Below are 143,493 nucleotides of genomic sequence, written 5' to 3' on the forward strand. Positions count from 1 at the left end.
TTGACCGGGGTTAAGACAGATGCAAGAACAGGTCCTGGATAAAGTAAGACGTACAAGCAGGACATCCCTCCTCCTCTCACTCACGGGGTAGAGTCAGATTCCCTACCTGCGCCTGGCCTGCTCACCCCCCGGCGCCCGCTCCGCCCCAGGGAACCCACGGCCCCAGGAACACAGCTTCCCGCCCCCGCCCCCTCCCGCTAACACCCACCCCCAGTTGGGGAGAACTCCGAGGAGGACCCACCGCTCGGGTGCACGCTCCCCTCGCCCTCCCCCCTCCCGCGTCTCCTCAACGTCCGCGCGCCTGCGCGCTCACCTGTCCTCGGAGTGCCTGCCTCTCGCGTGGGAACGACCGGGCTGCAGCGGGAAGGGAGGCGAGAGCGCGCGGAGCAGGCGGCGGCGCCGAGGGCCCTCAGCTGGGAGGCGAAGAGCAGAGCCGCGCGCTCCCCAGGCCCGCGGAGCCAGGGCCGGGACTCCACTTCCCAGGAGCCTCCGCGCCGCCCCGCGGAGCGATTCTGGGCTTTGCGTCCGGCTGCGCTTCTCGGCGGGTCGTGAGTGGACGTGGAGCGCGTGCGCGTGCGCGAGGGCCCGGGGCGCGGCGTGGGCTGTGGGGACCGGGTGGGCGCAGGAGGCCGGGCGGGGACCGAGCTGTCGCCGCCCGCCCTGCGGACCCGCGCGGGACGCGGAGGCCCGGATGTGGGCGCGCTCGCCGAGCCGCTGCCTTTGTGACGGTGCCGCCCCGTCGGCGACGCTCCCGGTGCTGCGCCTGCAGGTGCCGATCGCAGGTACACGCGAGAGGGCTGGATGTGGTTTCTTCCTAGCGGGAGGCGGCGGCGCCGCCGTTTCCTCGTCTCCTCGCCGAGGCGGACGGTTTTCACCAACAAATGGTTTTTCTTCCCTGTGGTCTCCCGGCCTGAGTGATCCCCACTGCCACTTGGATTCGCTCGCCTTCGCGTTGGTGGGACGGGACCCTGACGCCTGTACGCGCCGGGCGGTGGTGGGGAGTTTGAACCACATATTCTCAGCGATGCAAAATAAGATTTCTTCTGTTCCCGTTTTTTTTTTTTTTTTCCTTCCCAACTGGGGCCAGATGTTCAAAACTTTGCATATGGCCTTTCCAGCATCTGCTAAACGTGATCATGCTCTTTTTCGTTAGAGTAGGAAATTTCTTTACAGTAAATGTCCTAACGTTCCTAAAAGACATCCAACGTGGTTATACTGGTTTAAAAAAATATATACTTCTGGATTCTATTCCTGGATATTATAAAAGTTATATGCTGCAGACATTGATGAAGTGGGTATACTTTTAAGAAGTTTGGTGGCAGAAAGGGCTGGATCGATTTCTATTTCTGGCTCCAGTCTAAAAATATTCATTAAAAAAACTTTTTACTTATTGAGACTTATTTTGGCAGTTATTTTCCTCAGAATTGCCTGTCTTATCAATATTTTCAGTGTTTAAGATCCAGCAGGTTCGGCATCTCTAGCTCCTGGCTTCCTGATCTTCAGTTGTTGGGTTTTCTTTTTTAATCAAATAGATTAATTGAGGGTGTGTGTGTGTTTAACCAGTTTGACTTTTCAGAGATAGCTCATAATTATTATATTTTTATTTTCTCTTGACAGTTAAACGAATCAAATTTGTACATAATCTAACACCTGGTATGAATGTGAAAGATGAGGTTGACATCAAAATTACCTAGATCCCACCCAAAGTATATGGAGAAGCAGAAGAATTTAAGTTCTATCTTTACTTCATATACAGAATATACTGTTAAAGAAAAAAATAAGAAGTAAAAGGGAAGACAGGTTGTCATCCACAGTGCTAGCTAAAAAATATTAGTCACCTTACCAGTGTTGACTAAAGTTAACCTGGGACATAAGTAGCACAACCCCTTCCTGCCCCTTTTTAAACTACCTCAATACTGCAGTAATTTTCTTCGGCGACCTAACTAATCTCCTCTTCTCTTGTTTCATTAAAATTGTCCCTCTGTCTTGCAAAGCCTCCTGGACAAGTGGATGGCACACATTCCTGCCCTTCTTGAAAATTGTTCATTTGTTCTTTCATTCCCTCTCTCAACACATATTTCTTGAGCTCTTAGCATGTGCCAGTCACAGGGCCAGTATTTGAGATACATATCATAAGTTAAATGATTAAGTCTGCTTATCAGTATTTTATATAAACATCGCAAACTTTTGTTTAGGACAAGATATTAATAGTATTTACATAGATACAAGGTGTACCTTCTGGAAGAGAGATGACAAACTATCTTATTAATTAACTGCATCGCCAGCATGTACAAGAGATTTAGTTAATATCAATGAGTTTAGTAAAGGGACTGGAAAGAGCATATATATTAACAGATTGCTTAACTGTCCTCAGTAACAAATTTGCAAATACCTTTGTAGAAGAAAGTCTGTTCACAACAGGAAGAAGATACCTAGTAATTTTAACTAGAAATGTATCTGAATAATAAGAGAAAACTTTAATATAATCCTAGAGTCATAAATAAGAATAAAGGATGAGTAGGAATGAGAGCAGTTCTGTTTATGGATTAAATGCACTTGTCAAGAAAATATTATTGGGATTGTTTTTTTAAAGAACCCCATGCAATTTGTTCTTTCTTTTATGTCTCCATCTTCTTAAAAATGTTATGAAAGTGACTCCTTTTCCTTTTAATTAGATGAGAAAATGTTTCTGTTAAAGGAAAAATACTCCTAGAAATGATGAGTTCCCTTGGTTTTCATCACATAATTCAAGCACTGAAAGCTTAGTAGCATATAGTTTAAAAAACATTTTAGTTTTAAAAAATTTTTGTTTTAAGGAAAAAGACGTTTCATTGTGTGATATCTCCGTTTTGCTTACAATAGACTTTCACCTGTAGTTTTCCTTATAGCATGACTCAGATCAGCCAGGGTCTTAAATCTTCTGGCTCTGAAGCAAGGTCAGGACTGGTGTGTCACCGGCTGTATATGCATCTCTGGCTTAGAACCGACACCAGGAGCATAATTTTTGCCTCTTTCCACACAATACCTTTCTGCTGTCTCATCCTTACCTTTTCTGGTCAATATTTTATTATGAAAAAGTTTGAACATACAGCTAAACTGAAAGAAGTTTACAGTGAATACTTGTAACCTCCCCTCCTAGACTCTACCATTAACATTTTACTATACTAATTTGAACATATATCTGTCTGCCCTTTTCTTCATCAGTCCCTCTTTTTTGGGATGCATTTCAAAGTAAATTGCAGCCATCAGTATGCTTTCCTGAAATACTTCTGAATGCATGTGCATTGTTAACCAGAATTTAATGTTTGTTTCGCTTATGCTTTTGATGTGAAATTTACATAAAATGAAATGCACAACCTGAGAGTGTCCGTTTGTTGAGTTTTCACAGATGCACAATCTTTGCGGAGTATGGCTTTGCTGTCTCTTCTGCTGGGTCCTTTTGCTGATGATCCCTTGTCCTTCACAGATGCCAAATACCAGTGAACTTATTCAGAACCTTAAGAGATCTGTTCTCTTTTATTAAGAATTACACACTCCATATGCCCAAGCAAAACGCTATCCCCTAGAAGGTCTCGCCGGTCCCTGGGCTCTGGTCCTCAAGCACTGGGTCTTCCAGTCTCCATTGCCTGCCCTGAGGGCAGACATCTGTAGAAACCACAGGTTATCGCCAAGTGTTTGACAAGTGCCGGAGTGAACAAATACAAAGCACTGTGCTGGCCTCTTTCCAGGTTTTAGAGTGAGGTTATCCCAGTTCTCAAGTAGTCCTTCATCTTACAGGGAGGTGGGCAAATGAGCCGGGCGTTGAAGTGCTAGGAGCGTGGGCAAAAGGCTCCAGGGATTTCCTCTGGGACGATGGGAAGGCTTTTGGAAAAGGTGGCATGTGAATGAGGCTTAGAGAACATGGGGCAAGTGCAGTAGGATTGAAGGTTGAAAGGTTGTCAGGGCCCAGAATGTGGATGGTTGTGATCAGAGCTGTGCCTGGAACCTCTGTGCCTCATATGGTAACTTCCATAGCCTTCTTGCTGGTGCTGGAAGCTTCTTTGAGGCCATCTCTGCCCTGGTGGTTTGCAGAATAGCAGCTCTCAAAAGACATCTGAGTCCTAACTGCCAGAAGCTGTGGCTGTATCAGCTTATTGGCAACAGGAACCGTGTAGATGTGATTCAGCTGAGCACCTTGGAACGGGGAGCCTGCCCTGCGTTATGTGGGTGGGACAGGGGGGCAGAGGGTGAGGGTCGGAGGACTTGTGACATCGGAGGCAGCAGGGCACAGGGGGCAGTGACCTTGCTGCTGCGGGCTTCCTGCCTGCAAGTCTGGTCCCTCCCTCCGAGCTGTTGAGCCCACCCCTGCCCTGCTTCACGCCTACAGACACGCCCAGGTCCGCATTTGATCCTACGGCCTCTTCTAGCTCCGCCCTTTCACTGCTGTTCTCGCCTCCAAACTTTTCAGCCCTATTGTGGAATTTGTCTGCTGTTCCCGCTTTAGCGAACCTTCATCTAGCCAGTCAGGGCACTAGAATCCCTAATTCATCTGAACTCTGTTAATCCTCCCTTCCTTGAAGTTCTCCCTTCTGGCTTCTGATATACATCTCTACAGCTCTTCTACAGATCTGTCTGTAGATCTTCTCATTCTCTGGTGGATCTTTCTCTGCTTCCTTTTTGGGCTTCCTTTTCTCCTCTGTTTTCTTCCTAGATACTAATTTATCCCACAATTTTTTTCCCTTTTAGATCTCCATGATTTTTTAAGATTAATTAATTTATTTTTGGCTGCGCCAGGTCTCTGTTGCTGCGCGCGGGCTTTCTCTAGTTGCGGCGAGCAGGTGCTGCTCTTCGTTGTGGTGTGCGGGCTTCTCATTGTAGTGTCTTCTCTTGTTGCGGAGCACGGGCTCTAGGCACACGGGCTTCAGGAGTTATGGCACGCGGGCTTCAGTAGTTGTGGCTCGCAGGCTCTAGAGCACAGGCTCAGTAGTTGTGGTGCACGGGCTTAGTTGCTCCGCGGCATGTGGAATCTTCCTGGACCAGGGCTCGAACCCATGTCCCCTGCATTGGCAGGAGGATTCTTAACCACTGCGTCACCAAGGAAGTCCTATCCCACAATTTTCTGGTCCTACAGTTTATTTTACTCTCCATGGTATCTTTGGTTGATTTTATACACTGCCATGGTGTCATCTGATAATGCTGTTACCCAGCTTTACCAGATGTTCTGTCTCCTGGTGAGCTTTATAGGAATCATGGCGCAGGGATGTATAATCTCCCTTAGACCCCATCTGTCTCCTTCACCTGCATCAGAGTAGATGAATACGTCACCCCCAAATCTGTGCCTGAAGATCCACCCCCACTCCCCGCAAGAAGTTGTTCTGTTTGAGAATATAGCTGTGCAGCTTGAGTAGATCCAGGTAGAGCAGAAATGCGGATGGCGGCTGATACAGCTGGATAACCCTCACAGCTAAACGTGTCCTTCTCCCTCTCCCTTCTCTGGCTCACGCACCGTGTGCACAGCCAATCCTACCCCCAGACATTATTGTCCATTCTGTCACCCAGAAACCGGGGGTCACCTTGAGCCCTAACCTGTATTCCCATTCACATCTAATCAATTCCATTGCTGCGCTCCTTTGTGCTCCTGTATTCTGGATTACAGTTTCCCTCCTGCCTGGTTTCTTTGCAGGTGTTTCATCCCCCTCTAGTCCATCACACAACTACCTCAAAGGCAGACACATCTGTTGTCATTGCCCGGCTGACAGCATGTGGGCAAGAGCCTGTTTCTGAGGACGGCAATTTGGGCCTCTGTGACCTCGACCTGGCCTGTTTCTGGCTGCTCCCTGCCCTGCACCACATTCGACGGCCACACTGAGCTTCTCCCCCTACGTCACCGTCGAAGGCCCTGCTTTTGTTCATGATTCCCCACCCTCGCTTATCTGCCTGAACTCAGACGCGTTCTGGACTCAGCCTTAGACCCCCAGCTCCTGCTGGCTGCTGTCTGTGTTCCATGGAGGTTGGTTTCTTCAGCTTGCCTTAGCTGCTGAGGGCAGGGATAAATGCTTCGCTCACATTTTATCCCCTGGGCGTGGGACACAGCCGGGATCATAGTAAAGTGTTCAGCAATGATTTAGAAAAATGACAGAAGATCACAATAGTTATCAGCTTACCTGCTGTTTCCCTAAATACAAATGAAAACCCATCCTGGTGTCCCTCCCCTGGCAATATCTGTTGTTACGTTAGAGAAGTCAGTTTTGTTCAGTTGCATAAGAATATCCTTTGTAAATCTGGTGTCTGATGGAAGGATCTGATTACCCCCAAGAAATGGTAGAAACTGAGAATTAAAGAGACTCCATGACAGCTGGGGTCAGTGGCTGCCAACCGTGGTGCACGTCGCACGTCAGAAGCACCTGCAGTGCTCCCTCCCCAGAGAGTTAAATGAGAAGCTCTTGGTGGGGGAGGGTGGCGTGGGACCCAGGTATTAATAACTTATTAATATAGGGGGAAAGGCCAGTGTGCAATCAGGGCTATAAACTGTCAGTTTAGATAAAGTTTTAAGTAAATTATCTAGAAGTGGGCGTTAAGGGAAATTAGGGTGACATAAGACTATTTGCTTTAAATCATAAAACAGGAGAGTCACTGGAATGAACCTTAGATGTCCATGTAAACTGGAGGCTGTATATAGTTGTTTTTTTTTTCTTTTTAAATAAGATCCTATTCAAAGTTTATCAGTGACCAGAAATTTCCTGCCTCTTTCCGTGACCTGATCTGTTACCAGGTGTTGTTTGATTAATGGTGTCTTATTATTATTGACTTGTAATTGACTTCTTTGTGACTCCACACATTTCTCCTAATTCTGCCCTCTGGAACAACTCAGAATAAATATTATCCCTGTGGACTTCCCTGGTGGTGCAGTGGTTAGGAATCTGCCTGCCAATGCAGGGAACACGAGTTCGATCCTTGGTCTGGGAACATCCCACATGCTGCAGAGCAACTAAGCCCGTGCACCACAACTACTGAGCCTGAGCTCTAGAGCCCGCGAGCCACAACTACTGAGCCTGCAAACCACAACTACTGAGCCTGTGCTCTAGAGCCCACGAGCCACAACTACTGAGCCCGTGTGTCACAACTACTGAAGCCCGCGCGCCTAGAGCCCGTGCTCCGCAACAAGAGAAGCCACCGCAGTGAGAAGCCTGTGCACCGCAACGAAGAGTAGCCCCTGCTCGCCACAACTAGAGAAAGCCCACACACAGCAACAAAGACCCAACGTAGCCAAAAAAAGAAAACATAAAATGTTTAAAAGTATATATATTATCCCTGTTCCACAGGACCTGTAAATGTGTGAAGACCATTCTCTTGCTTCACCCAAGTAATTTCTTATGCAGGCTGGACGTCCGTGGTTATTTCAGCCTTTACTCACCTGAGCTCAGTGAGGGAGGGGCCTGTCTGAACAGCTGTTTCTCTGGGCTCAGCCCCTGGAATAGTACTTGGCATGTGGTTCGTGAGCCCTTGGTTAACATCTGGATCAAGATGGTGTGAACAAGGAACACACGCGTTCATCCCACCTTTCCATCCTGCTGACTGGATTCTGACTCCTGGAAATGAGCCTGTGCTCCTCTGATGATACCCCACAGAGAACACGTGTCTGCTTCTGTGTCTTAACTCCCACAGCTGGTGTGTTCAGCTAAAATTACTCAAGTTTCTGGGGAAGGGTTAAAAGAAGTAAGGACGGACCTGTGCCTGGCATCAGAGACCTCACCCCAAGCAGACATGACCTTGGGCAGGTAGCTGTGCTCTCTGGCTGTACTTTTGTTCAGTTCATGTTGCTTCCTGTCCTAGGGACTGTGGGAACACAGAGGTGAAGGAACACTAAACCTTCCTGGAGAAGTTAGGGAATGACACAGGAAAGGGTGATGTTTGATCTTGCAGGATGGGTAGGATTTTACCAAGCGGCATGAAAGGGCAGAGCCTTCCTGGCCTAGGACTAGGGCGTGTGAAGAGGTTGGGCAGTTCAGGTGGTACAGCATGGATGGGTGGGTGGGGGGGTTGTAGTTTGATGGGACATTTAGGGCTAGTGAGGGAGAAAAGGGCCCGCCACAAAGAACCCTAAATCCATGCTGAGGACTTGGTCCATTTTCCTGTGAGTACTGGGAGATCAGCAGAGAATTCTAATCAAGAAGCGCAGCTTACGTGTTTTACAGAGTTGATGCTGATGTGGACACTCATCGGAGTGAGAAAGTCCGGAGGCGGAGAAGCCAAGCCCGAGCCAAGGCCGTGGGATCTGGAGGGGTGGGAGCTAGAGAAACGTCTAGGAGGGGATTTACAGGCTGTAGTAACTGATTGGATGTTAAGAGGACAGGGTCTAGAAAGATACTTGTGTTACTTGTCCCTAGATATCGTGTATGTTTTTTAATTAACAAGCAGATAATCCTTACTGTGTGTCAGGCACTGTTTTCTGTGTTTCACAAATATGGACTCATTTAACTCTCGTAATAACCTATGGTAGGCACTATTTAGTCCCCACTGTACAGATGAAGAGACCGAGATACTGAAAGGTTAAGAAGCCACCTGTGAGCAGTGGAGCGGGGTCTGAACCTAGGCAGTCTGGCTGCAGAAGCCATGCTGTTAACCACAGTTGGGAATATTCAGTTGAGGTTGGGGAAGACGTAGGGGCAGAGGACAGAGTGATCTGTTCATTCCAGCCCAGCACTGAGCCTGTCGTGAGCCAACAATGGGATGGACCATGGGGTAAAACGAGTAGGTATGCTCTGTGCTCTGTAAGTGCCCAGGGGGCCATTGAAAGGGCGGAGACTGGGAAAGACAGAGAAGCAACAAAGGGTGACCTACATTTAAGCTAATCATAATTTAAAATTTTTATTAGTATTTTTAATTTTTAAAAGTGGATGTATAGTTGATTTACAGTGTTGTGTTAATTACTGCTGAACAGGGAATTCCCTGCTGGTCCAGTGGTTAGGACTCTGTGCTTTCATTGCTGAAGATGTGGGTTCAATCCCTGGTCGGGGAACTAAGATCCCACAAGCCATGCGACGTGGCTAAAAGACAAAAAAAAGTTACTGCTGTACAGCAAAGTGATTCAGTTATGTATGTGTGTGTGTACATTCTCTCTTTTCATATTCTTTTCCATTATGGTTTATCATAGGCTATTGAGTATAATTCCCTGTGCTCTACAGTAGGACCTTGTTGTCTGTCCATTCTATATATAACAGTTTGCATCTGCTGACCCCAGACTCCCAATCCTCCCCTCCCCCTCGGCCACTGAAAGTCTGTTTTCTATGTCTGTGGGTCTTTTTCTGTTTCATAGCTAAGTTCATTTGTGTCATATTTTAGATTCCACACATAAGTGATATCGTATGGTATTTGTCTTTCTTTTTCTGACTTACTTCACTTAGTATGATAATCTCTAGTTGTATCTAATCATAATTTTTTAAGTCATTAGAGAAGACTAAGAAGTACCAAGCTGTATAGAGGAAAACTAGGTGAGGGGCTACCAAAGTCAGTAAAGAGGTTCAAGAACAATTGAGAGGCCAGCAGTGCCTCTATAACAGGTGTCATTGGTGAAAACCAGTTTAGCACTGGTGAGGGGGTCAGAAACCGTAGTGCTTTTATTCATGTACAATAAGTATGGGTAGAATTGAAATGGAAATCCTTAAGATCTCCAGAAGACAAAGGGGGCAAACAGTGTAAAAGAAAGCAAATACAAAAGAGCCATCAACATAAACATATGGAAAATATTCAGACCTAGTATTCAAAGGGTGGAAATTAAAGATACAATCTAAATTTAAAACAAGTTAAAAGTGCAGTGTTTATAGACGTCTACTTCTGTCCAAGATGGAGTAACAGGGAGGGGATTTACCTATCCTCTTGCCCAAACAAACAGCAACAACAACAAAAAGACAAAATACATGAAACAAACGTTTAAAGACATTCGATATCAGACCACAAAGGACAGTTATCCCTGAGAGATGGAAAACCAAGCAGGTTAGCCCTCTGACTGCCCCGGTTTATTGCCTTGAGAGGGTTTCTAGGTTACAGCAGAGGTAGGGGAAGCTGAGAGGGGCTGAGCAGACCCTGAGTCCAGAATGCAGAGCTGAGGCTGGGGAGGGCAGGGCAGCAGCCTTCACAGAGTGCAGAGGGTGCCCTCGAGTGATCACACAAAGCACACACGGGGGAGGAAGCTGCAGGGAACAGCATGTGGTGTTCGCATGGGGGTTATGGCCATTACTGCTGGCCAGGCTGGAAAGCTCTTCTGATTCCTGGAGCATTGGGAGTGGAGCTCTATGAAGCACTGAAAAGAAAAATACCTGTCTGCTTAGTATCCTATATTTGGCAAAAGTATATTTCAACAACAAAGGCAAGACAACCTCCAGAATGGGAGAAAATATTTGGAAGTTATATTATCTGATAAGTGTTTACTATCCAGAATAGATAAGGAACTACAGTTCAACAACTAAAAGACAAATGTGGTGCAGTGATTGAGAGTCCGCCTGCCAATGCAGGGGACACAGGTTCGAGCCCCGGTCCGGGAAGATCCCACATGCCGCGGAGCGGCTGGGCCCGTGAGCCATGGCCGCTGAGCCTGCGCCTCCGGAGCCTGTGCTCCGCAACGGGAGAGGCCACAACAGCGAGAGGACCGCGTACCACAAAAAAAAAAAAAAAAGACAATGACCCAATTTAAAAATAGGTAAGGTACTTGAACATACATTTCTCCAAAGAAGATACACAAATGGCCAGTAAGCACATGAAAATAATGCAAATGAAAAGCACAGTGAGATACCACTTCACCCCTACTAAGATGGCTATATAATTTAAAAGATGGCACAAGTGTTGGCAAGCATGGGGGGAAGTTGGAACCCTTGTACATTACTTGTGTGAAAGTAAAATGACGCAGCCACTATGGAAAACAGTTTGGTGGGTCCTCAAAAAGCTAAACATAAAATTACCGTATGAGCCAGCAATTCCACTCCTAGGTATACCCGTCAGCAGATGAGTGGATAAACAAAATGTGGTGGGTCCATACAGCGGATTATTATTCAGCCATTAGAGTGAACTACTGATACAGGCTACAACATGCACGAATCTTGAAAACATTGATGCTGAGTGAAATAAGCCTGACACGAAAGGGCAAATATCGTATGATTTCCTTTTAACCTATAAGGGAAAAGAATCTGAAAAAGAATATATATATATATATATATATATATATATATATATATATATATGTAAAACTGAGTCACTTTGCTGTACACCTGGAACTACCACAACATTGTAAATCAGCCATACTTCGGTAATAAAAGGGATTTTTAAAAAATAAGAGGATTTGATGTAGTATTAGAAACATTCAGTTCCAAATGAAATTTAGCATGGAACTCTAGAGGTTGCAGGGTGTGGGAGAGGCAGTCTTCGGAGCTCTTTTCTTCCTACTCTTGGGGATTTCGGGCACTATAGGTGTATTTCTGGAACAGTCAGATGTCGTCTGGTTGTGTGGATATATAGGTACAGCAGTTGGTCTGAGGGAATCTAGACTCGCAATTAATGAGAACCAGGTCACAGCATCTCTCCTCAAGTTTCTGCCTTTTCCGCAGCTTCACCTGCTTGGGATCTCCTGTTACTCAGGAAGCGTCAGGAACGAGGAGGGCATGGAGGCCGAGTTGCTAACTGCCCGGTCCCACGTAAGTTGGGCTGCCTTCATTCTTTTTTGTTTTCCGACTGAGAATCCCTTTTTAGTTAAGGGTTCTTAAGGGATCCGTATCTCAGACACTTCCTCCAATAGACTAGCACTGTTTGTTTGCTTTATTTATAGCCGTAGTTTTATTTCCTTTCATATCAAAGAAACACAACTTGAACAGAAATGTGTGAAATATTGAGGACTCTGATGAGATGCTCTTTCGTCTACAATGAGGAATGACTGAGCACACAGCAAGCTTTCTCCCTTCAAGATGATGACAGAATTAGGATGTTGGTGCCTTTCTGAGGGATTCTCTGGTCCCTGGTGGTCTTGGGTGTGGGGCTGGTGTGTTAATTCCTCCCTGGGGACTGCCTGTGGAGGAGCTTGGGGACAAGTTAGGTAATTATCCAGGAGTAACTGCAACCAAGACAGGAAGAGCCCCGGGAGAGGGTGGGTCCTCTGGGGACAGAGAGATGGGTGGGGGACCCTCCTTCAGCCTCACTCAGCTTCGCCCCTAGGTGATTCCTCATACTTTACTTCTACGTATTCAAAACCCCACCAGAAAGCATAGTCTTTGCTTTTGGCTGTCCTACATATTTTGAAGGATTTACGGGAAGAAAAGTAGTCTATTGTATTTACCCAGATATTTACCCTTTTTCTTTCTCATCCATCATTCCTGAGATTTAAAGTTTCTCTCTTGTGTCATTTCCCTTCTGCCTGACGAATTACCTTTAGCATACTTTTAGAGCAGGCCTGCTGGTAACAAATCCTGTTTGTTTAACTTTCTTTGAGAATGTATTTTTCATCATTCCTGAAAGGTATTTTCACCCAATAATTGAAATTCTGGCATGACAGTTCTTTTCTTTCGGCATTAAAATATCCCCACTATTCCACTGTCGTTTTACCTTCACAGTCTTTGATGAGAAACGCTCAGTTATTCAAATGGGTTTTTTTCTGTGTCATCTATAGATCCCTTTGATGTGTCTAATAAAGGCCTTGCTTCTGTATCTATTGTTTTATTACTATTAAAATATAATCTCTTCTCTATTTTTTAAATGCCTACCAATATTTAGGAAAAATGTTTTGGAAATTTATTTTAGGTCATAAAACATGGCTAGGTTGGTCTCTTAAGCATAAAGTTGCACTTGAGCTCAAGACTGTTTTTCCCTTCTTCTCCTGCCTTATATTAGGTTCTAATTATTTTACATAAGTGTAGATTAACTGATTCTCCTTGCTTTAGCTGTTTACAACATACTTGATTTAAATGAAAGTGTTTCTGACAGTTTTTAAACTGAAAGCATAACATGGAACAGGTTTCTAGATAGTACGTACTTAATACCATTCCTTTTAGGACTTGTCCAGAATTCAACGTAAATACTACTCACTCCTAGAATGAGTTCTATTCTGTCCTGTTTCCCTACCCAAGTGCTATCTGCCTAATCTCTCTTTCTGTCAATATTCGGGAAAGGGAGGGCAGAGATATACATCAGGCTCAAATTTGCTTTGTGTTGTAGACACTGGTGACCTTCAAGGACATACTTGTGAACTTCACGAGGGAGGAGTGGAAGCTGCTGGACCCTGCTCAGCAGCTCATGTACAAAGATGTGATGTTGGAGAACTACAGAAACCTGGTGTCCTTGGGTGAGATGGACCTCTGTTTGGGGGTTTTGGGTTCCTCATTGATCAAAAGGTATGGAGAGCCTGAAGCATACATTGGAGTGTGAGCTTGGGGCCAGGGACCTAATTTCTTTGGGGCATGGAACAGGGTTTTCATACTCCTTCTGCTTTTATGAAAAAAAAATTGTTTTGGTTTGTTGAATTTTAAGAAATGTGTATTTTGCTGCCTCTGTAGCCCTACCTTGTCTACTCTTCAGAGCCCCCCAGGACTGTTGAAGGGGCCCGGGGTTGGGGGTGAACTGGGATGCTTCTTTGTGTCCAGCCCAGAGCTCCCAACCCTCGCCCAGTTCTTTATCTTTCACTGGGAACAGGGCATCAGCTTCCCAAGCCAGAGGTGATCCTGCAGTTGGAGAAGGGGGAGGAGCCATGGCTGTTGGAGAGAGGGATTCACCAAGAGACCTATCCAGGTGAGAACCAGACCACCCGTTTGGGGGAGGAGTCCCTGGCGAGAGTGGTCACTAGTTCTCTGCATTTCGAAGGTGAGGACTGGGTTTATTTAGCTTCGGTTTCCCCACTGCTAGTCTGCTTTCTAGTCTTGTCACACTTCCATTTGCATTCATTAAAATTATCTTTCTGATGTTTCCATCTCCGGGCTATTGTATAAAGAAGATGTGGCACATATATACAATGGAATATTACTCAGCCATAAAAAGAAACGAAATTGAGCTATTTGTAATGAGGTGGATAGACCTAGAGTCTGTCATACAGAGTGAAGTAAGTCAGAAAAAGAAAGACAAATACCGTATGCTAACACATATATATGGAATTTAAGAAGAAAAAAAAAATGTCATGAAGAACCTAGGGGTAAGACAGGAATAAAGACACAGACCTACTGGAGAACGGACTTGAGGGTATGGGGAGGGGGAAGGGTGAGCTGTGACAGGGCGAGAGAGAGTCATGGATATATACACACTAACAAACGTAAGGTAGATAGCTAGCGGGAAGCAGCCGCATGGCACAGGGATATCGGCTCGGTGCTTTGTGACCGCCTGGATGGGTGGGATAGAGAGGGTGGGAGGGAGGGAGACGCAAGAGGGAAGAGATATGGGAACATATGTATATGTATAACTGATTCACTTTGTTATAAAGCAGAAACTAACACACCATTGTAAAGCAATTATACCCCAATAAAGATGTTAAAAAAATTATCTTTCTGTTTCAGTGCTTGGTTCCAGCCCTGTTCATTTTGCTTTCCTGATTATTACTACTAACTCAAGCATCTGTGTCCTCTTATCTTTCATAGAATTATTCTATTATCTTTGCCTGTCTTTTCCCTGTCCTGTGTCCCTTCCCACAGCCTTCGATCTGCTGCTCTGTGTAAGCTCTGCCATGGGACCCCATCGCCTGCCCCTGCTCTGAGTTTGTTTTTTGCCGGTTAGCAAATTGCAGCAGAGGCGTCACCAATCCCTGTTGACTTAACCCTCCTTCCTTTCCAGAATTGCTGCTCTCAAAAACACCTGTTTTCTCATAATCTAGCTCTTTATTTAATTTTTTTTTACTTTAATCTTAATATCTGTAAAATGCAGACCACTGTGTGGATTTCTAGCATCAGTCCTTTCCCCAGCTCCCCTGTGTAGAGAAGATCAGCCTTCTGGGTTAAGAAATGAAGGCAGTGCTTCATCTTCCTCCTGTTCTGTTCTCTCTGAGCAATGCTGTCTCTGACCCCTGTCTCTAAGCTCAGTGCTCTGATGTCTTTCTCCTTAGCCCAGCCATCTGGGGCGTTGCTGTCTGGACCTTGCTGCTGATGGCCAACTCCATGTGCTAGTGACCCACGTTGACTCCTGGGGACACATGGCCTCCCAGGCCCGGTGCAGTCTAGGCACCTCGTAATCCTCTGGCACTCACGTCCACTCATGTCAGGCATTTCCCTGAACCTCAGGCTGTGAGTGTGATGTGAATGAAGTCGTTAGCGTCTCAGTCGTCCTCTATGTTTCGCCTCCAGTCCTTTTTTGTGAAACCTTTTGGCTTATTAAGTACAGGTTCCTTCTTTTTCTGAGCTTCCACTTTGTTTCTACTTTTAAATGTCATAAATTTTGTTTTTGACTTTTTTTACATTGGGCCTCGTAGGTGACTGTAGCCAGTACCTGTCTCAGGGCAGGTCCCTCAGACACTGGGAAGTACTTGATCAGTCAGCTGCTTTGGGGCCATGGCAGGAAAGACTGTTCTCTGTTTCCTTTCATTTCCCTATTTCTTCCTGTCCTTATTTTTTCCATTCATGTGTTCAGTTTAGCAGGCTTTCCTGGATGTCTGTTGACAAGTATCCAAAAATAACTGACTATAACCAGCAGTTTAAATTTTTAGTGGGAAATTTGTTGTCAAAAGAAATACTGAAATTCCATGTATGTGCTTAATCGACTGGAATTTAAGGGAATCTACAAGCTCTGGGAACTTCATTATCAAAATGAAAAGTATAATGGGTGATGGCTTTAAAAACTCAGTTGATGAATTGATTAATGGATGCTGCAGATTTTGAAGATAACGCACCTGAGTTATCTTCCACATTACAGAACACATGGAAGATTTTTAGGACTTTAATGCTTCCGTGTTTTCTGTCGCTTTCTCCAGACTTGTCTTTCCATACCCAGCCCTACCCCTCATCACACATGTTCATTCTAGAATTTTCCAGTTGGCATTAGTAGTTTGAAAAACTTCTCCATGGGATTCTGATGCACTGGGTGGAGGAGAGGGAAAAGATGGCATATGTCCTGTCAAAACTCATCAAGGTAGAGGTGTGTGTATATGTAATGGAGTATTATTTATCCTTAAAAAGGAAGGAAATACTGCAGTTTGCTACAACGTAGATGAACTTTGAGGACATTATGCTGGGTGAAATAAGCCAGTCTCAGAAGGACAAATAGTGTATGATTCCACGTATGTAAGGTACTTGAAGTAGCCAAAATTATAAAGACACAAAGTATAATGGTGATTGCTGGGAGCTGGGTTGAGAGGAGATTGGGTCCTTATTGTTTAATAGGTATGGAGTTTCAGTTTTATAAGATGAAAATGGATGGTGGTGATGGCTGTACAACAATGTGAGTACACTTAATACTTGAATTGTGCACTTAAAAATGGTTAAGATGGTGCATTTTATGTTATATGTATTGTTTTAATCACAATTTTTTAAAAAAGAAATCAGGATGGGGAAGAAACTAGCAACTAACAGAGCTGGGAATGAAAATGAGGACTGGGAAAGGGGTTTGGGTTGTACAAAGGAGGCAGTTAGGAGCCTGGCACAGGGATTGTTTACCAGGGATTGTTTCCTGTGGCAGCCAAAACAAAGTTCCACAAACTGGGTGGCTTAAATCAACACATTTATTGTCTCACAGTTCTAGAGGTCAGAAGTCTCTAGAACTGTGTGGGCAGGCCGTGTGCCCTCTGGGGCTCCAGGGGAGGGTCCTTCCCGCCTCTTCCAGCTCTGGTGCCCCAGGTGCCCCTTGGCTTGTAGACACATCACCTCACCCAGCCTCCATCTTCACATGGCTGCCTCCCCTGTGTGTCTGCCTCTGTATCTTCTCTCCCTTTCTTGTAAGGACACCAGTCAGACTGGATTAGGGCCCTCCTACACCAGTACTGGATTAGGGCCCTCCTACACCAGTACTACTGCATCTTAACTAATTACATCTGCAATGATCCTATTTCCAAATAAGGTTATAACCTGTGATATTGGGGGTTAAGACTTCAGCATATCTCCTCTGGGGAACACAATTCACCCCATACACCAAGTAAGAGTAGAGTATTGCCCCACTTATGTAGGAAGAGGTGGTATTGGGTAAATAGTGGATTTTTTTCTAGATTTCAGAACCAAACATTTTAGCTGAAAGGCATTGAGAAACAAACGCAGGCTCTGAACCAGGGAAAATAATTTGCAGTAATACGCATGCATATAAACAGAAGGGCGAAAAGTCCAGGAGAATGTGAGTTAGGGTTCAGGTTCTGAGTTAGTGTCCTGCATTAGTCCTGTCAATTTTAATTAAGTCTTGGTGTCTCAGAGCAAAGGAATCAAAGTAGAAGATGGGGATGATGATACCAGTGAGCATTACAAACCGTACTGCTTTGGTGATGAGCTCCCACCTTATATGATACTTAGGATAACCTTATAGGTCCTTAAATGACAGAGAAGCAATATGATTTTTGAAAACTTTAGCAACTTGTCTAAATTCACCACTAGTAGTAGCAAAGTGTAGGTTAGAACCTGTATCTGGGTCCCTTCTGTGCAGTCACCCTGCCAGCCGACCCCATGGCCTTTCTGAGAGGTTTGCTCTGTCAGTCACATGTAATCATTCTGTACCACTTTGGTGGCATAGATAGAAGCCATTTCCTGCCACGTGGCTGCTTTCATGGTTTAGGAATGTGAAGAGTTCATGTCGGGGAAGGGCCTGGCAGCAAGGAGACACGTCAGGTTCTTTTATCATTAATAGGTTAGATCGTGGCAGTGCAGCGCTTTCTGGGTTTCCTTAATTGCCACCCCAGCACTGAATATCCTGATCCCATGTGTCGTAGTCAGTCCTGTGGCTTCTCTTACCCTCTTTGCTCCTTTTATGTGCATATTATAGCCCGGCCCATTTCCTGTTAATGGGCCTTTCTTCCCTTTCTCACTCTCTGTCAAGGTTACAAAACCATATTTAAAAGCAACTCTGCATGACTTACATACTTTTTTCTACATATATCCTACCATTCTGACCTTAATACTTTTTTTTAGTTATGTAAAGCTTTTCCATTTCTTTCAGATTTGGAGACTGCAGTTGAAGTTAAATCATCAGCTTCCAGTAAGAGCATTTCTAAAGATAAACACTCCTGTGATGTTAAAATGAAAAGAATGGCAAAGAGTGATCTCTGGTATTTGTCACTGGAAGAAGTCTGGACACGTGAAGGTCAGTTGGACAGGCCCCAGGGCAGCCAGGAGAGACATCTGAGGCAAGTGGCATTCACCCAAAAGAAAGCACTTCCTCAGGAGAGAGTCTGTGAAAATGGGAAATACAGGGGAAACTGTCTTCTTCCTGCTCAGCTAGTACTGCGAGAGTATTTCCATAAACATGACTCACATCCTAAAAGTTTGAAACATGATTTGGTTTTCAGTGGTCATCAGGAAAGTTATGCAAGCAACAGTAATGACTCTGGTCAAACCTTCTGTCAAAACATTCACCTTCTTCAATTTGCAAGAACTCAAGCAGGAGATAAATCATACAGATGCCCTGATAACAACTCTCTTACTCATGGTACATCCCTTGGTATATCAAAGGGTACACATAGAGAGAAACCCTATGAATGTAAGGAATGTGGAAAATTCTTCAGCTGGCGCTCTAATCTTACCAGGCACAGGCTTATTCATACTGGAGAAAAACCCTATGAGTGTAAAGAATGTGGAAAATCTTTCAGCCGGAGTTCTCACCTTATTGGACATCAAAAGACTCATACTGGTGAGGAACCCTATGAATGTAAAGAATGTGGGAAGTCCTTCAGCTGGTTCTCTCACCTTGTTACCCATCAGAGGACTCACACAGGAGACAAACTGTACACGTGTAATCAGTGTGGAAAGTCTTTTGTTCATAGCTCCAGGCTTATTCGGCACCAGAGAACTCATACTGGAGAGAAACCTTATGAGTGTGCCGAATGTGGGAAGTCTTTCAGACAGAGCACGCATCTCATTCTGCACCAGAGAACCCATGTTAGGGTGCGGCCCTACGAATGCAGTGACTGCGGGAAGTCTTACAGCCAGAGGTCTCACCTTGTTGTCCATCATAGAACTCACACTGGGCTGAAGCCCTTTGAGTGCAAAGATTGCGGAAAATGCTTTAGTCGAAGCTCTCACCTTTTCTCACATCAGAGAACCCATACGGGGGAGAAACCATATGCATGCCATGACTGTGGAAAATCCTTCAGCCAGAGTTCTGCCCTCATTGTGCACCAGAGAATTCATACTGGAGAGAAACCATATGAATGCTGTCAGTGTGGGAAAGCCTTCATTCGGAAGAATGATCTTATTAAGCACCAGAGGGTTCACATTGGAGAAGAGACCTATAAATGTAATCAGTGTGGGATCATCTTCAGCCAGAACTCTCCACGTATAGTATATCAAATAGCTCACACCGGAGAGCAGTTCCTAACATGTAATCAGTGTGGGACAGCACTTGTTAATAGCCCTAATCTTATTAGATACCAGACAAATCATATTAGAGAAAATGCATATTAATGTAATAAATATGGAATTCTTCACAAAGAGCAATAACTTTATTTAGCATTGGAGAACTCCTTCTGGAGAGGAGCTGCTTTCAGTCTTGTTACTACCCTTTCGTGCACTAGAGAATTGGTCCTGGAGTGGGAAAAACACACAAATTTCACTTTAGTATATCAGATTGTCTTCTTTTCCCAAATTCCCACAAAAGTAGTTGGACTGGGAGCATTCTTCCCCTAGCATTAAATGCTAAAATCTGAGAAGGAACGATTAAGTAAGTGAGTTATTGATAGATGATCCAGCTTTGTTTCCTTCAAAAAAATAAATGAGAGTGCTACCTCAAAAAGGCAAATAAATGAGAGTTGCTGCTGAGGGGAATAAAAAATGGGTATAGTTATTGTAACAAACAATGGAAAATGATATTCCAGTGAATTAAGATGCCATTTTTTACTTGATTGTCCCTCTCTCCTGGGACACTTCGTAGTGTTTAGTCTGTTTTATGTGTCTGATATAAACCACATTTTGGCTAGCAGCAGGGAAAATCTTATCATGTGAGGCAGAGAAGGAAGAACACATTTACTACTATTAGTATCCAGTTTAAATATATTTGCATGTGGGTAACAATTGAAAATGTATCTGTGGATAAATGAACAGAATTGACTTGTTAGATAAGGGAATTATGAGTGAGTTTTATAGTCTATTAGGTGTCACTGTAAAAATTATTTGAAGACGCTTTTAAATATTAAAAAAGGATATACGGTTTCTCCTATTCTACTATGAAGGAAGTTTGAGAACCTCCTGCTAGCAAACTTTCCCATTAATTCTAAGTTGTTTGGGGTCATAGAGTTGCGCTCCTTGGGACAGGCTGCTAAAGACTCTTGGGAGGTTAAACACAATGATCCTCTGGATGTTGGGACCTAAAGGAGCATTGGATACTTGAACATGCCAGGGAGAGGCTCCATTTGAGTGGGAGCATGTACCCGGGCAATACTTGGAGCAAGTATGCTCCTAAAATAGACACAGCACTGCTTGTATCTTTATGAAGAAAACAGTGGTTAAGAGTATGCGTCTGAGCTGGGGTCCCCAAGTTGAACTCCCACCTCTGTCCTTCCCTTGCTGGGTGAAATTGGGCATGTTGCCTAGCTGCTCTGTACCTAACTAACAGATGTCCTCCTCTGCAAATTAGGGATAACATTACTTACCTCATGGGATCGTGGTGAGGAGCAAACAAGTAAACATATAAAGAGCTTAGAACATGCCTCATGTGTATGAAGTGCTTTATTACATTAGGTGTGATTGTTAACATTACATTATTGCCCCACTCTAGTGTCTGTCATTCACTTTAAACTGCTTGATTGCCAGTAAGAACTGATGGAGTTCTCACTTCGCTTCCAGTCACACATGTTTTCCCCTTTACCTGCATCAGAACTTACCAACCAAGGAAATCACTGACCCGTAGTGGGTATATGGATGCATTTCTGAGGATCAGTAAACAGCTTTTAATATTGCATTCAAAAGCATTCTCTTTGTACGGAGGTTTTCCCTTTAAGAGAGAGGAACCTAATCTTCAGATTCTCTGGTAAGTCCATGACCCAAAAAAGATTTAGAAAGAGAATCTGTTTTAATCCTCTGTTTCATTCTGTAAATGGATCTTGTGTGTGTAGGAACTGACCATTATTTGCCACTTTCCAGCAAACAATGTGTATATGTTAGATGCTCACTGATTGTTGAACGATATAAAGATTGTTGAGAATAACAGGACGACGACCTTGCTGTCTCTCCCAGGACTAATCTAGAAATGCTTGTTAGACTCAAGAGACCTGAGAACTGCAGGAGCAAGAGGCCACAGCTCACTCTTCTGGCACAGTTGGGATGAAGGCCTCACGTTTTGAGAACCTCCTGGCGCCTCAGTTATGGCTGAGTAACTCCTCAGTGATTACACACCATTCACGTATGTAACGTACTCCTACCAGAAGTGGTTTTCATTAAAAGCAGTGGTTCTCTCTGGGCGTAAAAGACGAGCCCCTTAGCTGGGCCTCTTAGAATTTCCGATAACGTATGGCTCAGTTTTCCTGAACTGTGTAGTGGAGATACTACTGCTGGTACCTATGTCCGAGGATAGTTGTGTGGATTAAGTGAGATACTGTGTAAAGTACTTGAAACAGTGCCTGGCACGTAGGAAGTACTGTATGTCTTTAGGTATTAATAATAATAATGTTACTATTATTCACACTCTAAGGAATGTATTTCTGTGGATGATCACTGAAACAGTACTTATAATACTGCAAAATTTGTAATATTAAAAATGTATAATAGAAAAATTTTTATTTATAGACATTAAGGTTACACAAACAGAAAGCTTGGTAACATAAAAAATGTCCTTGTGATGTACAAAAAATGCATGATAAATAATTGTCAATACCAAGTAAGCTCAGATATGTAAAAATAAATGAATTTCAAAAAACGGAAATGAATCTTGCTCAAAACTCTAAGGAGATTTGTCAAAAGATTAATAGCAATTAACCTACATATTGGGAGAATTGGTGTTTGCTTTTCTTTCTTTCTTTCTTTCTTTTTTTTTTTTTTGTACTTTTCAAAGTCTCTTCAGAGAATATATATTACTTTTAGGATCAGGAAGACAATCTTCAGTGATGGAATGTTTTCTCTTCAAAAGTTCTTGTCTACAAATAAGCTACTGGAACTTTAATAAGGGAATTTGGCAAGGTTGCAGGATACAAGATCAATATACAAAAATTGATATGTACAAGCAGTGAACAATTTGTAAATGAAATCAGAAATACAATCTCACAATGATACAAAAATATGAAATACTTAGATATGTTTAATGAATTGAACAAGATCTGTACAGCGAAGGTATAAAACATTGCTGAAAGAAATTCAAGAACACATAATAGAGAGCATGTAATAAATATTATAAGTGAAGAAATACACCATGGTCAAGGATGGACAAACTCAATATAGTAGGAGTGCAATTCTCCGCAAACTAATCTTTAAGTTCAGGGGCATTTGTGTGGAAACTGACAAGCTAATCAGGAAGTTATATGGAAATGCAAATGACCTAGAATAACCAAAGAAATTTTTTTAAAAGGATAAGGTTGTAGGGCCTACAATACCTAATTTCAAAGTTTACTATAAAACTATACTAATAAAATGATGGCATGAGGGTGGATATAGATCAATAAAACAGGACAGAGAGTTCAGAAATTGACCTACACATATATTGTCAATTAAATTTTGACATGAGAGCCAAAATAACTCAATGTGGAAAAGACATTCTTTTAAATGAGGGGTGGTGTGACAACTAGATATTTGTATGGAAAAAACCCTCGCCTTATCTCACATCACATCCAGAAATAACTCAAAATGCATTGCAAACCTAAATGCAAAAGCTAGAAATTTTCAATATCTGGAAGAAAACATAGGAGAAAATGTTTATGTGTATAAGAAAAGATAGAACAAAATGCATGAATCATAAAAGAAAAATGATAAATTGGACTTAATAAAAATTTTAAAACTTCTGCTCTTTTGAAAAGAACATGAAAAGGCAATCCATAGGCTGGTATATTAACAATATGTATATCTGACAAGGGCTTGTATCCAGAATACAAAGGATGCTCATAACTAACTCATAAATTATACAGTAAGAAGGTGAACAAAAAAATGTGCAAAATGATTTGCCATATGCTTCACAAAAGAATGTGTATAGATGGCCAGTAAACCCTTGTAAAAATGCTCGACAGCATCAGTCATTAGGGAAATGCAAGTCAAAACCAGGAGGATATAGAACTTCATATCTAGTAGCATGACTAAGATAAAAAAGATAAGGCTAGTTATTGAGGATTGGAGAGATTGGAACCCTCACACGTTGCTGGTGGGATTATAGAATAGTACAGCCACTTTGGAGGACAGTTTGGCATGTCTTCAAAAGGCTAAACATACAGTTACCACGTGACCCATCAATTCCATTCCTAGGTAAATAACCAAGAGAAGTGAAAATATGTTCATGCAAAAATGTGTGCCTGAATGTTAAGCATTGTGATCGCCTAAAACCAGAACAAACACAAATACAGTAAACTCAACAGATGTCATGTATAATAATTCACAGCATGTGAGTAGATAAAACACATTGTAGTCTAGCCCTGCAAGGCTAAATGGTTAAATCTTAAAAGCATTCTAAGAATTCAGACACAAAGGAGTACATACTATATGACTCCCATGTATAAAGTTCTAGAAAGCGTAATAGATAAAGGAGAGAGGTCGGGGGTCACCTGTGGCCTGGGTGGGAGAGCAATTGACTGCAAACAGGACCATAAGGGGACCACTGGGAGTGACCTGTGTCTTGGTTGTGGTAGTGGTTCCATGACTGTCTTCATTTGTTAAACTCATTGAACTGGACACTTTAGCTGGATCCAGGTTGTTGTGTGTAACTTTTAACCTCAATAAAGTTGTTTTTAAAAAATCGGAAAACCAAGGATTTCTGGGAAACAAGAAAATCTGCATCTCGAAGCGAACGCTAATAACGAATGTATGGTGGTTTTTATTTTTGTAACGCATCTTCATCATAGACAGCTTGATATGAGATAGCCAATCTGCGAAGCCCCTTAATGCATTAGGTTTTTCTCTGTCTATAGCCCTATGAGGAGCATAATATTATTCCCCTACAGTTAAGGGCACTAGAGTTTGGAAATTTTAAGTAATTTGCCCCAAATCATGTAGCTAGTAAACGGTAGAGCTTCATTTGAAAAACAGCCAGCAGGGACTTCCCTGGTGGCTCAGTGGCTAAGAATCCACCTGCCAATGCAGGGAACACAGGTTCGAGCCCTGGTCCAGGAAGATCCCACATGCCGTGGAGCAACTAAGCCCGTGCGCCACAACTACTGAGCCTGCGCTCTAGAGCCCACGAGCCACAACTACTGAGCCTGTGCTCTAGAGCCCGCATGCCACAACTACTGAGCCCGTGTGCCACAACTACTGAAGCCCACGTGCCTAGAGCCCGTGCTCTGCAACAAGAGAAGCCACTGCAATGAGAAGCCCGCGCACTGCAACAAAGAGTAGACCCTGCTCACCACAGCTAGTGAAAGCCCGCGTGCAGCAACAAAGACCCAATGCAGCCAAACAACAAAAAAAGAAAGAAAAACAACCGGCAGATCTTAAAATAGAAAGATTATCCTGGATTGTTGTGTGGGCCTAATGTCATCACACAAGTCCTTAAAGGTGGAAGAGGGAGACAGAAAAGGAGACCAAGAGCGACGCAGCGCGAGGTGGACTCAGCCCTCTGTTGCTGGTTCTGAAGGTGGAAGACGGGGGCCTGAGCCAAGAAATGCTCTTGGCCTCTAAAGTCTGGAAAAGGCAAGGAGAGGGTTTTCCCCAGCAGCCTCCAGAAGGGCATGCAGGCCTGCCAACGCTTTGCTTTAGCCCGGGAAGACCTGTGTCGGACCTTCGACCTTCAGAACTGTAAGATAATAAATGTGTGTGGTTTTAAGCCACCAAGTTTGTTTTGTTACAGCAGCACAGAAAACTAACACAACATGAGAACTTAGCAGATAACAGGGATTGGTTAACAAATCAGTGGGCAAAGGATGCTAACTCTACATTTCAACCTAAAACCTGTAGAGCCTTCCTTTCCACGTTTAATATTTAATCTATTTTTTAAAAATAAATTTATTTATTTTTATTTTTGGCTGCGTTGGGTCTTTGTTGGTGTATGCGGGCTTTCTCTAGCTGCGGGGAGCTGGGGCTATTCTCTGTTGTGGTGTGCGGACTTCTCATTGCGGTGGCTTCTCTTGTTGTGGAGCATGGGCTCTAGGTGCTCAGGCTTCAGTAGTTGTGGCACACGGGCTCAGTAGTTGTGGCTCACGGGCTTAGTTGCTCCACCGTGTGTGGGATCTTCCTAGACCAGGGCTCGAACCCATGTCCCCTGCATTGGCAGGAGGATTCTTAACCACTGCACCACCAGGGAAGTCCCATATTTAATCTATTTAGAATTTATTTTAAATATATTGTGAGACAGCAGTTTTTTTTCTATTCTTGTATAGCTATCTCATTGTTCCTGCACAATTTTTATTTATTTATTTATTTATTTATTTATTTATTTATTTTTGGCTTGCACAATTTATTGAAAAGTTTGTCTCTTCCACAATATTTTCCTCCAATATTTTATTATGAAAATTTTCAAACATACAGAAAAGTTGAAAGAGGTTTACAGCGAGTACTGATATTCCAAACTCAAGATGTTGCCTACTGTGTTGAACTTGCTCTGATGGTGCAAAAGCCACAGGGGTACCACTATGGGCACTCCCCATGCATCCAGGAAGTGGCATCAAAGACATTTATTAGTGGTCATTATGTTCTTCATCATCACATTCACAGTTAAAAAAAGAAGAGAAAAGGACCAATTTTGCTTCTGGATGTCCTTGATGGAGCAGTGAAAACTAACTTTATTAAATCTTAACTCTTGAGTCCATATCTTTTTAGTATCTATGCAACAAATATTCTGTGCTGCATCCTGAAGTTCCATATCTGTCTCCAGAAAATGCACTTCTGTGATTATGTGAGTTGGGAGCTGAACTTTGCGTGAAAGCAGGACTGAAATATGAGGCAGACGTGGGTGAGGCAGACACATTCTCAACTGCCAACCAAGTAAGCTGTCACACAAGGGGAACAAGTGCCAGCCAGCATTGTCTGCCAATACAAAGCTAGAGTTTTCAAGTGCAAACAGAATTCTGGAATCTTGTATCTGCCACTGTGAACTTCACAGATTCCCAGTACTTAAGATCAATAATGATATTGATGAATACGAGCTTTCATGTTGTATAAGGAGAGGTGTCAGTGTTTGGAAGATCTGCATTAGTCAGTGAACAAATATTTTCCAAATGACCAATGCATGTTGTTACAAAATCATGCCTGATAAAACTATGCATTCAAAGTGCAAGACAGACCAATGGGTTTTAATATAATAGAGTAGAAAAAGCTCACCTCTCTGGTTTCAGATCATACACTGAAACTGACCTATTCCTTGTTCAGCTTTTACTGCAAAGAATATGCAGTTATCTAAGTACATTAAAATACCCTGTCCTTTTCTAACTATTGATACATACCTATGTGAGGCCAGATTTTTTTATATATTGATACTTACACATAAGAAACACATGCAACAGAGTGAATGCAGAAGCACATATGAGACTGCAGCTGTTTTATATTAAGCCAGACATTTAAAGGATTCCCCCACCCCCATCCCCAAAGGAAGACAATGCCACTCCTAATTTTCCTGGAAAATAAATGTCACTTATACAACGGAACGAATCTTTGCGTTATTAAATTATAAATTAGGACTTTTACCATTTGGAAAAGCAGGAACCTTAGAACACTTTTAACTGAATTTATACGCCTCCAGCCTTTGCGCTATTGCTGTCAATTATTTCAATCCTCTGTATCACTGAAAGCCTGCACGCCCGCGCCCAGAGGTGGGGCGGGAAGGGCCTGCGCTTCGCGGCCGCAGCGCTCCCTCCCGGCGGCCCTCGGCTGGAGCCGCCCCGCGCAGGAGGGACGCCCGCAGAGGCTTCCGGGAGTTGTAGTTCGTCCTGCCCTCGGGTTGCCCTGACGCATTTCCTGTGCGTCCCTAGCGGCCGCCGTCGGCTCGGCACCAGCCGGGAGAGTCGTGGTGGGTGGTTTGCGTCCCCTGCCCGTAGTGGGGACCTGAGCTGGAGCGTGCCGACCTCGTCTGCCCGAGGGCCGTCGCCGAAGCACCCAGAGCGGGCGCCGCACAGTCGAGAGCGAGGATTGAGCGGCTCTGGCTGCAGATCCGGGAGGTCGGCTGCGGAGCCGGTCTCCCCCGCATCTCCCGCTGCCGATTCAGGGCTTGGGGGAGCCGCGCGCGCCGAGTCCCTCCCGTGTCAGGGCGGCGGGACCGTGCAGACTAGTCTGGCCTCCCCCGCGCCTGCCCTGAGCCGATCGCGTGTGTGTAGGTGGGGGCGGAGCTGGGGAGCCCCGCCGCTGCGTGAGGGAAGGAGGCCCGGCCGTGGGAAGGGAGGGGCGGGTCCTCGGGGGGTGGCAGGAGGGTCCCGCGTGGGCGTGGGAGTGGCGGGGAGACTGGTTCCCTCACGGTTCTCTTCTCGCGCAGCCGTCGGGTCCTGCCACCCCCCTCAGGGCGCACAAAACTGGCCGTGAGGATGGCCACCAGGGTCCGGACGGCTGCCGTCTGGGTGAGTCGGGGGGTTTTCTCTCGTTTATGAAAAGCGCCCTGAACACCGACGTGTGCTCATCCATCTTTTCCAGGGTCGGAGCTTGCGTGGGGCTTCCAAGCCACTGCGCCTCCTTTAAGATGACGTTGAGCCGTCCGGAAGTGCTTCTTGTCGTCAGACTGTTACTTTACTCCTTCTTTCAGTCTCTTTTCTGCCAATTCTGTACCTTGAGCCTTGAGTTAAACGAGGGGTCATGATGCATTTTCCAATTTCTTCGACACATTTTCTTAGTTTTTTTCTTTCCGTGTCTTAAGATTTTGGGGCCTCATTTGGGAAGTTATGCATTTGTCCCTTCGGTTATTCAACAGTTTTGTTTACTGTCTTTTGTTGAGCACCCTGGGGCAGGTGCTAAAGGTGCGAAGGTAGGTCGTTCCTGCTTTGGGAGAGCCATGGTCTGGTGGGAATTGTGGGCAAGAAAATGTATGAGCACAATGGCACGTTAGGGGTCCTCCGAGAGTCGGCCGTGGAAGTGTATGGAGACACACAGCACAGGGCCAATTTTGGAAGTAACGACACCCCAAGAAATGCTTTAGGGATTAATAAGGGAGTCTTAAACTGAGATTTGAAAGGTGAATGAGGTGAACAAGGGACTGAAGGTCAGCCTAGGAAAAGGAAGCAATGTGCAAATTTGAGAGGCTTAAAGTGATGTAGTATGTTGGTGACCTTGGAACACTTTACAGTTGCTGAAATGTAGAGTTTATGGTTTTGTAGGTGACGGTGGTGGTGGAGTGTGTATTAAAAAATGAGGCCAGAGCCATAGGCAGAGATTGGATCGTAGAGGGCTTTGAGGATCACATGAAAAACTTGGATTTGGGGACTTCCCTGGTTGTCCAGTGGTTAGGACTCGGTGCTTTCACTGCCATGGCCCCGGGTTCAATCCCTGGTCGGGGAACTTAAATCCTGCAAGCTGCACGGCACGGCCAAAAAAAAAAAAAAACACTTGGATTTTATCCTCTAGGGAGAATAAAGGGTCAGAAGCAACTGGCCTTGGTAACTAGTTGGGTGCTGGTGGTGGGCAAGCCAGCAGAGCCAGGCATAAGTGCTGGAGGTCTGCCCTGTGGGCCTGGGTTGGGAGTGGTACCATTACCTGAGTTAGGGAAGACCGTCAGAGTTGTTACGGAGGGCTGGGTGGACATTTCCTTTAGATACGGTGGGACCCTGCGGGTGCTGGTGGGCACATGGGTAGGCATCTGTCTCGAGAGAATGGTCTGGACAGGTATCACTGAGTGGGTATAGCCAGATTAGCTCAAGGAGCACATGTGCCCTGGGAAGAGCACCGAGGGCAGTGCTCGGGGGTGGGCAAGGGAAGGCGGCGGAGGAGGGGCTGGAGGTTGGGCAGCCCCATAGGAATGAGAGAAATGGAGAGACTTGTGTGTCAGAGTCAAAGAAAAAGAAACCTCAAAAATGGTTGCCATGTGAGATGCCCCAGGGAGGTCAAGTACTGTTGCGTCACAGAAGTCCAAATCGGACTTGGTGGTGATGGTAGTGGTGGGTTTTGCTGTGATGTTTCCAGAGCAGAGTGTGAGTAGGTGTTTGCTGGGCAGGAGAGGAAGGAGTGGGGTAGAGGGAGCAGCGGTCCGTCGCAGATATGGGAGTGAGGCAGGAAGCCAGCCATGTGGGCTGAGTCAGTGTGCCCTGTGGTTGCGGGAAGAGAGTGGTAGCCTGAGGAGAATCCAGGAAGATTCCTTGGCACAAAATCAGTCTAAAAGTCAGTGCGTTTCCTGTTTATAAATTGTATCTGTTTAGAAGTTATAATGAGGGAAATTAGCCTATTTACAAATGGCAGTAAAGCAGGTGAAAGTACTAAAAACCTGAGCAATGCAGAGGACTTGTATAAGGAAAACTTTACACCTTCAGTAATACTAGTTAACATTTCTACAGTGCCTCCTCTTCCTAGCCATGGGTCTCAGCACTTTACAGATACAAACTGATCCTCACAGCAGCCTCATAGGAAGGTAGGACTCTTAGCCCCATTTAAAGACAAGGAAAGGTGACAAAGAGAGGCAGGCAGTCTGCCAGGATCATTCAGCAGAAGACAGAATTCAAACCCAGAATGGCTGCGTTGGGTCTTTGTTGCTGCACATGGGCTTTCTCTAGTTGTGGTGAGGGGGGGCTACTCTTCGTGGCGGTGCACGGGCTCTAGGCGTGTGGGCTTCAAAAGTTGTGGTACGTGGGCTCAGTAGTTGTGCCTCATGGGCTCTAGAGCTCTGGCTTAGTACTTGTGGCACACGGGCTCAGTAGTTGTGGCTTGAGGGCTCTAGAGCACAGGCTCAGTAGTTGTGGCTTGAGGGCTCTAGAGCGCAGGCTCAGTAGTTGTGGCACACGGGCTTAGTTGCTCCTCGGCACGTGGGATCTTCCTGGCCCAGGGCTGGAACCCGTGTCCCCTGCATTGGCAGGCAGATTCTTAACCACTGCGCCACCAGGGAAGCCCTCCCTGCTCTGAGTTCTTAACAGGGCAACATGTACCGTCTCGGGCGAAAGAGTGAACTGATAGATACAAATCCCAGGCTTTGGTCTTTGAAGTGTTCATCATGTTTCCAGTCTCCAGGTATTTATTGAGCACCCACTCTGTGCCAGGCCCCCTTCCAGGTCCAGGCATGTGGTGGTGAACGAGATTGACAGGATCCATGCTTTGGGGAGTTTGCACTCTGGTGGAGGAAGGCAGATGCCATGTAAATGATGGAGAAACTACTTACAAGTGAACAGGAAACGTCGTTGTCGTGTTGTACATGGAATTAACATTGGTGGATGTGAAAGATTGGGTGTTTGGGGAAGGTCCCATGGAGGAGGTGACGTTTGCAGGTGTGAGTTACCAGAGTAGCCAGACTTGGGAAGAGCAGGTGCATGAACATGCAGGGTGGGAACAGCCATCGCCAAGGACCCGAGGTGGGGGAGGGTCCGTGCCTTTGTAGCAGGGAAGGAAGGCCTGTGTGGCCCGGGTTGGCGGGGAGGGGAGGGGAGCAGACAGACACGGAGGGGGCCAGAGGCCCGATCAGGCTGGGAAGCTGTTGTGTTAGGAAAGGGGGTTGGGCTTTTCAGAGCCCCTCTGGCTGCTCAGTGGAGAATGGTCGACTGCAGGGGTGCAGACGAGAGGCGGAGGAGGTGTTGCCTGGAACACCTGTGGAAACGGAGTGGAAACGGAGATGTTTGAAACATGAGTCCTCTTTTCTGACAACCAGCTTATGCTTTTCACCTTGTCCGTTGTCACTTTTTAGAGTGCTTTATCTTGTGTAAGTAGTCGTGTATTTCTTACCATTCCAGCCCAGTGTGAATGCTCAGCGCTCACTGTGCGTGGGGTTCTGTGCTGCATCTGGTGCAGGCATTCATCAGTATCTCTTCTTGGGACCAGGTTACACTGCTGGTTTGTGTAGAGCCAGGATTTGAACCTGCGTGGGATGGCCCAACACCCATTTCCCTGGCCAGTGTACTCTACTGCCTCAGGGTATAGCCTGAGAATTTCTCAAGAGACAGAGATTCTAGCCTCCTGGGCCCTAGGAGTAGTTATTGTTTACCCACAATGGGTCACTGATCAGCTGCTACTTGGACTCAAGAGTAGTTAAGTCCCTTGCCGTGCCCTGGTCGCAGTGGGTGTGTGTGGCCCAGTCCCTGGGGAATGAGAGATGTGGATGACCCCACTCAGGGATGCGCTGAAAGCGGAAAGGATATCATATGCAAGACATTTTAAAACTGTGCAACATAGGGGTCCCTTTCCTGTGGCCGGTGACATCCTCGACCCATATTCTGGGTGTCCCCTCCTGGGTATCCAGGGTGATATCTAGTAATTAGAAGGCTGTAGACGAGTGTGAATTCAGAGCAGAGGGAGGTGGTCCTCGGCAGTGACGTACGTTGCACTGAGGCCTGTGAGCCCCTAAGTCTCTGTTTCTTTCCTCGGAGGATGCTGGGCACTTACTGGCAGGTTGTCTTTTTTCATTTTGGCTACTTTCTGCTGTTGACACTTCCCTCCCTTAAATGTGTCATTACAAATTCACTTCAGGGAGTCTCCATTCCTAGGGGCTTGGAAAGATTTTCTGTGTCCTCCTCTCCTGTAGGAGTTGACTTATTTTATTTATTTATTTATTTATAACTTATTTATTTATGGCTGTGTTGGGTCTTCGTGTCTGTGCGTGGGCTTTCTCTAGTTGTGGCAAGCGGGGGCCACTCTTCATCGCGGTGCGCGGGCCTCTCACTGTCGCGGCCTCTCTTGTTGCAGAGCACAGACGCGCAGGCTCAGTAGTTGTGGCTCACGGGCCCAGTTGCTCCGCAGCATGTGGGATCTTCCCAGACCAGGGCTCGAACCCGTGTCCCCTGCATTGGCAGGCAGATTCTCAACCACTGCGCCACCAGGGAAGCCCTAGTTGACTTATTTTAAACCAGGGAACCTTGTTTCCCTTTTTCTCCAGCGTTGGGCAGGGCCTCTGCTCCCATGGACCACTGCTAAACACCGTCACCACGGTCACCACCACGACATGCTAATAGCATAGTTTGCAGTGCAGTGAGTTGGGGCTTCAAGACTGATGCAAGGGGGTGTGGGAGAGAGAAGGGAATTCTGCCTGACGGGGCCTTTCTGAGGAAGGTTGGCCCGTGCTCCCGTGCATACCAGGCTGGGTGTCTTCAGCTGCGCCCAGACTGACCCTCTTGGCGAATTAAAGGTTAAAATGATAATTCCCTGTTTTTTTTTATATAAAGTTTTATTTATTTATTTTTGGCTGTGTTGGGTCTTCGTTGCTGCACGCGGGCTTTCTCTAGTTGTGGCGAGCGGGGGCTACTCTTCGTTGAGGTGCGCGGGCTTCTCACTGCGGTGGCTTCTCGTTGCAGAGCATGGGCTCTAGGCTGCGGGCTTCAGTAGTTGTGGCTCGTGGGCTCAGTAGTTGTGGCGCACGGGCTTAGTTGCTCCGCGGCATGTGGGATACTCCCAGACCAGGGATTGAACCCGTGTCCCCTGCACTGGCAGGCAGATTTTTAACCACGGCACTACCAAGGAAGCCCCGATAATTTCCTGTTAAAATGTGGCAGTGTTCATGAATTAGTCTTTCAAAACTAACAACCCTCGCGCACCCTTGTTTATATATTCCAGGTACCGGTTAGGCACGGAGGATACACGGGTCAAAGGCAGCCCTGGGAGTTGAGAGAGGGCACAGAGGGCAGGCCGGGTGGCCACGGGATTCGCGCTGGGGCAGAGGGAAGCCCAGGAAGTGACCTTGGCAGCTGCTCTCAAAGGACCTGTGGAATCAGCCGTGTGAAGGCGAGGGAGAAGGAGGCTGCGGGCAGAGGGAGCCCCTGTGTGCTGCCAGCAGTGGGCCGGGAGTGGCCGGCCGCCATCAGCCCTCTGGAGCTGGCTCAGCACTCAGCTGTAGGGTCTGGGGGGGAGGGGTGTCAGGTAACGTGGCGGCCTGTCACCCGCTTGGCTGACTTGGAGCAGGCTGCTCACCCCTTCCAGACAAGCTGAAAACTACATTGTCCTTGTGACTCGAGCCTTTGATGATTGTGGAGTCACCTTATGTCCAGGAATCCTTTTTTTGTCTCAAAGTCTGTTTTGTATTCTTATAGCTGTAGGAGCCTCCTTTTGGTTAATTGCTTGTCGTATATTTTTCTTTAACTTTTGACTTTTTTGTATCTTTATCTTTTAGATGTGTTTTTTTAAATAGCATCATTTTTTAAAATCAGTCTGTCAGTCTTTGTACTTAACTCAGACACTTGGTCTGTTATGATTGACGTAATTACTGTTATATTTGAGTTTATATCTACCATCTTACTGTGTTTTTCTATACTGTGTTTGCTGTACCTGATCTGTTTTTTTTTTTTCTCCTCTCTTGGCTTTTTTTGGACTGATAATTTTTATTCTTTTTCTTTCTGTAAAGATGTTTGGGCATTATACACATTATTTATGCTGTAAATTTTTAAAATTTCACTTATTTTGACATAATTTTAGATCTTAAAAAAGTTGCAGGAATAATACAGAAGTTCTTCTATACCTTCATCCAGATTCCTCAAATAGTAATATTTTGCTGCACTTGCTTTATCAGTTTCTCTCTCACTCTCTGTTCCCAGCTCCTCTCCTCTTTCTCTCTCCATACACATTTTTTTTTCCTTAACTGAAACCAATTTGCAGACATGATGTTCCTTTACCCCTAAATACTGCAGTACATCTCACAAACAAGAACAGTTTTTTACATAACCACTGAATCAGGAAATTGACATCACTACAATGCTGTTATTTCATTTACAGGTCTTATTGTGATTTTGCCAATTGTTCCTTTATAGAAAGTTTGGAAATACCGTCCTTTATGCGAGAAGAGTAACTTGAATCATGTGTTGCGATGGGCTGTGCTGGCTCTTTCATCTAACCCGGAACAGTTCCTCAGTCTTCTTTGTCATGACGTGGTGTTTTCGGAGCCCAGGGCGTTCTGTGGAATATTCCTCAGTTTCCGGTTGTTTGCTCCTCCTCCTGATTCATTTCAAAAGTGCTGAATTCTTCCCTGCATCACATCCGGGGCACTCGTGGCTGCTGATGTGAACTTGCCTCACTTGGTGAAGGTGGTGTCTGTGTTCTCTCCCCTGTAGTCACTCTCTCTTCCCTTTGTAAGTCAGTATCTGTTGGGAGATACTGAGATGAAATAAATACCTTTTAGTCCTCAAACTTTCACCCACTCATTTAGCCTGCATGGGTGAGTCTTGTGTGCGTTTTTATTATGCTAGTTGACAAATGAGTTTTATCTAATTTCATTATTCTTTCTATGTTCATTAGATACCTGCCTGCTGTCGGAAAGCTGTGCCCCACCCCCCATTTTTAAATGTGCTCTGTTGTTTCCTTTTAGACTCTAGTGCAGCTTATGATAGACCTTCTCAGTCTGTGTGTCACTGCTCTCCTCTCTTGCCCATCTGTCTCTCCATACTACTTTCTAGATAATTTCTTCCGGTTTGTCCTTTCGTTTACTAATTCTTCCTAACCTGCTGTTAAAGAGACTTCAGTTGATGTGTTTTTATCATTCCTATAAATTCTTTCTAGTTCTTTTTCAAATATGCTTGCTAAGTTATTTGTCCAAGTCCTTGGCAAGTCATAAGGCTTGCCTTTCTCTCCTTGAATATAATATTTGATTTATAATGAGTGTCCATCAATTGCACTGTCTGTTGGCTACAAGGTTTTCTTTCTGTTGTTTTTCATTGGTTCTTGTTCATGTTGTCTTGTTTTCTGAAAGCTTTATTTTCTTGTGTGGTGGTCACTGTTCTTGAAAAATTCTTCAAAGGAAAAATTTAAGGCGTAGGATAAAGGTACCTTACTCCAAAATACTCTGACGTATTTTGAAGCAGATTCAGTTCTCATGTTATTTCATCCGTACATCACTAGGCATTAAAAACATACATTTTCTAATATAATTATAATACCACTATTACACCTAACAGAATAATTCTTTGGTATCATGGAATTATTCCATGTTCAGATTTCATTTTCCTTTTTAACATTGGCAAGTTAAAATCAAAATCCAAACAAGGTACACATTTCTTACTGTTACATACTTTAAGTCTCTTTTAATCCAGAGTAACCCATCCTTCTTTCTTTTTTTTCCCCCATTGACTTTATAAAGATGTGGAGCCATTTGTCCTTTAGAATGTCCTTCATTTTAGATTTATCTCTGTTTCCTTGTGGTCACATTTAACATGTTTTCTGTCACCAGTATTTCTGGTAAACTGAAATTTATCTTTAGAGACTTTAGATTGATTTATTAATGTTTTTGGCAAGAATACTTGCTAGTGCTTTATCTTGTCACCTCAGGAGGCACGTATGTCTCATTGACTCGCTCTAGGTGATGCAAAGATCGATTGGTGGGGTCAGGGGTGGCAGTGTGGTATTGTTGTGAAGTTTCCCATCAGTCCTTCTAATGGTTTCATCAATTATGACCTTCCCCTCGGCCAGTTATTTCACAGCATCTACAAAGTGGTGACTTTCTAACCCTATCATTCTTTCCATTTTTGTAGCAGGAATTCTCTGAAAGAATTTACAGAATCCTTCTCTAAAAAAGAACATTTCTTCATCAACAGAACCATTTGGTTACCCAGAGACACAATTTGTTTAGGGATGGCAGGTCCATGCTTAACTCTTTCTCTTTAATTGCCAGTTTTCACTAAGGAGATGATGCCCTAGTTACATCCATTGGTGACAGCAGTGAGTTTTCATTTGATTTTTTTTCTTTTTGCTAATTTGAGTATGATTAAAAAACTCGTAAATCTTAATACTGTTTACAGTTAGTTTCAATCATTTGCAGTCAGTATTCTTTTAGAGGGTTTCATTGTCCCAGCCTTAGCCAAAGGGAGCCTTTCAGCTTGGCTCTGAGGCTTTTTGGAAAGACTCTGTTAGTCTTAGCTGGCTTCCTGGCTTCCTTGCTTCAGGGCCCAAGAAGATAGTCTCTGCTCATTTGAGTATTTCCCGTCCCAGATCTGGAATCAACCTTTTCTCCAGGAGCCTGTATCTTTTCGTAGGGAGTGTGCTCAGGGACCACAGTTGATACTGGAATGTCATTACTTCTGGGCTGTTTCAGCAGGCAGACCTAGGGATCTTCGGAAAGGAAAAAAGTTTATTATTCATGTTGATATTTCCAATTCAAATTACAGAGTTTAAAAGATTTATTTTTTTGAAATTACTCTTTTTTGGGTGGAAGTAACCCAGTTGTTCACTAAGAGATGAATGGATAAACAAAATGGGGTGTGGTTGTGTATGTATATATTCAATCTTAAAAAGAAATGAATTCTGACACATGCTACAACATGGGTGAACCTTGAGGACATTATTTTCAGTGAAATAAGCCAGTCACAAAAGGAAAAATACTGTAAGATTCTACTTACGTGAGGTTCTGTTACTGAACCAGGTTTGTTCACCCAACACGCAGCAAGCCAAATGCTGAGACGCTGCAGTTTGTAGCAGAGAAAGAGTTTATTCACGAGACAGCCAAGTGAGGAGATGGGAGAACAAATGTCGGATCTGTCTCCTCGCAGGTGAGGGACTTGAGATATTCACGGGATAAAGAAGCAGGGAGGTCTTAGGTGTGGGGAAGTGATTGGAAGTAGGGAAAAGGTGAGGTAATCAGTGTTCTGTGCAGGCATATCAGGGTACATGCTTCTTCGTGGGATATGTGTTCAAAAATGGAGACACTTAGCATGATCCGAGGGTGGAGGTTTTGGCCCTCTGACATCAGGCGGTCATTCATCAGACACGTGTGCAGGCCCAGTTTTTAGGGTCAGCGGTCCCAACCGGTCTTGGCTGCCTTGAACTGGACAAGAGCTGACTCTAGGTTTCTGGAAAACAGCTTAAGTGCCCATTGATATAGTGACCCATACGTCCGAGGTGTAACCTATAGGGGACAGTTAGTAACTCAGGCAAAGCTTGGTAACTGAGGGCGGGTTCAGGCGGGGGTTTACCAGGCTGTCCCTGGGCTGCTGCTCTGTAAGATGAGCTCGAGAATTCCTGTTAGTCAACACTGTCTGCTAACCCTGTGGAACATGGTTTCCGTTCCTAGAGTAGTCAAGATCATAGAAAGTGTGGTCCATGCTGGTTGTCAGGGAGTCGTGGTAGGAGGAGGATGGGAAGTTACTGCTCAGAGGATATAGAGTTTCAGTTCTGCAAGATGAAGAGTTCTGGAGATGAATGTGACTGCTGGGAATGGTTACACAGCACTGCGAAGGTACTGAATTCCAATGAACTGTAAACTTTAAAATGGTTAAGATACTAAGTTTATGTTACGTATTTTATGTTATCACAAGGAAAAATTTTCTAAGATAAGCTGTGACTCTTACCTCACCCAATACCAAAAGATTACCTCAAAATGGAACATAGACTTTAAGAGCAAAAGCTATAAAATTTCTGGAAGAAATCATAGAGGAAAATATTCATGACCTTCTCTTAGGCTAAAGTTCTTAGAAAGCTCTTTCATAGGTTGTGCTTTTTGAGATAGAAATTGGGCCACATCAAGATTAAAACTTTTGAACTTCGAAGTCACCATTCAGAAAATGAAAACACAGTCCCAGACCGGGACTTCAAGTATTTAAAGTCCGGGAGATAGTATTTGCAAATCATGTACCTGATAACAGGGATATATTCAGAATATATGAAGAATGCTTACAACTCAGTAAGAAGACAGACAACCCAATTTAAAACATGGGCAAAGGATTTGAACAGACACTTCACCAAAGAAGATGTATAGATGGCAAGTAAGCACCGGAAAAGATGTTTAACATCATGAGTCACTAGGGAAATAAAATTCATATCATAACGAAGTCCCACTTTATACCCAATGGCTATAACCAAAAAGGCAGACAGTAAGTGTTGACAAGGATGTAGAGAAATTGGAACCACTGTAGACTGCTGGTGGGAGTATAAAGTACAGTCACCTTGTAAAGTTTTCGGCAGTTTCTTTAAAGGGTTAGATGTAAACTTACTGTACAGAGCAGCAGTTTTACTTCTAGGAATTTACCCAAGATAAAGGAAGACATGTTCACACAAAGACTTGTATAGTAGCTCAAAACTAAAAAGAATCTAAATGTGGATTAAGTGGTGAACGTATAGACGAAATGGAACACTATTCAGCAATTAAGGGGCAAACCGCTGGTGTGTGCTGTAACAAGAATAAACCTCCAAAGTGTTGTGCTGAGCGGAAGAAGCCAGACGCAGTACCTAGTGTGGTCCCAGTCGTGTGAAATGTCTGGAACAGGCAGATCTGTGCACAGGAGCAGAGCAGTGGTTGTCTGGGGGTCGGGGGTGAGCGTGGGCCTCGGCTCCAGAGGAATCTGTCTGAGGCAGTTGGAACGCTGTAAACCTGGATGTGTGGACTGTTGCAGAACTTTCAATTTATTAAAAATCATTGAAGTTAAAAAAATTACTCTATATAGAAGCATTATTGAGGTATAATTTATATACCATAAAATTTACCCTTTTAAGGTGTACCTTCAGTCATTTTTAGTATTCACAGTGTTGCCTAAATATCACCGTATCCAATTTCGGAACATTATCATTACTTCCAGAAGAAACCCTGTCCCCATTCACAAGCCACTCTCCATCCCCTCCTTCCCCTATCCCCTGACAGCCATTTAATCTACTTGGGGTGTTCAAGAATTTCCCTATCCTAGACATTTATATAAACAGAATCATGTCAGAGGTGGCCCTGTGTATCTGGCTTCTTTCATTTAGCGTAGTGTTTTCAAGGTAGTTTTGTGTTGGTCTCAGCCTGGCAGGAATGATGCTGTGACACAGAGCGCCTGGGGTGGGGCTCGCCGGCACCAGTGCTGCTTGTGGCAGCCCCACAGACATTTCCCTGACTGGAGCCAGCGTCACGGCTGGACCAGCCCTTGTGGTTCTTACTGTGACTGCAAGGCGCCTCTCATCAGCAACCATCGGGGAACTCTGAAAACATAAGGTTTACTACTCACAGACCCTGCGGGGTACGTGGCACACCGGGGGCCACACAGCAGAGAGAAGGAGAGGACGAGAATGCGGACCTGGGGTTCTGCCTTTACTGGGGTCAAGGGGGGGTGAGGTTCTGCCTTTATTATTGGGGCAAGGGGGGGTTGCAGGTTCATTATTTATTGGTGAATTTAAAATAAGGCTGAGAATTCAGGCACTGGAAGGGAAGAGCGGGGTCACTCAAGTGAGCAGTTATCTAGGTCACCCAGGGCTTTCTGGGAGGGGAACGTCAGGTGGGGCGGCCTGTCTCCTTATCTAGCTGTGTGGCTGGCAGTGCGTTTATCTAAGACGGATGACTTTGAAGTGGTGCCTCAGAAATCAGAAGCTTTCAGTACGATCAGGCACTTGCATTACAGTCAACAAAAGCTAATTGTCAGGTACCTATAGTACAAAAGTTCATCATGTAGCATTTTTCGGTGCTTCATTCTTTCTTATGGCTAAATAACGTGCCTTTGTATGTATAGATCACATATGATTTATCCCTTCATCCATTGATGGGTATTTGGCTATTAGGAATCAGGCTGTTAGAGCCATTTGTGTGCAAGCGTTTCTGTGGATGTAGGCTTTTAATTCTGTTGAGCGGATAGATAAGAATGGGATCGCCGGCTAACACAGTAATTCTGGGTTTAACACTGAGGAGCTGCCAAGCTGGGTCCCAAGTGGCTGCTCCATTTTACATTCCCACCAGCTCTGCCTGAGGGTTAAAAGCTTTCCTCTTGCAACTTTTTGTCACGTGCTAGATATCTTTGTTCTTAAAAAGAGTGATATAACTGTCATGTCCTATAGCATACATAAGACGGTTTTAAAATAACAATTTGTTACCATTAACAAGGGTGCTAAATGAGGTTCAGTCTATCTTTGTAGCCCATTTTATCCAAAGAATGCACAGTTAAATACCGCATGTTAAGTCAGTTGGTAAAATGATTGTCTGTTGTAGTTTTGTTTCCAATTGTATAAATAAATGTATCTGTTGACATTTATTTTCAATGTTAGGGATTGCCCTCCCTCCTCTTTTAGATCATGTGAAATATTTACGTGATTCAAAGTAGAAAGTGTGTAGCGTCATTCAGACAAGGCTCCATCCCTCCTGCTCTGTCCCTTCCCGCCCCCGGAGGGAACCATTTTACAGTTCCTAGTTCATCCTCTCAGTGATTCTTTTGGAAATACAAGCAAACACACACACACACACACACCTGACCTGACTCAACGCTAAGCCTTGTCAGGCAGCCTTTCTTCTGCCTCTAGCCCTGTGTTTCCTAGAGCTCAGCATGCCTGTATCCTAACATGTTTCTCTCAGTTTTACCCCTTGTATTTTGTTGTTATAATAGCTTCTGGAATGAGCATCCTCTGGACGCTTCCCCCTGACTGCCGAGTGCCTTTCTCTCTTCCCTTTTCTCTCCTTCCCCTCTCATTCTCAGAATCTCTTTTCTCTTGTCCCTCTCTTTGCCTGAATCTTTGTTTTCTCACTTCTTGTGCTGATCAATTTGGGCTCCATTTCCAGCAGCTTCCCCTCGCAGTGAAGACCCGTCCTTGTAGAAGGGGCGGTTTGCCCGTTATTTCTCAGACCCTCGTGTTCCTAGGTGACCACAGTGCTGTTAGGTCACTTAGCGACTTTGGGAATGTCTTTTTTAGTCACCTGCAACTCTGAGCCTGAGAGGCTCAGATTCCCCTCGGGAGGTGCTCTCCTGTTGGGGGTGACTTTGGAGATCGGCCCAGTGGCCCCCGGTCCCCCGTCCCAGTTCTGCAGTTAGGTCACATCTGCCTGGATCCTGGGTTTGTGAGGAACCCTGTCACCTGGGTCCATTTGTCTGTCTGTGGACATCTCTGGGCTTCTTCTTTTGCTATTCTGGTAGGCCACTTTTGTTTTTATTTGGAGATTAAAAGACTACACTGTTCTCCTGATCTCATCCTACTCTCAATGTTTAACAACAAAAGTAAGACTCAGCGAGAGAGATGAAGTGAATTGTTCACGGACATCCAGATATTGAGAGAAGAAGCTCTACTGAGACAGACTGTTTTGTCCACAGCCCATTTCTCGTGTACGTCGCCTCCAGCAGGGTCGTTCCGTCCTTACCATCTGGCGTCATGTTCTTCTTGAGTGTCTGCCCGGAGTTGTTTAAATCTCTGGGTGGTTACCGCACTTTCGGGGATCCTGGGGGCCTGTGCAGAGTCTGGGCGGGGCGGGGGGCTGTGGTTGTGTGCTGGGTTCCCCACTTCGTTTCCTCTCACTTGTGCCCCCCAAGCCGCCCTGACCACAGTCCGCAGAGCCCCCAGTCCAGCCTGGGTGAGCACGTTCACCAGCAAAGGAGACCGAGGTTGGGGCCCAGAGGAAAAGTGCTCGCAAAAGTGAGCTTGCTCTTGTGTCTGCAGGTCCCACCTCTCCAGGAGCAAGAGAGCACATGCGATGGCACCAGAAAGCTCCAGGGGGAGGAATCCATCCTGGGTCAAGAAACCCCTGACCAGAGGCCTCTCCCTGGAGGACCCCGGCAGAGGCACAAGAGTCCCGGGACAGAGCAGGTCCTAGAGTGGCTGTTTATTTCCCAGGAGCAGCCGAAGGCAAAGAAGACCTGGGTGAGTTACTGGTTTGTTCATTTCCACTTCTTTTCTTTATTTCTTTTTCATTTTTTTGGTGGGGAGAGGGATGGAGGTCCTCCATCCCTCCAGGTGGGAGGTCGTGTAAGGTCCCTGAGGTCCCTGTTTCCTGGTTTCCCCAGACTCAATTTTCAGCTCCTTTTCCACACCCCCCCCCCAATTTTTTTTAATGGATATTGTTCTGTTTAAATGTGTTTACAAACTGTGTATTGTTTCTGGTGTGAATGCATTTTTAATTTATGTTGGTGGCGTATACGCATGTGTATCCTGCTGTATTGCTTATATTTTTCGTTAAGCACCGTCCTCTTGTATGGCCGTCAGCAGTGTCTTGGTGTCCACTTGCCTCACGTTCTCTGCCAGCTCTTAATTACTGTTGTTCTTTTTATTTGAGCCATTCAGGTATGGTGGTGTCTCTGTATGGGCTTACTTTGCATTTCCTGCTAGCATGCTTTTTGGACATTTTGTTACCTTTTGTGGGTGTTTTCTGTCTGTTTCTTATTGACAGGAGTTATTTATTTTCTGGAAGCGTACCAGAAATGCTGTTTCAGGCCGCACCTCAGTCCTGTTATATCAAGACTTTTCATCTTAATAAGATTCAGTGATTCATGCACATTGAAGTTTAAAGCAAACCTGATACCAAATCCATATTTACCTGGGGTGCTTCTCTCACCTCCAATATTTTGTTATGACAGTTTTCAAACGCAGGGCAAAATCGAAAGGATTTTGCAGTGAACATCTGTATACTCATCACCTTGAATTTACCTTTAACATTTTACTGTACTTGCTTTATCACATTATCCATCTTTCCATCCCTCTGCATCTCTTACCCCATCTTATTTTTGCTGTATTTCTTAATATATTTTAGACATCAGCATGCTTCCCTCTAAATACTTCAGTATGCACAGCATTAACTGTTGTTCAGTGTTTGTTTACAAGCTGGGTTTTTTTCCCCTGTCTTGCCTTTTCATTCTGTTAATTAATGCTGCCTTTTGATGAACAGCTACTTCTAATTTTTACTTCATTTAGTTTCTAAATTTTTTCTTTTATTACTGGTGTTTTTTGTGTCCAATCTAAGAACGTTTTTTGTTATCCAGAGCTCATGAAGACAGTTTTCTTTGTTCACATTTACCTTTCACATGTAGATTCACAATACATCTAGAATTAATACTTATGTTTAGTGTTAGTAGGAGTCAAGCTTTATTTTTTTCATCAAGTTGCCTAATTGCCCCAGTGCCACTGAAGTGATTGACCTCTACCTATGGCTCTGCGGTGCCACCTTGTCATATATCAGGCGTCCATAAATATAGTTTGGTTTCACAACTCTTTATTCTGTTCCATTGGCCTACTTTTCCATCCTTATGCCAGTTTCACACTGTCTTGATTTATAATAAGTCTTGATATCTGGATGCTTCCAGTTTTTGGTGATTATGAATGCTGTCAACACTCACATGTGTGTTTTTGTGTGGACATGAGTTTTCATATCAGTTGGGTAAATACCTAGGAGCATGATTGCTGGATTGTATGGCGATTCTATGTTTACCTTTGTAAGAGACTGTCTTCCAGAGTGCCTTGCAGTTTTGCATTCCCACTTGCAGTGAATGAGCGTCTCTGTTCCTCATCCTGACCAGTTGTTGGTATTGTCAAGTTGTTAAAAATTTTGCCATTCTGATAGATGTGAGGTGATATTTCACTGTAGTTTTAAGTTGCATTTCCCTAATGGCTAGGTAGTGGTATTGAGTATATTTCTATATGTGTTTTATTCTTTCTATATCTTTGGTGAAGTATCTGTTTTCTTGTCATTGATTTTTTTAAAATTTAATATTAAACAAAAATTTTATTGGCGTATAGTTGATTTACAATGTTGTGTTAGTTTCAGGTGTACAGCAAAGTGAATCAGTTATACATATATCTACTCTTTTTAATTTAATTTTTTTTTAAGATTTTTTTTTTGATGTGGACCATTTTTTTTTTTAAGTCTGGTGAATTGGTTACAATATTGCTTCTGTTTTAGGTTTTGGTTTTTTTTTTTTTTTTTTTGGCCCTAGGCATGTGGGATCTTAGCTCCCCAACCGGGGATTGAATCTGCACCCCCTGCATCAGAAGGTGAAGTCTTAACCACTGGACCCCCAGGGAAGTCCCTCCATTCTTTTTTAGATTCTTTTCACATATGGGCCACTACAGAGTATTAAGTAGAGTTCCCTGTGCAGTAGGTTCTTATTAGTTATCTATTTTATATATACTAGTGTGTATATGTCAATCCCAATCTCCCAGTTTATCCTTCCTCCCATCCCCTGGTACCATAACTTTGTTTTCTACATCTGTGACTCTGTCTCTGTTTTGTAGATAAGTTCATTAGTACCATTTTTTTAGATTCCACCTATAAGCAATATCATATGATATTTGTCTTTCTTACTTCACTGAGTATGACAATCTCTGGGTCCATCCATGTTGCTTCAAATGGCATTATTTTGTTCTTTATGGCTGAGTAATATTCCATTGTATATATGTACCGTATCATTAAAAAAAATGTTTCTTAGGAAGAAATAGAAAATATGAACAGACCAATCACAAGCACTGAAATTGAAACTGTGATTAAAAATCTTCCAACAAAGAAAAGCCCAGGACCAGATGGCTTCACAGGCGAATTCTATCAAACATTTAGAGAAGAGCTAACACCTATCCTTCTGAAACTCTTCCAAAATATAGCAGAGGGAGGAAAACTCCCAAACTCCTTCTACGAGGCCACCATCACCTTGATACCAAAACCAGACAAGGATGTCACAAAGAAAGAAAACTACAGGCCAATATCACTGATGAACATAGATGCAAAAATCCTCAACAAAATACTAGCAAACAGAATCCAACAGCACATTAAAAGGATCATACACCATGATCAAGTGGGGTTTATTCCAGGAATGCAAGGATTCTTCAATATACGCAAATCTATCAATGTGATAAACCATATTAACAAACTGAAGGAGAAAAACCATATGATCATCTCAATAGATGCAGAGAAAGCTTTTGACAAAATTCAACACCCATTTATGATAAAAACCCTGCAGAAAGTAGGCATAGAGGGAAATTTCCTCAACATAATAAAGGCCATATATGACAAGCCCACAGCAAACATCATCCTCAATGGTGAAAAACTGAAAGCATTTCCACTAAGATCAGGAACAAGACAAGGTTGCCCACTCTCACCACTCTTATTCAACATAGTTTTGGAAGTTTTAGCCACAGCAATCAGAGAAGAAAAGGAAATAAAAGGAATCCAAATCGGAAAAGAAGAAGTAAAGCTATCACTGTTTGCAGATGACATGATCCTATAGATAGAGAACCCTAAAGATGCTACCAGAAAACTACTAGAGCTAATCAATGAATTTGGTAAAGTGGCAGGATACAAAATTAATGCACAGAAATCTCTGGCATTCCTATATACTAATGATGAAAAATCTGAAAGTGAAATCAAGAAAACACTCCCATTTACCATTGCAACAAAAAGAATAAAATATCTAGGAATAAACCTACCTAAGGAGACAAAAGACCTGTATGCAGAAAATTATAAGACACTGATGAAAGAAATTAAAGATGATACAAATAGATGGAGAGATATACCATGTTCTTGGATTGGAAGAATCAACATTGTGAAAATGACTCTACTACCCAAAGCAATCTATAGATTCAATGCAATCCCTATCAAACTACCACTGGCATTTTTCACAGAACTAGAACAAAAAATTTCACAATTTGTATGGAAACACAAAAGACCCCGAATAGCCAAAGCAATCTTGAGAACGAAAGAAGGAACTGGAGGAATCAGGCTCCCAGACTTCAGACTATACTACAAAGCTACAGTTATCAAGACGGTATGGTACTGGCACAAAAACAGAAAGATAGATCAATGGAACAGGATAGAAAGCCCAGAGATAAACCCACGCACATATGGTCACCTTATCTTTGACAAAGGAGGCAGAAATGTACAGTGGAGAAAGGACAGCCTATTCAATAAGTGGTGCTGGGAAAACTGGACAGCTACATGTAAAAGTATGAGATTAGATCACTCCCTAACACCATACACAAAAATAAGCTCAAAATGGATTAAAGACCTAAATGTAAGGCCAGAAACTATCAAACTCTTAGAGGAAAACATAGGCAGAACACTCTATGACATAAATCACAGCAAGGTCCTTTTTGACCCACCTCCTAGAGAAATGGAAATAAAAACAAAAGTAAACAAATGGGACCTAATGAAACTTAAAAGCTTTTGCACAGCAAAGGAAACCATAAAGAAGACCAAAAGACAACCCTCAGAATGGGAGAAAATATTTGCAAATGAAGCAACGGACAAAGGATTAATCTCCAAAATTTATAAGCAGCTCATGCAGCTTAATAACAAAAAAACAAACAACCCAATCCAAAAATGGGCAGAAGACCTAAATAGACATTTCTCCAAAGAAGATATACAGAGTGCCAACAAACACATGAAAGAATGCTCAACATCACTAATCATTAGAGAAATGCAAATCAAAACTACAATGAGATATCATCTCACACCAGTCAGAATGGCCATCATCAAAAAATCTAGAAACAATAAATGCTGGAGAGGGTGTGGAGAAAAGGGAACCCTCTTACACTGTTGGTGGGAATGTAAATTGATACAGCCACTGTGGAGAACAGTATGGAGGTTCCTTAAAAAGCTACAAATAGAACTACCATATGACCCAGCAATCCCACTACTGGGCATATACCCTGAGAAAACCATAATTCAAAAAGAGTCATGTACCAAAATGTTCATTGCAGCTCTATTTACAATAACCCAGAGATGGAAACAACCTAAGTGTCCATCATCGGATGAATGGATAAAGAAGATGTGGCACATATATACAATGGAATATTACTCAGCCATAAAAAGAGACGAAATTGAGCTATTTGTAATGAGGTGGATAGACCTAGAGTCTGTCATACAGAGTGAAGTAAGTCAGAAAGAGAGAGACAAATACCGTATGCTAACACATATATATGGAATTTAAAAAAAAATGTCATGAAAAACCTAGGGGTGAAACAGGAATAAAGACACAGACTTACTAGAGAATGGACTTGAGGCTATGGGGAGGGGGAAGGGTAAACGGTGACAAAGCGATAAAGAGGCATGGACATATATACACTACCAAAAGTAAGGTAGTTAGCTGGTGGGAAGCAGCCGCATAGCACAGAGAGATCAGCTCGGTGCTTTGTGACCGCCTGGAGGGGTGGGATAGGCAGGGTGGGAGGGAGGGAAAAAAAAATGTTTCTTAAAATTCTTTATCTTGTTTATTTTGTCTTGAGAGGGCAGAAGCCAAACTTACTGAGTTTGATGGGCATGACATTAAGATATTACATACGGCTCTTCAGGATTTGGGGCTACAAAATCATGCTTTCTTATTCTTTTTTTTAAAAAAATATCATTATTGAAGTATAATTGCTTTACAATGTGGTGTTAGTTTCTGCTGTATAACAAAGTGAATCAGCTATATGTTTACATATATCCCCATATCCCCTCCCTCTTGAGCCTCCCTCCCACCCTCCCTATCCCACCCATCTAGGTCGTCACAAAACATGGAGCTGATCTCCCTGTGCTATGTAGCAGCTTCCCACTAGCCATCCATTTTACATTTGGTAGTGTATATATGTCAGTGCTACTCTCTCACTTCATCCCAGCTTCCCCCTTACCCCCGCTGTGTCCTCAAGTCCATTCTCTGTCTGCGTCTTTATTCCTGCCCTGCCACTAGTTTCATCGATACCATTTTTTGAGATTCCATATATGTGCGTTAGCATGCGGTATTTGTTTTTCTCTTTCTGACTTACTTCACTCTGTATAACAGTGTCTAGGTCCATCCACCTCACTGCAAATAACTCAATTTGTTCCTTTTTATGGCCAAGTAATATTCCATTGTATATATGTGCCACATCTTCTTTATCCATTCATCTGTCAGTAGATATTTAGGTTGCTTCCATGTCCTGGCTCTTGTAAGTAGTGCTGTAGTGAACATTGTGGTACATATGTCTTTTTGAATTATGGTTTTCTCAGGGTATATGCCCAGTAGTGGGATTGCTGGGTCATATGGTAGTTCTGTTTTCAGTTTTTTAAGGAACTTCCATAGTGTTCTCCATAGTGGCTGTATCAATTTACATTCCCACCAACAGTGCAGGAGGGTTCCCTTTTCTCCACACCCTCTCGAGCATTTATTGTTTGTAGATTTTTTGATGATGGCCATTCTGACCAGTGTGAGGTGATACATCACTGTGGTTTTGATTTGCATTTCTCTAATGATTAGTGATGTTGAGCATCTTTTTATGTGTTTGATGGCAAGCTGTATGTCTTCTTTGGAGAAATGTCTATTTAGGTCTTCTGCCCATTTTTGGATTGCGTTGTTTGTTTTTTTGATATTGAGCTGCATGAGCTGCTTGTATATTTTGGAGACTAATCCTTTGTCAGTTGCTTTGTTTGCAGATATTTTCTCCCACTCTGAGGGTTGTCTTTTCGTCTTGTTTATGGTTTCCTTTGCTGTGCAAAAGCTTTTAAGTTTCATTAGGTCCCATTTGTTTATTTTCGTTCTTATTTCCATTACTCTAGGAGGTGGGTCAAAAAGGATATTGCTGTGATTTATGTCATAGAGATACCACATCTTCTTTATCCATTCCTCTGTTGATGGACACATAGGTTGCTTCCACATCCTGGCTATTGTAAATAGTGCTGCAGTGAACATTAGGGTGCATGTATCTTTTCAAATTGTGGTTTTCTGTGGGTATATGCCTAGGAGTGGGATTGCTGGGTCATATGGTAGTTCTATTTTTAGTTTTTTAAGGAATCTCCATACTGTTCTCCATAGTGGTTGTACCAATTTCCATTCCCACCAACAGTGTAGGAGGGTTTCCTTTTCTCTACATCTTCTCCAGCATTTATTGTTTATAGATTTTGTTGTTGTTGTTGTTTGTTTATAGATTTTTTGATGATGGCCATTCTGTGACTGGTGGGAGGTGATACCTCATTGCAGTTTTGATTTGTATTCTCTAGTAATTAGTGATGTTGAGCATCTTTTCATGTGCTTTTTGGCCATCTGTTGTCATGGATTTTTAAGAATTCTTTGTTATTCTAGATTTAAATCCTTTATAAGAAAAGTGATTTGAAAATATTTTCTCCCAGTCTCTGGTTTGTGTTTTCATTTCCATGACACCAACTTTCACAGAGCAAAATGTTTTAATTTTGATAAAGTTTATTTTCTGAATTTTAATTTTTTAAAATGAGTTTTGCTTTTGGTGTCATATCTAAAATTTCATTGCCCAAACAAAAGTGCACAAATTAAAAAAAATTTTTCTCTGGAATTTGTAAAGTTTTAGTTTTCACATTTAAGTCTGTGATCCATTTTTAGTTAATTTTTGTATAGAGTGTGGGGTATGTGTTGAGGTTCATTTTTTATGTGTATGGATGTGCAAGGGTTCCAGCACCCTTTGTTGAAAAGGGTGATCCTTTCTCCATTGAATTGCTTTTGTGTTTTTATGAAAAAAAAATTTTTTTTTCCAGAGACAGTGTTTATATGGGTCTATTTCTAGGCTCTCTTTTCTGTTCCATTGATTTTTATGTCTAATCTTTTACCAGTATCATGCTTTCTTCCTTTTATAGGAAGTCTTAAAGTGGGCTAGTGGGAGTGCTGCACCTTTGTTCTTCAGAATTGTTTTGGCTGTTCTAGTTTTTTGCTTTTCTGTATTAATTATAGAAGAGCTTGAGGATAGCTACAAAAAAGCTTGTTAGGATTTTGATTGGAATTACAGTGAATCTATGAGTCAAATTAGGGAAAACTTACATCTTAACAATACTGAGTTTTCCAATCCATGAACACACTATAGCTTTCCATGTTTTAGATCTTTGATTTTTTAAACCACTGTTTGTATTTTGGAGCATACGTATTTCTGCACACATATTTTATTTTATCATCTTAACCATTTTTTTTTTTTTTTTTGCGGTATGCGGGCCTTTCACTGTTGTGGCCTCTCCAGTTGCAGAGCACAGTCATCCAGACGCGCAGGCTCAGCGGCCATGGCTCACGGGCCCAGCCGCTCCGCGGCATATGGGATCTTCCCAGACCGGGGCACGAACCTGCGTCCCCTGCGTCGGCAGGCGGAATCCCAACCACTGCGCCACCAGGGAAGCCCCATCTTAACCATTTTAAGTGACAATTCAGTGGTATTAAATACATTCATAACATTGGCAGTCATAACCACCATATCCGTCTCCACAGCACTCTTCCTCTTGAAAAACTGAAGCTCTATACCATTAAACAATAACTCCCAATTCCCCCCTCCCCATAACCCCTGCAAGCGCCACTCTACTTTCTGTCTCTGATTTTGACTACGCTAGTTACCTCATATAAGTGGAATCATACAGTAATTGTCTTTTTGTGACTGGCTTATCTCCCTTGACATAATGTTCACAAGGTTCATCCTTGTTATAGCATACTGCAAACTTTCTTCCTTTTTAAAGCTGAATAATAATTTGTTGTATGTATATACCTCATTTTGCTTATCCATTCATCCATCCATGGACACTTGGATTGCTTTCATGTTTTAGCTACTGTGAATATTAACGTTGCTATGAACATGGATGTAGAAATATCTCTTTAAGACCCTGCTTTCACTTCCTTTGGGGATATACACAGAGATGAAATTGCTGGACCATATGGTAATAATAATTTTTAATTTTTTGAGGAGCCACCAAACTGTTTTCCACAGCAGCTACACCATGTTGTATCCCCAACCAGCAGTGTACAAGTGTTCCCATTATTCCACATCCTCGCCAACCTTTGTTATTTTTATCGTTTTTGATAGCCATCCTAATGAGTGTGAGCAGAAACTCATTATAGTTTTTTTTTTAATTAATTAATTTATTTGGCTGTGTTGGGTCTTTGCTGCTGCATGGGCTTTCTCTAGTTGTGATGAGCGGGGGTCACTCCTCGTTGCAGTGCACGGGCTTCTCACTGCAGTGGCCTCTCTCTTTCAGAGAGTGGGCTCTAGGTGCATGGGCTTCAGTAATTGTGGCACGTGGGCTCAGTAGTTGTGGTTCCTGGGCTCTAGAATACAGGCTCAGTAGTTGTGGTGCACAGGCTTAGTTGCTCTGTGCCACGTGGGATCTTCCTGGCCCAGGGCTTGAACCTGTGTCCCCTGCATTGGCAGGCAGATTCTTAACCACTGCGCTGCCAGGGAAGTCCCTCATTGTAGTTTTGATTTGCATTTTTGTTATGATTAGTGATGTTCAGCATCTTCATGTGCTTATTGGCCATTTGTATATCTTCTTCGGGGAAATGTCTATTCAAGTCCTTTGATTACTTTTGAATAGGTTGTTTTTTGTTGAGTTTTAGTTCTTTATATATTCTAGATATTAATCCCTTATAAGATATATGACTTGCAGATATTTTCTCCCATTTTGGGAGTTGCCTTTTTACTATGTTGATGTTGTGTTTTGATGCAAAATTTTTTTTAATTTTCATGAAGTTCAATTGGTTGGTTTTTCTTTTGTTGCTTGTACCTTTTGTGTCATTTTCAAGAAATCATTGCCAAATCTAACATTGTGAAGCTTTTGCCCTATGTTTTCTTCTTATATAGTTTTAGGTCTTACATTTAGGTCTTTGATCCATTCTGAGTTAATTTTTATATAGTGTTAGATGAGGGTCCAACTTCATTTTTTTTAATGTGGATATCCAGTTTTCCCAGTAGTATTTGTTGGAAAGACTTTCCCCATAAATGGTCTTGGAACCATTGCCAAAAATCATTTGACCATATATGCAGGGGGTTATTTCTGGGCTCTGTTCTATTCCATTGTCACCTTTATGTCAGTACCACATTGTTTTGATTACTGTAGCTTTGTAGTAAGTTTTTTTTAATGTTATTTATTTATTTGGCTGCATTGGATCTTAGTTGCGGCATGCAGGATCTTCATTGTGACATGCAGGATCTTTTTGTTGCGGCATGCAGTCTTCTCCAGTTGCAGTGTACAGGCTTCTCTCTAGTTGTGGTGCGCAGGCTCCAGAGTGTGCCGGCTCAGTAGATGTGGTGTGCTGGCCTTGTTGCCCCACAGCATGTTGGATCTTAGTTCCCTGACCAGGGATCGAACCCTCATCCCCTGCATTGGAAGAAGGATTCTTAACCACTGCACCACCAGGGAAGTCCTGTGTAGTAAGTTTTAAAATCAGGAAGTATGAGTCCTCCAGCTTTGTTCTTTTTCAAGATTGTTTTGGCTATTCAGGGTCCCTTGAGCTTCCATATGCATTTTAGGGTGGGTTTTTCTATTTTTGCAAAAAAATCGTCGGAATTTTATTAGGGATTGCATTGAATATGTAGATCACTTTGGGTAGTGTTAACATTTTAATATTAAGGAACATAGGGTATGTTTCTGTTTATTTATGTGTTCTTTAATTTCTTTCAGTAAGGTTTTCAGTTTTCATTCTACAAGTCATTTACGTCCTAGGTTCAGTTATTACTTTTTGATGATGCTATAAATGGAATCATTTTCATAATTTGCTTTTCAGATTGGTCATTGTTAGTGTATAGAAATGCACCTGATTTTGGTGTGTGACTTTGTATCCTGTTATTTGCTGAATTCATTTGTTCTAACTAAGTTGTGTGTGTGTGTGTGTAATCTTTAAGATTTTCTATATATAGGAAGACATTGTCCATGAACAGAGATAATTTTACTCCTTTTTTAATTTAGATGCCTTTTATTTCTTTTTCTTGCCCAATGGCTCTGGCAAGAACTTGAAGCACTATGTTGAATAGAAGTGGAGAAAGAAAGCATTCCTTTTTTTAAAAAAAATATTTATTTATTTGGCTGCATCGGGTCTTAGTTGCAGCACGTGGGATCTTTCATTGTGGCGTGCAGCCTTCTCTCTAGTTGTGGTGCGTGGACTCTAGAGTGTGTGGGCTTAGTAACCCTGCAGCATGCAGGATCTTAGTTCCCTGAACAGGGATTGAACCCACGTCCCCTTCATTGGAAGGCAGATTCTTAACCACTGGACCACGAGGGAAGTCTTGAAAGCAGGCATTCTTGCCTCATTCCTGATCTTAGAAGAAAAGCTTTTAGTCTTTCATCATTGAGTATGATGTTCACTGTGTGTTTTTAAGATGTGGGTTTTATTATGTTGAAGTACTTTCCTTCTATTTCTACTTTGTTGGGTGTTTTGATCATGAAAGAGTGTTGAATTTTGTCAGATCCTTCAATTGAGGTAATCTGCATCGAGATAATCATTTTTTTAACTTCATTCTGTTAGTGTGATGTATTGCATTGAGCAATTTTCAAATGTTGAACCATCCTTGCATTCCAAAAATAAATCCCATTGGTCATGGTGTATGATCTTTTTAATAAGCTGTTGAATTTGATTTGCTATTATTTTGAAGATTTTTGCATCTATGTTCATGAGGAATACTAGTTTGTAGTTTTCTTACAGTGGCTTTGTCTGGATTTGGTATCAGAGCCTTAGGAAGTGTTCCCTCCTCTAGGTTTTGGAAAAGCTTGAGAAAGATTGATGTTATTACTTCTTTAAATATTTGTTAAAATTCACCAGTGAAGCCTGGGCTTTTCTTTTTTGGGGGAAGATTTTTGATTACAGACCCAATCTCCTTACTAGTTATAGATCTGTTCAGATTTCCTATTTCTTTGTGATTTGATCTTAATAGAAACACAAATGGAATTCATTCCTTTCAACTAAGTTATCCAATTTGTTGACATACAATTGTTCATAGTACTTTCCAATAATCATTTTTATTTTTGTAGAATCAGTACTAATTTCCCCACTTTCATTCTTGATTTTAGTAATTCTAGTCTTCTCTCTTTTTTTTTTTTCCTCAGTCTAGCTACCTGAAGGTTTATCAAAATTTGTTTATCTTTTCAAAGAACTAAGCTCTGGTTTCATTGATTTTTTTCCTATTGTTTTTCTAGTTTCTATTTTGTTTGTATTCTAATCTTATTTCCTTCTTTTTGCTACCTTTGTGTTTAATTTGTTCTTTTTCTGTTTCCTTAAGGTGTAAAGTTAGATTATTGATTTGAGATGTTTCTTGTTTTAAATATGTTTGGTTTTTTTTTTTTTTTGAAGATGTTGGGGGTAGGAGTTTATTAATTTATTTATTTTTGCTGTGTTGGGTCTTCATTTCTGTGCGAGGGCTTTCTCTAGTTGTGGCAAGCAGGGGTCACTCTTCATGGCGGTGCACGGGCCTCTCACTATCGCGGTCTCTCTTGTTGCGGAGCACAGGCTCCAGACGCGCAGGCTCAGTAGTTGTGGCTCACGGGCCTAGTTGCTCCGCGGCATGTGGGATCCTCCCAGACCAGGGCTCGAGCCCGTGTTCCCTGCATTAGCAGGCAGATTCTCAACCACTGCACCACGAGGGAAGCCCCTAAATATGTGTTTTTAACTGTAAAATTTTCCCTTAACACTGCTTTTGCTGCATCCCAACAACTTTATGTTGTGTTTTGTTTTCATTCATGTCTAAGTATTTACTAATTTCCCTTTTTTTTTTTTTTTACCCGCTCCTTCCCGCGCCCCTGCCCGAAGTCTACTAATTTCCCTTTTGATTTGTTTGATCCATTGGTTGTTTAAGACCATGTTGTTTAATTCCCACAAATTTGTGAATTTTCCCTTTTTTTCTGCTGCTTTTAGTGATTTTTAACTTCATCCTATGTGGTCAGAGAAGATACTTTGTATGATATTTATCTTTTAAATCTATTGAGATTTAATTTGTGGCCTAACATATGGTCTGTCCTGGAAAATGTCTCATGTGTACTTGAGAAGAATGTATATTTTGTTTTTGGGTAGAATATTCTGTATATGTCTGTTAGAGGTAGTTTATTTAAATTCTGTTTCCTTACTTATTTTCTTTCTGATTGTTCTATGCATTATCGGGAGTGGGATATTGAAGTTTCCAACTATTATTATAAAACTATTTCTCCCTTCAATTATGTCAGTTTTTGTTTCATGTATTTTGACGATTTGTTATTAGGTGTAACTGTTTATAATTTTCTATCTTCTAGCTGTGCTGAAACTTTAATAATATGTAATTTCCTTCTTTGTCTCTTACAACCTTTTTGATTTGTCTGATGTTAGTATAGCCACCCCTGCTCTACTTCGGTTACTACTTGCATGGAATATCTTTATCCATTTTTTCACTTTTGATCTGTTTGTGTCTTTGGATCTAAAGCGAGTTTCTCATAGACAGCATATTTGAATCATGTTTCTTAATCCATTTTGCCAAACTCTATCTTTTCACTGGACAGTTTTATTGATTTACACTTACAGTAATTACTCATAAGGAGGGATTTATTTCTGTCATTTTGCTGTTTTCTTTATACCTTATAGCTTTTTGGTCCTTCAGTTCCTGCAATCACTGTCTTTTGTGATTAGTTGAATTTTTATAGTGAAATGTCTAAATTCCTTTCTCATTTGCTTTTTGTGTAAGTTTTATAACTATTTTCTTTGTGGTGGCCATGGGATTACATTTAACTTCCTAAAGTTATAGCATTCTGATTTGAATTTATACCAGCTTAACTTCAATAACATACAAACACTATGCTCTTTTACAGCTCTGTCCCACCCCTTTTGATTGCTGATGTCTCAGAGTTACATCTTTATACATTGTGTGCCCCGAAATGTAAACTAATAATTATTTCAAATGCATTTGTCTCTTATAATTATGTAGAGAATGAAATGTAGAGGCACAAATATACTACCATTATAATTACCCAGATATTTACCTTTATTCAGATCTTTATTTCTTCAAACAGCTTCAAAATATTGTCTAGTGTTCTTTTATTTCACATACATGACTCCCTTGAACATCTCTTGACAAGCAGGTCTAGTGGTAGCAAACTACCTTTTGTTCTTCTGGGAATGTCTTCATTTCTACCTCACTTTTTACTTAATTAATTAATTTATTTTTGGCTGCATTGGGTCTTCATTGATACATGTGGGCTTTCTCTAGTTCCGGCGAGTGGGATCTACTCTTCATTGCAGTGCACATGCTTCTCATTACTGCGGCTTCTCTTGTTGCAGAGCATGGGTTCTAGAGTGCAGGCTCAGTAGTTGGGGCCCACAGGCTTACTTGCTCCATGGCATGTGGGATCTTCCTGGGCCAGGGCTCAATCCCGTGCCCCCTGCATTGGCAGGTGGATTCTTAACCACGGCACCACCAGGGAAGCCCTCTACCTCACTTTTGAAGCACAGTTTTGTCAGATACAGGATTCTTGGCTGGTAGTTTATTTTTCTTTTAGATCTTTGAATATATGGGTTTATTGCCTTTTGGTCTCCAAAGGTTCTGATGAGAAGTCTATTTATAATCTTACTGAGGAGCCCTTGTAGGAAACAAGTCATTGCTTTCTTGATGCTTTCAGGGTTCTCTCTTTGTCTATTGAAAATTTGAGCATGTGCGTTTCTTTGAGTTCATTGTTTTTGGAGTTTAGATTCTTGGATGTTTATATTCATGTCTTCATCAAATTTGGAATTTCATTTTCAAATTTGGTGTCCATTTTTGAAAATCTTAGCCATTCTAGATGTGTAATGGTGTCTCACTGTTTTAATTTGCAATTCCCTAATGATATATGATGTTGAGCATCTTCTCATATGCTGATTTACAATCGGTGTATCTTCATGTTCAGATCTGTTGCCCCACACCGTGGTTGCTACTTACAGCTGTTGCCTTTTTTATTTCACGAAATTTTAACGTCTTCTCTTCAGTGGTACCTCCTGGTGCATTCAAGCAGCATTGCTTGCTTCCCCCTTTGTGCCCATGTTCTTTTGTCATAGCATCTTTGACTGCCTGTTACATTTTTATGGGTTTAATCTTTGCTGTTCTCTGCAATGCTGAACACTTCTGTCTTTCATCCATTTTATATTACCTGCTCCTAGTTGAATACCTGGCACATGGTATTCTTATATGCTGAAAGACAGGTTAACTGATTTAATGCATATTGATGGGATATTTTCAGTAAACGTTTGCTTTTCTCCCAAAGTACAATGTAAATAATGGACACCCTTAGCAGCCTTTTGTTTACTACAAACTCAGTAAAATGATTTGCAATTGAATGGAGATATGCTGTTTCAGGGACCATTGTCATTCATGGATGTGTTTGTGGACTTTACCTGGGAGGAGTGGCAGCTGCTGGACCCAGCTCAGAAGCACCTGTACAGGAGTGTGATGTTGGAGAACTATAGCAACCTGGTGTCCCTGGGTAAGTACCACCTCCCTGAAAGGAGTGTGTGTCATCTCCAGGCTTCCCCTTCTTGGGTGCTGAAAGCTGGGGCACTTTCGTAAAATGCTTGGTGATTTGCGGCTTATATTTAGAGGCCAGATTTTCTTATTCTCCCTTTGGCATCAAAATCTGCTGGTTGAATGATGTTCATTTTGCCAAAGTGCAAAAGGGCAGCTTGATCACGCCGCCTCTAAACCGAGTCTTCCCCATTCTGCTGAATCCCTGGGTCCTAGGCAGTTTTGGGCCAGGTTGTCTGTGATTTTCTATTCACAGGGTATCAACACACCAAACCGAATATCATTTTCCAGTTGGAACAAGAAGAGCTGTGGATGATGCAAATTCCAAGTGAGGGCCATATGGGTGAGTCGTCAGAACATTTAGATCTTTTCCTCCTTAGAATTGGTGAGTTCTGACGTGATGTTCCCTTTGTGTTTGTACTTTTGGGTCATTTGTAACCATTGTCTCTTAGTTAATCTCCTCTGTGGCATTCTCAGCTTCCTTCTTACTTTCCCGTGGTGATAGATGCATTTCATTACGCATTTAAGCAAGCTTTTCCTCTTTATCTCTTTTCATGTGACTTTCACACCCCTTCTACTTTTTTTCTATTTTTCTAAAATTACTTACATTCATATTCAACACAGTTCCAATTTCCTTCTCCTTGAAACCTACATGTTAGGAGATTCTACCCTTTCTGCTTCTCCTTCCTAATGGCTTTGTCATCACTGTTCTTTCTGAGTGTATTCCTGCATCATTTGATAATATCAGTTCTCTTGCCTGAAGCCTTTCCCCCACTCCTTACCCAAGTGAACCCCATGGAACCCACTCTCACACTGCACGACACAGTGCTTATTCTCCTCATGCTTTACGGCCCTCGCATGCTCTTTCCTCTGAGTCCAAAGGGGTCTTTCTTATATTCCCCACTTTCCTCGTATATTGTAAGTTTTAAAAGACTTCCACTCTGAAGATTTACGCTTTTTCTTTCTGTATTGGTGACTGACAGCCCCATCCCTCTTTCATCTGCCCTTTGGTACTGGGTTTGATTGTTCCACTGGGCATCTTCCCTGCATGGGCCACTCCCTTGTCTCATTTTTCAGAAACTGGAATTGGAATGTCTCTTCTGCTGCCCCATAGCTGTATGATAACTTCTCACCTTCCTGGTTGTTAGTTCTGTTATGCTCCTGGATCTTCTTCCTGGCACTGGGGCGTGAGCCTAAATATCCTTTTTATGCAGTTCTCGTCACTAGTCTTGCTATAATCTGTTAGTATTTTGGTCCTTCAAAAATAAGTCTTTTAAGGCCTCCATCTTCTCAATCCCCACCTCCTTCTCATTGGGAATGAGATAATTCCCAATGTTATCTTTTCTTTTTTTTATTGGGTATACCACACGGCTTATGGAATCTTAGTTCCCTGACCAGGGATTGAACCCGGTCCCTTGTTAGTGAAAGCATGGTGTCCTAACCACTGGACCACCAGGGAATTCCATTATTTCATTTCTTGCTTATTCTACTTATTAGCCAAATTTATACCTTTTACTCTTTTTATACTGTTAGTTCATCCTGATGTTACTGTCAGATATATTTCCCTAAGCAACTATGTATTCCATCATAAGTGTGGCAGGATAAATCAACAGTTAATCTTTGTATTATTAGGATGGTTTCAGCTGCAATTTTTGATTAGTCCAAAATCAAACTATTTAGGCAGAAGTGATTTACTACCACACATCACAAAATGTCCTGATGTGGGACTGCTTGACTTACTAAATCCCCAAACGTCTATCTCTGACTCGCCATTCTAACTATGTCAGTATTTCTCAGATTTCCTCCCCTCATGGTCACCAGATGCCTCTTACAGTTCCAGCCAACACCTGCAGATATACCAGTGGGCAGTGGAATAAGAAAGACTGTTTCTTCCCACATGGTCCTTTTAATTAGGCATTAAAATCTCTTTCAAGAAACCCCAGCAGACTTACCATGTTGAGCAGGCTAGATTTTTATCACATATCCCTGTGTAAAGAAGACTCTGGTGAGGGAAACGGGGCCATCACTGTCGGCTCAGCTATATCATGCTTCACTCTCTGCAGGGGTATGGAAGTGGGTCCCGTTTTCCTAACTGCAGCACATGGCCTTACAAATGGAAGTAGGAAATAAGATCAGGTTTCTGCCAGCCAGGAAAGGGGCAGCAGAACGGCTGGGTAGGCAACACTGTCCACCTCCATCTACCTCTCCGGTTAGGCATCATCCAGTCACACCTTTCTTTCCATCCATTCATCTTCAAAAATATTCTGTTACACCTCTTGTCATTCTTCTAGTATATTAATGGAAGTCTAGGATCCTTGTTTCTAATCAGACGTGGTGGTTCTTCATGGTCTGGTGATCTATAATTAAAGATAAGTTATCCACGTACAACCAGCCAGACAGGTAGAGTGGCAGAGAGAAGTACAGGGTGGGTACAACAGGAACCTCGTTCTGGGAGAGCAGCAGGAGTGGCACAACAGAGAAGCATTGGAACCCGGGCTGGGCAGGCTGTGCCGGGGCTTCCTGCTGTGGCCGTGGCCTGGTGAGCCTGGGTTCTGCTGGCTTAGCATGATTTCCTCTTCCATTGTCTTCTGTGGCTAAACTCAAGATGGGCCACAGCCAGTAATCATGTTTAATACAGTCTTGAATCATATTTAAATAATCTTTAATCTTGTGAATTCCTCTCTTCTACTCACTGGCTCTGGTATTCTGTCCTTATTTCTTGAATTCTTTGTGCTCTTCCTTGAGATACCAGCAATGATTAATTTCCCGCAATTATTGTTGTAAAGAAAATGCTTAACAGCACATTCATTAGATTTCCTGGGAAATCAAATGAAGGAAGCCAGAGATGTGGGAACCAAGGGAAAATCAGCAGGAGTGTGGTGCCAGCAACAGAAGGATTGGAAGGGTGAAGTACAGAAACTGACAGATTCAGTATCCATGAACTTTCAGAGTCTACAGGGACAACACTGACAGCCAAACATGAGCAAATATGATTTGAGGGCAAAGGTTAATTACTCACTGGCCTGTTTTCTTCTTGATGGAAACACTTCTGACTTTAAGACCATGTATTGGGTTGGCCAAAGGTTCATTCAGTTTTTTCCATAAGATGACTCTAGTAGCACTTAGTTGTCTTTAACTTCATTCAAAACAGTTTTGTTAGATTGTATTGTGACAGCTGTTGTATCGGTGTGCATTAAAAAAATAATTATCAAAATTGGTGAATATTTGTGTAGCCCTTTTAATATTGAAGATGGAAGAAAGCAACATTTTTGGCCTATTATACTGTATTATTTCAAGAAAGGCAAAACTGCAACTGAAATGCAGAAAGGGATTTGTGCAGTATATGGAGAAGGGGCTGTGACTGATCTAACATGTCAAAAGTGGCTTGTGAAGTTTCATGCTGAAGATTTCTCTCTGGATGATGCTCCACTGCCAGGTAGACCAGTTGAAGTTGATAGCAATCGAATTGAGACCTTAATTGAGGACAATTAACGTTATATCACAAGGGAGATAGCCGATATATGCAAAATCCAGATCCAAGTCAAGGGTTGAAAACCATTTGCACCAGCTTGATTATGTTAATTGCTTTGATGTTTGGGTTCCATGTAAGTTAAGCGAAGAAAACCTTCTTGATCATATTTCCAAATGCGATTCTCTACTTAAATGTAATGAAAACTTTCAGTTTTTAAGACGAATTGTGATGAGCGAATGAAAAGTGGATACTGTACAATAATGTGGAACGGAAGAGATCGTGGGGCAAGTGAAATGAACCACCACCAACCACACCAAAGGCTGGTCTTCATCCAAAGAAGATGATGTTGTGTATAAGGTGGGATTGGAAGGGAGTCCTCTATTATGAGCTTCTTCTGGAAAACCAAGTGATTACTTCCAACAAGTACTCCTCCCAATTAGACCAACTCTAAGCAGCACTCGAGAAAAAGCATCCAGAATTACTCAACGGAAAACACATAATCTTCCATCAGGATAATGCAAGACCACATGTTTTTTTGATGACCAGGCAAAAACCGTTACAGCTTGGCTGGGAATTTCTGATTCATCTGCCATATTCACGAGACAATGCACCTTTGGTTTTCCATTTATTTCAGTCTTTACAAAATTCTCTTAATGGAAAAAATTTTAATTCCCTGGAAGACTGTAAAAGGCACCTGGAACAGTTCTTTGCTCAAAAAGATAAAACCTTTTGGTAGGATGGAATTATGAAGTTGCCTGAAATATGGCAGAAGGTAGTGGAACAAAATGGCGAGGGCTTCCCTGGTGTTGCAGTGGTTGAGAGTCTGCCTGCTGATGCAGGGGACATGGGTTCGTGCCCCAGTCCGGGAAGGTCCCACATGCCACGGAGTGGCTGGGCCCATGAGCCATGGCCGCTGGGCCTGCACGTCTGGAGCCTATGCTCCGTAATGGGAGAGGCCACAACAGTGAGAGGCCCGCGTACCGCAAACAAAAAAGCCCAAAATGGCTAATATGTTGTTGAGTAAAGTTCTTGGTGAACATGGAAAATGTATCTTTTATGTTTACTTAAAAACCAAAGGAACTTTTTGGCCAACCCAGTAATAGCCAGTAATGTTCCCTCCAAAGCCACTGTAATAGTCAAACATGCTCCTGTTCATTTCTCACTGCATGGGGGTGGGTACTGTCCCAGTTGGGAATTGATGTTTGGGAAAATATAATTTGGAGGTTGTGTACAAAATGAATAAGAGTGTTCAGATTTAAGATGTAGGGAAACCTGAAATGGGGTGTTAAGATCCTGTGATATTGCTGTCTTCAAACCTGACCTGCTTCTGTGTTCTCTTAACACCCTTTTCTGTCCATTGCCTTGGTCAGCCATAACTTTGGGACATCTAGGTCAACTCTACCCATTCTCTCTTCTGTTCAACCTCCAGATATTTCTGATTATGACTGAGGACTTAGTCTTGCGTCTAGTTCCCTATCCACTTTGTATTTTTGGAATTTGGTTGGGGGGTGGGAGTTGGGTTGGGTTTATGTTTAAAAGCATTCTGTCCACCCTGCCCCGTCTGTTTTTCATTCCCCTCAGAGAAAACCAATTTTATCTCTTTAGCTCTTTCTTATGGTATTTACGTCCATGTTTTTCTAAATAACCAACTTATTCACTTGCACCTTGATTTCCTCCTAATTACTTAGTGTGAAGGGTAAAGATTTAATTCTCTTTCATCCTCCTTCCCTCATACTCCCCATGATATACACACTGTCTCTTTCCATACCTCCATCATCCTAATCAAGCTGTTTCATACTTAGATCAGTCTTCAGTTTTTATATCTTTACGACCATGTAATTTCTGTTCACAGGTAAATCATGCAAGTGTACAATGGCTAGTTTTCGTTCATAAATCATTTTTTCTCTTGAGTTGTTTTACTTCCGTGCCCAGTTTTCTGTGTTATCATTAATGTATTTATAATTAATTTAACCCCAGACTCTTCTTCACATGTCTAAATATTCTTTTGGTACATTCAGCTAAATTAGTGATTCTGTCAATTTCATCTTCCTGGTGACATCACTCCCATATCTTTTGACTTGCTCCAGTGTAAGCTGATTTTTCTCAAGACCTGGTTGTACAGTTTTTAACCTGGAATCTCCTTTCAGATTTTCTTTTCTATTTTTTTGTGTCATCTTTTTTCTTGGTTTGTTTTCATAGTAGTTTCCTGTGAAAGGAACACCTTTCATAGTAGCTTCCCGTGAAAGGGTGCATTTGATATAAAATTTGAGACATGTGCCACTGAAAATGTTTATACTTTACTCCTGAATGCTCTGTTTTTTCTCTCCTAGCGATGCTAATGAGTAGTCAGATCCATTCTAAATTTTGACCCATTATATGAAACTTTTTTGGTTTTTCTGGAAGCTTTATTAGCTGCTGCTTGTCAGCGTTCTGAAACATCTTGATGGTGTTTCTTGTGAGTTTATTTTCATCTATTTGGGTATTCAGTGGAACTTTATTCCCAAGAAGACTAAACCAATCTGCAGTGGTTCTGCTCTTTCTCCTGAGCTTAGCACAGTGTTTGGCACATAATAGATATTTAACGATTATTCGTCGAATGAAGCTAATGCTCAGAGATCCTTTCCCACCTCTTTATATATATATATTTTTAAATAAATAAATAAATAAATTTATTTATTTTTGGCTGCATTGCATCTTCATTTCTGCACACGGGCTTTCTCTAGTTGTGGCGAGCAGGGGCTACTCTTCCTTATGGTGCGCAGGCTTCTCAGTGCAGTAGCTTCTCCTTTTGTGGAGCATGGGCTCTAGGTGCACGGGCTTCAGTAGTTGTGGCACATGGGCTTCAGTACTTGTGGCTCGTGGGCTCTAAAGCGCAGGCTCAGTAGTTGTGGCACGTGGGCTTAGTTGCTCTGCAGCATGTGGGATCTTCTTGGACCAGGGCTTGAACCCATGTCCCCTGCATTGGCAGCCGGATTCTTATCCACTGTGCCACCAGGAAAGACCCCACCTCTTTCTGTTTTGCTCATTTCTCTTTTGCTTTCTAAAGAAGGCATTTTGCAAAATTTTGTAACTCAAGACTACCTTTATTTATTGTCAGTTCCCTTTGCCTCATACGTGTTTTGATTTGCTTTGTTTTCCTGAGTGCCCAGGAGTTTGGGTACATTTACACTTGAGATTTTATTTACATTCAGAACTGATATCTGAAACTAAGAAAAACCTCATGATATGGCATTTTTAAGGCAATTTTATGCTATACTAGGATCATGTTACTATTTATAACATATGAGTATTTTCATTTCTAGACGAAGTCTGGGAAATTGATGGTCATATGGAATGGCATAAGGAAAATCAAGGCAAGCTAAGAAGTATGTCAAAAGGCTATCAGTGTACTGCATTTGGAAAACTATGTCTTCTTAGTACAGATTATGTTTCTTCAAGACAAAAACTTCATAAATGTGTCACAAATGGAAAGAGTTTGAAATATAGTACAGATTTCGGTAATAATTATTCCAGAAAGAATCCTAATGGGTTTCATGCACATAGGGAATCGTCCTTCCATTCTAAACATGAGCAAGCTGTTATTGGGATAAAATACTGTGAAAGTAATAAATCTGGAAAAACTGCCAACAGAAAGTCACAGCTTATATGCCAGCAAATACGTATGGGAGGAAAGCCCTTTGATTGCAGTTACTGTGGGAAGGCCTTCAGCAGCAAGTCATACCTTGTGGTGCATCAGCAAACTCATGCAAAAGAAAAACCCTACAAATGTAATGGATGTGGGAAAGACTTCAGCAGCAAGTCCTACCTCATTGTTCATCAGAGAACTCACACAGGAGAGAAACTACATGAATGCAGTGTTTGTCAGAAAACTTTCAGTTTCAATTCACAACTTGTTATACATCAGAGAATTCACACGCGGGAGAATCCCTATGAATGCTGTGAATGTGGGAAAGTCTTCAGTAGGAAAGACCAGCTTGTTTCACACCAGAGAACTCATTCAGGACAGAAACCCTATGGGTGTCATGACTGTGGGAAAGCTTTTGGTTTGAAATCACAACTCATTATACATCAAAGAATTCACACAGGGGAGAAACCCTATGAATGCAGTGATTGTCGGAAAGCTTTTAATACAAAGTCTAACCTCATGGTACATCAGAGAACCCACACGGGGGAGAAACCCTATGGTTGTAGTGAATGTGGGAAAGCCTTTACTTTCAAGTCACAGCTCATTGTACATCAGGGAGCACACACTGGGGTAAAACCCTATGGCTGTAATCAGTGTGGAAAAGCGTTCAGTTTGAAGTCACAACTCATTGTACATCAGAGAAGTCACACAGGAGTGAAACCCTATGGATGCATTGAATGTGGGAAAGCTTTTAGGAGCAAGTCCTACCTCATCATACATATGAGGACTCACACAGGAGAGAAACCACATGAGTGCAGTGAATGCGGGAAATCCTTCAGTTTCAATTCACAACTTATTGTACATCAGAGAATTCACACGGGGGAGAATCCGTATGAATGCAGTGAATGTGGAAAAGCCTTCAGTCGGAAATACCAGCTCATTTCACACCAGAGAACTCATGCAGGGGAGAAGCCCTATGAATGCAGTGACTGTGGGAAAACTTTTGGTTTGAAGTCACAGCTCGTGATACATCAGAGAACTCATACAGGAGAGAAACCCTTTGAATGCAGTGAATGTCAGAAAGCCTTTAACACAAAGTCGAATCTTATTGTTCATCAGAGAACCCACACAGGAGAGAAACCCTATGGTTGTAGTGAATGTGGGAAATCCTTTACTTTCAAGTCACAGCTTATTGTACATCAGGGAGCACACACTGGGGTGAAACCCTATGGGTGTAATCAGTGTGGAAAAGCCTTCAGTTTGAAGTCACAGCTCATTGTACATCAGAGAAGTCACACAGGGTTGAAACCCTATGGATGCATTGAATGTGGGAAAGCTTTTAGGAGCAAGTCCTACCTCATCATACATATGAGGACTCACACAGGAGAGAAACCACATGAATGCAGTGAATGCGGGAAATCCTTCAGTTTCAATTCACAACTTATTGTACATCAGAGAATTCACACGGGGGAGAATCCGTATGAATGCAGTGAATGTGGGAAAGCCTTTAATAGAAAAGATCAGCTCATCTCACATCAGCGAACTCATGCTGGGGAAAAACCTTATGGGTGCAGTGAGTGTGGGAAAGCCTTTAGTAGCAAGTCATATCTCATTATACACATGAGAACTCATTCTGGAGAGAAACCATATGAGTGCCACAAATGCGGGAAAGCCTTCATTTGGAAGTCGCTACTCATTGTACACGAGCGCACTCATACAGGGGAAAACCCTTATAAATGCAGTCAATGTGAGAAGTCCTTCAGTGCAAAATTACGGCTCATTGTACATCAGAGAATGCACACAAGAGAGAAGCCCTATGAATGCAACGAATGTGAAAAAGCCTTCATTAGGAAGTCTCAGCTCATTGTACATCAGAGGACTCATTCAGGGGAGAAACCCTATGGATGCAGTGAATGTGGAAAAACCTTCTCTCAGAAATCAATTCTCAGTGCACATCAGAGGACTCATACAGGAGAGAAACCCTGTAAGTGCAGTGAATGTGGGAAGGCCTTTTGTTGGAAGTCACAGCTCATTATGCATCAGAGAACTCACACAGATGAGAAACATACTGGTGAAGTAAATGTAAGAAACTTTCTCTCAAAAGTCAAGTCACAGGAATTCCCAGAAAATTTGTACAGGAGAGAAACTCTGTAAATGGAATCATCTCATTGTACACCATGTATATGTGGCATGTGGAACGCTGTTTTTTATACACACAAAAAATATCAGTACACGTGCACAAGGGACTCTATGAATTCAGTGAACCCTATGAAAGTTCTTAGCAGGAAGTCTTGTAAATTTGTGCAGGTGAAAAACATTATGAATGAAATGAATGTCAGAAAGCCATTTTTTGATATGCTAACATCCACAAAGAGGAAATTCCATAATGCAAATGAATATAGAATACAGTCCTTTGAAATTCATAGTTTATTAAGAATTAGGATTTTAATGACAGAAAACATAAATGAATGAATTGCAGGTATCATAAGCTCATACCTTGGAGAAACCATGCTATAAGTTAGGGAAATTCTTCATCTAGAAGGACAAACTTCTAGTAAAAAAAAAAAAGAAAAAAAATATTTGAATGAATGAAGATCTATGAATATTTCAGATGGGGTAAAGCCTCAGCAGGAAGGTTTATTTACTATTATTTTGATTCATTTGGAAAAAAATAATTTCCTTTACAAATTAAGGGAAATTATGTTCCAAATGTTCCAAACTTTTAGGAAACGATTGGAGAAAGTATTCAACTATCAATGATAAGTATGTTCATAGTAGAACATAAATATTTTTTAATCTGTGTAAATAAATGTAATAATCAGGATAAGAATAAGGATGACATCATAAGACCTGCAGGGATATTTAGGTGTTATCTTCGTTTCTGTACTATAAAATATGTTTTGTGTAGTTTTGCATATTCTTGTGAATGCCACATTTGGTAGATAAATTAGCTAGATAACAATACCATTTTCCAGGGGTTTCTACTCTGCATAGAGACATTCTTATTTAAAAATACAACTTCTTACTAGAATAATATGGCATTAAAATGCATTTCCATACTTTAAACCTTTTATTTTGTACCCTTTGTCAATGGTCCTGAAAGCTACCTCTTTAGTTATATAATCAATATAGTGCAATATAGTTTCATGTGATTGTGTATCTGCAATCTGTTCTACCTTCTCCTCTGGTTAGAACACCTTGATTTCCTTTAAGAGAATTCACAGTGTATGCAGTCATGATGGGATCATCATTCAAGGTGCCCTGCCAGGAGTTGGCTGAGATAGTTCAGAATATAAATTTTTAATGGACTCCTTAGTACAGAAAATCAAACTTAGCTTTTGTTCTCAGGTAGCATCTTACTGCTAGTATTAATTAGTTCCTTCTATATAGATTACACAGAATAGCTTTAGTTATTGTCCCTTTTTAATCCTAGTTCACTTCTCTGTTAATTTGAACTGTCTTGTATCCTCTCAGTACATTTAAGTGATACCTTTAAGTGATGCTGCTGAAATGCGTATGTATAGCTATAGATTCAGGATGGTGAAAAGTCATTCTACCAGTTGCTTACTTACAAAGTCAGTTTTTTTCACAGCCTCACCTTATGTGAATGAGCATTAATCTGAAAATTAGGTTACTCTATCTTGGAGGAATATGAGGATTCAAAACTGCAAATATTTCTGAAACACCCACTACTTTGTGCTCTTTACTTCAGTGGGGAATCCCATCTCTTACCCAAAGAAACTGCATCTTCCTTGAAGGATGTAGTCAATGATTTCTGAATGTGTTCAGCTCATTATTATTATCCAATGTCAATAGACCTGGGGTGAAGAATGATGATTTACAGAAGGGAAGAGAAGGCTTGCATAAGGAAAGAATTTCAGATATCTGCTACAGTCTATCCCTTAAACCTGGAAAATATGAATATGTATTTTGTCATTGATGTTCCAAGGAAGATATATACACAAAATAAAGAATAAACACATATTCTGTTTCCTACTATCCAGGGTCAATTAGATTTTAAAGGTTCTGTATTGTGTGATGCAAATCCACATTCAGCCTCTCCCAGTAGAAGCCAGAGATGTCAGCATAATGTTGAAGGTATAAATCAAATACTGTGTGAAAGGATAATGGATTGGGTCTGATTTTAAATGAAATGGAAAATTTTCCAGATAAATGAAACTTAACAAAAATCAGTAGATCAGCAACCAGTAAAAAACAATAGGAAAGTTAAAAATTGAATTTCTGGCTTGAAAATCTACCTAGTTCCTCTAACTCTGCCCCAGCCCCAGAAAAGAAAGAGGCTCCAGAGACTTTCAGTAATAGTTGATAATTTTCAGGAAAGTTAAAGGAAAGATAATTCTAACATTTTACAATATTTCACAGGAAGTAGACATTTTGGGGGGAAATGACAAAGTCATTTGTGAACATAGATTTAAAAATTCTAAATGGAATTATAGCAAAAATGCATCTAGTAATGTAGAGTTTTTATTTTTTAAGTCATGACATTATTAAGTGTAGCAGACTGTTAGTAGTGAATCCAATATTTCTTTATTACCAGCAGTATCATTGTATTTTTCATAATGGTGATGTGCTCAGCTAAAAAGCTGCATTTTTCCATTCTTTTTGTAGCTAAGTGTGATCCTGCTGCTAATTCTGAGTAATGAAATGGACATAGAAGTTACCGAGAGGGATAATGGGAAGGTTTTTCAAAAGGAAAACAAGTGGGGAAAGCCCCCTAGTGTGCTTTCATCTTTTCTTTTTAATATGCAACATGCTGGATGTTTGCAGACTCAGCAGCCATCTTAGAGCCTGAATTCCTCTTGAGGGTGGAAGCTGTCTGCTTGAGTGCAGTAGAGAGATAAGAGTGATGTGGCTCTCTGGTAATGATGGAGCTGGGCATATTTTTACACAAAAGAGAGATGAACTGTCTTGTTCATGGCATCTTTTCTTTTTTCGTTGGGAGGAGAGTTGGTTCTGTTATGTGCACCTGAACCTGATCCTAATTAAAACTCATTAGGGTGTTTGGAAGATTTAATATTAAAAATTCTTTTTGTAAAATTAACCACACTACCAGAAAGAAGCCATATGAGTATCTCAGTATGTGTAGATAAATCATTTGATGGGCTATAATACCCATAGATTATTTTAAAATGTTATTAAATTAGAGATAGAAATTAACTCCTTTAACTTTGCAAGGAGTATGTTCCAAAAACTGACAAATGTCATATTTAATGATAAAACAGTAAATGTATACCTTTAAGAAAAAGAATGCCCATCAATTTTATTGAGCAATATAATGACAGTTCTAGCCAATATGTGAGAACAGAAAGTTGTAAGGAATTGGGGTTTGGGGCAGAAACAAAAATCGTATTGTTTGCACATGTGATTGTCTATTTAGAAAAACCAAAATAAACTACAGGCAAATATTTAAACTACAGGCTGTAAGGCAAGGAGTTGTTTCGCATAGCTCTGAGAGCTGGCAGCTTGGCTGTGAGCACAAGCAAATCTCTACAATGTCTCCATGCTCAGATTCCAGGCCCTGCTGAGGGAAACATTCTGATTTGCCCTCAAAATATCTGAAGGCAGTTTTGCACTAACTCAACCAAAAGCTTCAACCAAGCTCAGTCAGTTGAAATACAGATCAGATTGATTCAGCCCCACCTTATCTCCCAGCCTAAGAGCTGTCATTAGAAAATATGTACCCTTTTCTGGAAGTAAATATATATTCAAAGAGCAAAGAAAATTATCAGGAATATATAGGTACCTTATATAATGAAAAGCATCATTTTGCCAAAAAGACAATCCTAAATGTGCATGCACTTAACAAGAAAGCTTCAAAATCATGCAAAAACAGAGGTGAAATGAGAAATATACTCTACCATTTTAGTTGGACACTTCAACAGTTATTTCTCAGTAACATAAGTTGGAGACCAAAAATCAGCAAGGCTATAGAAGCACTGAATAATGCCATCAATAAACTAGACCTGGTAGACATGTCTAGAATATCCAACAGCAGAGTATGTATTCTTTTCAATTACATGTGAAGCATTCATCAATACAGGTCATGTCCTAAGTCATTAATCTTAACATTTTTTAAATAATTGAAACCTTTCAAAATTTCTTCCACCTATAGTGCAGTTTAACAAGAAACCAATTGCAACAAGAACAGAAAAATCGACAAACACTTGGAAATTAAGCAGCACAATTCTAAGTAATTCATGGCTCCAAGAAATTTCAAGAAAAATATGGGAAATATTTTGAATTATTATATACAACATGTACAAATTAAAATACAACATATCAAATTTTTTGAGATGCAGAAAAAGCAGTGTATAGAGGGAAATTAATGGCACTAAATACTTACATTAGAAAAGAATAAAGGTCTCACATCAATAATCTAAAGTCCTACCTTAAGGAACTAGGAAAAGAAGAGTAAAGCCCAGTGTAAATAGGAATGAAATAGTAAGGATAAGATCAGAAACCAGTGAAACTAAAACAGTGGAAGGGGTAAGCAACACAAAACAAATTTGACAACTTTGATGGACTAAATTCTTGAAAGACACAAACCACCAAAGCTTAATATGAAATGGGTAACCTGAATAGTGCTACATTTATTAAAGAAATTAAATTCATAGTTAAAATTCTCCCAAGAAAGAAAAATCCAGGCTCAGATCATTTCACTGGTGATTTCTATCAAACATTTAAGAAAGAAGTAATAGCCATTCTATACTAACTTTTCAAGAAAATAGATGACAAATACTTCTTAACCGATTTTATGAAATCAGTGTCACACTGATTAAAAGAAAAAACTACAATTTCTTAAAAAACTACAAATGTTCTTCATGAACATAGATGTAAAAAGCCTCAATATTAGTTAATTAAATTCAGTAATATATAAAAGGGTAATACATGAAGGCAAATTTGAGTTTATCTTGGGAATACAAAGCTGAGGCTGACTCAATATTCAAAATCCAATCACTAATTCATACCTGACCAACTAAAAAATAAAAATCATATGGTCACGTCAACAGGTGTAGTAAAAGCATTTGTTCAAATTCCACAGCACTCATGATAAAAAAATCCTGAGAAAACTGGGAATAGGAAGTAGCTTCCTCAAACTAATAAAGCACATCTGAAAAATGTCTACAGCAGGGATCCCCAACCCCCAGGGGGCACCACAGTACTAGTAGTGGTCTGCGGCATGTTAGGAACTGGGCCACACAACAAGAGGTGAGTAGCAGGCGAGTGAGCGTGGCTTCATCTGCTGCTCCCCATCACTCCCCATCAATCACATTACCTCCTGAAGCATCCCCCCCGCCCCCTGGTCCATGGAAAAATTGTCATCCGTGGAACTGGTCCCTGTTGCCAAAAAGGTTGGGGACCGCTGGTCTACAATTAATGTCATAATGGTGAAAGAGTGAATAGCTTCCCTTAAGATTGAGGACAAGTCAATTATATCCACTCTCACCACTCTATTTCAGCATTGTACTGGAAGACTTAGCTGACTGCATAAGGCAAGAAAAAGAAATTAAAAAGATACAGATTGGAAAGGAAGAACGACAACTATTCAGAGACAGCATGACTGCCTTCACTCAAACTCCATTTAAAACTTTACACACACACTAAAAAAGCCACCATAACAAGTCAATTTAGCAAGACAGCAAAATATAAAATCAATATTCAAAAATCAGTCCTATTTTTACATACTTGCAATACAAAATGGAAAATTAGGGTTAAAATGCACAGCTATTTATGATAGCACCAAAAACCATGGAATAGTTAAATGTGAGTGACATGAAATGTATGCTGAGAACAACAAGAAGGGAATAATAATGACCTGGACAATGGGAGGAGGTGCCCTGTTAATGGATTGGAAGATTCAATGTCGTTAAAGTGTCAGTGTTCTCCACATGGATTTTTAGACTCAATCCCATTCCAATAAAACTCCCAGGAAGATTTTCTGTGAAAACTGACAAACTGATTCTAAAATTTATGTGGAATAGCAAAGGAACTAGAATACTCACAATTTTGAAAAGGAAAAACAAAGTTGCAAGACATATACTCTTTGATTTCCAGGCCTGTCATTAAGCTACAACAGCTATGACAGTGTGGTATTGTGAAAGGACAGACATACAGATTAGTGAAACAGAAGAGACTCCTGACTAAAACTACACACTACATAGTGAACTGATTTTTGTCAAAATTACAAAATCAATTCATTGGAAAGAGAATAGTCTTTACAAAGAAAATGGTGCTGAAACACTTGCACATCTGTTTGAGAAAAATATGTGTCTTGGTCTATACTTACACCATATACAAAAATTAATTTTTTGAGGAATATACCAGAGGTTGAGCTTCCAGCTAAAGGGCTGATGGTGAGCATTTAATATATTTAATTTTACATCTAAAACTAAAATGAGGGTTGAGCAAAGATGGAAGAATACTATATAAAGATATTTTCTGGTAAAGTAAGAATATGAAGTGAGCATAAGAAGAAAGAGGGTTGGGGGAAGTAAGATACTGCCATTGATATTAGGAGGAAAGCAAAGGATACCACTTTAACTCTTAGGCTGATAATAACAGATGGAGAAAAGTGGGATTCAGGGCACTATAAGAAGATATAAAAGTAACAACTGGAACAATATGAAGCCTAAATTACAAAAGAAATTATTTGAAAGAACTAAGAACCACACAGAAGAAAAAAGTAAATATAAATAGGTTACACTGAAATGATGGAGGGGGCCGGAGAAAAACCATTTATGGCGGGTGAATTCCAACTGATAAATGTAGAAGAAATGATGAAATTAGAAAATTGTCATTAGGCAGCCACTATAGTAAAGATTGTTTCAGGCAGAAATTAATACTAAAACTTGTAAGCAAAAGTATTATGAGGAACAAATATTAGTCTCAAAGCTCAGATACTTCTTAATTACAAAAAGAGTAATGTTAGATTGAGAAATTTCAGAAATTAGGAGATATTTTTACATAAATGATGGTAAAATACAATGGTAAAAAGTGAAGGAAAATGTATAGCTTTGATGTAATAAGAAAAAGGTTGAAAACCAATTATCTAGCCATCTATTTCAGGAAGCCACAAAAGAAAAGCAAATTAAACTCAGAGAAAGTAGCAGGAAGGCAATAATGGAGAGCAGAAATTGATTAAATAGGAACTAAATGTACAAAAGAGAAATTGCCACTGAAAGTTGATTCTTTGATTAATAAAATTCACTTCTGATCAAGACAAAGCAAGACAGGGAAGCAGCCGCATAGCACAGGGAGATCAGCTCGGTGCTTTGTGACCACCTAGAGGGGTGGGATAGGGAGGATGGGAGGGAGATGCAAGAGGGCGATATGGGGATATATGTATATGTATAGCTGATGCACTTTGATATAAAGCAGAAACTAACACACCATTGTAAAGCAATTTTACTCCAATAAAGATGTTAAAATAAAATACTGGGGAAAAAAAAGAAAAAGCAAGAAAGAGGAAAAAAAATACATTGCCAGTATCCAATATGAAATGGGCTATCACAACAGATTTTACATGAAAGTAAATAAAGTAAACGTAAAAGAAGGTTATGCAATAGGCAAACACATTTGACAGTTTAGATAGTAAGGACAAACTCCTTAGAAATCACAACTTAAATTCGATAAAAGAAGAAATAAAAAACAAATCAGTCCTAAATCTATTGAAGAAATTGAATCCAAAATTAAAAACCTTTCCACAAAGAAAGCTTGAAGTCTAGATGTCTTCCCTAGTGAATTCTTCCGAAATTTAAAGAAGAAATAATTCCAATTCTATAAAATTTTCCAGGGAATAGAAAAAGTGAGAGAATGCTTCCCAATACTTTTTTTGAGACCTGCATAACTTTGGTGCCAAAATTCAACAAACACACTAGAAAAAAAGAAAATGTAGACATTTATTTCTCATGAACAGAGATGCAAAAATCCTAAACAATGAATTAACAGATGGAATCTAGTGATATATAAAAATTATATCATGATAAAGTATGCTTTATTGTATCCATGCAAGGATGGTTTAATGTTACAAAAACAAACAAACCCAATAAACAGGGGATTTCCCTGGTGGTCCAGTGGTTAAGACTCCACGCTTCCAGTGCAGGGGGCACGGGTTTGATCCCTGGTCAGGGAACTAAGATCCCACATGCCGCGTGGTGCAGCTAAAACAAACAAACAAACAACCCACACACACTGAGATCCATCACAGTTACAGAATAAGGGAGAAAAACCAACCCGAGACGCAGAATAAAAGTAAGTGATGAAATTAAACAGGTATTTATAGCAAAAGCTCTTAAATCTAGTAATAGAGAGGAACTTCCTTAATCTGATAAAGCATATTTACAAAAGAAATCTATCACAGACACTTCATGTTGCAGACACATCATGATTTCATTTCAGGTCAAATAATGCTCTCTCCTTGCATATAAGAATAGAAAAAATTACACTATTACCTCTTTAATTCACCATTGGAAAGAAAGAAAACTTATCCATTCCTATACAATATGTTTATGTACTTAGAAAACCAAAAAAAAAACCCCTGAAGATAAACTGTTAGAATTAAGTGAATTTAGCAGAGTTGCTAGGTAGAATGTCAGTATACAAAAGTCAACTGTATTTCTGTATATTACAAAACAATTAGATAATTGAACTAAAAGTACCATTGACAATAGCATCAAAAATATTGAATGATTAGAAATAAGTCTAAAGAAAGGTGTGAAAAGCCTCTATACAGAAAACTGCAAAATATTGCTTGAAATTTCATAAATGAGATCTATTTTGTATTTGTGGATTGGGAGACTCAATATTGTTCTCAAACATTTCCCAGGGACTTCCCAGTGCAGTGGTTGAGAATCTACCTGCCAATGCAGGGGACACGGGTTCGAGCCCTGATCTGGGGAAATCCCACATGCTGCAGAGCAACTAAGCCCATGCACGACAACTACTGAGCCTGTGCTCTACAGCCCACGAGCCACAACTACTGAGCACGCGTGCCACAACTACTGAAGCCCACGTGCCTAGAACCCGTGCTCCACAAGAGAAACACCACAATGAGAATCCCGCAGAGCACAACGAAGAGTAGCTCACACTCGCTGCAACTAGAGAAAGCCCGCGCACAACAACGAAGAACCAAGGCAGCCAAAACTAACTAACTAAATTTATATTTAAAAAATTCTCAAATTGATATATAAATTCAGTGCCATCTCAAAGTCCTAGTATATGCATTTTTGTCAAAATTAACGAGCCAATTCTGAAATTCCTGTGAAGATGCAAAGGGTGAAGCATAGCAAAGACAAAGAGGAGGAAAATTGAAGGATACACACTGAATATCGACTTATCCCATGATTAAAATAGTATGGTTTTATGTAAAGCAAGACAGAACAATGGAACAACAGATCAGAGAGCCCAGAAGCAGACCCACACATGTACCATCATCTGATTTAAGACAAAAAGTGCCACTGTAGTGCAATGGTGAAGACTCTTCAATAAATCAGGTGAATTGGATGTCCTATGGGGTGTGTGGGGGGTTGACACACCCATACCTGGTACCATAAGTTAAAATTATTTCCAGATTAATTGTACACGTAAATGTAAAGGGGGAAAAATAGACCTTCTAGAAGGTTACATGGGGGAAATTTGGTAGCATTTGACGAGGCAGATCAAGTGCAAAAAAGGCAAAGCTAACATTTGGTGACTTAAGTCCAGGGTGGTCATCGTGGGGGGATAGTGACTGGAAACCAGCATGACAGAGCCTTGAAGCATGCTGGAAACGGTGAGGACACAGTATCTGCATGTATGGGAAAATCAGAGGTAAACCCTAAAGATCTGTGCACTTTATGTAACTTACAAGGACAGAAAATCAAATTCATCAAGAACTTACACAATGTGCTTTCATTTTCTTGGACTTGTATGTTTGTTCAAGTTTTCACATGTAATATGTTAATTTAAAATGCTCTTGGTTAAGTATCTATTTAGGCTTGTTTCAACGACAAAATAGATTCATTTTTTCCAGCTCTTCACAGAGTAGGCAATCAACAGGTCCTGAGAGGATGGATTCCTCAAACGGAGGGACACTCACTCATCTGTGATGTCAGTGTGCAGCCTGGGCCTGGAGTGTAACAAGCATGGTTACTGAGTAACGAGAATGTAGTGCGCAGCGAGACCTCCCTCCTCTCCCACCCTCCGAGTCAGTGTGCTGCTGGGTGACGTGAAAACCAACACTTGGGGGCCAGATGGGAGCGGGCTAACCTCAAACCCACCCTCTACCAGTTCTGTGACTAGACCAGTGACTTAACCTCTCTGATGGGCATCCTGTCATGTGGGAATGATGGCAAAATACCCACTTCACAGAGTCCCGTATGCTCAGTAAGTAGACCCTGGGCTCTGAGTCCCTGTCCCCTTCCCTGCACCTGACCTACTACCAGAGGGAACGAAGGTTTGTAGCAGGTGAAGTGGGTCTTGTTTGGGCACAGCACCACTGCCCAGCCACCTCTGAGCCTGAAGCAGAAGGAAAAATCGATAATACTCATCTCATCTTTAAAAAATTTTTTTAAAATATTTTCTCTAAAAAAAAAAAAAAAAAAGCATTCCTAGTGCCTCTGGGTCAGTATGTTGGGAGGGTTTTCCTGTGCCCTGCCCCACCTGCATCTGCCATCTTCCAAGAAAGGAAGGACAGCTGAACCACTCTTTCTAGCTCTTGTTTACGTTCCCTCTGTCCTTCTCATCACTCTACCCAAGACGTCACACATCCCCTCTCTTTTTCTGTCAGGCATCGGTTTCCCAAGGGTGTTCCCCAGACGGCCTGCTCCCCGTAGTTCTGTGAACCCACGAACGGCCCAAAGGACCCATGGTCTCCCATGGCTACAAGCACCCCAATATACAGACAGATTGGGCTTCGAGAAGGCTTCCTGGGGCAGTGCAGGTGGGCGAGCAGCTCCCTCAGGGGGACCTCTGGGAACGAAGGTAGTTCCCTGGAGGGAAGAGGGGTTCAGGGTGAAGTAGAGGTTCTTAGGAGGCTGTATCTAGATGGGCTTGCAGCCTTCCGTGGATCAGGGATTTTTTAAAATGTGTTCAGCTACTCATTATGGGGGAAAGTACATGAGTGGCCAGGACATTTCTGAAAAGGAGAAGTCCTAAGGGGGAAGTTCCCTTAGGACTAAGTGGGAAGTTCCCAGATTTTGAACGTGTTAAAAGTGAACAACGCCGGTAAGAAACAAAATGGTAAAGAAGATAGCGCGTGCAGAGTACTGACTCATTTAATGATCTCAAACCAAAGAGGAAAGAGGGCCTGTTATTATTACAAATCATAAACTTTACCAAGAGGAGAGAAGGTACAGGATCAGTACCTTGTCCAAAGTCACACAGCTATTAAGCAATTAAACTGGGAGTCCGCCCCAGGTAGCCTGGGTCCAGAGAGAATAGAAAATCTGGAAATAGCAGGTAAGTATGCCTTAGGGTGCTTTATGTGGTAATGATTGCATTTCAGGCTAGTGAGCATGGAAGAGAGAGGCAGCCTCTATTTACAGTGGGTGTTGGATAATTACTTTTTGGCCTACCTTTTGTTGGAAGATCAGACCTCTATTAAAAATGAAGCTTATGGGGCTTACCTGGTGGCGCAGTGGTTGAGAGTCTGCCTGCCGATTCAGGGGACACGGGTTCCTGCCCAGGTCTGGGAAGATCCCACATGCCACGGAGCTTCTGGGCCCGTGGGCCATGGCTGCTGGGCCTGCGTGTTCGGAGCCTGTGCTCCACAACGGGAGGGGCCGTGGCGGTGAGAGGCCCGCATACTGCAAAAAAAAAAAAAAAAAAAAAAATGAAGCTTATGAAGAGTTTCCCGATTTAGAATACTTGAAATTATTATGTGCTTACGTTAAGAACGTATGCTTTTGAGTCTGACAGTTAAAGGAGGCCATTTATTGGTTGGAAGTGTTTTAAATGCACTTGGACCTATTTCCTTTTTAGTAACAAGGGAACATAACTCGCTCAGAGGTGGCTTGGGAGGCTCAAATAAGACAATGTGTGTAAACAGTGACTTCTCACCTGGCAGCCAAAAAAAGTAACTGATTTTATAACAATGAACTAGAATCATAAAATTTGTTGAATTACATTTGAATTTAATAACGTAGGTACTTGGACATTTTGGTTTCCATTGAGGTTTTAACTTCATTGATGCTTCATGGGTGGAGTGCAACCAGGAATATTCTCACTGAGCACCAGCCGGTCCTGGAGAAAGGGCCTGTGATCACATTCCCACAACAGGAGGGTTTCCTGCAGCAAATCTCCAATTTCCTCTCTGTTCACCCATATCCGCCTTAGTATACTTGGACGGTGGGGATTGCTTCCCCCAACCCTGTTGTCAATGTTTTTTCTCTCACTTCTTGAAAAGAACCTTAAAACGAGAAAAACAGAAGATTGTCTTTTTATAAAAATTAGGAAACATGGATAAGCAAAAGAAGAAAATTTTAAAGCCAAATAAAAGTAATACAACAATAATTTTGTCACCCGGTGGCAACCAGGGTTTAACGATGTGCCATACATCATTTTGTGTCTGTACTTTTCAAACGGGCTCGTCTCACTCACATTGCTTTGTAACAGCCGTTTTTATTGTACAATGTATCACTAGTCCGGTCAGGAAGCATTCTTTCTCCCGGCAACTACTAATTACCCTCCAGGAGCCCATCCTGTTTCTGAAGTGTGATGTGTTTAGCAATATTCCACCAGACTCTTGGGTCGTTTCCAGATTTTCAAGTGAACAAACGCTGAAATGTTTCTCTTTCTGCCTAAGTCTTTTGCATACGTTCAGGCATGAGCTTTGACGTCAGAGAATTTTTGCCCTGACCACCCTTTCAAAAGCAACTCGAAACCCTCCTGGTCTCCTCTCTAGAGCGCCTTCCGGCTCGCTGTGTGCAACATCTCCCCAAACTAAACTGCACAGGGGAGAGGCCAGACCGTGTCCGAGCCAGGACGGCGGCACTTCAGAGGCTTCCCCCGCGTGGCCGACCAGGGTCACCGAGAACTCGGGTCCCCAGGCCTCCACCGTCGCGAAGGCCTCTCCGCCGCGCGCAACTGCGCCCCAGGGTCAGGCGGGGGTGGGATCACCGGGGGCCTCCGGCTGGGGCTGCGGGGGCACGGGAGGGGCGGGGGTGTCTGCCCCCTGGGCTACGACCCCAGCCGGGCTTTGTCTCCGCAGAGCTCCAGGGCGGTGGCGTGGGGTTAATCCAGGGTCACAGCTTCCTCCTGCTGCAGGGGCGGGGGTCGTGGCGCCCTCTCCTCCACCCCAGCCCAGGACCCCCAGGACCCCGGCTCTGCTCCTTCTGGGGCCTGAGGACGCGCAGAACCAGGCTGGATGGCGCCTCTGACGCCCCGCCCTCGCCCCCCAACCTGTCGGCTCCCGTGCAGCCCCCCGAATGCCACGGACCCCCGAGAACCTCTCGGCTCCCCAAGAGCCACCGGAATGCCCCGAACCCAGGTGGGCGGAACCGCAGGCCCCGGGACTTAGGGGGCGCAGGGCACGGGCGGGGGTCATCGGGCGGGGCCCTTGCAGGGATTGGCGGAGGCCTGGATACTCTGTATCAAGCGCGCCTTCCCGCCGCCTCCCCGGACGTGCGGGCGGAGCACGTGCGCGCCGAGCGCGGAAGCGGCCCCGGGCGCCTGGCTGGGGTGTGTTGGTGGCGTGCGGATGAAGGTGAGTGAACGAGGGGGTCGTCCGGGCGACGGTGACTGAGTCCGGCGTCCGGGGCCGGCCGCCGGGGAGGCTTCTCGGGCCCCGCGGGGAGAAGGGCGCCGGGAGAGGTCCGGTGGCGCAGGGCCACGGCCAGACGGAGGTGTCCGGGCAGGACGCAGGGCATAGCCGCCTGCCCCCCGCCCCCTCTGTCCCCGCCGGGCCGGGTCCCCTCAGTGTTCGGGGTGCCCCCCGAACCCACTTCCTTCCCGAACTCCAGGACCCTCTCCATGAGCTCGGCCCTTGGCCTCCTTCCCGCCCTTCCTGGAGCAGCGTGGGGCGGGGCTGTCGGCGCTGGGGGCATCCGGGTCCCTCGAAGGGTGCGGGGTCGCGGGCCTCCTGCCAGTGGCGACGGGAAGAAACGTGGGGCCCCGAGGCAGGAGCCCGTGACGAGGCGCTGAGGCTCGGAAGCGGCGGCGAGAGCGCGTCCCCTGGCGGGCGCCCTGGTAGCCCTGCCGGGAGGAAAGAGCTAGAAGCGGGCCAGACCCTCCGCCGGGAGCGCGGCAGTTCTCTGCAGGTTGTCTCAACCCTTGCGGACGGCGGTTTGGCAGCATCGACTGAAAACGCGCCCTTACCCTCGCCTCCAGGATCGTGTTCCACAGAAGTGAGGTAGTTGTGGACACAGGTCTGCACGTGCTGTTTGAAAAAGCGATCGCCAGCCGCCTGAGCGGCCGCGGCTGGCAAGCTGCCGGCGCCCGTTATGGCCGCGCCTCGCACGGGTGCTTTGCGCAGACCGGGAGTCATGCCTGCGGTGCTGGCCCGACTGAGTATCGCCACAAAAAAAACTCCCTCTGCTGTTAAAACTTGGTGTCTGTTTGCATAGTTAGACGGTAATTTTTTAGAACACTGCAAAGCCTTCGGTCCAGCTTGCCGTGGCTCACCTGTTTGTGTCGGGGTGGGAGGGCGGCAGAGCGGGCTTTTGGGGTGCAACGGGCCGCACGGAAGCCAGTCTGGCCAGGCCCCCGCCCTCGGGCCTTTGCAGGTTACCTCAGCACTCAGCCTGTGCCCTCACCGGGCAGAGCGGGAAACTTGGTGCCCGAGGCGATGTGAGGGCAGGGAGCCCAAACTCCAGCAGGACTGTGCCGGAGGCCGGCACGTGTTCATTTCTTTGTCTCGGTGCCTTCCCTCCCTCCATCCTTTTCTCTTTCTCTGTTTCCTTGTCTTCGTCCCTCCTTCTTTCCTTCCTCCCTTCCCTTTCTAATTTTATTAATTTTTCAGACTAGAGCAACCCTTAAATGTTTGTGGTTTTCAAATATAAGGGTTTTTGGGCTTCCCTGGTGGCGCAGTGGTTGAGAGTCTGCCTGCGGATGCAGGGGTCACGGGTTCGTGCCCCGGTCTGGGAGGATCCCACATGCCGCGGAGCGGCTAGGCCCGTGAGCCATGGCCGCTGAGCCTGCGCGTCCGGAGCCTGTGCTCCGCGGCGGGAGAGGCCACAACAGTGAGAGGCCCGCGTACCGCAAAAAAAAAAAAAAAAAAAAAAAAAAAAAATATATATATATATATATATATATATATATAAGGGTTTTTTCCCCCCAAAATTAAAATAGTTAAAAGCGAATTTTGCTGGTCCCGCCTCAGCGGGCCTCTGACTCCCCTCCGAAGGAGCGCCTAGGGCGTCTGCACAACCCCTGGCCCGCGGCTCTGCCCACCCGCTCCGAGAGGCCTTGCTCTCCGTCTGGCAGATGCTGGGGGGATCTGATGACCCCAGCGCAGGTGGGCCTGTCCCCCATAGACCCCGGAGAAGGAAGGAGGAAATGCAGTGACAAGCGGTGTGAGAAGTGGGGGAAACAGAGAGGCAGCGCGGCGGGTGAGGGGCACGAGGGCACCAGATAGAGGTTCCAGGCGTGCGGAGTGAGAAGTCTGGCAGCGAGAGCAGCGAGCTGGGCCTTGGTGCACCGCCAGGGTCTACGCTGTTGTGGGGACTACAAGGAAGGTCTGGCGGGCCCTGACGGCGCCGCCCTCTCTCACTGCTGCCACGATACAAGTACCTGTGGCGGGAGAGGCCTCGCGTTGTTGGTCTGAGGATTGATGTGCAGTCAGCCCATCAGCGCTGGTGGTGGTCCTGACTTTCGTCTTGTTTGCAGAGGAGTCCAACCCGACTCGGGATGCAGAGCTTCCTGCAGCTGCTGAGGGGAAGCGGAGGTGCTGGCCTGCCCTTGGCGGACCTGGTGACCCTCGCAGGCAGGCTGTGCCGGGAGGTCCAGGACGATCCCGCCCAGGTGCAGACCTTGGTCACGGCCGTGCTGGACAGCCAGCTCCGCCTGTACCTCTTGGACAACGCGGATGTGGCCCTGGTGTGCGCCAGCATGCTGGCCCAGCAGGAGCAGAACCGGGCTGCCTGCCAGCTGCTAGAGGTAGGACCGGGGTGGGGCGGGGAGAGGGGCAGCAGCCCACAGCAGCCTGAAGACGACAGAAGTGCCCAGGAGTCAGCAGGAGCCTGGGGAGAGCTGCTATAAGCCGAGCCAGGGCCGTGCACTCTCACTGTACTAAGTTCTAACTTGCCTGCTAACCCAAGACAGAACTGACCATCTGTCGGATCCCTCTGGTCCTGGACCAGTGGTCCTGGCTTGGAAAGTTGGCACTCCGGTTAGTGAGGCAAGCAATCAGACAGACCCAGGACCACAGTCCCTTAGCTGCGGGTCTGCATCCGGGAACTCTGAGACCACAAGTATCTTTGTCACTCCTCCGGTGGTACTTTGAACCTCAACTCAGTTGGCATCAAACCTGAGCTGCATTGATGGGAAACTATTTTTGTCTTTATTTATCCACTTAATGGTACTGCAGTACGTTTTGCTACCCAAATCCTGGTGTGTTTGCTTGCGGGATGCTTCCTGCCCTAGATCGTACTGGGATAGTGCAAATTATGTAGTATATACCTGTGTTACTTCCTAAAGTGTGAGGAATTCTGAATTCCAAAATACATCTGGCTCAAAAGGTTTTAATAAGAGATTTGGGGGCTTGTGTTTCCCTTTTTCACTCCATAATACAGTCCATGCATAACTCATGCTGAGTTTACCTTCAAGATACTAAACTCTGCCCAGTTCTTTGTTTTTGCTCCCTCTCCCCCAAGCCCTGCGGCACCCTCCTGGCGCTCACGCCCCGCCACCGTGTCCTCTCCTGCCCCCTCTATTAGTCTTCACGTAGCAGCCAGAGGCAGTTTTAAAACTGCAGATGGGACCACGGTACGCACCGAGGCGCGGGCCCAGAGCCTGCCATCCCGTCCTGGCTCCCGCACAGTGGCTGTGCTGGCTGCTTGCCGTTCTCCTGGAGCTCCCGAGATCTTTGTCTTTTGACCTTTGCGCGTGCCGTTCCCTCTGCCAGAGGCTGGACACCACTCTGTGTGGCTGGTGCCTTCCTACCTGTCTGGTTTCTGCTTTAAACGTCACCCCGTCGAGCTAGGACTTAACGGAGCCCTCATCCCCCTCTGTGGCTCCTTCCTCAGCTCACGGTTAGAAACCTGTCTATTTCTCGATCTGTGATCCGCCTCCCCTCCTGCACTGCAGGCCCCAGGAGGAGGGGCGTGTTAGTTCTGCCCATTAAAGGATCCCCAGCACCCAGCATAACACCTGGAACATAAGAGGGCTCAGCCTTCCAAATGTCAGAATAAATGGGTGAACACACAGAGTTGAAGTAGCTGCCGGGAAGGCAGTCAGTGATGGAATGTGAGCGTGACATCAGTGATGAAAAACTCCCGGGACGGGAGTAACTCAGGATGGTCCAGAAATGTCTCTGAGGAAGTGATGTGTTCTGAGACCTGAGAGAAAGGATGGGGCTACCACATCAAGAAAGGGCATTTCCCGCCAAGGGCCACTCCTGCAGGTGGGGAGGCTCCAAGTGGGTTCCCTGTCTGACAGTTGTGCTGACGTCTGCATCCTGGCAGGAGACTGCAGGCCTCTCAGCCCAGCAAAATGGGCTTTTTCTGATGCTGTTGAGAGGAAGCTAAATGATTCTCAGCACCTCCCTCACCAAGATGGGCCTGAGAACACTGGGGTTAGAGGCACGAACCACATACTGACCACAGGGGCTGTGTCCAGGGGAGGCCCACACTCAGCGTCCTTGGCCATCTCTAACGTCTGGTTACATGACCAAGCCACACTGGGTTGGGGAGCTGTCACTGGCACAGACCGGGACCCCTTCGTCCCCCTCAGCTCAGATTGAACTCACTGAGCCCCAGGGGCCCGCCCTGTTGGTGGGAGAGAAAGGCCTTTCACGCAGGACGGGGATCAAGCCTCAGGCCGCTCAGACCTGACCATGTGGTTCTCAGCACGGCTCGGCCTCTGGGTGCTATGGCCACAGCCCAGAGTTGGCCTTCCCCTTGCCTGGCCCTCACCTGGGGGGCGAGGGAGAGCTGTGCCCACCTCCCATTCGTGGGAGGGCCTGCTGGGGACAGGAGCCCGGCCATGGGGCTCATGCCCTTGCCGCGGGGCACCAGCGAGCGGATGTTCTTAGCGGTCAGTCTGGGTCTACGGCGGGGCTCCGGGGCAGGCGAGCGTGCCGGGTCTCAGCAGGCTCTTGTCCACAGGGATGCCGGGTGCCGGGTGGCAGCCTGAAGCTGGTGCAGCTCTGGAATGACATCCACTACCGTCTGGTCATGAAGAGGCTCGGCGTGGCCACGCTGACCCCGGTGCAGAAGTTCCGGTGCAGGAAGAGGTATGCACCAGCCTTTACTGGCGCTTATTCCCCGGGGCTCCCAAGGGATTTGCCCTCCAAGACCACAGAAGGACTTAGGTGAGTAGAGGCAGGGAGATAAGAGGAAGCAGTGATAGACAGAGGGTAATAAGCTCCACAGCAGCAGGTGCCCTCCTCTCCACCGCTCGGCTGGCTGTGGGGGCGCTTTCCGAACTGTGCCCGCAGGGCGAGGACGGGGAGCTGTTCCCAGGACCCAGGCCGAAAGCTGTAGCTGCAGCAGGAGCCCCTGCCTGTCGGTGAGGGCCCTGCATGAGGGAGGCGGCAGGTGGGCACCCTGGCCTCGCTCGCTTCCTGCAGGGTGGGTGCCCCTCAGCTCAGCTAATGCCCATGGTCAGGCTCTGCAGGTGCCTGGCCCGGATCCCAGCACGGCCCCTCGGGGCTGCAGGACCGTTAAAAGAGAGAGAAATGGGAGGGTTTGCAAGCACCACATGAGATACACATAGTGCTTAGAAGGCCGTCTGGTACACGGTGGCTGCTGGATGGCTGTTGATAATAATTACCACCATGACCATTATCAGCACTAAGTACACGTTATGACTACTAGTTATCATCATCACCGTTCGTGGATGAGGACACCAAAGCACAGAAAAGTTAGTCACTTGCCTGGTTACACACTACAGAGATGCAAAGGCAGGATTCCAGCCTAGACATCGAGACTGGAGAGCCTTTGTTCTTGACCTTGGGTGTCCCCCATTGGCCAGGAGGAGCTGCAGGTCTTGCTCTGAGCTCCTGAAAGCCCAAGTGACAGGAGTTACTGAGCCATGGGCCTGGTTGATGGAAGAAGAGATGGATTCCTTTTGGATCAGACGGAATTTTTCTCACGGTGCGCGCCAGATGTGCCCTCAAAGCCCAGCAGTTAGTCAGCCTTGAGGTCTTCAGGGATGCAGTCAGGTCCCTCCATATAGGCTCTGACAGCCTGCCAGAGGGTGGCTCAGCAAAGTAAATGCCTTGGGGACCAGCATGCAGTGTTTGTGAAGAGGCCCCTGGTTGCTGGGCGTTACTAGAGGTGCTGGGGCCCTGCTGTCCTGGAGCTGCCCGCGGGTGTGGATGATGGACAGTAGACCAGGAAACAAAGCAGATCCTGTAATTCAGAGCAAGGAATGCTAGACGGAACTCGTTCAGTAGAGGGCTGTGACTCACTGGCCCTCTGCTTGTGGTCGGGCTGCAGCACAGGGCTGATCCTGGGGGAGGCCTGAGCACAGGGAAGGCGTGCTCTGGGCATAAGGAGGGGTGACACTGGAGTCACAGCAGATGGTTAGTGCAGGAGCAGAGGTGGGAGGTTCTTGGAGTTTCTGGGAGTGGCCATGGCTGGGGAAAGGGTTGTGTCAGGATTGACTCTAGAGGATTTAACGATAGGTTGAATGTACTGGAGAAGGTAAAGAGAATAAACCTGGCTGCAGGGCTCTTGGCCTGATTGGCAGGGACATGGTGGTCTCTCACTGGGATGCACAGGATGGGCTGGGGGACGGTGTGGGGAGCAGGAGATTGAGCTCCACTGGGATGTGTGGGGTGTGTTTTCGATGTTCATGGGGGTTTGTTCAATTGGCATTTGGCTAGCAAATCTTGTATAGACCGGTGCTGTTTGCTTATATGTCACTTTTTTCTTTTGGAAAAATTCCAGTATACACTCAGTAAAGAGGGTAGCATAACCAACCTCAGTACCCTCATCCCCCAGCTTTAACAGTCATGGCCACTGGTCAGTGAGTGGTACTGGAAACCCTGGTGCAAGTGTGGGGTGTGGGCCCAGGCAACATGAGACCCCACCCTTGTTCAGGGGATGGACCCGGGGACTGCAGCACAGAGTCCTGCAGGGGAGGCGGGTGGCCAGTGAAAGGACAGGAAGTCCAGGGGAGCACAGCAGGTACAACAGAAGAAGCCGAGGGTCTCACTGTTCTCATCCAGGAACCCACCGCCCGCCTCCCTCTGCCCTGACGGCCTCAAGAGCCGGAACTTCCCCAGAGAAGTTCGCCAGAAGCTGCAGGAGTTTGCTTCGGGTGTGAGCACCAACCCCAGCAAGGCCGAGCGGGTAAGAGCAGATGAGAGCGAGGCCCGGCAACCCTCCCCTTAGCCTACCCTCCCCGGTCCTTAGGGGACTCCCACCCTTAGGTGACATCACCACCCTTAGGGGATTGACCCGCATCCTCAGCCGCACCTCCCCGCCTCCCCAGTGGCCTATCTGCCAGGGCGCTGGCGCTCTCCGCCTGCCCTGAACTGCCCTGGGGACGGCGCTCTTTGGCTGGCAGCCGCCTGCACACGTGGCGGGGTTAGTTTCATCACGGGAGTCTTAATATCCCGTCATCCAGTGTGGCTTCAGCAGGTGCTCACTGAGCACTTACCGCGGCCGGGACTCCAGCAGGAGGGATGCACGGGTGAGCTCTCGGGAGCAGGTGGAGGGGGCAGCAGTAAGAGCCTTGCCGCTCATAAAGCTGGCGTGCTCCCTTTTCTCCCGGTCCAATCAGCGGGGCTCTCCCAATGATCGCCCCGCCCCCTCTCTCCCGGGTCCAATCATCAGCAGGGCTCTCCCAGTGATCGCCCCGCCCCTTCTCTCCGAGTCCAATCAGCGGAGCCCTACTGGAGCTCCGTGCTGTGGCCCGTGGTGGTTTGGCTCTGGCTCCTGAGGAAGGACAGGTGCCTGATCACAGGGTCGGTCGAGGCCGACGCGGTCTCGCACCGGCCCGGCGGGCGGGCGGTCAGTGGTTTGGTGGCGCCTCGGGAGGGTCCGGTTTGCAAGCCCTGCCGAGCCCTCTCGGCTGCGAGTGGCCGTCGGCCGGGCGGCGGCTTGAGGAGGAACAAGACCAGAGGCCACGGCGCCGGCCCGCATGATGCCCCGGCCGCCCTGTGTCCCGGCCCGCTGGTCCCGGCCCCGCGTCTCAGGAGCGGGCTAGGCAAGCGGCGTGTTGTTTCGGCGCAGGAGGACCTGGCCTCGGAGACGCGCTTGACCACGGAGCAGATCTACAACTGGTTCGCCAATTACCGGCGGCGCCAGAGGGCCCTTGTGCAGCGCGCGGCGCTAGCCCGGGACTCGGCGGAGGACCGCACCGCAAGGGAGGCCGGCCCGAGCCCCCCGCAGCCCACAGGCCAGCCCCACCTTGGCTCTGGGTGCGTGGACAGGCCTCAGTGGTCGGGTGAGTGACCCCTCTCCCAAAACCTGTGTCTAGGGCTAGGCCGAGGTAGGGTCACTGGTTACAGGACAGGGTCCTCTCCGCCAGCCCCCGCCTGCACGTTTGGTACTTCACCCTGTGGGAAGCGAGATCGCTGAAGCTGAGGGTCAGGTTGGACTCAGGATGGGCCCAGGTGGGGCTGCAGCAGCGTTTTGCGTTGAGAGGTTACTTTGCGGCCAGGGCCAGGAGTCAGTGGGAAGGGAGCCAAGCACTAGAATTTAGGGTGTTCTGGGTTCCTAATTACGGGTGTTGGTTCAGACCAAAGACAGATCAGGGGACAAACAAAGAATACTGGGCAGCCAGCATGGCTGTTCTTAACCTGCTGGGAAGGAAGCTGGGACCCTGAGCATCACCCAGCTTCCCCTCCTGTCTGATCGGCTTTTAGCAGGACCTGAGGAAAGTGGGTCTGTACAGACCCAGGAGACCACCCAAGGGCCGTGGGAGCCACTGGTCCTGGCCCCAGACTTCTCTGGAGACGAGACCATGCCAAAGTCACTGGCTCCCAGGTACTGCCACCCACGTGGGCCATGGAACCGTTCCCTGTTCAATTCCCCATCTTCAGTGGGAGACCAGGCCTGGAGTGGGCGTAGGAATGCCTGCCGGGCACTGGGACCAGCTCAGTGATGGCGGAGGGCAGATTCTGCTGAGACCCCAGGTACAGGGGAGCCACTGGCAAGGAGCCCACGTCATGGACTCCAAACTTGTTCCCTGGAGCCTGACTCACAGCCTGACTTCACGTAAATTTTGGTGAATGGGGAAAATAGAAAGAAAAACGTGCAGACCTATCTCCTAAAGGCAAAGCCACTGTCCTCATGGTCTGTTTCTCTCTAGCGTTTGGTATGGTTGGTATATCATTAGGTTAGTAACAGCCAACATTTCTTGAGTTCCTGCTACAGACCAGGCCCTGCCTAACCGCTTTCCCTCACCCTGTTGCCCCTGTGGTGCCGCATAAACTGCTGTGAAGAAAGTGCCGGCAGCAGCGGGACTGAGTCTGAGTGTGGGACCAGGTCCACGTCTGCGTAAACATCAAGCGGTGCCCACTTTTTCCGTTTACACTTGTGTTTAAGCATCTCTCATGACACTACCTGGACACTACCTGACACTACCTGTTTAAGCATCTCTCATGACACTACCTCACATCCAGGCTGGCACTACCCAGGCGTGTGGCCTTAGGCAGGTTCCCGTGGCCTCTCAGTGTCTGCTTTTTCTCACCTGTGAAATGGGGATAGTGATGGACCCTGCCACGCATGTCATTACACAGATTACAGGGGCGGGGGGTTGTTAACAAAAGCCCAGGAGCACCATCTGAGACACAGGGAGCATTTGGGGAATATTTTAATTCTTTAAATTATTGACTGCTGCCTAACACTCCTTTAAGAGCCACCTTCATTTAATCATTCACCTATTAGGTTCTTGCTAATCATTTTCAGCCTTCAATATTGTGGAGCAATGTTTCATTGAAGGGCTTTGTAAATAAACTGCTAATGTATCTTAGGTTTCCAGGGGTAGTATTTTTTGTGTCTCTGGAACCCTTGTAGCCCCAGGGAGAACTGTGGAGGCAGCGTGATTGGGGTGGACCCCACAGCCATCTGTGGCTGCATTGAGTCCGGAGCCCAGATTCCTAAACTGGGCTGGAATCGCTTCCCAGGCCCCACTACCCCAGCCTGAGGGATGGTGTTCACTTTGCTCCCCAGGTCTCTGCAGGGTGGTGAGATGTACCAGGAGGGGCCTAGCCACGATCCTGCCACTCTTCCTCCCGTCTTCCCTGGCTCTGGTTTCTGCCCTCTGGCTGCTGGCAGCGACATGCTGGACCCCTCTCTGGGTGCCCCCGTGTCGTGGCTGACATCTCTTGCACTGGAATCCTCCAAGGAAGTTTCCTTCCAGACTAGGCCACTGATCCACAGTCACGGGCTGGACCTCACGATGCGCTCTGCAGATGCTCCTCTGGCTGTGTCCATCACCGCCCTTGGTGAGGCCAGCCCCACAGGTGGGTCTACGCTAGACAGACTATGTGTTTCTACATCAGATGCTTCAACTGCTTGTATGTTATTTGACGGGAAAGAATTTTGAGGGGCCAGGACTTTCTGCTTGAATCTCTTATATTTGATTAGACCCCAAACCAGTGCAGTTGGAACAGGCTCTTCCCACCAACAGCCTGGATAGTTTTCATTTTATTTTTGTTTTCAAAATAAAATGTGCACGTGACTAAAAAAAATAAGATGGTGAGGAAAGAGTTAAAATGAAATGAAATGGCTACCACCCCTGTACTCCAGTCCCTGTAACTAACCAGTCAACATCTGCTAAAACGGACGAGGGCTGAGCTGTTCAGACCTCTAGCTCTCTCTTCCTAGTTTCTTCCTTAGTTGTAACTGTCGCTATAAATACCTTTAAAGAATACGTATTCAGGTATATATTTCGTGCACCAAACACGATAGCATCTTGTGACATCCCAGCTTCTAAGGAGGATGTTGGCGCTGAACTCAGCCTGTCACCTAAATTTCTTAGTCTTCTGTGGTCCCATACAGGTCGTCTTGTAGTTTGTCATTGCCTCCCTTTTTTCTTACATTGTCTGCTTTTATCACATTCCCAAGTTCTTGCAGTGTCTTAAGCATCCCCTTTGAAGACTTGTTGCCAGGGCCTCCTTCCTGCTCCCAGTCTGGTGTGGAGTCGTCATCCCAGGAGCACCTTTAACTGCTTCCCTGGGTTTGCTTCAGCGTTTCCTTAATTGCAAGTCTTGTTCTTTCTTTCTTGACTCTTGTTATGTTAGAGAATGTCTTTAATTAACTCTATAAGAAAGGGTGCCTGCAAGGTAGTGTCTGTTTCCTTGCATCTTCTGAAATTGTCTTTAATCCGCCCTCAAGTTTGATTAACGACTTGTCAGGGACAGAATTCTGAGTTTAAAATACTTTTTACCTTAGAAATTTGAAAGCAACATAGCATCCAATTATAGCATCCAATGTTGTCATTTTAAGTTAGATGTCATTCTGATGTTCACGTATTTTTCCTTTATTGGAGCTTTTTATTTTTGAAGTCTTGGTGTTCTGAAATTTCACAGTGATGGTCCCAGGTGTGAGTCTTTTGAATTCACTTTGTTGTTAAGCTTTTCAATTTAAAGAACCAGAGAACAAGGTATTCTTTAAGCTCTGGGCACTCTTTGTGATTTTCTTTGATAGTTTCCTCCTTCCAGTTCTCTCTTTAGAGCACAAATGTTATTTGGATGTTGGAAATCCTCGACCAATCTCCCAAAATGCTTACCTTTTTTAAAAAATTTCTTTTTTATTGTATGTGCTTTTGTCTTAAACTTTGTCTTCTGATATTTTGACAATTATACATTTTAAGAGAACTCCAACCTCTCTTTTCTTTTTTTTTTTTTTTTCGCGGTACGCGGGCCTCTCCCCGCTGTGGCCTCTCCCGTTGCGGAGCACAGGCTCCGGTATGCGCAGGCTCAGCGGCCATGGCTCACGGGCCCAGCCGCTCCGCGGCACGCGGGACCCTCCCAGACCGGGGCACGAACCCGCGTCCCCTGCATCGGCAGGCGGACTCCCAACCACTGCGCCACCAGGGAAGCCCTCTTTTTTTTTAAATTTTATTTATTTACTTATTTGGTTGTGCCGTGTCTTAGTTGCGGCACGTGGGGTCTCTAGTTGTCGCGTACAGGCTCTTAGTTGAGGCATGAGGGATCTAGTTCCCTGACCAGGGATTGAACCTGGGCCCCCTGTATTGGGAGCATGGAGTCTTAATCACTGGACCACCAGGGAAGTTCCCCAAGCTCTCTTTTCTTATTTCTGATTTTCCTTTCTTCATAGATCATGTTACTTGTTTTTGTTTTTTTAATAAGTTTTTTAAAATAAATTTGTTTATTTAGTTTTGGCTGTGTTGGGTCTTCGTTGCTGCACACGGGCTTTATCTAGTTGTGGCAAGCGGGGGCTACGCTTCGTTGTGGTGTGCGGGCTTCTCATTGAGGTTGCAGAGCATCTGCTCTCGGTGCATGGGCTTCAGTAGTTGTGGCTCGCAGGCTCTAGAGCACAGGCTCAGTAGTTGTGGCGCACGGGCTTAGTTGCTCTGCGGCATGTGGGATCTTCCGGGACCAGGGCTCGAACCTGTGTCCCCTGCGTTGGCAGGTGGATTCTTAACCACTGCACCACCAGGGAAGCCCCGATTGTATTACTTTTTATAGATGCAGTATCTTATATTTCTCTGAGTATCCTAGTCAGTAGTTTCAGAAAATGTGCTTTCTTGCCTGAAGGGGGGAATGTTGGGGTTGTGGATTCAGGCCCTTCCTTGAACAGAGGAGGAAGAGGTGCCCCAAAGAGGAAGAGCCTGGAGACTCATTTCTCTGAGGCAGCTTTTCCATCTGATCGAATTGGTCTTTGATTTCAGAGACCTTTTCCTGTGCATGTTTACTAACAAGGCTGGAGCTGGGATGGGCAGTGGCCAGCCTCATACTGGGAGGAGGGAAGCTGGTCTTCACACCGTGTCCAGCCTATGTGAGGGGTGTGTTCTCTGGGAATTGGAGAGCTCCCTGCTGGTTGCCTGAGCACCTTGCTTTCCCTCCCTCCCTGCAAACCTCTCAGGGTCCTTGGCCCCTGCTTGTGCCCCAGCTTCCCTTCAGACAGCCCCCACCATGGGATAAGACCTGTGCCCTGCATCTGCAGAACATGGACATCTCCCACCTGCCAATTACCCTTCCCATGACACTCCCTTTGTTCTAGGCTTTGGGCTTTTTATTTCTGTTTTTCTTGGAGGAAGAAGATAAAACCCACTGATCTATTCTGTGTAAACTGGAAATGTTCAAATTAGCAGTTAACCATATTTCCTGGACCTCAGACTATCTGTAAAGTTCTGCAGGAAAGGGGAAACAGCAGAAGGCGGAGGTAGAGTCATGCACCAAATGGTTAGGAAGGTCTCGGCTCTGGCAGACAGGAGGGAGGACTGTTGTTTGGGGTCTGAGATCGGGGATGCATGCTAGTTTTACCACCTGGATAGACTTAGGGCAGCAATGGACCTTCCTTCTTACCTCACTTTGCTCCTAAACGTCTGTCGACCCAGAATTGATCACGTCCACAGGGGCTTGCCTTTTAGGGTGAAAGACAGACACGCTGAGAGATTTTCTACTATATTTTAAGTAGAGAGAAAAGGCAAGGGAAGGTAGTAACACCTGGCACTGCAGTGAAATCATGGTGAAACCCAAGGTGAAAGGGGGGGGCAATGGCCGTGGGCTGGGCCAGCCTGTGGTGAACGGGGGACACGCGGGGTCTCTCCTCAGACAGCCGTGGTGGGCGTAGGGCGGACTGGGGTGCTGAGTCTTTGTTTGGCACTGGGGCTGGCATGAGATCTAGAATGACAAAGAGAAATTTGAGGTCAGCAAAACTTGACCTTGTTTTGGTTTTTGGGAGCCTGCAGAGGCCACTGAGATCAGCAGTGGTGGCTGTTTTCCCTCAGCGCAGGAGCCGAGGCTGGGGGCTGCCTCTCCACGGAGGCCTGTGTTGTGCTGCACGTAGACTATGCTCCCTTCCCCCAGCACTGGGTTGTGGGATTGCTTCCCGTGCAGGATTAGCTGACCCTCCCAGCAGCAACGCCCGGAGCACATACCTGGAGGAGGGTCCAGGTACCAGCGGTGGCCAAGCGGAGCCACAGGCGAGCGGCTTCCTGGTGCCCCGGCTTCCACTGCAGGCTCCCGAGTTCACCCTCACCCAGAGGTAAGCTGCAGAGCCACAGGGCTCAGGTGACACTTCCTACGGGCCGTGGGCAGGGTGCCTGGTGCACAGACTCACCATCTCCAACGGTGCAGAGTGCGTCCCCTCCTTATGGATTTCTGGAGACCTCAACAGTCCCCCATCCTACATCTACTGAAAGAAGGTGGTACTCTCTCCCTCAGACAAGCATTGGAGCAGATACGGGCGTCCGTTCTGTGGGTGGTGCTTAGGCCTTCACGCGTCCCCAGAGCTCTCCCTGGGCCCCAGCAGCCTCTTTCAGGCATTTTCTTTTCCCCAAAGGCTTTTAGCTTCTGGACAGCATCAAGATCCTGATTGTATATTCCAAATTGGAGTTTTAAAGGGGCTTGGGACAGCCATGGCAGGGTCCAGAGGCTTCACAGGAGGCGATGTCGGGCCAGGGGTCCTCCGGTGGAGAGGGAATCTACGATGGGGACTGCAGGACAGGGTCCCCAGGGTTCGGGGTCTCCCAAGTCTGGGAGCAGAAGGCCAGGTGCCCAATGAGGGAAGAATTACTGGGGGACATGGGAGAGAAGGGGAGGAGCCTCCCAAGTCAGAGGCTCTGCTTGTGGAAACAGCCAGATGGTGGGAAAATTGAGACCATGCTGATGGACTCACTTTTCCATTTATGACCGGGAGCCACACAGAGCAGCCACAGGGCCGCTCATGGCCTGCTGGGCCCCTCCACTGGCTGTATCACCCTTGGACTCCAGTGCCCCAGCTCATCCTTGCTTTGATCTGGTAACCTTGATTCCTTGTTTAAAAACTGCTTCATTGGGATGTAGTTGGCATAAAGTAAACCAACATGTTTAGACGGTGCGCAGGACAGTTTTCCGAGCGTGACTTACGTATCCTACAAACCATAGCTGTGCTGCTAGTCATGGGTCACGGGGCTGTTCCCACCCCTGCCACCCCAGGACCGAGGGCCTGCTTTCTTTAGCTGCATTTTCTAGAGTTCCATATAAGTGAACTCATACAGCGTAGACTTTTTTGGGGTGTGGCTTCTTCCACTCAGCCTGACTCCTGTGAGACCTGCCCCTGCTGCCGTGTGTGTCCGCACCCCCTCCTCTTCATGGCGGAGGCCGAGCCCTTGGTGTGGATTGTCGTCACCTGTTGGCGGGCATCTGGGAGCTCCTGGTTTGGGACTGCTGTGCACGTTCCCGACGCGTGGTGGCCTGCGTGTTTGCCCTCGTGTCTCTGGGGATGTGCACGTGGCGGTGGGATGAGTAGGTCACAGGGTGAGTGTGGTCTGACTTTGAGGGACCGCATGATATTGTCCCGAGCGGCTGCATCTGCGTCCCCTGCCGCCTCCCCGGATTTGGTCCTAAGGACCTCTAGGCTCCGTCACACCTCAGGCCTGTTCCTTTTCTTCCTTCACATCTCTGCTTACCATCCCGTCCTCCGTGAGCCTGCGCTGATGTGCTCTCTGACTACCTGAGCCACCTGCTCAAGGTGTCACACAGGCCCCTCCAGCACCCTGCACACCTGAGGGCCCTGCAGGAGGAGGCCGTTCCCAAAAGAGAGTCCGGCACCAGGAAGGGCTTCTGATGGGCAGAAAGCTCTCAGGGTGTGGCGCTCACAGTAAACAGCGTGAGCCTCAAACAGGGTCTGGAAAAGGGCCTGTCCTGACACTGTCCCTTTTCCAGCCCCCCGGAGCTGGCCCCGGCCCCGCCTGCCTTCCCTGGCCCCGTGCCGGCCATGGACCTGGGCCAGCCCATGCCCTCCAGCCAGGTGAGGCCTTCCTATGAGGTACCGTGGGTTTCCCTCCTAACTCCTGGGTCCTCAGCTTGGGACTTTGGAGTGAATAAAATGGACAGAGTTGAACATGGGGCAGGGATTCCTCGAGGCTGGACTTCGGTGGAATGAGAACTGGAGGCAGGTGTCATGGGGCGGAGTCCAGAGGGGGTGGGTCCCAGGGTCAGGGTGACCCGGATGGGAAGGCAGAGCCCACAGAGGGCACCTCCATGTGTGATGCTGTGTTGGCATTCCAGGTGCAGTGGCCCGATGGCCAGACCTCCAGCGACGCCTTCTGGGGAGCCAGGATGCTCCTTGAGCTTTCAGGGGGCAGCCTGGGCTGAGCTGCCCCTCGGGAGCCTGGCCAGCGCTCCAGGGGAGCAAGTGTGGAATCTGGTAGCACAAGTTGCAGAGCTCTGTCCCTACAGAAGAAGGAGGTCCCCAGAGTTCCCTGGGGGTTCTGCTGAGAAGCACTAAGGGCTGCCATGTTTGAATAGTTTGGTTGGCAACTCCCTGTACTGCAAGAAGCATCTGAGGAACATTTGTGAAGTCAGAAGTCCAAGGTGGGTCTGTTCTACTGAGGCAGCAGCAGTTTGCAGTCAAGCTCCTGGGCAGGCAGGCCCCTCTCCAGAGAGGAGGGTGTGGCACTGCAGCCACCCTCCCACCCAGCCCCGTGGTGAGTGCGGCCCACGGGCACGTGCACCGCAGGAGAGTGCTGCGTGGGGCGCGGCGCCTTCCCCTCGCTGTTGTGATCCGTTGTGTTTGCCGACCAAGTGTTCCGTTCAATTAAAGTTTAATGTTCTGACGTGCCCCTCCCCCATTCACTTAACTGTCCCGGACACCTGCCCCTGCCAGGCCTGGCCCCCATTGCACAGCGCGAGGGCACTACTCCACACGTCAGGACCTGGTGAGGGATATTCGGATCCTTTCCACCAGCTCCGTGTTATAAGCAGCGTCCCGTGGGCATCTCTGCGCTCTGCCCCTTGCCTGGTCATTTTGCCCCGGGAACGAGGAATTGCCCCCAAGGCGGAAGCGGTGTGCTGAGTGCACAGGCCAGGGGCTGAGCTTTGGCACCCGGGACTGTCCTCCCCGGGGATGGGCCCTTGACCCGCACCTCCCCATCCTGTTGGTCGACAGAAGTGGTACAGCGGGGAGCAAAGTCAGGTTTGTGCCCTCGGGGCTCACAGGAGAGTGGGGAGGGGCAGAGGACCACGGGGGCGCTTCCATGTGCTTGCTGGGGGGTGGGATGAAGTGGGAGCAGCTGAGAGCCTGGGACGCCTGAGCGGACACTGAGAGCTCCCCGGGAGCGGTGTCTCAGCTGAGACCACCAGCACTCCTGCATCCCGTCACGTCCCACCTTCCTTGCCAGAACCACAAGCAGGGCCGAGCATCACGAGTGACAGGGGTGCCATGTGGACGGCCACTCACATTCCAGGTTCCCGGAAACTCGGGCCTTTCAGTTAGAGAACATTTTCTTATTTTGAAACAATTGAAAACTGGCCAAAAGTTGAAAATGGGGTACAAAGATCTTTTTTCCCTTGAGCCGTTTGAGAACAAGTTACTGACCTGCTGCCCCATCATATTCCCCTAATACTTTTATGTGTTTCCTTCAGATAAGGAATTCTACACGTGCACAGCACCTCCATGGAAATCAGGGAATCAGTCCTGGTGCTTTACTGCCTCCTAATTTGCCAGACCCCATGAGAATTCAGGTCGTCATCCCAGTAATGCCCTGGATGTGAGAGAATCCAAATCTGCCCCATAGCACTGGCTGCCTCTACTCAACAGGGCTTTCAGTGCCCTTTAGCCTGGGACAGTCCCTGGGTTTTCCTGGCCTTCCATGACCTCGGCTTGAGTATTGCAAGCTGGTTACTCTGCAGAACGTCCCCCAAAGTGGCCATGTCTGACGTTTCCTTGTGATTTGGGGTTTGCATTTGGACGGAAGATCCCAGAAGTGACGCTTGGTCCTTACTGCGTCTTCTGGGCGGCGCATGTCCTTGTCACTCACCCCACTGCTGATGGTGCGCATCTCCATCACCTGGTTAGGGTGTTGCCGACCAAGCTTCTCCACTGTAAAGTTTCTCTTTTTCTCTTTGTGTAAGTATTTTAGGGGGTGGTTCTTTGAAGCTATGTAAATAGCCTGTTTCTCATCGAATTTTCTATTAACTAATTCATTGGTTTCCCTCATGTGCTTACCTAATTCAGAATTCGTGAACCCTTTACTCTCCCTTTTACCCCAGGTGTGGGATCTCAGACGTCACCGACGTTCCCCGCACATGCACACAGTGTACACCTCGCCACCAAGAGTCACTCTTCAACTTTATGACTTACCCTTCACCCAAACGGTGATTGATGTAAATAACTGAGTTCCACAATGCGTTGTACCCACTCTTTACCCACACAACCTGTCCCCGCGTGAAGCACGCTCTTCAAACGCACTCACCCTCATTCAAATTCTACACAACATGTCGGCACAATTAGTGAACGTGCTTTAGGGTTAGGGGTTAGGGGTTATAATGCCCTGGGCTGCTATAGGGTGTGCCCTCCTCGACCTTCCCAGGAAACATGTAGAGCTCTGGGCCTGTCCTGGTGTCCTGTGGCCAGCAGACCCTGGTTTCCCTGGGTGGGGACTGGTCACAGTCAGAGGCGGGACTCTGGTGAACGGGTCTCATGAGGACTCCCAGGGCATTTTCCTCCCTCCTACCCTTGGCAGACACTGGGCTCCATCCTGAAAGTCCCAGAGTCCTGACTCAGCCAGCTGCATCAGGTCTGCTTTGGAGGAAATGGACTAAAGTCTCTGGAGCTGACCCTTGACAGAGCGGACCTCCTGCGGAGGACCACCCATGCCGCGTCAGATGTAGGGAAGGAGGCAAGAGGCTCGCCCCTCCTCCACAGAGCACCTGGAGGGAGGGGGCTCTGCCCTCCGCGTCCTGCCAATCAGGCCTCCTGCCCACCACTTCCCTTCCTGCTTCCTGGCTTGACCCCAGGCCCTTCTGAGAAGAGGGTGTTGGCCCACAGTCTGTCCTGCTTGCCCTTCCTGAAAGGGCCAGCCTAAGCCAGGGGACATTGGTGAGATGCAGTGACCAGGCAAGAGTGCCTCTTTCTGTGTCTCCCCTACTGAGATGAAGACGCAGATAGCGGCCATTCCAACCTGCTGATGGCTGGGGGAGGGGCCCAGAGGACGGTGAGGGGTGGGGTCTGGCTACTCCCGGGCTTTCTGGGCTCCAGGAACGGGGTGGGGGGGACGCAACCAGCTCCAGGGAGCCCCCTCATCCTCCCATGGCCCCCGGAGGCCGAGAGCTGTGTCCAGAGCTCCCAGACAGGGCCAGAGTGACCAGCCAGCAGTGGCCTTGGTCTGTCTGTGAAGGGCCCTGCCTCTACCCTCACTCACCATGGTCTGGAGAGAAAGGGACAGAGCAGAGGGTGCCTGTATCCGTCCCTTAGGGCTGTTGTAACAAAGTACCACAAGGGACTTCCTCGCGGTCCAGTGCTTAGGACTCCACACTCTGACTGCTGAGGGTGCGTGTTCAATCCCTGGTCGGGGAACTAAGATCCCACAAGCCGTGCGGTGCAGCCACAAAACAAAACAACGAGGTGTCACAAACTAGGTGGCTCAGAACAACAGAAATCTGTCGTCTCATGGCCCTGCAGACTGAAGTGTGACATCTGGGTGTTGGCAAGGCCTTGAGGGCACCAGGGGCAGGATCTGATTCAGGGCTCCCTCCAGCTTCTGGTAGCTCTTGTCTTGGGACAGCATAGCTGCGGTCCTCACTCACAAGGCATTTTCTGTGTGTGTGTGTTTGTGTGCGCGAGTGTAGTGTGGATCCGCTTCTGGAGCCGACCCCTGGGGAGCCCGGGCCTGTGTGTCTGTAACAGCATCCGCGGGGCTCGTGCGGCTTGACCTGGGCCCCTGCGGGATTACACAGCTGGGAGCCCTTCTGTGTGGCCGGACCGTGTTCATCTGAGTCACGCACTTGGTGCTGGTGGTGCCTGAGCGCCACGCCACTCCAAGGCTGTGTCGTTGTGGGTGAGCCATGCCTGCCCTCACTCGTGGTCCCGAAGACACCGCAGTGTCCTTCCCCTGAGCAAGATGCCACCCTCTGGTGGCCTGCGGAGCCCGTGCTGTCCCCAGCCGGGACTCGGGGGACAGGGTCCGGGAAGGCAGAGCGCGGGCGTCGGTCTTAGACACGGGCACGGAATCTCGTCCTCGGGGCTTTGCCCCAGGGTTTCTCTTTATTTTCTCACTAGAATTTCATCAGGGCTCCAGTCGACCCTTGAGCCAGCGGGGCTGGGGTGCCGACCCTCTGCCGTCAGAATGGAGTATGACTGACGGTCGCCCTCCATCACCCTGGTTTCGCGTTGGTGGATCCGGTCTGCAGCATTTTCTATTTAAAAAAATCCACACGTGAGTAGATCCGAGTGGTTCAAACCCGAGTTGTTCAAGGTTCAACGGTATTTTACGAAAGCATCCCCGCATTAAGGCACTGTCACTCAGGGCACACAGCATTTTTCGTACAGAAGAGGGTCATAGTGGTACTTCCGAAGGGCGGTGCGTGCTCCAGGGACCGGCCGGCCCCACCAGCCACCCGAGGGCCAGCGCCCCTGTGTTCTTGCCCTCGTGAGTGTTCTGATGGCCCTTTCTTGTTACAGTGTTGATGCCGTTGAACACGTTAATCGACACGTTGAAAAGGAGGTGTGTTAAAACTCACAACATTAAGTTTAAATACAGTCTTTACACCAAAACGAGAATATATGAACATTTTTCCTTTCTGGCTTTAATGGAAGTAAGCTCATTGACAACTTTTTCCTTTTGTTGAGAAAGTCAGTTTAATAGGCAGCATAGTTGTAATATTACATAAAGTATGTCTGTTCTGTAAACAGTGACATCCTACACTAAATGAAATACGTAAGCATATCAGACTTTGTTATTAAAATCAGAATTTGTTAAAGGTCACTTAACACTCAGCTATTAACTGTGAACCCAAATGGTCCGGGGTCTTTTCTAGTGGGAGATTTCTAAGCACCATTCCTAGCTTTTCTATGCTAATTGGTCTGTTTACATTGTTCTTATTTTTGGGTCCATTTTGTTACTGTGTATTTTTACTAGGAAATCACCAATTTCTTTTAGGTTTCCAATCTGAAGCAACATTTCTTTTATTTAACTTTAATTTTCCCTCTCTTTCTAGTTTTCTACAGAATTGTCACAATTAATGAGCACTACTGAAACATTATTATTAACTGCAATCCATATTTTATTCTATTCAAGTTCCCTTCCTTCTACCTTTTTCTGTTCCAGAATCCCATCCAGGCACCACATGACATGTGATCATCATGTCTGTTTAGGCTCTTCTGGGCTTGGACAGGTTCTGAGACCCTCCTTGTTTCGATGACCATGACAGGGTGGAGGAGGGCTGGGCAGGTACTCTGTAGGCTGTCCCGCACTGGGATTTACTTAGTGTTTTTCTCATGGTTAGAGAGGTGTTATGGGTTTTGTGGAAGCAGATCACAGAGGTCAGGGGCTTTCCCATCACTTTATATCAAGGCAGTAGGCTCTCGAGACACGTATCACTGTTACTGTTAACCTTGGTCACCTGGCTGAGGTAGTTTGTCAGGTTCCCGCTGCGTTTTGGAGCCTTTCCTGACAGCTCCAGCCAATCCTGACCACTCCCCTCTCTGAGTTTCTGTAGCTCTGATCTTCAAGTCACATGTTGCTGGTCTGCTTCCTTCCTGTAGTGTCTGTTCTCTTGGAATCCCATGGCTGGGAGTCTCCAGAAAGTTGACAGTTTTCAGGAGGAGAGAATATTCTGCTGTACCCTCCTGTCCCTAGCTCGGTACTGGACTCATGGTAGGAAGGTGATGTATTTAAATCAAGCTTCTGATACCAAGTTCCCCTGCTGAGTTTATGATTAACCTTTCTTTACAAAAGTGTATCCCTTTTCTTGTCCTGCCCCTGTTCCCCTCAGGATTGAGGAGTATCAAAGAAAAGGGGTGGGGGGCGGGAACTGGTCAGGACCCTGCAGAGCCCTTCTGGGTTTAAAAGACCCTCCATGTCCCCCATTTCTTGTTTGCAGAGAAAGGCTTTACTCTCCTAGGCCTTTCCTGAGTTCTGAAGAGCGGACACATGTAGTTACTAATTAGGGAAGATAGGGAATGCAGAAACGAAGTTAAAGCAGGCCCAGATGGTGTTAGAGGAAACACCAGGGGCCAACCAGGAATTAAAATTGCTAACCCATCACATAGGCTCTAAGTAAATAATAAAATGCCTCAACCGTGGCCTTTGTTCTCTCCTAGAAACAGGTTAAAGAACGACGAGACCATGATTTTCTAGTTTGCTTTTCAGGGACATGAAGCTCAATCACAGTCACCAATGACACATCGGGTCATAGGATGGCGCCGGGAAGCCTGCAACTGAGGTCTCATCAGGAAGCTGAAATCACCAAGACCCCCTCTCATTTACCCTTTTTGCCTTTAAAGACCTTGCACCTGGCTAGCCAGCAAGATGGACCTGAGACAAACCTGCATCCCCCATCTTCTGGACTGGTGAACAGCCCAGGTCTGGCCGCTTGTCAATATTCCAGAGGCAAGTGCTGGTCGGAACAGAAAAGTTGCTTTAATAAGAAAGCCGGCAGTCTAGGGAGAAGGCAAACTCACATCCAAAACCAACTCCAAAGAGTTTGCTCAGCCACAAAAAAGGTGAAGTGATCTCAGTTAATCACTGAGGTAGGGGGTCCGAGTCATCCCACACCCCACTGTGTGCAGGCGTGTGGACTCCTTGTGACCTTTCTTTAGATGCTATCCTGCTCAGTTTGCTCGTGAGGTTACTGAAGGCCAAGCTGGGGAAAAGGTCCAATCATCTGTTGATTACTTATTTATTTATATTTCTTTAATCTAAGGAAAGAACCAACAGGTTAGGCAAAGTATTATGTGATCAAAACATTTGGAAGATGTGCTTGGGTTAGTTAGAATATAGCTTTGCTGAAGTGGTAGGACAAATGGGGCCTCCTGCAGAGAGCTCTTTCCTGACAAAAGCTGCTTAAGGTTAATAGAACTCTCTCTGCTCCAAACGCGGGTGTTTCCATTTGTTTGGCCTCATTTGTGCGTCAGGCACACGAAGTTGGGTCCAACACTTCTGGGTCAGTGGCTTTTGACTAGGAGATGGCACGCTTTTCTCATGTCGTAATCCGAGGGCATGGAGCACGTCTGATAGGCCAGAGACCAAGAGGACAGATTGGGCAGGTCCCTTTGGCAGATGTCGTGCTTTGCTTTCTTTTAAGCAGAATCTCTTCCTGACCCTTAGCACCTTTACCCCACTTCGCTCACTCTGCCCGCAAAGGATCTGCCCGGTGAAATCTTTGATCAATTGTTTGGGGACAGAAGGGCGAGAACCTTCTCTTGGTGCACACGACCCCCCAAATGCTGATAATCCCAGAGCAGCTGTCTTTGAAGCAAGGGCATGAGGAAGGCCAGCCACAGAGGGCTTTGTTTTGTTGAGTGGAGTTGACGTGGCCCAGCAGTGGGCTCGTACGTCTGTGGCACAGAAAGCCCAACCCCTGCAGCGGGAGTTTGCAGCAAAGTAAGGGCTTATGGCACCAAGCAAGAGAGTGGGCGACAAGCCTCGGATCCACTCCAACTTGACCGTTTTTAAAGGGGAAGAACAAAGATGTTGGGGTTAATTATCATCTTGTGACACATTTTTTTAAAAATATTTTTTATTTAGCTGCGCTGAATCTTAGTTGCAGCACACGGGATCTTCGTTGCAGCCTGCGGGATCCTTAGTTGCGGCCTGCGGGCTCTAGTTCCCTAACCAAGGACCGAACCTGAGCCCCCTGCACTGGGAGTGTGGAGTCTTAACCACTGGACTACCAAGGAAGTCCCCTTGTGACAGTTCTTAGTCGTAGTTTCGGGGCTCAGGATGTCTCTGGTTTGCCACTCTGGAGATCCATGGCTTGGCCGTCCGTGAGCTCATCTTGCCCTGGAGAAAAACAACCACGACTTTGTATGTTGATGATGAGACCTCATCTGACTCTGGGGGGTGAGTGCTCAGTGAGCAAAGGATTAGGTCAGAGGGGACAAGAAAGGGAGTAAAGTTTTGGACAGAGAGGCTTATCATCAGCATGGCAGGGGAGCTCGGTTTTAGGGGGACTTGGTTTCACAGAGAGCGAGAACAGAGATGAAGGGGGACTGCAGGGGAAGACAGAGGGAGACCCAGGGTTCTGGTAGTGGGAGAAGAACTTTTGCAGGTAAGACCTTGGAGAACTAAGGAGGAGAATCTGAAAGCTTCGCTGATGTTGTGGAGGGAGGAATTTCCCTCTACGCTTCTAGGTTCTTCTGGCTGGTCTAAGATTTAAACTGACATGAGACAGATTAACAGGAGAAAGTCACACAAAAGTTTAATAAAACGTATGCTTGGGAGAGACCCGAGAAAACTGAGTAACTCTCCAAAATGCTGGAAACCATCACCTTTTTTTTTCCCCCAGAAATAATGTATTTATAAACACAGAAATGGTTACAACAAAGATGGCCGTGACGTGTGGGTACGTATATATTTATATATATATATATATTTATAAATAAATCCTTGTCCAGCAACTGACTGTGGCACCTAAGGAGGTAAGTCCAGTCCTTGCATTTGCCCCGAACCCTCCCTTCTCTGCAGCCCCCCCGGTTGTGGGGTTTCACAAAGAACCCGCAGCTCCTCAGGCTGGGGACGGGGACACTTAGCACAGGGCCTCGGCTGGCAGAGAAGGGGAGGAGCTCCAAGGAGAACCGTCACCCACACTTCTAAGCCACCCTTGACCAATTTGGGGATCTCCAGCCCTTGGGGACCACATCTCAGCCCTTGCCCCTTTAAGAATAAAGGCAGTCTGACTGCCCCCATGTCCTTCCAGCATTAGGTAGGAAGTGACTGGAGATCATGAGGGGAAGGAAGCGGCTCCCAGGGACGCGCACAGCAAGAACACAACAGGAGGCTGCTTGCATTTAGGGCTCCCTCCTCTCTGACGTCTGGGAGTGCCAGCCTCTAGTCCTCCATCAGCCCGAGCTTGGAGGATTACGAGGGTGAGGAGAGAGAAAGTGCCCACGCTGGAAAAGTCTCTATGAGGTCACAGCAAACCCCTCCCCTGAGCACCAACCCCAATGTTAAAAGCTATGCTTGGGCGGGGAGGCTGCCGGATTTCCCTACCAGCTCAGTACTCCACAGCCATTCAGGAGGGCTGCCGTTCCTTCTGAGAGAGGCTGAGAATAAGGATGGTATCCTGTGGGGGAAGGCCGTGCCTGAGCCGCAAGGAGATGGAGCCGTGGCCTGTCAAGGAAGAAGAGGACTTTTCCCACCGAGAGGAGCTGCAGAAAGAGGGGACCAGAATGGCTTTCCCCTCTACCTGGCGGACGCAGCACAGGTCTCCACGAGCTGGCCAGGTGCTCCAGCTGGACGGTGCTGCTGGTGACAACGAGGCAGAGGTCCTCGTGACGCTCCGCCGTCTTTAGGGGGTTGGGTCAAAGGAACACTGCGGGAGGGTTGGGGGGCTGCGGCGCTGCGAAGCCTGGGGGGCCTGGGCCTCAGGGCAGGGCGAGAACAGATGTGCATCAACAAGGGCTGTCCCCGGAGAAGGGCTGAGGGGCTGGCTCCACTCCCTGCCCCACCTCACTGGCTGTGCGGCCTCGGCGCGCCTGCCCTCGGGCATCAGCGTGGACAGAGTCCAAGTCAGAGCAGCTGACCCCACAGAGCCAGGCGTCCGTTACCCAGAATATCACGGTGGTACCCGTGCCGTGGACAGGACTGCGGACTGCTGGAGTCTTCTGTTCTCAGAGGTGGAGGAGAGAAGGGGGTCAACCAAGGGCTCCCGGTTTGGTCATCACGTCCCTCTCAGGATCCCTGCGACAAAAGCCTCGTCAGCTCAGACCTCCCGAGCTTCAGCTCCCGTGAGTGTCTCAGCTCTTGCCCCGCTCACAAGCCCTGCAGGTGGTCCCTGACCTCTCTGAGAAGACAGCATTGACCCTCACAGAGGAAGGGGGTGGTGGTGGGTATTGAGGTGGCACCGTGGCCACTAAGAACCCCTGGGGCCGAGAAAAGAAGAGGATGCTGGAACCAGGGCTCCCTCTGTCCTCTCCCCGGACGATGACGACGACCGTCAGAGACAGCCGGATGTGCTCCCCGACGTTCTACTCGAAGGCAGAGATGCGGGTGCCCTCCAAGTCACACACCGAGACCAAGCCCCACAAGTGCCCATGCTGTTGCAGCCCCTCGCCAGGAGCTGCTACCTGGCTCAGCACGCGTGTATCCACTCAGGGACCAAGCCCAGGGGTGTCACTTCCGTGAGAAGTCCTTCCCGCAGCCCTCTCACTCCAGCCGCACGCCCGCAGGTGTGCACACCCAGGTGTGCACTGCCAGGATGTGAGAACACCTCCACACAGCTCGAACCTGCAGTCCCACGGGCCGCGGCGCGACAAAGGTAAACCCTGCCAGGGCCACAGCTGTGAGCGGGCGCGCTCGGACACAGCCTTGCTGGAGACGCCCCCGTCCACGCACACCGTGAAGCAAGCTGTACACCTGCGCAGTCCGCAGCCGGCCTACACGCTGGAACCTCACCTGACGCAACACATGATGCGCAAACACATCCCTCCTGATTTCCTCCAGCGGCGGCCCAGGCCCGGGCCCTCACCCTAAGTACCATCCTCGGCTAAAGACCAGAGAGCCCGTGGGAGAGGGTGATTCGCGACTTCGAAAGGGAGGAAGGCAATTCACACGGAGATAGAAAAGCAAACGCTTTGTAAACAAACCGCTGGGCTGCACTCCGCAGGCCTGCAAGCCCTGGGCCTGCCCAGCCTCAAGACCAAAGAGCGAGCCTGGAGTCAGCGACCGCCGCGGAGACCTCAGTGGTTTACTGGCTGGGGGATCTCACACGTGCAAAGCAAAGTCCGGGAGCGACACCCCTCCGTGTGCAGCAGGCGGCGGGCAGGACAGGCACCAAGCTTCCCGCTCTGCCCGGTGAGGGCACAGGCTGAGTGCTGAGGTAACCTGCAAAGGCCCGAGGGCGGGGGCCTGGCCAGACTGGCTTCCGTGCGGCCCGTTGCACCCCAAAAGCCCGCTCTGCCGCCCTCCCACCCCGACACAAACAGGTGAGCCACGGCAAGCTGGACCGAAGGCTTTGCAGTGTTCTAAAAAATTACCGTCTAACTATGCAAACAGACACCAAGTTTTAACAGCAGAGGGAGTTTTTTTTGTGGCGATACTCAGTCGGGCCAGCACCGCAGGCATGACTCCCGGTCTGCGCAAAGCACCCGTGCGAGGCGCGGCCATAACGGGCGCCGGCAGCTTGCCAGCCGCGGCCGCTCAGGCGGCTGGCGATCGCTTTTTCAAACAGCACGTGCAGACCTGTGTCCACAACTACCTCACTTCTGTGGAACACGATCCTGGAGGCGAGGGTAAGGGCGCGTTTTCAGTTGATGCTGCCAAACCGCCGTCCGCAAGGGTTGAGACAACCTGCAGAGAACTGCCGCGCTCCCGGCGGAGGGTCTGGCCCGCTTCTAGCTCTTTCCTCCCGGCAGGGCTACCAGGGCGCCCGCCAGGGGACGCGCTCTCGCCGCCGCTTCCGAGCCTCAGCGCCTCGTCACGGGCTCCTGCCTCGGGGCCCCACGTTTCTTCCCGTCGCCACTGGCAGGAGGCCCGCGACCCCGCACCCTTCGAGGGACCCGGATGCCCCCAGCGCCGACAGCCCCGCCCCACGCTGCTCCAGGAAGGGCGGGAAGGAGGCCAAGGGCCGAGCTCATGGAGAGGGTCCTGGAGTTCGGGAAGGAAGTGGGTTCGGGGGGCACCCCGAACACTGAGGGGACCCGGCCCGGCGGGGACAGAGGGGGCGGGGGGCAGGCGGCTATGCCCTGCGTCCTGCCCGGACACCTCCGTCTGGCCGTGGCCCTGCGCCACCGGACCTCTCCCGGCGCCCTTCTCCCCGCGGGGCCCGAGAAGCCTCCCCGGCGGCCGGCCCCGGACGCCGGACTCAGTCACCGTCGCCCGGACGACCCCCTCGTTCACTCACCTTCATCCGCACGCCACCAACACACCCCAGCCAGGCGCCCGGGGCCGCTTCCGCGCTCGGCGCGCACGTGCTCCGCCCGCACGTCCGGGGAGGCGGCGGGAAGGCGCGCTTGATACAGAGTATCCAGGCCTCCGCCAATCCCTGCAAGGGCCCCGCCCGATGACCCCCGCCCGTGCCCTGCGCCCCCTAAGTCCCGGGGCCTGCGGTTCCGCCCACCTGGGTTCGGGGCATTCCGGTGGCTCTTGGGGAGCCGAGAGGTTCTCGGGGGTCCGTGGCATTCGGGGGGCTGCACGGGAGCCGACAGGTTGGGGGGCGAGGGCGGGGCGTCAGAGGCGCCATCCAGCCTGGTTCTGCGCGTCCTCAGGCCCCAGAAGGAGCAGAGCCGGGGTCCTGGGGGTCCTGGGCTGGGGTGGAGGAGAGGGCGCCACGACCCCCGCCCCTGCAGCAGGAGGAAGCTGTGACCCTGGATTAACCCCACGCCACCGCCCTGGAGCTCTGCGGAGACAAAGCCCGGCTGGGGTCGTAGCCCAGGGGGCAGACACCCCCGCCCCTCCCGTGCCCCCGCAGCCCCAGCCGGAGGCCCCCGGTGATCCCACCCCCGCCTGACCCTGGGGCGCAGTTGCGCGCGGCGGAGAGGCCTTCGCGACGGTGGAGGCCTGGGGACCCGAGTTCTCGGTGACCCTGGTCGGCCACGCGGGGGAAGCCTCTGAAGTGCCGCCGTCCTGGCTCGGACACGGTCTGGCCTCTCCCCTGTGCAGTTTAGTTTGGGGAGATGTTGCACACAGCGAGCCGGAAGGCGCTCTAGAGAGGAGACCAGGAGGGTTTCGAGTTGCTTTTGAAAGGGTGGTCAGGGCAAAAATTCTCTGACGTCAAAGCTCATGCCTGAACGTATGCAAAAGACTTAGGCAGAAAGAGAAACATTTCAGCGTTTGTTCACTTGAAAATCTGGAAACGACCCAAGAGTCTGGTGGAATATTGCTAAACACATCACACTTCAGAAACAGGATGGGCTCCTGGAGGGTAATTAGTAGTTGCCGGGAGAAAGAATGCTTCCTGACCGGACTAGTGATACATTGTACAATAAAAACGGCTGTTACAAAGCAATGTGAGTGAGACGAGCCCGTTTGAAAAGTACAGACACAAAATGATGTATGGCACATCGTTAAACCCTGGTTGCCACCGGGTGACAAAATTATTGTTGTATTACTTTTATTTGGCTTTAAAATTTTCTTCTTTTGCTTATCCATGTTTCCTAATTTTTATAAAAAGACAATCTTCTGTTTTTCTCGTTTTAAGGTTCTTTTCAAGAAGTGAGAGAAAAAACATTGACAACAGGGTTGGGGGAAGCAATCCCCACCGTCCAAGTATACTAAGGCGGATATGGGTGAACAGAGAGGAAATTGGAGATTTGCTGCAGGAAACCCTCCTGTTGTGGGAATGTGATCACAGGCCCTTTCTCCAGGACCGGCTGGTGCTCAGTGAGAATATTCCTGGTTGCACTCCACCCATGAAGCATCAATGAAGTTAAAACCTCAATGGAAACCAAAATGTCCAAGTACCTACGTTATTAAATTCAAATGTAATTCAACAAATTTTATGATTCTAGTTCATTGTTATAAAATCAGTTACTTTTTTTGGCTGCCAGGTGAGAAGTCACTGTTTACACACATTGTCTTATTTGAGCCTCCCAAGCCACCTCTGAGCGAGTTATGTTCCCTTGTTACTAAAAAGGAAATAGGTCCAAGTGCATTTAAAACACTTCCAACCAATAAATGGCCTCCTTTAACTGTCAGACTCAAAAGCATACGTTCTTAACGTAAGCACATAATAATTTCAAGTATTCTAAATCGGGAAACTCTTCATAAGCTTCATTTTTTTTTTTTTTTTTTTTTTGCAGTATGCGGGCCTCTCACCGCCACGGCCCCTCCCGTTGTGGAGCACAGGCTCCGAACACGCAGGCCCAGCAGCCATGGCCCACGGGCCCAGAAGCTCCGTGGCATGTGGGATCTTCCCAGACCTGGGCAGGAACCCGTGTCCCCTGAATCGGCAGGCAGACTCTCAACCACTGCGCCACCAGGTAAGCCCCATAAGCTTCATTTTTAATAGAGGTCTGATCTTCCAACAAAAGGTAGGCCAAAAAGTAATTATCCAACACCCACTGTAAATAGAGGCTGCCTCTCTCTTCCATGCTCACTAGCCTGAAATGCAATCATTACCACATAAAGCACCCTAAGGCATACTTACCTGCTATTTCCAGATTTTCTATTCTCTCTGGACCCAGGCTACCTGGGGCGGACTCCCAGTTTAATTGCTTAATAGCTGTGTGACTTTGGACAAGGTACTGATCCTGTACCTTCTCTCCTCTTGGTAAAGTTTATGATTTGTAATAATAACAGGCCCTCTTTCCTCTTTGGTTTGAGATCATTAAATGAGTCAGTACTCTGCACGCGCTATCTTCTTTACCATTTTGTTTCTTACCGGCGTTGTTCACTTTTAACACGTTCAAAATCTGGGAACTTCCCACTTAGTCCTAAGGGAACTTCCCCCTTAGGACTTCTCCTTTTCAGAAATGTCCTGGCCACTCATGTACTTTCCCCCATAATGAGTAGCTGAACACATTTTAAAAAATCCCTGATCCACGGAAGGCTGCAAGCCCATTTAGATACAGCCTCCTAAGAACCTCTACTTCACCCTGAACCCCTCTTCCCTCCAGGGAATTACCTTCGTTCCCAGAGGTCCCCCTGAGGGAGCTGCTTGCCCACCTGCACTGCCCCAGGAAGCCTTCTCGAAGCCCAATCTGTCTGTATATTGGGGTGCTTGTAGCCATGGGAGACCAGTCCTTTGGGCCGTTCGTGGGTTCACAGAACTACGGGGAGCAGGCCGTCTGGGGAACACCCTTGGGAAACCGATGCCTGATAGAAAAAGAGAGGGGATGTGTGACGTCTTGGGTAGAGTGATGAGGACAGAGGGAACGTAAACAAGAGCTGGAAAGAGTGGCTCAGCTGTTCTTCCTTTCTTGGAAGATGGCAGATGCAGGTGGGGCAGGGCACAGGAAAACCCTCCCAACATACTGACCCAGAGGCACTAGGAATGCTTTTTTTTTTTTTTTAGAGAAAATATTTAAAAAAATTTTTTTAAAGATGAGATGAGTATTATCGATTTTTCCTTCTGCTTCAGGCTCAAAGGTGGCTGGGCAGTGGTGCTGTGCCCAAACAAGACCCACTTCACCTGCTACAAACCTTCGTTCCCTCTGGTGGTAGGTCAGGTGCAGGGGGGGAACAGGGACTCAGAGCCCAGGGTCTATTTACTGAGCATGCGGCACTCTGTGAGGTGGGTATTTTGCCATCATTCCCGTATGACAAGATGCCCATCAGAGAGGTTAAGTCACTGGTCTAGTCACAGAACTGGTAGAGGGTGGGTTTGAGGTTAGCCCGCTCCCATCTGGCCCCCAAGTGTTGGTTTACACGTCACCCAGCAGCACACTGACTCAGAGGGTGGGAGAGAAGGAGGGAGGTCTCGCGGCGCACTACATTCTCGTTACTCAGTAACCATGCTTGTTACACTCCAGGCCCAGGCTGGACGCTGACATCACAGATGAGTGAGTGTCCCTCCGTTTGAGGGATCCATCCTCTCAGGACCTGTTGATTGCCTACTCTGTGCAGAGCAGGAAAAAAACTCAATCTATTTATCTATTTTTGTCATTGAAAAAAACCTAAATAGATATTTAACCTAAAGCATTTTAAATTAATATAATATTACATGTGAAAACTTGAACAAACATACAAGTCCAAGAAAATGAAAGCACATTGTGAAAGTTCTTGATGATTTTGATTTTCTATCCTTGTAAGTTACATAAAGTGCACAGATCTTTAGGTTTTACCTCTGATTTTCCCATACATGCAGATACTGTGTCCTCACCGTTTCCAGCGCCCTTCAAGGCTCTGTCATGCTGGTTTCCAGTCACTATCCCCCTACGGTGACCACCCTGGACTTGTCACCAAATGTTAGCTTTGCCTGTTTTGGCACTTGATCTGCCTTCTCAAATGCTACAAAATTTCCCCCATGTAACCCTAGAAGGTCTATTTTTTCCCCCTTTACATTTAGGTGTACAATTAATCTGGAAATAATTTTAACTTATGGTACGAGGTATGGGTGTGTCAACCCCCCCCCACACCCCATAGGACATCCAATTTATCTGATTTATTGAAGAATCTTCACCATTGCATTGCAGTGGCACTTTTTGTCTTAAATCAGATGATGGTACATGTGTGGGTCTGCTTCTGGGCTCTCTGATCTGTTGTTTCATTGGTCTGTTTGTCCAACTTTACACAAAACCGTACTATTTTAATCATGGGATAAGTTGATATTCAGTGTGTATCCTTCAGTTTTCCTCCTCTTTGTCTTTGGTATACTTCACCCTTTGCACTTTTACATGAATTTCAGAATCAGCTGGTTAATTTTGACAAAAGTGCATACTAGGACTCTGAGATGACACTGAATTTATACATCAACTTGGGAAACGTTTGAGAACAATATTGAGTCTCCCAATTCTCAAATATAAAATAGATCTCATTTATTTAATATCAAGCAGTATTTTGTAGTTTTCTGTATAGAGACTTTTCTTTAGTCTTATTTCTGATATTTATGATGCTATTGTCAATGATACTTTAATTCCATTATCTAATTTTTTTGTAATATATGGAAATACCATTGACTTTTGTATATTGACATTTTATCAGTATCTAGCAACTCTGCTAAATTCACATAATTCTAACAGATTCTGTAGATTTTTTTTGGGTTTCTAGGTACATAAACATATTGTGTAGGAATGACAAGTTTTCTTTCATTCTTTCTAATCTTCACACTTAAAAAAAAACTTACTGCACTGGTTAGGACCACCAATATTCAGTGTTGAATTAAAGAGATAATAGTTGGGACTTCCCTGGTGGTCCAGTGGTTAAGACTCCACGCTCCCAATACAGGGGGCCCAGGTTTGATCCCTGGTCAGGGAACTAGATCCTGTATGCTGCAACTAAGACCTAGTGCAGCCAAATAAATAAATATTTTTTTAAAAAGTAACACTATTAGTTAAAAATTGTATTTTGCTATCTTGCTAAATTGACTTGTTAAGTGGCTTTAAAAATTCTTTTTATTGGAGCAGAGTTGATTTACAGTATTGTGTTAGTTTCTGCTGTACAGCAAAGTGAATCAGTTATACATATATCCACTCTTTTTAGAGTCTTTTGCCATATAGGTCATTACACAGTATTGAGTAGAGTTCCCTGTGCTATACAGTAGGTCCTTATTAGTTACCTATTTTATACATAGTATGGTATATATGTCAATCCCAATCTCCCAATTTTTCCTCCAGCCGCCCTCCCCAAGGTGCCTTTTTTGGGGGTAAAGTTTTAAAAGGAGTTTCAGTGAAGGCAATCATGCTGTCTCTGAATAAAGTTGTCATTCTTCCTTTCCAATCTGTATCCTTTTTTATTTTGGCCATGCCCCGTGGCTTGCGGGATCTTAGCTCCCCAACCAGGGACTGAACCCTCGCCCTCAGCAGTGACAGCACGGAGTCCTAACCACTGGACTGCCACGGAATTCCCACCAATCTCTATCTTTTTGATTTCTTGGTCTTGCCTTATGTAGTCAGCTAAATCTTCCAGTACAGTGTTGAAAGAGAGTGGTGAGAGTGGATATATTTCACTTGTTCTCAATCTTAGGGGAATCTATTCACTCTTTGACCGTTACGACATTAACTGTAGACATTTTTCAGATGTGCTTTATTAGTTTCAGGAAGATACTTCCTATTCCTAGTTTGCTGAGGTTTTTAATCATGAATGTTATGGAATTTGAACAAATGCTTTTACTATGCCTGTTGATGTGACCATATGATTTTTATTTTTTAGTTGGTCAGGTATGAATTAGTGATTGGATTTTGAATATCAAATCAGCCTCAGCTTTGTATTCCCAAGATAAACTCCAATTTGCCTTCATGTATTACCCTTTTATATATTGCTGGATTAAATTAACTAGTTTTGAGAACTTTTACATCTATGTTCATGAGGAACATTTGTAGTTTTTTAAACAATTTGTAATCCTTTTTTTAAAAAAAATCAGGGTAATACTGACTTCATGAGTTAAGAATTTGTCATCTATTTTCTGGAAGAGTTTGTATAGAATCGGTATTACTTCTTTCTTAAATATTTGCTAGAAATCATCAGTGAAATTATCTGAGCCTGGATTTTTCTTTGTTTGGAGATTTTTAACTGAATTTAATTTCTTTAAGAACTGTAATAGGTTACCCTTTCTTGAGTAAGCTTTGGTAGTTTGTGTCTTTCAAGAATTTAGTCCATCAAAATTGTCAAATCTGTGTTTTGTGATGCTTACCCCTTCCACTGTTTTTGTTTCACTGGTTTCTGGTCTTATCCTTACTATTTCATTCCTATTTACATTGGGCTTTACTCTTCTTTTCCTAGTTCCTTAAGGTAGGACTTTATATTATTGATGTGAGACCCTTATTCTTTTCTAACATAAGCATTTCGTGCTATTAATTTCCCTCTACACACTGCTTTTTCTGCATCTCAAAAATTTTGATATATGTTGTATTTTAATTTGTACACATCATATATAATAATAATTCAAAATATTTTCCATATTATGCTTGAAATTTCTTGGACCCATGAGTTATTTAGAATTGTGTTGCTTAATTTCCAAGTGTTTGGAGACTTCTCTGTTCTTGCTGCAATTGGTTTCTTGTTAAACTGTACTATAGATGGGAGAAATTTTGCATGGTTTCAATTATTTAAAAAATTTTAGGATTAATGACTTAGGACATGATCTGTAATGGTGAATGCTTCACATGTAATTGAAAAGAATGTGTATTCTGCTGTTGGATGTTCTAGACATGTCTACCAGGTCCAGCTTGTTGATGGCATTATTCAGTGCTTCTATAGCCTTGCTGATTTTTGGTCTCCAACTTATATTACTGAGAAATAACTGTTGAAGTGTCCAACCAAAATGGTAGAGTATATTTCTCATTTCACCTCTGTTTTTGCATGATTTTGAAGCTTTCTTGTTAAGTGCATGTACATTTAGAATTGTCTTTTTGGTAAAATGATGCTTTTCATTATATAAGGTACCTATACATTCCTGATAATTTTCTTTGCTCTGAATATATATTTTCTTCCATAAAAGGGCACATATTTTCTAATGTCAGCTCTTAGGCTGGGAGATAGGGTGGGGCTGAATCAATTTGATCTGTATTTCAGCTGTCTGAGCTTGGTTGAAGCTTTTGGTTGATTTAGTGCAAAACTGCCTTCAGATATTTTGAGGGCAAATCAGAATGTTTCCCTCGGCAGGGCCTGGAATCTGAGTGTGGAGACGTTGTAAAGATTTTCTTGTGCTCACAGCCAAGCTGCCAGCTCTCAGAGCTGTGCAAAACATCTCCTTGCCTTACAGCCTGTAGCTTATTTTGGTTTTTCTAAATAGACAATCACATCTCCAAACAAAAGGATTTTTGTTTCAGCCCCAACCCCCAAGTCCTTACAACTTTTTCTTCTCACACATTGGCTAGAATTGCCATTACACTGCTATAATTAAAATGATGAGAATTCTGTAATTTGATAATTTGATTAAAAAGTGGCAATAACTAAAGCTATTCTGGGTAATCTATGTAGAAGGAACTAATTAATAATGGCAGCAGACTACACAAAGCATATTTTACAGTACAGAGAAAGATAACACCTAAACATCCTAGGTCTTATGATGTAATCCTTATTGTTTTCCTGGTTATTACATTTACTTACACACTTTAAAAAATCTTTATGTTCTATTATGAACATGCATATCATTGACATTTAAACATTTTCTCCATCTTTTCCTAAAAGTTTGGAACATCTTTACAACTTTTTTTTTTTTTTTTTTTTGTGGTACGCGGGCCTCTCACTGTTGTGGCCTCTCCCATTGCGGAGCACAGGCTCCGGACGCGCAGGCTCAGCGGCCATGGCTCACGGGCCCAGCCGCTCCGCGGCATGTGGGATCTTCCCAGACCGGGGCACGAACCTGTGTCCCCTGCATCAGCAGGCAGACTCTCAACCACTGCGCCACCAGGGAAGCCCCATCTTTACAACTTTTAACTAATTTGTAAAGGAAATTATTTTTTCTAAGTGAACCAAAATAATAGTGAAGTAAACTTTTCTGCTGAGGCTTATCCCATTTGAAACATTCATAAAATCTTCTTTTCTTGTATTTTTTTTTCTAGCTTGGTTTCTCCAAGGTATGAGCTTCCAATACGTGCAATTCATTCGTTTTATATTTTCTCTCATTAAAATCCTAATTCTTATTAAATTATGAATTTCAAAGGATTGTATTCTATATTCATTTGCATTATGGGATTCCTCTTTGTGGATGTTAGCATATTAGAAAATGACTTCCTGACATTCATTTCATTCATATTGTTCCTCACCTGCACAAACTTAAAGAAATGGTATGACTTCTTGCTGAGAACTTTCATAGGGTTCACTGAATTGATAGGGTTCCTGTGTACATTTACTGATATTTTTTGGTGTACATAAAAAACAGTGTTCTTTGGATGCCCCTCCACATGCTATACATACACGGTGTACCATGAGATTTTTCCATTTATAGAGTTTCTCTCCTGTACGAATTTTCTGGGAATTCCTGTGAATTGACTTTTTTTAAAAAAATTATTTATTTATTTATTTTTGGCTGCATTGGGTCGTCATTGCTATGCGCGGGCTTTCTCTAGTTGCATCAAGTGGGGGCTGCTCTTCATTGTGGTGCGTGGACTTCTCATTGTGGTGGCTTCTCATGTTGCAGAGGATGGGCTCTAGGCACGTGGACTTCAGTAGTCGTGACACATGAGCTCAATAGTTGTGGCTTACGGGCTTTAGAGCACAGGCTCAGTAGTTGTGGTGCACGGGCTTAGTTGCTCCACAGCATGTGTGATCTTCCTGGACCAGGGCTCGAACCCGTATCCCCTGCATTGGCAGACGGATTCTTAACCACTGTGCCACCAGGAAAGCCCTGAATTGACTTTTGAGAGAAAGTTTCTTACATTTACTTCACCAATATGTTTCTCATCTGTATGAGTTCTCTGATGCATAATGAGCTGTGACTTGCAACAAAAGGCTTTCCCACATTCGCTGCACTTACAGGGTTTTTCTCCTGTATGAGTTCTCTGATGTGCACTGAGAATTGATTTCTGAGAGGTTTTTCCACATTCACTGCACCCATAAGGTTTCTCCCCTAATCAGTCCTCTGATGTACAATGAGCTGAGATTTCCTAATGAAGGATTTTTCATACTCATTGCATTGAGAGGGCTTCTCTCTTGTGTTCATTCTGATGTATAATGAGCCATAATTTTTCACTGAAGGATTTCTGACATCGACTGCATTTATAAGGGTTTTCCCCTGCATGAGTTCACTCATGTACAATGAGAAGTGACTTCCAAATGAAGGCTTTCGCGCATTTGTGACATTCGTATGGTTTGTCTCCTGAATGAGTTCTCATGTGTATAATGAGGTATGACTTGCTACTAAAGACTTTCCTACGCTCACTGCACCTATAAGGCTTTTCCCCAACATGAGTTCGCTGATGTGAGATGAGCTGATCTTTTCTGTTAAAGGCTTTCTCACATTCACTGCATTCATAGGGATTCTCTCCTGTGTGGGTTCTCTGATGTACAATAAGATTTGACTTTGTATTAAACGCTTTCCGACATTCAATACATTCAAAGGGTTTCTCTCCTGTATGAGTCCTCTGATGTATCAGGAGCTGTGACTTCCAACCAAAAGTTTTCCCACAGTCATTGCATTCATAGGGCTTCTCCCCTGCATGAGTTCTCTGGTGTGAGATGAGATGATATTTCCAACTGAAGGCCTTCCCACATTAACTACAACCACAGAGTTTCTCTCCTATGTGGGTTCTCTGATGTACAATAAGGCTTGAATTTGTATTAAACGCTTTCCAACATTCACTACATTCAAAGTGTTTCTCTCCTGTATGAGTTTTCTGATGTATCACGAACTGTGACTTCAAACCATAAGTTTTCCCACAGTCACTGTATTCATAGGGCTTCTCCCCTACGTGAGTTCTCTGCGGTGAAATGAGCTGGTATTTCCGACTGAAGGCTTTTCCACATTCACTGCATTCATACGGATTCTCCCCTGTGTGAACTTTCTGATGTATAACAAGTTGTGAATTAAAACTGAAGGCTCTCCGACATTCACTGCATTCATGGAGTTTCTCTCCTGTGTGAGTCCTCTGATGTATAATGAGGTAGGACTTTATCCTAAAAGCTTTCCCACATTCATTGCATCCATAGGGTTTCCCTCCTATGTGACTTATCTGATGTACAATGAGCTGTGACTTCAAATTGAACGCTTTTACACACTGATTACAGCCATAGGGTTTTACCCCAGTGTGTGCTCCCTGATGTACAATGAGCTGTGACTTGAAAGTAAAGGCTTTCCCACATTCACTATAACCATAAGGTTTCTCTCCCATATAGGTTCTCTGAGGTACCATGAGGTTTGAATTTGTATTAAAGGCTTTTTGACAATCACTGCATTCATAGGTTTCTCTCCTGTATGAATTCTTTGATGTATAATGAGTTGTGGTGATTTCAAACCAAAAGCTTTCCCACGTTCATGACACCAATAGGGTTTCTGACCTGAATGAGTTCTCTGGTGTGAAACAAGCTGGTCTTTCCTACTGAAGACTTTCCCACATTAACAGCATTCACAGGTATTCTCCCGCATGTGAATTCTCTAATGTGTAACAAGTTGTGAATTGAAACTGAAAGTTTTCTGGCAAACACTGCATTCATGTAGTTTCTCTCCTGTGTGAGCTCTTTGATGAACAATGAGGTAGGACTTGCTGCTGAAGTCTTTTCCACATCTACTACCTTTGTAGCGTTTTTCTTCTGAATGAGTTTGCTGATGCACCACAGGGTATGACTTGCTGCTGAAGGCCTTCCCACAGTAACTGCATTCAAAGGGTTTTCCTCCCATACGTATTTGTTGGCATATGAGCTGTGACTTTCTGTTGGCAGTTTTTCCAGATTCATTACTTTCACACTATTTTATTCCAGTAAGAGCTTGCTCATGTTTAGAATGGAAGGATGATTCCCTATGTGCATGAAACCCATTAGGATTCTTTCCAACATTATTATTACTAAAATCTATATTATATTTCAAACTCTTTCCATTTGTGACACATTTATGAAGTTTTTGTCTTTAAAAAATTTCTTTTTTTGGTTGTGTTTGATCTTCGCTGCTGTGCATGGACTTTCTCTAGTTGTGGTGCATGGGCGTCTCATTGTTGTGGCTTCTCTTGTTGCAGAGCTTGGGCTCTAGGCACGCAGGCTTCAGAAGTTGTGGCACATGTGCTCAGTAGTTGTGGCTTGCAGGGTCTAGAGCTCAGGCTCAGTAGTTGTGGTGCACAGGCTTAGTTGCTCCACGGCATGTGGGATCTTCCCAGGCCAGGGCTCGAACCCATGTCCCCTGCATTGGCAGGCAGACTCTTAACCACTGCACCACCAGGGAAGCCCTAAAGTTTTTGTCTTGAAGAAACATAATCTGTACGAAGAAGACATAGTTTTCCAAATGCAGTACACTGATAGCATTTTGACATACTTCTCAGCTTGCCTTGATTTTCCTGATGCCATTCCATACAACCATCAATTTCCCAGACTTCATCTAGAAATGAAAATACTCACGATATAAATAGTAACATGATCCTAGTACAGCATAAAATTGCCTTATAAATGTCATGTCCTGATGTTTTTCTTAGTTTCTGAAATCAATTCTGAATGTAAATAAAATCTCAAATGTAAATATACCCAGACTCCTGGGCTCTGGGGAAAACAAAGGAAAACAAAACATGAAAATAGGCAAAGGGAACTGGCAATAAATAAAGGTAGTCTTGAGTTTCAAAAATTTGCATAATGCTTTCTTTAGAAAGAACAAGGAAAAATGAGCAAAATCTAAAGAAGTGGGAAGGGATCTCTGAGCATAGGCTTCATTCGACAAATAATTGTTAAATACCTATTATGTGCCAAACACTGTCTAAGCTCAGGAGAAAGAGCAGAACCATTGCAGATTTGTTTACAGTCCTCCTGGGAATAAAGTTCCACTGAATACTCAAAGAGATGAAAATAAATTCACAAGAAATATCACTGAGATGTTTCAGTACACTGACAGCACCAGCTAATAAAGCTTCCAGAGAAACGAAAAAAGTTTCACATAATGGATCAAAATTTAGAATGGATCTGACTTCTCAGTAGCATCACTAGAAGAGAAAAAACAGAGGATTCAGGAGTAAATTAGAGGCACAGGTCGCAAAATCTATATCAAATGCACCCTTTCAAAGGAAGCTACCGTGAGAGGTGTTCCAACAAAAGAAACCAAGAAAAAAGGTGACACAATAAAAATAGAAAAGAAAATCTAAAAGGAGATTCCAGGTTAAAAACTGTACAACCAGTTCTTGAGAAAAATCAGGTTACACTGGGGCAAGTCAAATAACGTGGGAGTGATGTCACTAGGAAGATGAAATTGACAGAGTCACTAATTTAGCTGAATGTACCAAAAGAATATTTAGACATGTGAAGACGAGTCTGGGGTTAAATTAATTATAAATACATTAATGATAACATAGAAAACTTTGTAGGACAATAAAACAACTCGAGAAAAAACGAGTTATGAACAAAACTAACCATTGTATACTCGCACGATTTGCCCAGGAAAAGAAATTACATGATCGTAAAGATATAAAAACTGAAGACTGATCTAAGTATGAAATAGCTTGATTAGGATGATGGAGGTATGGGAAGAGAGTGTGTGTATATTGGAGAAGAGGAAATCTTTACCCTTCATACTAAATAATTAGAGGAGAAAATCAAGCTGTAAGAGAATAAGTCATTTATTTAGAAAACATGGAGGTAAACACCATAAGAAAGAGCTAAAAGAGATGAAATTGTTTTTCTCGGGGTGGGGAGAAATGAAAAACAGAAGGGGCAGGGTGGACAGAATGCTGTTTAAACATAAAAAATCTCCAAAATCCAAAAATACAAAGTGAATAGGGAACTAGACAGAGGACTAAGTCCTCAGTCATAATCACAAATATTTGGAGGTTGAATAGAAGAGAGAATGGGTAGACTTGGCCTAGGTGTCCCAAAGTAATATGCTGACCAAGGCAATGGACAGAAAAGGGTATTAAGAGAACATAGAAGCAGGTCAGGTTTGAAGATAGCAACATCACAGGATCTTAATACCTCATTTCAGGTTTCCCTATATCCTAAATCTGAACCGTCTTATTCATTTTGTACACAACCTCCAAATTATATTTTCCCAAACATCAATTCCCAACTGGGACAGTACCCACACCCATGCAGTGAGAAATGAACATGAGCATGTCTGAACATTATAATGGCTTTGGAGGGAGTATTACTGACTATTACTGGATTGGCCAAAAAGTTCCTTCGGTTTTAAAGTAAATATAGAAGATACATTTTTCATTTTCACCAAGAACTTTACTGAACAACATATTCACCATTTTGTTCCACTACCTTCTGCCATTTTTCAGGCAACTTCATAATTCCATCTTCCCAAAACTTTTTATCTTTTTGAGCAAAGAACTGTTCCAGGTGCCTTTTACAGTCTTCCAGGTAATTGAATTTTTTTCCATTAAGAGAATCTTGTAAAGACCGAAATAAATGGAAATCCAAAGGTGCAGTGTCTGGTGAATATGGCAGATGAATCAGAACTTCCCAGCCAAGATGTAACAGTTTTTGCCTGGTCATCAAAAAAAAATATGGTCTTGCATTATCCTGATGGAAGATTATGTGTTTTCTGTTGACTAATTCTGGATGCTTTTTGTCGAGTGCTGCTTTCAGTTGGTCTAATTGGGAGGAGTACTTGTTGGAAGTAATCATTTGGTTTGAAGAAGAAGAAGCTCATAATAGAGGCCTCCCTTCCAATCCCACCATATACACAACATTATCTTCTTTGGATGAAGACGAGCCCTTGGTGTGGTTGGTGGTGGTTCATTTCGCTTGCTCCACGATCTCTTCCTTTCCACATTATTGTACAGTATCCACTTTTCATTCGCCCGTCACAATTCGTTTTAAAACTGGAACGTTTTTATTACATTTAAGTAGAGAATCGCATTTGGAAATATAGTCAAGAAGGTTTTTTTCCCTTAACTTATATGGAACACAAACATCAAAGCAATTAACGTAATCAAGCTGATGCAAATGGTTTTCAATGTTTGATTTGGATATTTTGAGTATTTCGGCTATCTCCCTTGTGATATAACATTAATTTTCTCAATTAATGTCTCAATTTGATTGCTATCAACTTCAACTGGTCTACCTGGCAGTGGAGCATCATCCAGAGAGAAATTTTCAGCATGAAACTTCACAAACCACTTTTGACATGTTAGATCAGTCACAGCCCCTTCTCCATATACTGCACAAATCCCTTTCTGCATTTCAGTTGCAGTTTTGCCTTTCTTGAAATAATACAGTATAATAGGCCAAAAGTGTTGCTTTCTTCCATCTTCAATATTAAAAGGGCTACACAAATATTCACCAATTTTGATTTTTTTTTAATGCACGCTGATACGACAGCTGTCACAATACAATCTAACAAAACTGTTTTGAATGAAGTTAAAGACAACTAAGTGCTACTAGAGCCATCTTATGGAAAAAACTGAATGAACCTTTGGCCAACCCAATACATGGTCTTAAAGTCAGAAGTGTTTCCATCAAGAAGAAAACAGGCCAGTGAGTAATTAACCTTTGCCCTCAAATCATATTTGCTCATGTTTGGCTGTCAGTGTTGTCCCTGTAGACTCTGAAAGTTCATGGATACTGAATCTGTCAGTTTCTGTACTTCACCCTTCCAATCCTTCTGTTGCTGGCACCACACTCCTGCTGATTTTCCCTTGGTTCCCACATCTCTGGCTTCCTTCATTTGATTTCCCAGGAAATCTAATGAATTTGCTGTTGAGAATTTTCTTTGCAAAAATAATTGCGAAAAATTAGATCATTGCTGGTATCTCAAGGAAGAGCACAAAGAATTCAAGAAATAAGGACAGAATACCAGAGCCAGTGAGTAGAAGAGAGGAATTCACAAGATTAAAGATTATTTAAATATGATTCAAGACTGTATTAAACATGATTACTGGCTGTGGCCCATCTTGAGTTTAGCCACAGAAGACAATGGAAGAGGAAATCATGCTAAGCCAGCAGAACCCAGGCTCACCAGGCCACGGCCACAGCAGGAAGCCCCGGCACAGCCTGCCCAGCCCGGGTTCCAATGCTTCTCTGTTGTGCCACTCCTGCTGCTCTCCCAGAACGAGGTTCCTGTTGTACCCACCCTGTACTTCTCTCTGCCACTCTACCTGTCTGGCTGGTTGTACGTGGATAACTTATCTTTAATTATAGATCACCAGACCATGAAGAACCACCACGTCTGATTAGAAACAAGGATCCTAGACTTCCATTAATATACTAGAAGAATGACAAGAGGTGTAACAGAATATTTTTGAAGATGAATGGATGGAAAGAAAGGTGTGACTGGATGATGCCTAACCGGAGAGGTAGATGGAGGTGGACAGTGTTGCCTACCCAGCCGTTCTGCTGCCCCTTTCCTGGCTGGCAGAAACCTGATCTTATTTCCTACTTCCATTTGTAAGGCCATGTGCTGCAGTTAGGAAAACGGGACCCACTTCCATACCCCTGCAGAGAGTGAAGCATGATATAGCTGAGCCGACAGTGATGGCCCCGTTTCCCTCACCAGAGTCTTCTTTACACAGGGATATGTGATAAAAATCTAGCCTGCTCAACATGTTAAGTCTGCTGGGGCTTCCTGAAATAGATTTTAATGCCTGATTAAAAGGGCCATGTGGGAAGAAACAGTATTTCTTATTCCACTGCCCACTGGTATATCTGCAGGTGTTGGCTGGAACTGTAAGAGGCATCTGGTGACCATGAGGGGAGGAAATCTGAGAAATACTGACATAGTTAGAATGGCGAGTCAGAGATAGACGTTTGGGGATTTAGTAAGTCAAGCAGTCCCACATCAGGACATTTTGTGATGTGTGGTAATAAATCACTTCTGCCTAAATAGTTTGATTTTGGACTAATCAAAAATTGTAGCTGAAACAATCCTAATAATACAAAGATTAACTGTTGATTCATCCTGCCACACTTATGACAGAATATGTAGTTGCTTAGGGAAATATATCTGACAGTAACATCAGGATGAACTAACAGTATAAAAAGAGTAAAAGGTATACATTTGGCTAATAAGTAGAATAAGCAAGAAATGAAATAATGGAATTCCCTGGCGGTTCAGTAGTTAGGACTCCATGCTTTTACTGCCAAGGGTCCGGGTTCAATCTCTGGTCAGGAACTAAGATTCCATAAGCCGTGTGGTGTAGCCAAAAAAAAAAAAAAAAAAAAAGAGAAGAAAAGAAAAAAAAAGATAATATTGGGAATTATCTCATTCCCAATGAGAAGGAGGTGGGAATTGAGAAGATGGAGGCCTTAAAATACTTATTTTTGAAGGACCAAAATACTAACAGATTATAGCAAGACTAGTGACGAGAACTGCATAAAAAGGATATTTAGGCTCACGCCCCAGTGCCAGGAAGAAGATCCAGGAGCATAACAGAACTAACAACCAGGAAGGTGAGAAGTTATCATACAGCTATGGGGCAGCAGAAGAGACATTCCAATTCCAGTTTCTGAAAAATGAGACAAGGGAGTGGCCCATGCAGGGAAGATGCCCGGTGGAACAATCAAACCCAGTACCAAAGGGCAGATGAAAGAGGGATGGGGCTGTCAGTCACCAATACAGAAAGAAAAAGCGTAAATCTTCAGAGTGGAAGTCTTTTAAAACTTACAATGTACGAGGAAAGTGGGGAATATAAGAAAGACCCCTTTGGACTCAGAGGAAAGAGCATGCGAGGGCCGTAAAGCATGAGGAGAATAAGCACTGTGTCGTGCAGTGTGAGAGTGGGTTCCATGGGGTTCACTTGGGTAAGGAGTGGGGGAAAGGCTTCAGGCAAGAGAACTGATATTATCAAATGATGCAGGAATACACTCAGAAAGAACAGTGATGACAAAGCCATTAGGAAGGAGAAGCAGAAAGGGTAGAATCTCCTAACACGTAGGTTTCAAGGAGAAGGAAATTGGAACTGTGTTGAATATGAATGTAAGTAATTTTAGAAAAATAGAAAAAAAGTAGAAGGGGTGTGAAAGTCACATGAAAAGAGGTAAAGAGGAAAAGCTTGCTTAAATGCGTAATGAAATGCATCTATCACCACGGGAAAGTAAGAAGGAAGCTGAGAATGCCACAGAGGAGATTAACTAAGAGACAATGGTTACAAATGACCCAAAAGTACAAACACAAAGGGAACATCCCGTCAGAACTCACACCAATTCTGAGTAAGGAGGAAAAGATCTAAATGTCCTGACGACTCACCCAGATGGCCCTGAGTTGGGATTTGCATCATCCACAGCTCTTCTTGTTCCAACTGGAAAATGATATTCGGTTTGGTGAGTTGATACCCCGTGAACGGAAAATCACAGACAACCTGGCCCAAAACTGCCTAGGACCCAGGGATTCAGCAGAATGGGGAAGACTCTGTTTAGAGGCGGCGTGATGAAGCTGCCCTTTTGCACTTTGGCAAAGTAAACACCATTCAACCAGCAGCTTCTGATGCCAAAGGGAGAATAAGAAAATCTGGCCTCTAAATATAAGCCGCAAATCACCAAGCATTTTACGAAAGTGCCCCAGCTTTCAGCACCCAAGAAGGGGAAGCCTGGAGATGACACACACTCCTTTCAGGGAGGTGGTACTTACCCAGGGACACCAGGTTGCTATAGTTCTCCAACATCACACTCCTGTACAGGTGCTTCTGAGCTGGGTCCAGCAGCTGCCACTCCTCCCAGGTAAAGTCCACAAACACATCCATGAATGACAATGGTCCCTGAAACAGCATATCTCCATTCAATTGCAAATCATTTTACTGAGTTTGTAGTAAACAAAAGGCTGCTAAGGGTGTCCATTATTTACATTGTACTTTGGGAGAAAAGCAAACGTTTACTGAAAATATCCCATCAATATGCATTAAATCAGTTAACCTGTCTTTCAGCATATAAGAATACCATGTGCCAGGTATTCAACTAGGAGCAGGTAATATAAAATGGATGAAAGACAGAAGTGTTCAGCATTGCAGAGAACAGCAAAGATTAAACCCATAAAAATGTAACAGGCAGTCAAAGATGCTATGACAAAAGAACATGCAGAGAACATGGGCACAAAGGGGGAAGCAAGCAATGCTGCTTGAATGCACCAGGAGGTACCACTGAGGAGAAGACATTAACATTTGGTGAAATAAAAAAGGCAACAGCTCTAAGTAGCAGCGACTTTGTGGGTGATGGATCTGACCATGAAGATACACAGGTGGTAAATCAGCATATGTAAAGATGCTCAACATCATATATCATTAGGGAATTGCAAATTAAAATAGTGAGATACCATTACACATCTAGAATGGCTACAATTTTCAAAAATGGACACCAAACTTGAAAATGAAATTTCAAATTTATTTTTTTTTAATTTACTTATTTCTATTTTTAAAATTTGGAGTATAATTGCTTCACAATGTTGTGTAGTTTCTGCTGTACAACAAAGTGAATCAACCATATGTATACATATACCCCCTCCCTCTTGGAGCTCCCTCCAACTGCCACCCCCTTCCACCCAGCTAGGTCACCACAGAGCACTGAGCTGAGCTCCTGTGCTTTATAGCATGTCCCCACGAGCTATCTGTTTTACACATGGTAGTGTATTTATGTCAAACCTGATCTCCCAATTCATCCTACCCTCCCTTTTCTCCCATGTGCACACATCCATTCTCTATGTTTACATCTCTGTTCTGCCCTGGGACTAGGTTCATGTGTACCATTTTTCTAGATTCCACATATCAATACATGCGTTAATATACGTTATTTGTTTTTCTGTTTCTGACTTACTTCACTCTGTATGACAGACTCTAGGTCCATCCACATCTCTACAAATGACCCAATTTCGTTCTTTTTCATGGCTGAGTAATATTCCATTGTATATATGTGCCACATCTTCCTTTTCCATTTATCTGTCGTTGGACACTTAGGTTGCTTCCATGTCCTGGCTACTGTAACTAGTGCTGCAATGAACATTGTGGTACGTGTCTCTTTTTGAATTATGGTTTTCTCAGGGTATATGCCCAGTAGTGGGATTGCTGGGTCATATGGTAGTTCTATTTCTAGTTTTTTAAGGGACCTCCATACTGTTCTTCTCCATAGTGGCTGTATCAACTTACATTCCCATCAACAGTTCAAGAGGGTTCTCTTTTCTCCACACTCTCTCCAGCATTTATTGTTTGTAGATTTTTTGATGATGGCATTCTGACTGGTGTGAGGTGATACGTTATTGTAGTCCTGATTTGCATTTCTCTAATAATTAGTGACGTTAAGCATCTTTTCATGTGTCTCTTGGCCATGTGTATGTCTTTTTTGGAGAAATGTCTATTTAAGTCTCCTACCCATTTTTTGACTGCGTTGTTTGTTTTTTCGATATTGAGCTCATGAGCTGTTCGTATATTTTAGAGATTAATCCTTTGTACCTTGCTTCATTTGCAAATATTTTCTCTCATTCTGAGGTTTGTCTTTTCGTTTTGTTTATGGTTTCCTTTGGTGTGCAAAAACTTTTAAGTTTAATCAGGTCCCACTTGTTTACTTTTGTTTTTATTTTCATTACTCTAGGAGATGGGTCAAAAAAGATCTTGCTGTGATTGATGTCAAAGAGTGTTCTTCCTGTTTTACTCTAAGAGTTTTATAGCGTCTGGTCTTACATTTAGGTCTTTAATCCATTTTGAGTTTATTTTTGTGTATGGTGGTAGGTAGTGTTCTAATTACATTCTTTTAGCTGTCCAGTTTTCCCAGCACCACTTATTGAAGAGACTCTCTTTTTCTCCACTGTATGTTCTTGCTTCCTTTGTCATAGAGTAAGGTGACCACAGGTATGTGGGTTTAGATGTAGGCTTTCTCTCCTGTTCCATCAATCTATATTTCTGTTTTTGTGCGAGTACCATACTGTCTTGTTGGCTGTAGCTTTGTAGTGTAGTCGGAAGTTGGGGAGCCTGATTCTCCCTACTCCGTTTTTCTTTCTCAAGATTGCTTCAAGATATTACCTAGTGTTCTTTTATTTCACCTGCATGACTCCCTTGAACATCTCTTGCCAAGCAAGGTGTAGTGGTAGCAAACTCCCTTTTGTTTTCTGTGAATGTCTTCATTTCTACCTCACTTTTGAAGCACAGTTTAGTCAGATATAGGATTCTTGGCTGGTAGTTTGTTTTTTTTTATTTTAGCTCTTTGAATATATGGGTTCATTGCCTTTTGGTCTCCAAAGGTTCTGATGAGAAATCTGCTTATCATCTTACTGAGGAGCCCTTGTATGAAACAAGTCATTTCTTTCTTGATGCTCTCAAGGTTCTCTCTTTGTCTCTGTCTATTGAAAATTTGAGTGTGTGTGTTTCTTTGAGTTCATCGTTTTTGGAGTCTGTTGAGCTTCTTTGATGTTTATATTCATGTCTTTCATCAAATTATCTATGTATAGTATCATGATATCTGTAAAGAGTGACAGTTTTTCTTTTCCAATTTGTATTCTTTTTAGTGTATAGGAATGCAAGAGATTTCTGTGCATTTTGTATCCTGCAACTTTACCATTCTTCTCAAGTACACATGAGACATTTCCAGGGCAATCCACAAATTAAGTCTCAATAGATTCAAAAGACAAATATCATTCAAAATATCTTCTCTGACTACACAGGATGAAGCTAAAAATCACTATAAAAGGGGAAAAAATGAAAAATGCACAAATTTGTGGGAATTAAAACAACACAGTCCAAAACAACCAATGGATCAAAGAAAACAAAAGGGAAATTAGTAAATACTTAGACTTGAATGGAAACAAAACACATCATAAAACCGATGGGATGCAGCAAAAGCAGTGTTGAGGGTAAAATTGACAATTATAAACACTTATATTTAAAACAAGAAACATCGGGCTTCCCTGGTGGCGCAGTGGTTGAGAGTCTGCCTGCTGATGCAGGGGACACGGGTTCATGCCCCGGTCCAGGAAGATCCCACATGCTGCGGAGTGGCTGGGCCTGTGAGCCATGACCGCTGAGCCTGCACGTCCAGAGCCTGTGCTCCGCAACGGGAGAGGCCATAATAGTGAGAGGCCTATGTACCGCAAAACAAAACAAAACAAAACAAACACAAGAAACATCAACAATCTAACTTTACAACTTAAGGGAATAGAAAAAGAAGAACAAACTAAGCACAAAGATAGCAAAAAGAAGGAAATAAAAAGATTAGAACACAGATAAACAATATAGAGACTAGTAAAACAATAGAAAAAAAATCAATGAAACCAAAGCTTGGTTCTTTGAAAAGATCAACAAAATGGATAAAGCTTTAGGTAGATGGACTAAGAAAAAAAAGAAGACTTGAATTACCAAACTCAGAAATGAAAGTGGGGAAATTAGTACTGATTCTACAGAGACAAAAATGATTATTGGAAAATACTATGAACAACTGTATGCCAACAAATTGGATGACCTAGTTGAAATGGATACAATTCCATCTTCATTTGTATCAAGATTAAATCACAAAGAAATAGAAAATTTGAAAAGATCTATAACTAATAAGGAGATTGAGTCTGTAATCAAAAGTCTCCCCCAAAAAGAAAAGCCCAGGCTTCACTGGTGAATTTTACCAAATATTTAAAGGAGTTATAACATCAATCTTTCTCAAGTTTTTCCAAAAACCTGAAGAGGAGGGAACACTTCCTAACTCATTCTATAAGGCCAGCATTACTCTGTTACCAAAGCCATACAAAAACACTACAAGAAAACTACAGACTAGTATCCCTTATAAACAGAGATGCAAAAATCCTCAATAAACTAATAGGAAGTCAAATTCAGCAGCTTATTACAAAGATTATACACCATGACCAATGGGATTTATTCTTGGAATGCAAGGATGGTTCCACATTTGAAAACTGCTCAATGTAGTGCATCACGTTAACAGAATGACATTTAAAAATGATTATCTCGATGCAGAAAAAGCATTTGATAAAATTCAACACCCTTTCATGATAAAAAACACTCGACAAAGTAGGAATAGTAGGAAAGTATCTCAACATAAAAGCTGTATCTTAACAACCCACGGTGAACATCATTGTCAATGGTCAAAGACTGAAACTTTTCCTCTAAGATGAGGAACAAGGCAAGGATGTTGGCTTTCACCACTTCTATTCAACATAGCACTGGAAGTTCTAGCCAGAGCAGTAGGAGTAAATTTATCTCTATTCATGGCCAATATGATCCTATATGTAGAAAACCTTAAAGATTCAAAAAACAAAGCAATCCAACAAAAACAGATGAGTTCAGCAAATAGCAGGATACAAAGTCAAAGCATGAAAATCATCTGCCTGCCTTTCTTCCCTCCCTCCCTCCCTCCCTCCCTCCCTTCCTTTCTGGCTGCATTGGGTCTTTGGTGCTGCACGTGGGCTTTCTCTAGTTGCGGCGAGTGGGGGCTACTCTTCGTTGTGGTGCACGGGCTTCTCATTGCAGTGGCTTCTCTTGTTGCAGAGCTCGGCCTTTAGGTGTGTGGACTTCAGTAGTTGTGGCACACGGGCTCAGTAGTGGTGGTGCGTGGGCTCTAGAGCGCAGGCTCAGTAGTTGTGGCACACGGGATTAGTTGCTCTGTGGCATGTGGGATCTTCCCAGACCACAGACCGAACCTGTGTCCCCTGCATTGTCAGGTGGATTCTTAACCACTGAACAACCAGGGAAGTCCCCAGTTGCATTTCTATACAGTAACAATGATCAATCTAAAAAGCAAATTATGAAAAAGATTCCACTTATAATAGCATCAAAAAGAAGTAATAACTTAACCAAGGAGGTAAATGACTTGTAGAATGAAAACTAAAAGCCTTGCTGAAAGAAATTAAAGAAGACATAAATAAATAGAAACATATCCTATGTTCCTTAATATTAAGATGTTAATACTACCCAAAGTGATCTACATATTCAAAGCAATCTCTAATAAAATCCCAATGACGTTTTTTGCAGAAATAGAAAAACCCATCCTAAAATTCATATGGAAGCTCAAGGGACCCTGAATAGCCAAAATAATCTCGAAAAAGAACAAAGCTGGAAGACTCATACTTCCTGATTTCAAAACGTACTACAAAACTACAGTAACCAAAACAATGTGGTACTGACATGCAACAATGTGGTACTGGCATAAAAGTGACAACAAAATAGAACAGAGTCCAGAAATAAACCCTTGTGTATATGGTCAAATGATTGTTGACAATCGTTCCAAGGCCATTTATGGGGAAATAAAACTCTTTCTAACAAACGCTGCTGCAAAAACTGGATATACACATGAAAAAGAATTAAGTTGGCCCTGTACCTAACACCATATATAAAATTTAACTCAAAATGGATCAAAGACCTAAATGTAAAACCTTAAACTACATAAAGCTCGTAGAAGAAAACAGGGCAAAAGCTTTACGATGTTAGATTCGGCAGTGATTTCTTGAATATGACACAAAAGAAAAAAGTCAACCTATTGGACTTCATGAAAATTAAAAAAAAATTTTGCATCAGGAACTTCCCTGGTGGCACAGTGGTGAAGACTCTGGGCTCCCAATGCAGGGGGCCAGGGTTTGATCCCTGGTCAGGGAACTAGATCCCACATGCATGCCGCAACTAAGGAGCCTGCCTACCGCAACCAAAAAAAATTTTTTTTTGCATCAAAACACAAGATCAACAGGGTAAAAAGGCAACTCACAGAATGGGAGAAAATATCTGAAAGGCATATATCTTAAAAGGTATGAATATCCAGAATATATAGAGAACTAAAACTCAACAACAACAAAACAACCTATTCAAAAGTGGTCAAAGGACTTGAATAGACATTTCTCCAAAGAAGATACAAATGGCCAATAGCACATGAAGGTGGTGAACATCACTAATCATAAGGAAAATGCAAATCAAAACTATGAGATTCCACCTCACACTCACTAGGATGGCTATCAAAAAAGCATGAAAATAACAAGGGTTGGCGAGGATGTGGAATAAATGGAACACGTACAATGCTGGTGGGGATATAACGTGGTGTAGCTGCTATGGAAAACAGTTTGGTGGCTCCTCAAAAAATTAAAAATTAGAATTACCATATGGTCCAGCAATTCCACTTCTGAATATATACCCAAAGGAAGTGAAAGCAGGGTCTAAAAGAGATATTTCTACATCCATGTTCACAGCAGCATTATTATTCACAGTAGCCAAAACGTGAAAGCAATCCAAGTGTCCATGGATGGATGAATGGAGAAGCAAAATGTGATACATACATACAAATTATTATTCAGCCTTAAAAGGAAGAGAGTTCTGCAGTATGCTATAACAAGGATGAACCTTATGTCAAGGGAGATAAGCCAGTCACAGAAAGACAATTACTGTATGATAACACTTATATGAGGTAACTAGCGTAGTCAAAATCGTAGAGACAGAAAGTAGAATGGTGCTTGCCAGGGGTTATGGGGAGGGGGGAATTGGGCGTTAATGTTTAATGGTATAGAGCTTCAGTTTTTCAAGAAAAAGAGTGTTGTGGAGACGGATGGTGGTTATGATTGCCAATGTTATGAATGTATTTAATACCACTGAATTGTCACTTAAAATGGTTAAGATGATAAAAGAAAATATGTGTGCAGAAATAAGTATGCTCCAAAATAAAAACGGTGCTTTAAAAAATCAAGGATCTAAAAAAATGGAAAGATACAGGGTGTTCATGGATTGGAAAACTCAGTATTGTTAAGATGTAAATTCTCCCTAATTTGATTCATAGATTCACTGTAATTCCAACTGAAGTCCTAACAAGCTTTTTTGTAGCTATTCACAAGCTCTTCCATAATTAATATGGAAAAGCAAAAAACTAGAACAGCCAAAACAATTCTGAAGAACAAAGGTTAAGCACTCCCACTAGCCCACTTTAAGACTTCCTATAAAATCAAGATAGCATGATACTGGTGAAAGGTAAGACACAAAAATCAATGGAACAGAAAAGGCAGCCTAGAAATGAACCCACATAAACACTGTCTCAAATTTTTCCTTCTTTCTTTTTTTTTTTTTAACAAAGACACAAAAACAGTTCAATGGAGAAAGGATAATCTTTTCAACAAATGGTGCTGGAACACCTGTGCATCCATAGAGATAAAAAATGAACCTCAACACATACCCATACCCTATACAAAAATTAACTAAAAATGGATCATTAACTTAACTGTGAAAGCTAAAATTACACAAGTTCCAGAGAAAAATTTTAAAATATTTGTGCACTTTAGTTTGGGCAATGAGACTTTAAACATGACACCAAAAGCAAAACCCACTTTAGAAAATTAAAATTGAGAAATGGACTTTATCAAAATTAAAATATTTTGCTCTGTGAAAGCTGGTGTCATGGAAATGTAAGGACAAACCAGAGACTGGGAGAAAATATTTGCAAAGCATTTTTCTTACAAGGGACTTTAATATAGAACAACAAAGAACCCTTAAAAAATCAATGAAGGCGGAGTCAAAATGGAGGACAAGGAGGACGCGGAATTCGCGTCTCCGCACACGTAGGGCACATGCCAGGCCCCGGTGGGGGACCACGGACACCTAAGGGGACGGAGGAACCCCCAGCGACCGGGTAGGACGTGGGGAATGGGGGGAGTGAGGGGGGAGGAGAAGTGGAGGTGGGACGGGACTGGTGCCCCTGAGGGGCGGCTGGGGGAGGGGAGGAGTTCCTAAACTGAGCAGGACCCACCCGTGGTTAGGGGTCCAGCGGCGATGGGGGAGACCCGGGGGCGCGGTTAGGGTTAGGGTTAGCATTTTAGGGTTAGGGTTAGCGTTTTAGGGTTAGGGTTAAAGTTAGGGGTTAGGGTTAGGGTTTAAGGTTAGGGTTTAGGGTTAGTGGTTAGGGGTTAGGGTTAGGGTTAGGGGTTAGGTTTAGGGTTAGGGTTGGGTTAGGTTTAGGGGTTAGGGTTAGGGGTTAGAGGTTAGGGTTAGGGTTTAAGGTTAGAGTTTAGGGTTAGTGGTTAGGGGTTAGGGTTAGGGTTAGGGGTTAGGTTTAGGGTTAGGGTTGGGTTAGGTTTAGGGTTTAGGGTTTAGGGGTAGGGTGTCCAACCTTATGTCCCATCCAGCTGCGGGTCTAGATGTGGTCAGTCTGTTGCATCACAGCACCTGATCGAATTTTGTAAGAATTCCTCTCTCTCAAAAAAAAAAAAAAAAAAGAATTCCTCTCTCTCACTGTCTTTTTTTTTTTTTGTAATTTATTTTTATAATGGAGTGTAGCTGATCTTCAATGCTGTGTTTCTTGCTGCTGTACAACCACTTGATTCACTTACAGAGAGACATCAATAAATTCTTTTCCAGTTTCTAGTAGTCAGATATATTTTTTTTCTGTGAATAGAGTGTGCTGAGTTCAGTTCCTTGAGCAGTGAGTAGGTCTTGGCGATTACATTATTGGTTTATGGAACGGTATCTGTGCCAATTTCAACCTCCTGGTTTATGCATCACCACACCACACCTTTCCCCTTAAGCAGCCATAAGTGTGTTTTGTAAATGTGTGACCGTGTTCTGTTTGTAATTCAGTTCATGTGTGGTGATTTTTAGATTCCCCCATAAGTGATATCTTATGATAAGTTTCTTTTGCTGTCTAACTTATTTCACTCTCAATGACTGTACATAAGTCCCCCCGAGTTGCTGCAACTGGCCTTATTTCATTGATTTCAGGGCTGAGTAATATTCCGTTGTGCATAAGTACCAAATCTTTATCCATTTTTTCCTTCCAAGGACTTTTAAGTCGTACCCAAGTCGAGGCTTTTGTAAACATAGCAGCAGTAAACGTTGGGGTGCCTGCGTCCTGTGGATTTTTGGTTTTTCCAAGATATACGCCCACGAGTGGAAGTCCCGTATGCTTTGTAGCTCTATTTTTTAGTTGTTTTAGGAAACACAATACACTTCTCCAGAGTGGCTGTTGGCAATTTACATTGCCTCCATCAGCGTAACAGGGCTCCTTTTTCTCCAACACCCTGTCCTGCATATCTGGTTTTTACCCTTTGTGAGGATGGCCCTTTTTTCTGATTCGAAGTGATACCTCTTTGTAGTGTTGATTTGCATCACCTGCTTGTTTGGTTGGCCTAAAAGGGCGTATGCGTTTTTCCTGAATATATTCAGGAAAAACGCATACGCCCTTTTAGGCCAACTGCATCCTTGGCGAGGTTCAGCCGATTTTCATGTGCTTTAAGAGCAAGTCCAATCTACTTGTTGAAATCCCTTTCCTGCAGTTCTGCCTTGCTTTCAAATCCTTTTCGTTGACTTACCTCAAGATATTTTTCAACGATCGGTATCATTTACAACCCTGCTGGTTTGTGAATTACAGTGCCCGTGAGCTCCATTTTTCAACTTGCTTTCTTGGGAACTGGCCACAAAACAGCAGGATTGCTTCAAACCCTATTCTGGTTCCGGGGGCAAGCTGAGCCTTTGGGCAATTCTTCCTCCTGATTAGAAATTAGAGTGACACGTGCCTGTGCAAACACCTAGGGCTGGTCTCTCATTGGTTCCCCCCCCCTTCCTTTTCATCCACCGGACAAATTCGAACTGTTTGAAACAGGATATTGAAGGTGCTGATTCCCCAAGTGGGGAGGTTGTTAGGAAAGAGGCTGGAGGTGGGAACCCGAGGACCAGGAGATGAGGAGATGAGGTGCCTTTTCCAAACTCTTCCCGAACCGATGGCGTGCCATCCTCTGCGTGTCCCATGCATGTTTTAGCTGTACGAAGGGTCCCCTGCACCTGGTGATTTGGGACCCATGGAATCAGGACCAGGCAGTATTACTCTAAAGGGCCTGCATTTGCTGACTTATCCTCACCAAGCCTCTCAGCCCAATGAGTGTCCAGCCTTAGGTCTCATCCAGCTGTGGGTCTAGATGTGGTCAATCCAGGTTGCATCACAGCCCCTGAACAAATTTTGTAATAATTTCTCTCTCTCTGTTTTTGTTTTTGGAATTTATCTTTATAATGAGGTGTAGGTGATTTTCAGTGCTGTATTTCTTGCTGCTGTACATCCACTTGATTCAGTTACAGAGAGACATCAATAAATTCTTTTTCAGATTCTTACCAGTCGTATATATTCTTTTCCGGTGTCTAGAGTGTGCTGAGTCCAGTTCTTTGAGCTTTAGAGCATGTATTGTTGATTCGCTATTTGGTCTATGGAACAGTACCTGTGCTCATTTCAACCTCCTGTTTTATGCCTCACCTCACCCGACCTTTCCACTTTAGCAGTCATAAGTGTGTTTTCTAAATGTGTGACTCTGCTTCTGTTTTGTCATTTAGTTCATGTGTAGTCATTTTTAGATTTCATCTATAAGTGATATGGTAAGTCTCTTTTTCTGTCTGACTTATGTCACTTAGAATGATCGTATGCATGTCCACCCGAGTTCCTGCAACTGACCTTATTTCATTGATTTCATGGCTGAGTAATATTCCATTGTACTGAAGTACCACATCTTCTTTATCCATTTTTTCCTTTTAAGGACATTTAGGTTGTATCCAAGTCGAGGCTCTTGTAAACAGAGCAGCATTAAACGTTGGGTTGCCTGTGTCTTGTCGAATTTTGGTTTTCCCAAATATATGCCTATGAGTGGAAGTACCTTATGCTCTGTAGCTCTGTTTCTTAGATGTTTCAGGAAACACAATACACTTCTCCAGAGTGCCCTTGGCAATCTACATTCCCACAATCAGCGTAACAGGTCTCCCTTTTCTCCACGTCCTATCCTGCATTTCTTGTTTTTACACTTTGTGAGGACGGCCCTTCTGATCGATACGAAGTGATACCTCTTTGAATTGTTGATTTTCACTGCGCACCTGTTTGGTTGACCAAAAAGGGCATATGCATTTTTCCTGAATATATTCTGGAAAAAACGCATAAACGCATACGCCCTATTTGGCCAACTGCATCGTTGGCGAAGTTCAGCCCATTTTCATGAGCTTTAATGGCGAGTCCAATCTACCTCTTTAAATTCCGTTCCTGCAATTCTGCCTTGCTTTCAAGTCCCGTTTCATGACTTACCTCAAGGCATTTTTCGAAGTTAGGAATCTTTTACAACCCTGCAGGATTGTGAATTGCAGTGCCCCTGAGCTCCATTTTTCAACTTGTTTCTTTGGGATCTGTCCACAAAACAGCAGGATTGCTTCAAGCCCTATTCTGGTTCCGGGGGCAAGGTGGGCCTTTGGTCAATTCCTCTTCCTAATTGGAAATTAGAGTGACATGTGCCTGTCCAAACACCTAGGGCTTGTCTCTCATTGTTATCCCCCCCTTCCGCTTCATCCTCTGGACAAATTCCAAACTGTGCGAAACAGGATGTTGAAGGTGCTGACTTCCCCAAGTGGGGAGATTGTTAGGAAAGAGGCTGGAGGTGGGAACCCGAGCACCAGGAGATGAGGAGATGAGATGCCTTTCCCAAACTCTTCCTGATCCGATGCTATACCATCCTCTGTGTGTCCCATCCATGTTTTCGCTGTACGAAGGGTTGCCTGCATCTGGAGGTTTGCGACCCATGGAATCAGGACCAGACAGTATTACTCTAAAGGGGCTGCATTTGCTGACTTATCCTCACCCAGCCTCTCAGCCCCACGAGTGTCCAGCCTTAGGGCCCATCCATCTGTGGGTCTAGATGTGGTCAATCCAGGGTGCATCACAGCCCCTGAACGAATTTTGTAAGTTTCTGGGTTTTTTTTTTGTAATTTATTTTTATAATGGGGTATATCTGATTTTCAATGCTGTCTTTCTTGCTGTTGCACATCCACTTGATTCACTTACAGAGAGACATCCATAAATTCTTTTTCGGATTCTTACCAGTCATATATATTCTTTTCTGGTGACTAGGGTATGCTGAGTCCAGTTCTTTGAGCTATAGAGTAGGTCTTGTCGATTACCTATTTGGTCTTTGGAACGGTATCTGTGCTAATTTCAACCCTCTGGTTTATGCTTCGCCCCACCCCACCTTTCCCCTTTAGCAGCCATAAATATGTTTTCTAAATGTGTGACTCTGTTTCTGTTTTGTAACTTAGTTCATGTGTAACCATTTTTAGATTCCAACTATAAGTGATATCTTATGCTAAGTGTCTAACTTATGTCACTTAGAATGATCGTACCTAAGTCCACCTGAGTTGCTGCAACTGGCCTTATTTCATTGATTTCATGGCTGAGTAATATTCCATTGTACAGAAGTACCATATCTTCTTTATCCATTTTTTCCTTCCAAGGACATTTACATTGTTTCCAAGTCGAGGCTCCTGCAAAAGGGCTGCACTAATAGTTGAAGTTCCTGTGTCCTATGGATTTATGGTTATCCCGAGATATACACCCAGGAGTGGAGGTGCCGTATGCTCTGTAGCTCTATTTTTAAAAATTAATTAATTATTTTTTTTTGCCTGTGTTGGGTTTCTGTTATTGCACGTGGGCTTTCTCTAGTTGCAGCAAGTTGGGGCTACTCTTCATTGAAGTGCGTGGGCTTCTTATTGCAGTGGCTTCTCTCCTTGCAGAGCATGGGCTCTAGGCGTCAGGCTTCAGTAGTTGTGGCACACGGGCTCAGTAGTTGTGGCTCACGGGCTCTAGAGCACAGGCTCAGTAGTCGTGGTGCACGGGCTTAGTTGCTCCGCGGCATGTGTTATCTTTCCGCACCAGGGCTCGAACCCGTGTCCTCTGCATTGGCAGTTGGATTCTTAAGCACTGCGCCACCAGGGAAGTCCCTATAGCTCTGTTTTTTAGAATTTTTAGGAAACATCTTACCCTTCTCCAGCGTGGCTGTTAGCAGTTGACATTCCCACCATCAGCGCAGCAGCGTTCCCTTTTCTCCACGTCCTCTCCTCCATTTCTGGTTTTTACACTTTGTGAGGGTGGCCATTCTGACTGGGGTAAAGCCATGCATCTTTGTAGTGTTGATTTGTTTTTCCCGCATGTTTGGTTGGCACAAGGGCGTATGGATTTACACCTTTACGCCCTTTTTGGCCAACTGACTCGTAGGCAATGTTGAGCAGCTTTCACGTGCTTTAACGGCGAGTCCAGTCTACGTCTTGCAATCCGGTTCCTGCAATTCTGCCTTGTTTTCAAGTCCTTTTCAGTTACTTACCCCAAGATGTTTTCCCACCATAGTTGTCATTTACAACCCTGCAGGCGTTGTGGATTGCAGTGCCCCTGAGAAACTGTCTTCAACTTGTTTCTGGAACCGGCCACAAAGTGGCAGAATTGATTCAAGCCCCATTCTGGTTACAGGGACAGCCTGAGCCTTTGGGAAATTCCTCTTCCTGATTGGAAATTAGAGTGGCATGTGCTGTCCAAACACGTAGAGCTTGTTTCTCATTCCTTTCCCCCCTTCCCCTTCATCCTCCGGACAAATTGCAAGCCATGCACGACCGGCTGTTGAGTGTGCTGACTCCCCAGGTGGGGAGACTCTAAGGAACGAGGCTGGAGCGGGGACCCCTCCCCCAGGACATGTGGAGATAAGGTGACTTTTCCAAACTCTTCCCGCCCATCCGGCTCCCCATCCTCTGGGGTTCTGTCCGGACACCGCGGGGTTTCCAGGGGTGCGGGACTCTGGCGCCGCCCTGCAGGGAGCAGCCCTGCTACCCGCGCCTACAGTGCCACCTGCTGGTCTCTCCGTCCTCCCATTGGGCACAGTCTTCCACCTTACCCGCTGCCTCGGATGCTCTGTCTCCTCGCTGTCCTGTGATCAGCCCCTCGTCCCCACCGCCATCACCCCCAGCTCCACACCCCTCCTCCAGCCTCAGGGATGACCCAGGACTGGGCTCCCCACCTTCCCACCCTCGGTCTGTGTCTTCAGTCCACCTGTGCAGACAGGTGAGGATCCCCTCCAGAGGCTCCCAAACGCTTCACCCCTACCTCCTCCCCGGGGTCAGCCCATGTCCTGTCGGGATGTTCCACCCTCACCAAGCCCCCAAGTACATGACAAGGGCAGGCATCAGGCCTGCTGCATGCATTGCTGTGCGTCCTGCTGTATACACAGGCATGACACTGCCCAGGGTGCAGGAAAGGCAGCCTTACCTCGCGACGTGGGGAGAGGGGCTGCCCACAGGGTGGACGTCAGCTCTCGGCTCACCAGGCAAGGGCAGCCTGGTTCTTGCTCCTTGGACCCTTTCTCACCCAGCCGGACCCGGCTTTGTTCCCACCCCCGTTGTCCCTCCATTGGCCTCGCTCTTGTGAGCAGAGCAGGACAGTGTGGTCTGTGGTCACAGGCTGAGACACACAGACACTGGCTGACCCGTGTGCACCATACTGACCACGCGGAACGGGCACTGCACCAGGGCCCATGCAGTGTGGTTCACCTGCCCACAGAGAGGCCAGGCTTCTGTCCTGGCTCCAGAGGTCACCTTGAGTCTGATGGGAGTCTCCGTGCACCGTGGGTCTCGCTCCAGGCTGGTCTGTGCTGACGGCGTGATACACAGTGGGGCTTCCTGGGTCTCCCGGGGGCTGGAGGCCAAGGTCAGGCACATGGCGGTCCCCACACTGACGTGATAGACCCCAATAAACCCTGCACTTCAGGACTCAGGTGGGCTTCCCTGGGCTGCCACAGCCGAGGAGGCTGGACCCCGCTCGTCCCCCTGTCCTCGCTGATTTTAACTTGCATCCTTCACCATAATAAACCCTGGGTATAACAGCTTCAGGGAATTCTGGGAGCAAGAAAAAAGAAGCCGGGGAGGGGGTCTCTGGGTCCCCGACTTTGCAGTTGGGGGCAGAAGTCGGTGGGGAGGATCTTGGGGCCCTGGAATCTGAAGGGCCCCCCTACCAGGGGAGGGGTGGGAGACCCCGGGTGGTAGTTAAGCTGAGTCCAAGGCCCTCCTGCGTAGGAGGCTTCCTAGCCCCGGGGATCCTGAAGCGGCCGGCTCCCTCCTCCCCTCCGCCTGCAGGCCTGGTCCCTGCTCTTGAGAGATTCCCTAGGGTGGGGTCCTGGTGCTGGAGGTGCCCCGATGCTGTGGCCTCCTGAGTCTCCAGTGAGGATAACGGGAGTGGGGGAAGACCTGTTCACAGAAAGGGAGCTTCTGCCGGAACAGAGCCTGGGTCTGCTGCCCCCGACCCCAGGTGCACTGGGGCAGGAATGTGAGAGCGAGGCTCCCTCCCCTCCCAAGACACACAGGACACATGGGCGCTGGTCGCTGGACTCCCGCACAATATTAAAATCTCCCACGCAGGCCTGATGGGTGAGAGACACTATTTAAAGACTATTAATGGGGCCAGGGGGGCCCAGAGGGTGAAGCTGGGGGTGGGGAGAGTTGGAAAATCACCCAAGGACACGCTCTCCCTGCAGCGACCCCCCAGGTGAGCCCAGGTGGAGGTGGACCCATCAAGTCAGAGCCCACATCCTGGGTCTTTGGGGGACAAATAGCCAAGCACCCCCAGTCCTTGCCTCCACCTGCTGCAGTTAGGGCCTGCCCTGTCTTCTTCATGGCCAAGTTCTCACCCCTCCCAGAAGGCCTCTTGGGGGTTAATGCGATGGGGGTGTCCATGGCAGGACTGGAGGGTCTGTGGTGGGCTGGAGGCCACATGGCAGGCAGGAGGGCTCCCACCGATCCTGCCGGTCCACACCTCCTGGTCATAGGCCCGCACAGAGTCCACCAGGCTGTGGATGTGGTAGAAGGTGCCAGGGACCGGTCCAGCCCATGCAGGTGTCTGACCACTGAGCGGTCTGTGTGGAGTATTCCCAGGGAGCCCTGGCCGTGCTCGCACCCTCCCGGGAAGGACACGTCAGCGTGGTCCCTGGAATGTCCGGGAGGTCAGCCAGAAGCGCCCCCACCCAACCTCACTGTTACCACAAGAAACAAGAGACAACTCCGTGCAGAAAGACAGAACATCACCAGCCTGATGCTGTCCTGAGGAAGGTCGGCTGGCATCTGGGAACTGGGTGCTATGGTGGGTTGAATGGGGGGGTCCCCCCAAAAGTTATGTCCACGTCATGGCTCCCAGAATCTGAGAAAAGAACCTTATTTGGAAGTAGGGTCTCTGCAGGTACAGTTAGTTACGGATCTGGAGATGAGGTCATCCTGGATCCGGGTGGCCCTGAATCAGTGACAGTGTCCTTCTAAGAGACTAGAGGAGAGACACAGACACACAGGAGACACCATGTGAAGATGGAGGCAGAGACAGGAGGGATGAGGCCACAAGCCCAGGGACGCCTGGAGCCCCCAGAAGCTGGAAGAGGCAGGCAGGACCCTCCTCTGGAGCCTCCGGAGGGAGCGCGGGCCTGGGACACCTTGACCTCAGACGTCTGGTCTCCGGGACTGAGAGAGGACAGGTTTCTGTTGCTCTGAGCCTCTGTGGTCGTTCGTCACAGCTGCCTCGGGAAGCTAATGCAGCTGGTGAGCAGCTCCCTGGCCTGATCTAAACCCTCCCACCTCCCGTTAGGGGCAGCCCGCTGCGCCTGTGCTGTTTGCACAAACCACGTGGCTCGTGCTGAACCCCGGCTCCCCTTCTGGGCACCGGCATTTTGGAGGGTGAGGGCAGACAACACCACATGACCAGCCCCCAGCCGGGTACCAAGCCTCTAATGAGCTTCCCTGGGGGGACGGGGGTGGGGGTAACTGTAATGGCTCTGCCCTTGTCGCTGGGGGAAGAGACACCCTAGAGACCCTCGAGGGAAGGAGGGGGCATGACGGGTCACGAGGTGACCGGAGCAGGGGCCCTCCCCCCCGGGCATCCGTACTGTGTGCTGTGACCCATGTCAGCTGTGAGGACACAAGTCACAAGCATGTGCCGGGTCCTGTGAGCCTCCCAGCCGGTACCTGAAGGTGAGGGCGGCCCTGCAGACCCCAGCCCTTTCCTCCACGTCTAGTAGGTGGAAGACCCACTTCTGCTTGCCATTCCAGAAGCGGTTCTGGAGCTGTCCTGGGAGGGCTTCTGGAGTTATGCAGGCTGAGCCCCTGCTAAGTCCCCACTTCCCCACAAGAGCCTCCAGAGCAAGCAGTTTGCCCTGTTGCCTGAATGACCGCCCACCAGTTTTCTCAGGAAAGAATCGGGGGTTTCTGTAGCAGCGTTTGCAGGCAGCTCTGCATCTGGGCCCACGTCCACATCTTCTGTGTAAACACCGAGAACCTTCCCTGACACATGCGCCCAGCTGACCCCCTCTGCATGCCGACCACAGGCCCCAGTGCGGGCGTCAGACTGCCCGCCCGTCTCAGCCTCCTGTTGTTGTCAGAGCTGCTCCAGGCCCTGCTCAAGCCCCGTACACCCACCTTTCACAGGGTTGTCCTGCACCCCCACCTTCAGCAGGAGTTCCCCTAAGTATTTAAGTGAAGGGGTCCAGAGATAAGAAACGATGCTACAAACAAACAAACAGATGGAACCAGCTGGGACCAAGATGGCAATGAGTGTGACCTCCAACCGACCCCGAGTCTCATCACGTGTTGAATTTACTACATCAGCATATTAAGTGACACACCTACTGGCGGCCATGGCTGGACATGAAGGACCAGAAAGGGGTAAAAGGAGGTGGTACCCCAGCCCCTTGGAAGAAGCCCCGCCCCTTCCCCCGGAAGGCCTCTTCATCCCATCACTAGCCTCCCTCCTCCTCCCTTTGTCTTTACTCTTTAAAATTAAACCTCTCTCTCCAGGAAGGCGAGAAGGCGATCTGTGAACTCAGTTCCCGCTTCTCCACTCTTTGGCCACTGGGTAGAGCCTGTGCTGTGTTGGTCTCGGCTTTGGTTCTGTTATTTGCCTACTTGAACCCACATGGAACAAGGAAACCTTCCCCGCTGGGGCAGAGCGCCTCGCAGGCTGGGGCCCGAGCAGGGTCCACATGACTTCACCTGGTAACAGTCTGTAAGGGGACGGTGGTTTCTGCCCGCGGGGTGGGGAGGGCACACCTACAGCCACAGCACCGGCTCCGTGGACGGCACGGCCCCTCGTGGGCCTGGACCGTGTGCTCTCGTCCCCCCATGCCTGACACCCCTGACAGTCGTGACGTGGTGACACTGGCTGCTGGGCGTCCAGTCAGGCGGGACCAGAGGCAGCACCTGGTGCCAGGTGAG

General features: G+C 45.2%; 3 protein-coding genes and 1 pseudogene across 11 annotated transcripts; 3 read left to right on the forward strand and 1 right to left on the reverse strand.

The window, feature by feature from the left end:
• The first annotated feature begins 642 nt into the window (after positions 1–642).
• Positions 643–66,431, forward strand: LOC132504506 (zinc finger protein 268-like). Of its 8 annotated transcripts, XM_060122010.1 has the most exons (11): positions 643–782; positions 11,577–11,663; positions 13,174–13,300; positions 13,648–13,743; positions 18,064–18,250; positions 20,482–20,484; positions 27,649–27,730; positions 41,589–41,789; positions 56,928–57,054; positions 57,349–57,435; positions 63,867–66,431. In XM_060122010.1, exons 2-11 carry the CDS (start codon positions 11,631–11,633, stop codon positions 66,341–66,343), a joined length of 3,420 nt encoding a protein of 1,139 aa, XP_059977993.1. In that variant the 5' UTR covers positions 643–782; positions 11,577–11,630; the 3' UTR covers positions 66,344–66,431. The 8 variants fall into 8 exon arrangements, with proteins under 8 accessions (XP_059977993.1, XP_059977992.1, XP_059977985.1 ...); XM_060122002.1 differs by lacking the exons at positions 643–782; positions 11,577–11,663; positions 13,174–13,300; ... (1 more) ...; positions 18,064–18,250; positions 20,482–20,484 and adding an exon at positions 27,155–27,189; XM_060122004.1 differs by lacking the exons at positions 643–782; positions 11,577–11,663; positions 13,174–13,300; ... (1 more) ...; positions 18,064–18,250; positions 20,482–20,484 and adding an exon at positions 27,158–27,493.
• A 15,602-nt stretch (positions 66,432–82,033) lies between these two features.
• ANHX (anomalous homeobox) lies at positions 82,034–95,570 on the forward strand. 2 transcript variants are annotated; one of them, XM_060121730.1, is made up of 9 exons: positions 82,034–82,282; positions 84,451–84,578; positions 86,520–86,643; positions 87,529–87,742; positions 88,164–88,284; positions 89,473–89,765; positions 93,330–93,477; positions 95,139–95,223; positions 95,484–95,570. In XM_060121730.1, exons 1-9 carry the CDS (start codon positions 82,034–82,036, stop codon positions 95,568–95,570), a joined length of 1,449 nt encoding a protein of 482 aa, XP_059977713.1. The 2 variants fall into 2 exon arrangements, with proteins under 2 accessions (XP_059977713.1, XP_059977714.1); XM_060121731.1 differs by lacking the exon at positions 89,473–89,765 and having other exon boundaries at positions 93,349–93,477.
• An 8,902-nt stretch (positions 95,571–104,472) lies between these two features.
• LOC132532258 (zinc finger protein 384-like) lies at positions 104,473–105,889 on the forward strand (annotated as a pseudogene).
• A 4,235-nt stretch (positions 105,890–110,124) lies between these two features.
• LOC132532259 (zinc finger protein 268-like) lies at positions 110,125–117,786 on the reverse strand. Its single transcript, XM_060170537.1, is given in 4 exon segments — positions 110,125–110,170; positions 116,294–116,520; positions 116,602–117,128; positions 117,297–117,786. Coding segments are annotated over 4 exon segments (1,290 nt in total).
• Between the last annotated feature and the right edge of the window lie 25,707 nt (positions 117,787–143,493).

This window comes from Lagenorhynchus albirostris, chromosome 14, assembly GCF_949774975.1.
Source record: "Lagenorhynchus albirostris chromosome 14, mLagAlb1.1, whole genome shotgun sequence".
Lineage (NCBI taxonomy): Eukaryota > Metazoa > Chordata > Mammalia > Artiodactyla > Delphinidae > Lagenorhynchus > Lagenorhynchus albirostris.

Coding starts and splice junctions, on each gene's coding strand:
- LOC132504506 (XM_060122010.1), top strand. CDS start 11,631: ATGGAGGCCGAGTTGCTAACTGCCCGGTCCCAC. Junction 13,744..18,063: donor TCACCAAGAGACCTATCCAG/GTGAGAACCAGA, acceptor CATTTCTTTCAG/ATTTGGAGACTGCAGTTGAA. Junction 27,731..41,588: donor TCCGGACGGCTGCCGTCTGG/GTGAGTCGGGGG, acceptor TTGTGTCTGCAG/GTCCCACCTCTCCAGGAGCA.
- ANHX (XM_060121730.1), top strand. CDS start 82,034: ATGCAGAGCTTCCTGCAGCTGCTGAGGGGAAGCGGAGGTGCTGGCCTG. Junction 89,766..93,329: donor TGGTGAGGCCAGCCCCACAG/GTGGGTCTACGC, acceptor CTTCCCGTGCAG/GATTAGCTGACCCTCCCAGC. Junction 95,224..95,483: donor AGCCCATGCCCTCCAGCCAG/GTGAGGCCTTCC, acceptor TTGGCATTCCAG/GTGCAGTGGCCCGATGGCCA.